We start from the raw sequence: 144,179 nt of genomic DNA on the forward strand, positions 1-144,179 counted from the left end.
TTACATGTGGAGAGATTTCAGATACGACCACTACTCCTAGTTTTCATAGCATTCGAGTGGATCGAGTTGTTGTGATTGAGCAGTCAGGGGATAGTGCATGAGAGTAGTGATGATGAGTTCATAGAGGTGAGACATCATAGGAGTATGCATATCGATCATATTTTTAACATATCCTATGACATTGACTTTGAAAGTTTTATAGTTGATCTAGGTATTTCCTTAGATCCAGTACTATTGGAGATTGATCTATCATGGTATTTAGATCATATAGGGACACTAGTGATGGAGTTGGTTTATACCTTGGGGATGACCTTAGTGGCCTTGGAGATTCCATTGATAGTGAGTTGACTGATACCACTTATACCTCTTGTGTAGACACTTGGTCAGTGCTTAGTGATACCACTTATACCACTTATACCTCTTGTGTAGACACTTGGTCAGTGCTTAGTGATGATGATCTTTATGATGATCCAACTTATATTCTAGAGGGACACACATATAGAGTGTCTTACACATGGAGATATTGTGCATGGGTCGGATCGTACTTATACATACATAGATATGGTGGATCATGCTTTCGACTTCTTGAGTGGTGCTACATATGATAGAGACATGAGTTCTCATTTGACTCTACATGAGGCCGACCTTGAGCTATGTTCATTTGGCTTCTTCAGATGTCGACACGATCATGTGTTCTTTAGAGTTAGGACATTTTTCTTTGGATGCATTCTTTGCTATTTGAGGAGCATTGATTCGACATTAAGGTGCATCTATGACATATTCCAGTCTTGGCCTACACGATGATTCTTTTGTGCTAGGACCACTTGACATTCCGGCCAGGAGTTTCGAGCTTCTTCGGCGGGCAGATACCTTTCATGCCAAATTCATAGTGTGGTCGTGAGGATGGGCTTATAAGTTATTCTTTTGACCCTGGGGCTACTATCTCTTTGGATTCAAGCTTTCCTTTTGATCTAGGAGCTACTACCATTCCAGCTTCGATGGTTCGGGGTGTATACCGTACATATACCTTTGATCCTGGAGGATACTTGACTAGATTCGTCACATCGACAGTGGTTCCTTATCTACTCCACTTGCACCAGATTATCATGGGGCCATTTCCTTGGATTTTGCATACCTCGGATTTCCTTTTGATCCAGGAAGTTGCATAGATAGCCCCATCATCGAATGGGAGCCCTCTATCCTTTCCATTTAACCCAGGGGGTCATATGATTCATACACGGGTCTTCCGCTACATTCAGTCATGGATGTGATTATTTTTTGCTTTTGTACATAGCCTCTTGTATATGTTTTATGCACGACCACCCTTTGATTTTGAGGACAAAATCATTGTAAGAGGGGATGGTTTGTTAACAAAGTGTCCTAGTGGTGCACATGCACATGAGGATGGGGATGGACCTAGGCACATGGGGTTAGGGTCCATTTACACATGGGGCACATGGGGCCCTAGGGGTATAAATAGGAGATTACTATCATGTACTAGGATCTTTTACTCACTTTATGACATTTGGTCATCTATTCTCCTTGGAACATGTGTTCCCATGAATATGGTGCAAACTCCCATGAGTGCTCTAGGTATTGCTCCCTATGATGAGCTTCCTCTAAGTGAGAGGCTAGCACACCACACTTCCTAGTTGCTTGCACATTCACTTGTCAAAAATTCTATCATACATCAAAATCTATCATCTAACAACTTGAATCTTTGTTAATCAAGGTTGATTAGTTAATTAATCACACAAAAGCATTTTAGACTAATCTTATTTTTTTTAAATAATTGGGTTATGTACTTCTATAAAGAGTTGGATGTACGATGTACTATGTAATGTAAAGACCACTAAATGTGACTCTCTACAACTTGTGAGCTAGTCACTAAGTTCTTGTATTATCAAGCGAGATGCTCGGCACCCATCAAGGTCATTAATGATGTGAAAATGCATGGTGGCAAAGCCCCACACATTGGGGCAAGCTCAAAAAACAAAAAGGAATCCTCCCCTCAAGCTCCCCCATAAATTAAAGTACAAGATCTACCCTCTTCCTTATTTTGCTCTTGTGTTACAACTCTTAACTCTCAAGCTCTAGCTAGTGTCATAGTGTGTGGGTTGATAGAGAACTCTCAAGCTCTAGCTACTAGTGTCATAGTGTGTGGGTTGATAGAGGGAATGCCTTGCTTGTGTAAGAGAGATCATTGTCTTCTTCATTTCTCTGCTTTATGTTGCTTGGGTGGGCAAGCAAGGTAGTGTGTAAGAGAGAGAGCCCACATGCTTCTTCTGCATGCCCAATAGATAAAGGACAACCATAGAACGATAACAAAGCAGAATTATATTGCAAATATATTCTACCATTAGGAAGTTGAGCAATCAGCAAAGGATCGAGTACTCAATAACCATTATACTTAAAGGTATTTTTAGGACACATGCATAGAAGTAGAGGAAGTACCTTGATCATTAGAGGGAGAAAATTTTTATCTTGGAATGAGATGATTCTTTAACGCAACCATATTAAAGTACAAATCATGATGGAACTTATAGTTAGAATAATGGACATAAAAATGTAGTTTTAGCCAAATAGACACAAAGAGTATATGCTTAGACTTGGTGTCGTTAGTCAATTTGAAAATCGTTTATTTGCCAAGGATTAACCAATCCATAGGTTAACATGGTTTCACCCGCCCGACCTACGATAAGATGCTTGCCATCTTACTTGCTTGAACGAGCACTTACCTTTGGTAAGACAGTGCTGGAACATATAAAGTGGCCTCAAACAAGGAAAGTCTACAGACTCTGTATACATGCTTGCTTCCTTAAGAGTAGTCACAGAGGCTAGGCCATTTTTAAGTTTGGTCGAGCTAGTGTGAAAACTAGTCACTTGTATATAAGTCTATTTTGAAAATAAGTAATAAATGATCATTCCCTTGCAGTAGAATACTCGTGAGCTCTCCTTTTCCCTCTTCTTGCTTTCTTGTATGTTATTGGATTCATGCATGTGCTCGATGGATGCTTGCTTGAATAGGTTTGTTTGTAGGTTGTCTTCTTGCATTAGCTTCCCCTTCATTCCCTGCCTCCATCATGAAGGAGGCAAGTTGTCTTCTTGCATTAGCTTCCCCTTCATTCCCTGCCTCCATCATGAAGGACCATCTCATTTTGCGTCCATCTAGGCATAGACAGCTATCCCTTTATCCCATTGGCAAGGAACATTCAGGTGTGACAATGACAGAGTGAAGATGCAACAGATAAGCTAGTGCACCCACATACGGAAGTTGCATTTGTGGCTCTAAGATGAGACCCAATGACACATGCTTTGTCAAGGCTAAGATAAGCTTTTGACTTCAACACATATGGCACCACTACCACGGACTAGACTAGCGCTTAGCTCCATCCATCCATCCATTCCAAGCTATTGGATCACCCCAATATTATTTGATGTTGATTAGGAGGTCACACTCCGAAAAACATGCAATTTTGGAATCATTGAATGTTTTTAGTTGTTGTGTTTGAATTTGATTTGAAGTTTATTTGTATTAGAACATCTATTAGATTATACTTGTCAAATCATCAGATGTAACTTTTTCAATCGACAATCGTTACTTCTCCAATCACCTGATTAGTGTTCTTCCAATCGTGTGATCGGTAATCTCTAATCATGATGTGGAATTTTCAATCAACCGATTGTACCCCTCCAATCATCTGATCTTATAGTTCAATCAATGATTCACCTTGTCTGATCATTTAATCCAATCGTTCGATTTCACATTCTCTAATCGGTAATTCTTCATCTCCGATCGTCTGATCAGAGACTACAATCAGAGACTACAATCAGCGATCTGACTGAGATTTTTTAGAGCAACATCAGCGTAGCTCATCAGCGTAGCTACTACTGCTAACTTCAATTCAAGATTTATTTAAACATCTTTCCTTCTTCAATTCTCCAGTGGTTAGGTATGGCAAATAACTCTACAAATGATTTGTTTGGTATACTTTTTAAAGAGGATAAATTAGATGGGTCAAATTACTCCCTATGGAGTTTTATGGCCAGAAATGTCCTTGTTGTTGTAAATGGCTTATGGGTCATGTCAATGGAGGCACATTTGTTCCTACTACTCCACAAAGGGGTCAAGGCCAACAAATCTAATAACAAGTTCCTTAAATAACTGTCAACCAAAGATGGGATTCTCATGATGTGCTCAAGCTTTGGCATTGATTGCCTTATCAGTTAAAAAGGTCTATTATTCCACATATTTACCCTTGTAGAACCTCCATGCTTGGTTGGAACACTCTAGAAGTTATGAGAAGACAACTTGACATTAAAAATATGCAAGAAAAGGGGTCCATGAATGAACATTTAATAGACTTGAGAGAACAACTTCTCAATATTAATAGTCATTCTTGAAAAGGATATGATTAACGTCACCCTTAATTATTTACATGAATCTTATCTAGATTTCAATACTTCCCTCCTTTTTTCATTGAGAGATAATGCAGCCCCTCTTACATATTAGGAGCTTGTAAGGTTACTAGTGCAGGAGGAACATTTAATAGACTTGAGAGAACAACTTCTCAATATTAATAGTCATTCTTGAAAAGGATATGATTAACGTCACCCTTAATTATTTACATGAATCTTATCTAGATTTCAATACTTCCCTCCTTTTTTCATTGAGAGATAATGCAGCCCCTCTTACATATTAGGAGCTTGTAAGGTTACTAGTGCAGGAGGAATAGTCCCGAAAAAATGTTTATGAGAGTTCCAGCATTGATCATGCTTTATCAATCAAGGATAAGGGCAAGAAATCTCAGCGGAAGACCAATTCCAACAAAATTTTTGAGGCTAAGAGTGGTTCCAAATAGCCAAAGAAGGTTACTAGTCGATATTACAAAAAACCTAGCCATATAATTAAAAATTATTTTAAATGTCAAAATAAAGATAAGAAGGAGAAGGAATCCAATACGGGTTCTCATAGTTATGCCTCCGATGCGATAATAGTTTTAAGAAAGATAACTCAGCTAATATTGATTGTTATCCATCAAGACTTCTCACTTATGGAAATTAGCAGTTATAATCCTAAACACGATGTATGTTTTAATGCAATTGTTATTGACAGTTAGTTTCTTGATAGTAGTACTTCTAAGCACATAACTTCTCAACAATGCAATTGTTATTGACAGTTAGTTTCTTGATAGTAGTACTTCTAAGCACATAACTTCTCAACAAAGAGGTTTGATCAAACATATGGAGAATACGCAAAGTGGTCACACTGTTACATGTGCCAATAGTGTCTCTTACCCTATTAAAGGTATTGGTGAGATTGTTCTCAAGAAGTGCTACTATTAGTGGTGAGGATCTTTGTCTTGAAATTTTAAATTTTGTTCCAAGTACTCACAAAAATATCATTTCCGTGTCCACTCTAGCAAGGGGGGTCTTAATGTTGAATTTGCAAATGATACATGCATTATTCGTGATAGAGAACAAGATAAAGAGATTGTGCTTACTAGATATTTTACCACAAGTGGTTTGTACAAATTAGATATGTATGACAAGTTTGATGTTGCTTCTCACTTCTAATGAAATAAAATATGCCCAATTGTGGCATGTTTGGTTTGGCCATACTTCTATTAGTGGTTTGATGCTTTTACAGTAACATGGGATCTTCCTCTCACCTTAATCCACCACCAAGATATGTTTATGAAGGATGGCAAACTTGCTCTCACCAACCTTCTCCAAAGAAATGCAGTAGATTGAGTTGATCACAAAAATTGCAATCCATATACAATGATGTGTGTGGTCCTCAATGAGGACTACCTCTTTGGGAAGAAATGTATATTTTATTACATGCGTTGATGATTATAGCAAATTTAGTTGTAGCTTACATACAATTGATCACAAATTGTAGCTCATATATAGTGATGAGTGTGGTCCAACAAGGACTACTTCTTTGGGAGGAAATGTATATTTTATTACATGCATTGATGATTACATATCAAATTCGGTCGGTCTTATCCCATGAAAGAAAAATCTGAGGCTGTATCACTACTATCCAATTTATTATTGCTTTGGCATCCCATCATGGATGGAAAGAGCACCAACTAGATATCAAAACAGCATTCTAAAATGGTGACTTATTAGAAGAAGTTTATGTGAGTCAACCAACTAGATTAAATTGGTCAAGAACTGAAGGTATGCAAGCTTAATAAAGCTTTATATGAAACAAGCTCCCATAGCTTAGTACTAGAAGATTCATGCCTATTTGACGAGACAAGAATTTCAAAATAGTCCTACGAAAAGCATTTTATATGTGAAAAAGGACAAGCAGGATTTGCTTGTTGTCATTCTCTATGTAGATAGTGACATGTTAGTGATAAGCACCAAATGAGGATTTCATTACAGCCTTCAAGACTGACCTTGCCTCAAATTTTGAGATGTTAGATCTTGGGCCTTTGTGCTACTATTTGGGTATACAATCTTTATCTCAAGATGATGGTATGGTCATTAAGAAGTCAAAGTACATCAAGGCACTGCTCATCAAGAGGTTCAACATGGAAAGTTACAAAGCCATTTCTACACCAATGGAACCTGGTGTAAAGCTTAGTCTATAGGTGTTATGGGTTTCCCAAACCCTCGTCGTCGAAACACATCCAACGAGAAGATTCCCTGGTGAACCGCACCTGTCATGGGAATCTTTTCGATGGCCGAGCAGCTCGTAACCCTTGAGGTCTCCAAACTCCACAACTCCTTGAGAAGCAATTCTATCATAGCCTCGTGTGCATTGTCACACCGCTGCGTTGCACTACGCGTACTCGTCTCTCCTCTCATCTCACTTCCCTCACACGCACTCACTAGCATGGACTAGAGAGAGATTAGCAAGAGCAAGAGTCTATTGCACAATGGGAGAGTTCTTTGTATTATGAGAGATTTTAACTCATATACATGGCCATAAGTGTTTACACTCACTTAAACTGTTTGGCTGGCCGAGCACTTTAGGCTCATAAGAGGCCTAATGCTATTACAATGACTACTCTCATAGGAGGCCTGATGCTATTACAATGACTACTCTCATAAGAGGCCCGATGCTATTACAATGACTACTCTCATAATATATCCATGAAGTACATCACTTGGGACTTCATCCTAACTTGCTACCACATGCTCTTGAAGCAAAAATCACCATAAGAATTTCGTCAGACCATTATGAGTGCCCGTCCAAGTTGTAGATTTGGACATTGTTGCTTATTCATATCTTGAATGTATGACCCTTCGGTGTGTCTACCTTAACTCCTTGATGTAAGGTAATGGCAATAGCTCTTGTTAACCCTAGAAACGGGTTAACATTTTCCACTTCCTGATGCCGATCGCGTCCTCGTGATCACGTTAAAGACCTTTATGTGGGGAGAAGTGACAAGATTTGTTGTTGGCTTTTGATGTTGAGTGACGTTTAATGGTCCTTGTTCCTCTAGAAGGAATAAGAAAGGCTAGCTCTAGTAAATGAAAAGGTTAGAGATTAGTGGGAATCCCTAACGGGGTGGGGGTGGTGGGGGTTTTTGTGAGTGATTACATTTTTATATTTTATGAGCTATTTTTGGTATATTTTTTGTTCTTTGTTTTTGGCAATTATAAGCATAGTTACATGTTATTTGTGTTTGTAGACAATTATGATACACGATAGTCCACATCTGGAAATTATTTCTTTCTTGCAATTCATGCATATCTTGGCTAAGCAAGAAACAACCAATTGTGACAATATCGTCCTGTGAAGCTGAATACAAAGCTTCATTCACTATGATAGGTAAATGTGTATGGTTGTCTAAGCAAGAAACAACCAATTGTGACAATATCGTCCTGTGAAGCTGAATACAAAGCTTCATTCACTATGACAAGTAAATGTGTATGGTTGAGAACTTGATAGAGGATCTTTGTGTCCCTCCTAACACCCGTATTCCTATTCTTATAATCAAAGTGCAATGGTAGTTGCCAAGAATCATGTCTTTCAAACCAGGACCAAGCACACTGAAGTGAATTATCTATGTCAGAGAGAGACTCCATGCTAGAGAGATCATACTAGGACTAAGCACATAAAATTACATTATCACTATGTTAGAGAGAGACTCCATGCTAGAGAGATCAATCTGTTCTATTGCAGTACACATGAAAATGGGGCATATCTTTTCACTAATAAAGCCTTATCATGTGAAAAGTTTGAGGCCTTCTACAAAGCTTTAGGCCTCTTCCCTTTTAGAGAGTGATCTGTAATCTCTGTAAACTTACATTTGTACTACCAAGGAGTTTGTTAGATATTTGGTAATATTACACCGTGAGGTCATGCACTTATGCCATGGGCACTTTTATCCCACTGGGGTTTTTCCCATGGCCATCTAGGTGTGAATGGGCACCTTAGGGTTAGCTAGTATATAAGCAACCTCGTCCTCAATTTAGGGTTTCTTTTCATTTTTGTACTTCATTGTAACTTGAGCTATTGGTCCAAGTGAACTAGCCTTCTACACTCTCTCTCCCCTGTATGTTCTCTTTAATCTGTGAACATATCCCTTAAGTACAGCCATAAAAATGATTACTTTCATGGTTACCATCCTAGCAACCAAGCTGAATGTATCCTCATAGTCAATGCCATATGTATGTGTACATCCCTTGGCAACCAATCACTAACCACCATATGACACATCAGAATGCCTGACATTCTACCTTAACTTACCTGCTGCTAACCAAGACCCATTGCTTAAAACTCTCATAGTCCACTAAGTGCATATGATCATTGCTCAACATTTAAGCACCCAATTAATTATTCGCTTTAGCCTATATAGAATCCTTCACTGATATATACCATCTACTCATTTCATAAAAATCAACATCCCTACTTACTTGCTCATAGTGGGGTTATAGCATCTATAACCAATTTGCTCACAAGAGAGTAACTAATAAATATACATTTTTTTGCCTTGGGATCCAACTTACTTCTCACCTCATCTAACACATGTATATAAGCAATGCACCCTTTCAAATGTGCCAATTTCTGGTAGTAAACTTTTATTCATGTGTCATGCATGAACTACTGTAATAGGCCTCCTATTCATGATATAAACTATATTTACTACTTGCTTCAGCCCAAAAACAATAAGGCATCCCTAAAATGCCTCTTTAATCCATGCTCTCTTAAATTCATTGGAGAAATATTTTCCCCCACCATTTGATATTTATCCCATGCTCTCTAAAATAGTCACTGAATTCATTGGAGAAATATTATCTACACCGTTTGACCTTAGACAAAGGCATTTTATGTGTAAGCCTTTGTCTTTTTCTACCATAGGTTTGAAGCTCTCGAAGTGAGTAACCACTTCACTTTTCTCTTTCATGCATCCACACTATGGTTATCCAATGAAAGATACATAATAATGGCATTGTGAGACCCCTACCCCTCTATTTATACGATAATATCATAGTGGAATCACACTAAGGATAAAGCAACTCACTTTGGGCCTCCTATCACAATATCCTAATGTTTGGCTCTATCAGCTCCTCTTAGTCTAACTAGAATAATCCTTATGCAAGGAAAGGTGAATTATTCCTCCATTGTTTTCCCCTTCATACTCACACCAAGCGACTCCCCAAGGCTCAACAAGATGTCATGGGTCCTCGTTTATGAAGGAAACTTCTCTATCCTTAATTATGATTACTAGACTAAAACTAGTCGTCCCAAGTTTCTCGTTTCTGAAAATGCAATCTTTGTTTTGTTCAAGAAAGTATATGTAACTTGAGTCCACCCGACGGCCCACTTTCTAGTATTTGATCCTTTTCTACTTAAACTAGATTCATAGGCTCAACCTAACCCCTTCCAATCCCATGGGTCTATCCGTCCACCCTCCACTAGACCTATGGAGCTAGTGTGAACTCACACACCCCTAATTAAAATTACCACTTTACTCACACACACCACTTAAGATAAGTTCACATATACACTCCTTTGAAAACAATCCTCTAATAAAAGAAAAACATACATTATACAATTCGTTTCTTAAAAGAAAAACATACATATACACTCCTTTGAAAACAATCCTCTAATAAAAGAAAAACATACATTATACAGTTCGTTTCTTAAAAGAAAAACATACAGTATATATTTATTTTCAAATCATGAATATTCCATATGTCCATATCACGTATCATAAGTAACACATCAGTGTCCTCATTAACATGAATCTCCTTACACCACGACCATGATCCTTAGACTAGGATGGTATGCACTAATGACCTCAAACTCTCCACTATGATGATCGGAGGAGCCATGCATTCTCACATCAAATAATCCTAGGAGTTGCTTGTATCGATCGTCACACCTATAAGTACCAATATTATGAGCCACATATGTCTAGTATCAACACACATACTTACCCACCACTAGGCACTACCCTACCTGTTTCACTTCGGAGTCACTTCCTTGTCCATCACATTAATCGTGCCAAGAGCATATCCACATTTGACCAACAAGAATCAAGGTCTCAACCAACCGCCTTTATGTGATGAACCCCTTGGATGACACCACATGGCAATCCATAAACATGTGTGGTACCTTCACAAGCTTCAACAAGTAAACACACATGCATCACATGAATACAACATCCAAATAATAATTTTAATACATAATGCAAGCAATATATTTTTGTCTGAAATAGAGTAAGCCATTATAAGCTTGATGAGATATCAGAGCTCTCCAGTCAAAACTCCGAGTAATTTAGAACCGCTTAAATACTAGCAAGGCATTGCTTTCCTTGGTGCTACTCCCAAGTTCTTTAGGAGATTACGACTCCTTAGTTGCATCCCTTCCAGTTTAGAGTCCAAAGAGGGTCTTTCTAAGGTCATTTATTTACTTCTCTTATTTGGGTCTTATCTTGATGTTTAAAATCCTTAAGAGTCTTTCTGTCATGCTTTAGTGTATAGTTATGCACCTAGAGTTAAGGTCCTTTTATCTCTCGTAGAGTTTTTAAAATATGTCGACTAATCCCAACCTTGGTTTTTTCTCTTAATTGGATTCATTCCTTTTTATTAATGGGATGTCAATTCCTCTATAAGTTTAAGGACTTTGCCTTTTTAATATGGATACTTCTAGTCCTTGCCTTCCCTAGCTTTAATCTTATTCTTCGAGTTCCCACTCTAGGACTTTAATCTAATTCTAAGAGTCGTTTAAAATTTTCACATTATTTAACATAAAGTCTTTCTTTGATAACATTTCCTTCCAAAAATTTAGAATATAGCTTTGCGCTTGATTGGGTAAATAAGGTGCTTCCATTATCCTTGATTTGGGGGTCAATCATGAATTTCTCTCTCTAAAAAATATTATCCTTGAAGGGATTTATTCAAGCTATCCTCCCTTCCACAATTTAGCTTAAAATTTAAAAACCTAGGGTCTTTGGATTTACCTTACACTTAAAATTATCTATGCACGTTTATGTATGCAAACAATTACTTTCTCTCTCTAGAATTCTACCCTAGCTTTGCACCTTAAATTTTTATATAAAGAAAATATAAATTTCAAGTCTAAGAGTCCTTGATTTCTTCCAACATATTTGGGTGATATCTCAACTTTCTTCTATATTTCTCTCTCTATACCTTTAACTCTACTTTCTCTCTCTAGACATGGGGTATCTCTTATATTTTTTAATCTATCTTTCTAATTAATTATTTAACCTAAGGTTACCGTTAAATTATTTAATTATTAATTTTTCTTAGGTTTAGGGTTAGTCTATCCTAGTCCTTTATTTTTCTATAGTTCTATTACTTAATTTTTTAAAGGTTTAGGGTTAGTTTATCCTAGTCCTTGATTTTTCTATAGCAATAAGAAGTACACGCCTTTATTTTAAAGGATCCTAAGGTGCTTGTAAAGTCCCCAATTATCCATACTTTAAGCCCTTTTTTTAAAAGGATCCTAAGGTGCTTGTAAAACCCCCAATTATCACTCCTTTAATGTAAACATATGACCAAAGGACAAGTGCAACACTGAAAACTTTGCAAAAAGTACTCTCTCCCTTTAAGATAAAAATTTGTGGATTTCTCATGATGAGAAGGGAGCTCTTTATATAGTTGAAAATGACTGTTGGCTACTTTACATGCACCCTTAGTTCACTTAAGGTTGCAACTCAACCTTATACTTCATGCATCCATTCATTTTCCATGCACTTAACCGCATCCATCTAGTTAACTCTTGCATTTATACACGGTTAGAGTTATCTATTAGTCTCTATGCCTATCTCCACCTTAATTATTTATTTCACTACCCAAAAATTACCCTTAAGATTTTACACTACCTTTCAACCTTAGATTTTATCCCATTTAGCATGGTTTAATTAAAATGTGCTCTCTTGTGTATTTATCACTTTTTTGCCAAAGCTAAGCATTAGGACATTTTGGAGGTCATTTGTAGGGCCTTGTAAGAAAATCGTCGATTCTTATTTTCTCTCTCTAGAAAAAATCTTGAAATGTTAAATTAAAGAGAACGTAAAAGTCGTAAAAGTGGTCTCTGAGCTAGAGAGGTAAATCTTCTCCTAGGCGGCCGTCTAAAGTTCGTTTGAAATGATACATTCAAAATTGTAAGAATAAAGTTAGTTTAGGAGGATGTTATTGCACGGAAGACAGTTTGGAAGGAATGAGAACCTTCATCTCCAATTTCAAAAGACAAATGCAAGCCTTCTCTCACCATAGCGAGTCATATTCTTTCACTCTACCTCATATCCAACTTACTCATTTCTAGAACACTTAAATGGAGAACAACCATGTACATAATCATTCTATTGAAGAGTCTAATCATGAAAGCATTAAGAGAAAGTACCATCTGCACATTGATCTAGATAGTGAGTATGCACCCATTCAAAAACGCAGTGGTCAACTATTGCTCTCATCAGATGTCAAAGATCATATGAGGTTGTCGGGAAAGCAACACATAGATCTTTGGTGTGATGGCTCCATCTATCCTATTGACCCCCGTACTGCTTCACATCCTCCCTTTTCAAATCCCACAACTCTCTTACGTTTTGCACGTGATGGCGCTAATGGCTTACTAGGATATATTGTAAGTCAATTTCTTACATGCAAGAAAGAGAGGGGCATTATTCACAACATTTAGCAAAACTGAGCTTCTTGGCTTGTCTGTTGAATGCAAGACACAAAAAGTTAGATTGGAAGAACAAGAGTGTCAAATCAACAAACTAAGAAGTGACCTCCGCAAAATATAGAGAAAAAGACACAAGCATTGGACCGCACATACGAAGAAGAAAGCTCAAAAACGTCAAGAACTTGAGGCTCGGCTCTGGAGGCCTGAAGAAGAGAATACAAGCCATAAGGTAAGATTGCACTCAATGCATTCTCATTCACATGTCTTTTATGTTAGCAATTAATATTATTTTATTTACGGGGCTGCTTTGTGATTTACATGTTCTCTATGTTAGTAATGAGTAGTGTTGTATTTGTAGGGTTGTCATACATCCTGATAAAGAGAATATCAATCCCAATCTTAATTCAGCAAAGCAATTGAAATCATTAGTAACATCAAGAATGGCAAGAGAAGTGATAAAGGAGAAGAAGTTCAAGGTGGTTCAATGAGATATAGTGGATGAATTTGTAACCAACAATATAGTTTCGGCTGTGGATATTCAATCCGCTATGGATTCAAGTGGAGTCAGTCGTGAGGGTTATAGTGCCATCCAGAAGTTAGTGTCATCAGTACTTGAGGCCAAAGGCAATAAAGCAAAGCGACTTCCAACACCTACAAAAGTTTGGAGACATAGGGAGGAATTAAACACAAAACAGCCTCACTATGTTGGTCACTCATACCACATTGTAGGAGAGTTATTGTAGGAGAGTTTAAGGAAGAAGGTGGCAGCATATTCTACAATGAACACAACAATATATTCATGGACTTGGAGCTCTTGCAAAAGAGAATGGTGGAGTTCTATGATATTACATTTGAGGAGACAGGAGGTGTACTTCAATTTGTCATCAAGCTTGATGAGTGCGAGATTATCAAGGAGAAAAAGATGGAAAGGGTCACAATAACACTTATGAATAGGGCTCTTTCTAATTGCAATAGGGATGATCCAAAGTATTTTAGTGTGCAGTCTGAGACAAACATCTAGTGGCTAGGTTCATTTGAGGTTAAGAGAAAGAGGACCATGAATCCTTGTTTTGGGTATTTCATCATACACATATCCCCAATCTCATAAAAGAACAGATGAATGCAAGGGAGGATGCTTCATGTAGAGAAAAGGGGGGACTTTCAAGTTCAATGGCATCTTGCGGGTGACTTGAAGACTCTCAAGTGCTTATTTAATTGTAGAGCAAAGGATCCAATGCAAAGTCTCCGTGCCTTTATTGCATGGACTCCGCAAGGGTGATGGACTCTAAGTGGTGGAGACGACCACCAAACAAACAAATTTTGGATGAGAACTTTAACCAGTGTTTGAGATTCCTCTTTCTAATGTGCATATATGCACGCTTCATGCTTTGTGTCGTATTATAGAGAAACGGGTATATCTCTACATTGGCTTTGCTTGGAAGATCAAGAATGTAGCAGAGAGGAAAGAAGCCATCCGTGCATTGGAGAAGGTGCTATCTGAAATTGGACTACATGGAGGTAATGTCCAGATTCTGAAGGACACTAAAAAGTCATCTAATGAAAAGGAAGTTCCAATATGAAGCCCTCTATTGGAGGTGTTAAGGCAATAAGATTTCTTTCCAAGCCAATGAATAATCAGCAACACAAACCCACAAAGTTAGGAAAGCAATATACAACAACCTATACAAGCAGAATCGAATACCAATAGTGGAAAAAGCTGCATAATACAGTGAAAGACCATGAAGGTGCTTCAAGGAATGTCAAAGCAAATGTTCGGCGTTCTATTGATACTCTGTTCCAAATGTGTGAGATAGTCAACTACTCCCAGCAAGGTAAAAAGAGCTTTCAAGACAACTTACAAGCATTCAGAGCTGCTTGGATTGACACCAACATTACACACTACATGGTATGTTTCTAGCTTACTCTTATTTCCTAGCCCTCGATACAACTTACATTGTATGTTTTCTTATGCAACATATTCTCTACAACCACATGCCTTACTTTATCAAAACAAATATGGAGATCCTAGCATTTGGAACACACAAGGGCTTGAGAAATCACACTATATGGCTCAAAACGCATATTTCAGGCACACACAACATGGTGGTGGAAAAAGTAAGGCAAACAGCCTACAAGAAGTGTCCCAACGGTTCTATAAAAGGATACTGCAACAACTACACAAAAAAGAAACCTTAAGGTTATCCAAACTGATGCACACTCAGAGATATGGAAAGGAAGAGATTGAAGCATTCCGAAGCATTTAAAAACTCAGATGCCATACAAGCACAAAACAAATGGAGAGAACAAAAGATTTTTGTTAATCATCATTGGACAGATAGATGTAACACATAAGTCTTTTACAATGTATCTTTCCATTCTAATGACTTTTGTAATTCCCGTGGTTCTAGCTTTCGTTTATACCTTAGCAAACGGTGTTTGCCATACTCTTCTAGTTCCTATGGGTTCTCTATGCCTAGAGACAATGCTACTACAGCATAGGTATGAAAGTAACCCCTTCGGGGTGCTGGGCATAACTAGGGTAGCATCCAAAAATTTCTAAGGAAGTGGACTTCTCTATCAAAATAATATTCTCATAACTTTTAGGAATAATTGTTCCACCTAGAAACAGGGACAATGTCTTGAATAAAAAATTTACAACTCTCCCTTCCTGGCTCATGGCATTGTGGTAGATTATCATCTTTGCCTTAGACAATTTAGGTAGGTAGTGAGAGAGAGGTGCATCTCGGCCACAGTACTCCCTTTTATCCCGTTGCAAGAATTCGTCATTGACTTCAAACGTACTCTGCAAAATAAAATAATTAAGGAAACATAAATCTACATATCACTTCTTCACACACACATGTATGTATGGATATATATATATATATATATATATATATATATAGAGAGAGAGAGAGAGAGAGAGAGAGAGAGAGAACCTGAGTCTCATCTATCACAAACAATTGGTCTTGCCAAAGGTTGATAAAACTTTTGCTATCTTCTCCTACTCTGTTCATCCACTCCTTTGTGGAGTCATTCAACTTATCATAGCCATATTTGGCCTAAAGCTCCATGAAGGTCCTATCGTCTGGTACAAAGCCATCATCTTTGAACTTCTATACTTTGCTCAAACATATGCTGAGATACTCTTTACTATTATAATTCTCCTCCAATGCTGAGTCATCACTGTCATCTTCTGAGACAAAACCACTGCTCTCTTCCTGAAATTTGGCAATAGCACATAGAGAAAAATCTTCCCTTAAGACTGAAAATATTCTGAATGTCAGATAAGAGTACATAACATTTGTTATCCAACACAATGAATTCTGGTAGTACTGGCAATATTAGACCACACTGGTCCACTTTATAGAGCTTTACATCCAACGGTCTTTGTATGATGCACATCTTAAGAGCAACAATGTCCATAGACTTGGCCTCCTCTTCCTCTGGTACTAATTGTATCTCTTCCTCCTGTACTAATTGTATCTCTTCCTCAACTTCTGCATTTTGAGAAGGTAACTCATCTTCTTAGGGAATCTCATCTTCAATAGTACCTTCACATAGCAGTTCTTCACCCCTACATCCAACGGTCTTTGTATGATGCATGTCTTAAGAGCAACAATTTCCATAGACTTGGCCTCCTCTTCCTCTTGTACTAATTGAAGGTAACTCATCTTCTTGGGGAATCTCATCTTCAATAGTATCTTCACATAGCAGTTCTTCACCCCTTTCAGGAAGCTCTCTATAGGGGCAGTGCAAGTAGCAAAGGAATCCCAATGGCTCATACAGCAGCCTACAACAACTCATGTGTGTGGTACACCAAGTAGGCTTGTAGGAAGATGGGAGCTGTTGGTACTTCTTGTATAAAAAATGGTTTGTCTTCTTGGTTGGTGCACAATCTAGCAAGTGCACATAAGCCTTATTCCTTAGCAGCAGCAGCCTTCCTATGGATACTGCTTTTTTGAAATCGTCCCTCTACTTTGACAGGTACTCTGCATGCTGGTCCAAAATTGACTCTACTAGCAAAGGCTTGATAAACATCTCAGCAATTATGTGAAAGTCATCAGCAGCTCCAGCATTACAAACAAAATCAAAAAGTCTCTCATCAATTAAGGCAAGATCATTGCTCTCAACAATTTCCTCCTTCTTGTCCTTCATGTCTAAGAACTTGCTTCTTCTTCTTCTTCTTCTTCTTCTGCATCTCTGTGTCACCAGTTGGCCCTTTCTCCTCCTTAGCCTCCATTGAGAAATTGAAATCCCTCTTGATAGAGGGCCTCTAGCAAAAGCAAGTCATTTGGAAAGTGACACCAGACTGAGAACATTGACTTTCTCCTGTTCATCTTCATCTGCCCCATATCTTGGTCTTCTGAATAGGGTTCCTCATCATTATGCTGCTTAATTAACAAAGTAAAGGGGGGAACTGGATTCTCTCGGCTCCACAACTAGAAATCCTTGCTCCTATGTCTGTCCTCTCACAAGCTGTGGCTCCTCTATCCATGCCATAACCTCCTCAGGGTCGTCAGTATAATGAAGTCAATAGACCTTTTCTTTGTGGTCCTCAATAGCTTTTTGGAGCCTTCATCCACACATCACTCCTCCCCACAGCACTAAATTCTGCATCCAGTGCCGTGGCTTCCCACTTAAGCCTTCTCTGTTTTGATCAGTAAAACACTTAGAGGAATTAAAACCTGAGCAGTAAAACACTTAGAGGAATCTATATTTGTGTAGTTTCGCGCGATAGCGCACTTCCATTCCTCTTGCAAGCGCCATATCACGCCAAACCGCACAAACCACTCTCTCTCTCTCTCTCTCTCTCTCTCTCTCTCTCTCTCTCTCTCTCTCTCTCTCTCTCTCTCTCTCTCTTTGTGGATGTAATGTATGTGTGTGTATGTGTTGTATATGTTTCTGTGTGTGTGTGTGTGTGTGTGTGTGTGTGTGTGTGTGTGTGTGTGTGTGTGTGTGTGTATGTTTCAGTGTGTGTGTGTGTGTGTGAAAGATTGTGTGTGTATGTTTGTGCATGCATGTATGTGTGTGTGTGTGTGTGTGTGTGAGAGAGAGAGAGAGGGAAAGCATGCAGCAATGGCAAGCAAACTTACCTGTTGCCATTGCTGCCTGCTTTCCCTCTCTCTCTCTCTCTCTCTCTCTCTCTCTCTCTCTCTCTCTCTCTCTCTCTCTCTCAAACAAGAACCGTTAAAGAAAAGGATCAACAAGTGAATAGACCCCCAGTGAGTCTACAAGAACAATACATCAAAGAAATAGAAGAGTTGGAAGCATCCAACCTGGAGATGCTAAGGAGCTTTAAGAGGGGTGTGTTTGTCTTTCTGGCAATAGAAGAGGCAATTCTCCCTTGACCCGGTGGATCTCAGGACTCTGATGGATAGGATAGCACAGATCTCAGACACTATCTTATATGTGTGCCTAAAGTAAGTATGCGAATTGCCTTTACTGATGATATGGTCCTTTTCTCTTTAGGTTTTTTCCTTTTTCCTCAATAAGCTACCCTTGTTTTTGCAGTTTAATAAAGTGCCAGATTCCTCGAGAAGAGAGCCATTCTGAGGTGTTTATTCTAAACTCACAGCTGGCACCATTGCTAAGAAAAAAGAGCACTTCCCAACAAGAGATGCAAAAGTGGTTCACATATTTGAACATGCTCGAGGTTACAGTAGTAATTCTTCCATATGAATCAGGGTATGTTACTACTCTATCTTGTTAGTCATATGCATCTAATAGATAGGGGATACCTTAGTTTTAGACATTTCTGCTTTTGCAGGAACCATTGGAGCATTACGTGTATAGAATTGGATAAGAGAATTGTGTGGACCCTTAATTCAATACCAAGATCACATCCTTAGTTAAGACTATAAGTAAACATCCAAATAACCTTTCTTTAGTATCTTAGAGTGCTTGAAGTTGGCCGTGTATCTTATTGTGAAAGCTTATTTGTTATGTAGGTGTATAAAAAGGCTTCTTGCTGTTCTTAGTGCCCAATATGGAGACTATGAATTGTACAAGTCAGAGATCAAGCAGGTTCAAGTGCCCAAACAAGGAGACTCACACTCCTGGTTGGAGAATGATGATCCATGCAGAATATATTCTCCAGAACCTCTTCTCCATGTATCCCTTCATGTCCAAGGTAAGTGGAAGAATCATCGGGGTGGACATTGATTTAGCTAGATTAGTTTGACATTGTGAATTTTGTGTATTTCAAACCGCCTTACAGAACTATGATAGCAACTATGTGGAGCGCTATAGAGTGACCATGGTACATTTAATACTAATGAATGCCACGGAGATGACTAAGAACAACCAGCCGGACTTCCCTGATGCTGCAGATATTGAGATGCTTCTTCAGGATGAAGGGGGGGAGCCAAAGCCTTTTGAGCACATAGAGGCAAATGCTGAAGGAAAGACAGAGCCAAAGCCTGAAGATAAGACAGAGCCAAGGCCTGATGAGGAGGTGAACAATGAAGAATCCAAGACTATTGAGGCAAACCAAGCTGAAGAGACAGAGCCAAGGCCTGATGAGGAGGTGAACAATGAAGAATCCAAGACTATTGAGGCAAACCAAGCTGAAGAGACAGAGCCAAAGCCTGAAGAGAAGACAGAGGCAAAGCAAAACTGAAGAGACAGAGCCAAGGCCTGATGAGGAGGTGAACAATGAAGAACCTAAGGCTGATGAGGATCCCAAGGCTAGTGAGGATCCCAAGCCTGATGAAGATCCCAAGACTAATGTACCTGATGTAATGTAACCAACTCAATTTTAAAAATTGTTTTTATTAAGTGCTTCTTGTCCCTTAACAATGATTATAAGTTTCAATCATATTAACACTAATTAGAAGTATGAATCACGTTAATAATGGTTCCAAACGCTGAGGAGGCTTATCATCTTGGATGTGAATGGATTACTGCTCAAAAGACAGCCCAAGAGATTTGGACAAGTGTTGTAGAGAATTACAAAGTCGGGGGCATGCATGTCATGCTAAGGCCCAAACTGTGTATCAATTCATCAACTTGGTAACTAAGCACGTTAGATTGGCCATCTGGTCCTCAATGATGATGCATAATTTGAGGCCTCTTATCACGCTAGTTTTGAGAGAATCTAAGATTGAGGAGACAGAATTGTATTTTGTATATGACCAAAGGCATTGTTATCTTGACCCGGGTGTTTGTCATCCCGACAAACCTAGGGTGCTATTGCATATGAAGTGCTACGAGGATATCCAACATCCCTATGATCCCACAAATACATTATTAATTGATGATACCCCTGAAAAGGCAATGTATAATCCCATTGGAACATGGATATCACCCCTTCCTTTCGAAGGTAACCCAGATGATGTTTATTTGGAAGAACAATTGATTCCAGATTTAGATGAATTGTACAAATCAAAAGACTCTGTACAAGATTATGTAATGAGAAACCCATTATTGTAATGTAATGTCTTCAATTGTCCTATTCTCATTGAAGTAATGTGTCCTAAAAAATAGTATACATTGTCTTGTTTTTTGAAAATAAAAGTCAAACAAAAGGCTCTTGATTAATTACGTTAAAAAAGTACATTCAAATGGGTAATGTCACAAGTAGGAGTGTCATTAACAAGATAGACTTGATTAATTGTGTGAAAAGAGTACATTGAAATGGGTAGAGTCAAGTAGGAATGATCTTGATTATGCTACCCAATTCTTTACATTGTATTAGTCACTCCCTTCTAAGGAGGACCTTTCTTCCATTGTGAATGAAAGTAAAGCGTGCCAGCATGTCTTGCAAGGATTCTTCGAAAATATCCTTCCTTAGCTGTTGTAGATTGCATTTCTCTTGTATAGAAACAATTGTCACCAGTGTTGAAGCTTCATCAATCACTTCAATGTCTATTACACTTGCGGCTTCCTGATCCATTGGCACCAACTCTCCAGTGATGTAACGGGACCTGCTATACCAAAAGAACAAGATAAAAGTTTAAGTTGCAATCATGTACTTTGCAACTATTGTCTCCAATGCAATGTTACAATGGATATCGTCAAAAACTTTACTCTGCCATCCCTCACCAATAAGTCTTGCTCTACGAGGAATGTATCCAAGTCTTTGCAAACGAGCATGGTTCTTGCTATCTTCACCTGGAATAAGCTAAAAAGCTCCACAAACACAATAATTGGTAGATAAACCACAATTTTCACTACACGAGTGGAATGCTCCCTCGTAGAGAGCATTCCAAAAAACTTTACCATGCGATCTCTCATCAAGAAGTCTTGCTACGAGGAATGTATCCAAATCTTTGTAGACGAGCATGGTTCTTGCTATTTTCACTTGGAAAATAAGCTAAAAAGCTCCACAAACACAATAATTGGTAGGTAAAGCACAAGTTTCACCACATGAGTTGGAATGCTCCCTTGTAGAGAGCGTTGCACATCCTTGAAGAGCTTGCTCCTTTTGCTGACTCCGTTACTGAGGAGTCTGGGGGTGGGATAGGCCAATCCATGTAGTTCCACTCAGCTTGCAATTGTGTTTCTTGTTTACCAAACTGTAGAAATGATCATAGAAAAAGATACCTGCATCTACAAGGCTTTTGTTTCTCCTCCCCTCATACTGTAGTCGACCAATGTGTGCATGAACCACATTCATAATTCCAATGATGCACTCAACTGGCTCTCACTCCTCAAAGGATGAGGGATATGCATCTGCAACCATAGAGATGGAGAGTTTACATAGTTCATGAGACCATTATGAGAAAATGGAAGATTGACAACAAGTGATAGATTAACTTACAGTTTGGTCTATGCGAGAGAAAAGATATGTCATCATCTTGACTCTCAAGCACAAGCTCATTATGCATATATACATGCTGCACTAGGACCTCCTTAATGGTTGTCCTTCCAGCCTCTATCTTGAAGTCTTTCACTCTTCCTTTCCATGACGCCCTGAAGATATTCTTGTTGTTTGTCTTTCTTCTCTTCCTTGGCTGCATAAGGACCCAGGTGCCCTTGGTGATTAGCACTTCAGTCCACTGATTTTGCGCATTGAGAGAGTTGGATACAAGTATGGCAAACACTGATGATCTTGGTCTCCTTGCCCTAGGAATTGAATAATCTATAATGGCATTAGTGGGGCAAAATCGGGATGATATAAAACGAGATTTGCTACCCATCGTTTCAAGAGGAAATGAAGTGCAGAAGGTTGAAGCTTGGGGAAATGGAGAAGACTAAGACGAAAACATACAGATGCTCACTTTAGATTTCTTACATCAATTGATTGAAAGTAGTATTAGTTAATCTAAATGGCATTATTGTGAACTCATAATGTCCATATCGGGTATTAAAGTCATCTTAGGAATATCATGCTCCTTAGTCCTAATCTGGTAGTACAAGCATCTTTGATGAATAGTTATTTTTATAAATAACCCATTTATTTTCTTTAAAAAATCTAATATTATTTTTTCTCTTTTCAACTCTAATGTGCAGGGGATGCACATGTGCACATAAAAACCTTAACTAATTTATGCACATGGTAACTTGGTCATCAATCTTAAATATTTATTTTCTAATTTTTCAATTACTTAGACTTCCAAATCTCTTATTAAAAATGCACACCTTATTTAAATATTTCATACTCTCTCACTAGAAAGTGCACCTTAGAAAATAATATCTTAGTTTCATTAGGATAAGGGAAGAGAGAAGAGGGATCTTACATGTATCCTTTGATTGATGTCATCTTTGTTGGCTCCCAAACAATAGAATGCATCACATCTAAAGGTCTTTGACTTAAATGCTTATCATGCAAAAATGCATGATAAACCTACTTGCCTAATTGGATGGCATGCTTCACAGACTTTGTGCATTCCATTCACTTTGAACTTTGGTAAACTTGTAACAATACTTTGGGCCTGCATATTCTTTAGTCTCTAAATATATACATGTCCAATGCGTTTATGCCAACAAATATCAAAGTTTGCAATCTGTATCATATGCAAACATTATAGTCGTCACTTAAGGCATGCTTACATCCAATGTATACATTATGCCAACTCTGTTTCCCTTTTTGCAACCAAGTGGCATTGGTTATTGAAATCTTCTACATGACATCCATGAGGGTTAAACATCATTTGCAAACCCCGCTTAATCATTTTCCTAATAGAAGCCAAGTTCTCTATTATGTTCGGCACATGAAACACATCAACAAGTTACTTCGTTTTTCCATCCCACATAGACAAAGGGAGTTCCCAATATGCATAATAGGATGCGCTATATACATAACCTGAATTTTCCAAATCCCTTAATGTTATAGGTATATATTTTATCACATTTTTTATGCATAATAATCATAGAAAGATATGCTTAATTAAATGTGTGTAGAAACCAGCTTTTAATAAATGGAATGTGTGAATGTGCACAAGGTCATTATATGTGCGAATGTGCATAAGGTTATTTTATGAGTTATTTTTGTTGGCCACGTGTCAAATGTTTGTAAAAATTATTTATGCACACTTGTGCATGGCATTGCCATATTCCTAGCACATATGTTAGAAGAGTTTTGGTTATTTACACTTAGTGTGTGAACAAGCTCCAGTGCTTAGGCTATTTTTATAAAAGTGAAAAAGCAAGCCCAACTTTGTACGCACAACTATTAATAGCTCCTTGGGCTATATATATACAATTCTCAAAATACTCATGTCATGGAACTGGACTACAGGGAGATTGCACCCAATAGTGCCTTGATAGTGATGTTGTTCTATTTCTCTTGTTTTATGCTTTACTATGCTCTAACATATCAATTTGATTCAAGACAATATTTTAATCTTTGATGTATTTGTGAGTTTTTTTTTTGGAGTACATAAGGTCGATCCAGTGGTAGCTATGGGTACTTGGAATTGAAGAACAGGAAGAAGCTCACAAAAATCAAGAGGATAAAGAAGACAAAAGCTTGAGGATAAAGAAGACAAAAGCTTAAGAACTCAGAGGATAAAGAAAAAAAAAAAGCAAGCTTACTGACTCTTGGAGAAATCTTGGGAGGTGCATAGAGAGATCTTGGGAGCTGCATGGGAATTTTTGGACCCCTCCATTGCATGGGAATGTTTTGGACCCCTCCATGGGAATTTTTTTGACCCATGAATGGAGATTTAGATGAAGGATTGAGGTTTAAAGCCACCTTCATGTATAAAACCACTTTTCTTGAACTGAAACCACCCTTCTTCTCCCAAAAACCACCTTCCTCAATTCTAATCTTCTCCATAATCCATCCGTATGGATGAAATCAGCTCATTGGGGTGATCTTTGGTCTAGCTTCAGAATTGCTAAGCAATTCTGAAGGGGAGAAGAAAAGTTAAGAGCCTTCCAATATACAAATTGAGCTCAATTTGTATAATGGAGGGCTCTTAACTTTTCTTCTCCCCTTCTCCAAAATCGCCATGCATTGGTGATTTTTTTTTTAAGAACAAAGACAATACTTTTTCAGTATAATTTCCCAATTTAATTTTTCCTTCCCGCCTTTCTCTCCATAATTCGGCCGACGGGTAGCACAAGTTTACTGAATTTCTTTTTTATATATAAATTTCTTCTTCTCCAACGGCTGCACAACAGCGCCAACAGGCCGGGTTCTTCTCTTTTCGATTATGGGCTACGCAGCTTCCTTTGCTGAAGGGAATCATCTTTAGTTAAAAGCTTTGTAAGCTTTATTAAAAGCTTACATTATAAGCTTATAAACATTACGAAGCTTATAATATTGATAAGCTTATACAAGCCTTATACTTCTTATGCTCAAAAGCTTTCAAAGATCTCAAAGAAGAAAGAGAGTTCAACTATTGGGAAAAAATAAGATTTTAAGGTTTGCAGAGAATTTGCATAAAATTACCGAAAGGTCTTCATTTCTTTTTCAAAAAATTGGAAGCCTCTTACAATTAAATTTTGGGCATTATTTTTCGACAAAATTTTTGAAATTTTTTCGAAGCGATTTTGAACGGGCTTCTTTCCAAATTGTCGACATCAAGGACTCTTTGATAATTTACATTCTTGCATCAAGCAACACTTCTAACAAACACGAATCAAGACTTCTTCAATGTGTTATTACTTGGGTTTATTTCGGCACGTCAAGAAGTTCTTATGCTAGTTATCTTCCATTAATGGATTTGTTTTTGGGTAATATTATTAAGTCTTTTGAAGATTTCCAAAACCATGGCTATTTGTTGATTATTCAACATCAACAAAATTCTTTCTGCTATTTATGTTTCGACATACAAGCTCTAGTTTGAATGTTTTGTGACAACTCCTCAAATTTAAGAATATTGGTAACACTTTATTACTTGATCGCACATCGGATGAGTTAAGGATTATTATTTCAGTAAATTTTCTTTTCTATATTTAAAAAAATTCATCCTTTATTTTTTCCACATCTCTCTTTCATCATGAATCCTCTACCCCCTACCATTTAAGAGCAACTTCAACACTCCAAAATCAGATAAGTTTGTTACTTTTGCATTTTTTAAATTATCGCCATACAAATTATTTTGTAATTAAAAAAATACTAAAATTTAATGATGAAGAAGACTTCTACTACAATGACTACTCCAATTCTTGAGGTAACATATTTATATTCATTTGATTATAAGTTTATTTAAGACTTTTTGTAAATTTCAAGGAGAGTCAAAAGTAGAACTTCTTGGAGGAACTGGCCCTTCCATCTTGAACTATACTTTATGAATTTTTCACTATGTATTAGTCTTGTGGTATGGGGCATGAGATTAATCCTGTGTGAAGTATTTTGATGCATACTTATCTCTAGATTTGTGTGGGATAATTTCTAGTGATATGGTACACTAGGATTTATTACGCATAGAAGTCATTGATACAATGTCGCTTTTACATGTCTGTGAGACGAATGCTTAGTGATATTTATGTGCAACGGATAACTTATCACAATTAAGTATTGAGACGAATTCTATAAGTGAACTGATATTCTATCTTGACTGTTGGCTATCTTGGGTGACCCAAGTGTGATTAAAGAATTAATTGTAAGAGTGATTCTGATTAATTCTTGAGAGGGTGACCCGAGTATGGTATAAGAATTAAGAGTGAATCTGATTAATTGACCCAAGTTGATTGTGAGTGAATCCAACCAGTTGTGACACGTGAGACGTGTGGTAGGAGTTTGATCAACTATGTGAAAACGTGCGAAGCGTATGAAGACATTGTGAGTGAATCCAATGTGGGAGTTTGATTGTGAGTGAATCCAATCGACTCTAAGATACGTGCAATGAAAGACATTGTGAGTGAATCCAATGTGGAAACAATTAATATGTTTAATTAGCCATGTGAGCTAATATTTACAATCGAGAATGGTTGTATTCTCAACCGGGAGGATTGTTACAGGTATATATTTTATCATATTTTTGATGCATAATAATCATAGAAAAGTGTGCTTGATTAAATGGGTGTAGAAACCAACTTAATAAATGGAATGTGCGAATGTGCACGAGGTTATTATATGTGCAAATGTGCACAAGGTTATTTTATGAGTTATTTTCGTTGGCCACATGCCAAATGTTTGTACAAATTATTTATGCACACTTATGCATAACGTTGCTATATTCCTAGCACATATGTTAGAAGAGTTTTGATTATTTACACTTAGTGTGTGAACAAGCTCTAATGCTTGAGCTATTTTTGTAAAAGTGGAAAAGCAAGCCTAATTTTGTATCGGAAAACCATTAATAGCTCCTCGGGCTATATATTGAATACAATTTTCAAAATACTCATGTCGTGGAAGTGGAGCTACACGCATGAGGGGGAAGATTGCACCCTGTCTTGATGGTGATGTTGTTCTATTTCTCTTATTTTATGCTATGCTATGCTCTATCATATCAGTTTGATTCAAGTCTATGTTTTAATCTTTGATGTATTTGTGAGTTTTTAAATATTCCTTCAAGAAGTACATAAGGTCCCGTGACACTTTATTCTCTGAACCACTTATCCAAATCAACATACCAATTATCTCTTAAATTCAATGCATCTACATGGTCGCGTTGAACACCTAAGCATATGCTTCATCCACAAAAAGTTACTCGCTTCTATCTTAAGCCTTCTTACTTGTTGTCAATGCATAGTTCCCTTGCTGGCAACTTCCCACTTTTTATGTCATTCTACTTTTTATAAGAGTCCTTTGCTATATGCCTTGGTTTGCCATGGTAATAGCACTTTATGCTCTTTTCACTTTGATTTCTTTGCCATCCACCTTAGCCTCTCTGGCTTCCCCCTACCTTTAGAGTGACCTCTTCCGCTTTTTTGCATATTGGAATTACTGTCCATGATTCATGTTTCCATATCGGCTCTAGCACCTCGGCCTCTAGATGAGCTTCAACATTTACCTATGCATGTGTAAAAGGCATACTCATGCATATTATTGGAGAATGATTTATTCTCAACATTCATCTCCTCACTGAGTAAAAGGGCTACAAGGTCCTGAAAGTTTGGGAAATTTTCTTGAGTTCGGATAGATTTCTTAAATTGATCATAGTCTTTTCCAAGCCCATTCAAAGTGATTAACACTAAGTCATCATCATCAACTAGTACTTTAATGGAAGTGAGGACATTTGCAAGCCCTTTAATCTTGAATGAGTAATCATTGATACATAGCTTATTCTTTTGCACATTATGCAGCTCTTGCTTTAATTACATCTTCTTAGCCTTGGTACTTGTGCTATACAGCTTAACCAAGGTATCCCTCACATCTCTTAGGTGCCACTGCATCCTATATATGACCAATCATAGAATCATACACACTAATAGAGAGCCAATACATAATCTTGCTGGCCCTCTCATGCTATGCCTTAAAGGCCTGTGCCTATTGTGGAGTGGGATTTTCTTCTAGAAGCTCGGGTTCCTTCCTATCACATGTAATAAACTCCCAATATCCTTTTCCCATGGGGAAGTTTATCATCCCTATACTACCATGCTATGAAGTTATTCTTGTCTAGCTTCTTATTCACAATGCTTGGAAGTTGTTCCTGGCTAGCTTCTCATTCATAATCTTAAATTGTTTGACATTGTTATTACGATAAATTTCACCTATACCAACTATGGTATTATGTAGGCCAAATAGAACTTGTAGTAACTTCTTCGCTCACAACACTCATGCAATCTCCAATAATGTGTATGATAGATACACACACAATTACCATAAACTTGTTATGCAACCACTTTATACGAACCAATCATGTTAACATACATCTGGAATACATGTTAACTTGTTATGCAACCACTTTATACGAACCAATCATGTTAACATACATCTGGAATACATGTGTAGATCCCAAAATCTATGTAGGCACTTTAAATCAACCACTATGCATAACAGTCTATTCAAAACATGCATAGTTGTGTAGTACACCGCACAACTAAAAACTATCATTGTCGGTACTTTTGCGTAGAGTGTTTGCGAAAACTTTGCTGGCCCAAAATGGGGTCTGAAATAACTCCAAATGGCCAAAATAATGATAGTGAGGCCCCTTGTTAGTAGGTGAACACATTACAATTTTGTTTCACCAAATAGGGCTCCCCAAGATATAATAGTGCCCCCCTCCTACTACCCTTACCCGTGTTTGCCTCTTGAGCTCGTTACACGAATTGTCGCTCTTATACTATGAAAAGAATCTAAGGGTTCCATTTTCTTCTTTCTTCTTACCTATTTACCACCATAACATAAAGATAAGAATACATACTATGAGGGAAAGTACTTTGCTACTAAAACATACAAGGTCCATAGTGTGAACTCGACTATATAAGTTGGCACTATAACTATGCCATAACTCTAGTAACCAAAGTGGCTGTCATCGTAGAGCCAGTAAACCAATGGCAACGTCACCAACCATGCCACTGGCATAAGTGCAGAGGTGTCATCATCCTAGCGTGTCATTTATATTCGCAGTTGAGCTCGATATCTCAATACCTATATGACTACCCTACATACTCTACAACCTATATGACTACCCTACATACTCTACAACCTATTAGGTAAACCTCTCTCGGGGCTCTAATATGTCTTTGAGTGGAAGATGATGTCGTGAGCAATAAGGGTCTTGAAAAATCCTCCTAGATTTGACTATATGGTACCATTACAGTTCCAAGTGGCTATTTGTAGAACTGAAGTGGTCCCACAGACCCCAATACCTCTATTTAGGGAGATGCTCATCATCAATGACTATGTGGACTGTAATTGATTGCGCCCAATTTTGAGCTTCCATAATCAAAACCATCCTAGCTTTCTTGTGCTCCACCTATAGGGGTGTGAGGTCATCTCTAAGGTATATTTGGTAGTTCAGAGGGTGACTCTCTTCTTTAAGAAGGTATATTTGTGGTTTAGAGGGTGACCCTCTTCTTTAAGAAGGCCAAATGGGACTCCACATCCTTGAACTTAAGGAGGAGATCCTTGTCAAATCCTTTCCCACTTGCCACACATCTATAAATGGGGTGTTTGTGATACCCATTTGCCTGCATAAAGTCTCACCATCCTCTTTTGGTGAGTCCGCTTGCAAGCTCATCACTCTCACGTGTATAGTGACACTTCTCTTCCTCAAGCATGATTGTTAGGATGGTGTTGGCATGTAGGGTGTGAACCGGTTTCAAAGGCAGAGAAAGCAGTAAAATTGGGTTCGAAGAGAGAAGTAGGCAACATGAGGAGAGAGAAAGCCTGGCATTACTTCTTAAGCATTGGCTACTAGTAGCAAATTAGGGTTTTAGCATGCTACATGGCTTCATGCCATGTGTGTGTGTGTGTGTGTGTGTGTGTGAGAGAGAGAGAGAGAGAGAGAGAGAGAGAGAGAGAGGTCGTGCCACCCCTTACAAGGACTTTCATATGTGGATCGGAATTATTAGTTGTGCCTCTTGGCACCTTTGTAAACAAGTGAAGCCCGTTAATCAAATAATGGAGATTAAGTTTTGAGAATAAAATCTTGTGCCATGTTGTGTGTGCAATCAATGTCATTTGGTGCATTTGAGAGGAGGCGTTGACATTAGTGAGACATTAGTTTGATCTTTTCTTTGGTCAATACTCTTACATGTTGACCTTGCAGAACCTATCGTGTTGCTTTAGTATTCACACTCTTCTCATGGATTGACATTTATTCAATCTTCATAGTTGTTGAGCCCTTGCCCACCATCAATTTTTGGTCTCGAAATTTGTTAGTTCGACAATCAACTAATTAATTCAATGCCTCCCTAGCCTTCACTAGCATTGTCCCTTTTTTAATCTCGTTTGCCTCGAGGTTGGAGATGATTCACAAACAAACATAAAAGATCACTCTTTGACGTGTGGCCATTTTACTAACATTGATGATGCTATACCCCTGAATGAACTCTCTGATTACTTAGGGGCTTTTCTTGTGAGCCTATTTAACTTGGCAAATGCAAATGGAATCCCATATTCGGGCTATTGCCCAAATTCATTAATTAGTGCCCGCAAGTGGGCGCTAATTAAGGAATTATCTAAGGTCACAAACCTTATATAATCACCAATGCGCTATTTTATTTAATTATTGCCTGATCTAAATTAATAAAAGAAAATTCGAGTGTGATCGTCCAAATCACAGGGATCGTCCCTCTCTCTCTCTCTCTCTCTCTCTCTTTGTGGATTGAAACTAGATCGTCCCTCTCTCTCTCTCTCTGTGTGTGTGTGTGTGTGTGTGTGTGTGTGGATTGAAACTAGATCGTCCTTCTCTCTCTCTCTCTCTCTCTCTCTCTAGATTGAAACTGCAGACATCGTCTCTCTCTGTCTCTCCCTCTCTGTCTCTCTCTCTCGCATTGAAATGGCCCTCATCGGACTTATAAAGCTTTCATCGAAGCATCCAGAAAAGAAAGCTCGAGAATGCTCGCGAAACGTCAAATTTTTTAAAAAATTTTGTACATCCGCCCAAGACTTTCCACTCTAAGGTTGCTACAAAATTTTAACTAAGTGCCAATTTCGGCACAATTGGAAATCTTTTGCAGAACTTGGCCAGGTTGCATTAAATGGCCTTGTGGGAATGTGAGGAAAAGGGCCGAATTATAATATCATCTCTCATTGATTATAAAGACTATACATAAACATGACTATGTTGGCTTTTCACACACGTATGTTGCCTGAGCTAATGTCCGCACCATTTGGAAACGTCTCTAAAACCCACACATACGCGCGCGAAGGCTTTCTCCCTGCGTTCAGAGTTTAGCTGCCATGGCGGCCAAGCAAAAGAATTCCGCAAAGAGAAAGGGCCGTGCGGCAGCATTGGCATCTTCTTTTTCTGCTGCTGCAGCAGCGAAGCGAGCACGGGCGGGCGCGCCGGAATCTGTGGCTATCGCGAAGGGCAAGGGCAAGGGCAAGGGTGGGGGCGACTCTAGCCTGTTTGAGAGCCGGTGGACCAAGCGCAAGTTCGATGTCATCGGCAAAAAACGCACAGTTGAAGGGCGCCGTGTTGGCCTCTCTCGCTCCGCTGCCATCGAGAAGGTAGGGTCGCTCTGTTTTTTAGGTTATCCATGTCCGAAGCGCGCATGTCAAACACCAGAGCTATGTTCATTCAGAGATTTCTGCAAGAAAATGACTCACTGAATCCACTCTGCTTATTTCGTTGTTCTTTTCCAGCGGAAGAAGACCATCCTGCAAGAGTTCAAAAGCAGAGGCAAAGCTAACGTTTTCCTGGATCATCGTTTCGGTGAAGACGACGAAGCGCTTGCTGAGGAAGACAAGGCTATTTTGCGGTTCCAGAGAGAAAGACAGGCATGCCCATATTTTAGAAATTTGACTTGCTTTTTGAGCCGTTAAGTTTTCTGCATCTTACAACTGGTTGGAGTGGCATATCCCGGGATTATCATTGTCAAGGGGTTGTGCGAGTGCATCTTAACTCACAAATAGCATAGGTTGTACTTTCAAGGAGATTCATGGTACCAACCATAATCGAGGATCATGCATATGTTCATGCATGCAATGTGCTTGCATACATACATATAGGATGAACAGAAATTGATATGTACGTGTCTGTGTATATACATGTATATATTGTGTCGTAAAGCTCAAAACTGACTATAACAGGATGAAATGTATTGTAGGCTGTCAATGATAAAGAAGACAGACTTGCAAGATGGAAAAACAATACTGATACTAAAAGCATAACAAAATCAAGGACAAATCTCAAACATGGAAGCACTGCATAACAACATTGCTGATCAAGACTTAGATAATGCAAAGGGGGCTTTTTTACCACGACCAATAATACAAAATGATAAGCAAGAGGGATGCCACGTGATCCACTCCTCCAAATACATGTGCACATGCCTCTATGTGCTAGATAGGCTTTAGTGGGAGCTCTAATGAGGGGAGGAAAGGTGGATGGGGGGCACGTGGCAAGCTGATTTGGCAGTTGGATTCTGTGGACAAAATGTAAGATGACAAGTGCAATGAAAGTGTGAAGAGATTGATTGTAGGGGATTTCTTCATGGCATTGAGCCATGGAAGGACTTTCTCATGCAGCAGGTTATGAGGTGTAGTCCGGTTAGGGGACGTGACTGGATATACAGCCTACGCTTTATCTTTGAAGGAGGGAGAGCATCGTCCCCCATCCTCCCCTTTGGTTAATCCCTTCTTTGGGCTTGGGATTGCATGAGAAGGCTCTTGGTTCACATACCTCTGCGGTCAGTTGCTGAGGAGTCTAATAGATAACCCATGGTATATGGGAGACATTTCTTAGAGCTGGGAGCTTCACATGGTCTAACGGGATGTCGCTTTGGCTCTCCTCCGATGCTCTCACCTCCCTCCTTACTTAGGAGGTACCAATACCGTGGATTACTTGATGGGATCTTTGGCTTTGGCACACCTTCTTTCCGACTTCTCTATCTCGCCACCCCCCTTTGAAGCTGACAATGCCTACCTCTCTTTCACTCTTACTTGCACACCACCCATTCCCCTGCCACCACTCCCCATCTCACATTACACCTAGGTCTGTTTTGATCACGAGCTTGACCCTGTTTACTCCAATTACATCTATCGCCAACTCCAGGATGTCAATCCTATTGTCCCCCTACCTGCCCTCACATCACAGCTCACCACCATTCTCTATACATTTGCCACCACTTCTTTCATTTGCATGTGGCGGTCTACTGCCAAGCCACCTTGCGGTTCCATACCCCAGAACTGTTGGTATGGTGATGAATGCCAAGCCACAGGGTCCCATCTTAAGCATGAGGTACAAATTGGGTAAATCACAAAGCACCAAGCGCAACAGATTTCTCAATGCCTCACCCAACCTTAAGAAATAGGAGTTCTACGCTCGAAAGAGGATGAATTATTCCGACTCTTCCTAGGACCGAGTTGCGAAGAGGCTTGGAGGAAACTCCAAGAACATTGCCTTTCCACACCTGGCACTCTTATGCACGCTCCTTCTATCATATCCCCCATTAGCCACCTCTACCCCCACCACCAGATTCCCGCCCCACTACCTCCACCTTCTCCACAAAGAGCATGGTTCTCAAGGCCATCCGTAGACTACGTAATGGATAGGCCCAAGATCACGAGGGATTCATGGTCGAGTACATCTCACATGCCGATGATATTTTGGTGCCCCTACTAGCCTACATGCTCAATAGAGCCCTTTGTAAAGAATTTCCGCCCTTTTTGTCCGCTAACACCTGTCAGAATGCACAGCAAAAATAAGAGAATTGCAGTAGAGAACAAAACGCGGAAGAGAGAGGGAGTATAAACTCTGCTCTATACACAAGATCCAGTACTGAAAAGTGTGGGGGGCCAAGGGTGATATTTATATCACCCCTCAGTGCTGGTCAGCGAGCCTAAAAGCAACTGACAGCACCCTGCATGTCCACAACTGCCAAAAATAGCAAGTCGGCTAGGACAGAAAACAGTCGGCCAGCACACTACTGCCCCACGACAATAAAAACAGGGAAAAATACATGGAAAAATGGAAAAAAATGAGAAAACACTCTGGGCAGGCACACCCACAACAAAGGCCCTCTGTGAGCACTATGGTACAGATAGGAGATGATTGCTAACACCCCCTTTCAGCTCCTAGATGTGGAACCAACCCCAGGGAGCTGGAGTGTTGCCGGAACATAGCCTGAGGTAGAGACTTTGTGAAGAGGTCCACCACATTGTTCTTTGTCGAACAATAAACAAGCAAGATGTCATGAGCCAAAATCTTCTCACGAACAAAGTGACAGTGTATTTCTATCTGCTTGGTCCGGGCATGGAAGACCGGGTTCCGAGCAATAGCCATACAGCTCTGGTTATTGCACTGGATGACCGTGGGTTCCTTCTACGGAAACCCAATCTCGCCAAGCAACTTCCGCAGCCACACAACCTTGCAAGGAGCCCGGTACTCTGCCTCTGTAGACGACAAGGCAATAGTTGGCTGCCTCTTACTGCTCCAGGAAATAGCTCATGAGCCAAGGGTAAATTCGTAGCCTGATGTAGATCTCGTGTTTGGATCTCCTCCCCAATCTGAGTCACTCCAACCGTGGAGGCTGACTCTATCCGTCGTTCCCCCTCTAGTGTCATAGAAGAGTCCAAGATCCTTCGTACCCTGCAGATACCGCAAGATCCACAATCCTGCGTCCCAACGAGTCTTTCAAGGCATTTGAATGAATGAGCTCAACAGCCCCACCGGGGAGCTCAAGTCCAATCTGGTGTTCAGCAACCAAATCAATGAACCAAACCGCTTCCGATACAACCTGCTCACAAGAATAATCAACTGTAACTTTGGTATGCCAAGTCCTGGGAACTTGCCGAAGACCATTCAAGGCCTTCCGGAGCTTGTAAACCACCCCCTCTGATCCCTGAACCTCAAAGCCTGGAGGTTACTCAACAGACACCTCCTCCCGCAAGTCACCATCTACCACTTGCATGGCTTTCCTACAAGTCTCTTGGGAAAGAGCTTCCTCAATTGTAGTAGGCTCTTTGTCCCGAATGATATGAGACATCAAAGCATAGTTTACCTGTAAAGGCTCCTCTGATGACTGACGAACGCAAGAACTGGAATGTTCCTGCCTACGCCATCATCTGGCAAGCCATCCACCATGTGGTTGTTAGAAGTCATCTCCCACCATGTGGTTGTTAGAAGTCATCTCCTATCTATATTTATACACCAGGGCCTCTGTTGTGGGTGTGCCCGCCTTGTATAGGTGTTTTATCATTTTTCCTCACTCCCCGTATTTTTTCCCTATTTTTTCCATTTTTTCCATGGTGTGGATGGATGCCAGATGGTTGGCAGGAGCACATGGTGCTGGCCGACTGCACCTCATGGCTGGCTGACCTGTTTTACACTGTCGTGGAGATGCTCATGGCTGGCCGACGTGGTTTCTTCAGTCGTGGAGGTATTCATTGCTGGCCGACTGCTTTATGCAATCGTGGAGAGCCTCTAGCGTAGGCCGACTGCATGCCATGCTCCTTACCATTGTATCATTCAGTATTTTGCGGGATCTTGTGCATAGAGAAGAGTTTACACACCTATTTCTCTGTGTCTCTTGTGCTGTCTATTTTCTGCATTCTACTTGCTCTTGTCAACCCAAGTTTGGTTATCATTTCCGCTGCATATTCTGACATGGTCAAATGAGTAGATCAATGGCTGTGCCTGATTTTGATTAGGAAAAAAGTGTTGATTTCCTCAAATGATTAGATCAATGACTGTGCTTGATTACGGTTAGGAAAAAAGCGTTGATTTCTTCAAGTTAAGTTAGTAATAGTTTTCCTTCTATCTGGTTTAATCAGGTGAAGGATAGTTTAGTCTCTTGCCCCCGTTAGAAAATTCATTAAGAAAATCGTCTCCGTATTTCGGGCAAGGGAAATTTTCCCGGTTTCAGTTTCGGAATGACCATTAGATTAGTCTCGTGTCCGGACATTCGAGGGCGAGGCCCCAAGCGGGAAACCCTGCCCCGCACGCAAGAGGAAGCTACTTCCGCTCTGCTAGTAGCAACCGGGAATCCGGTGCACAGAGGGGGCAGAGGGGTCACACAGCTGGTATATCAGAGCCCTAGGCTTGTGATAGATCTTGGGAGTTTTATGAGCAAGAGGGGGATCGTTAGGTTGCTGATTGGTGGACTGTTTTGGACTGTTTGGAAAGAGAAGTTGGAAGAGGAAGGCAGGCTAAGGTGCTGGACAGCCACTTGTAGGTTTTAGAGATTTTTTTTCCCACCCACCCACCCTTTTCAGTTTAATCCCCGTGATGGCAGATTTACTAGAGATGGTTGAGAAGCACGTGAAGATTTCGACTCTCCCCACGTTCCCAGTGGACCGTCAGTTGGACGGGTCCAATTACGGCATCTGGAAGGTCATGATGGAGTCTGTGCTGGAGTCATATGACCTTGCTGATTTCATCATCGGGGTTCCACGGCCAGAAGCAGAGGAAGGGGAGTTATTGTCGATGAAGGAGGATCGAGAGGCACAGGCACACATGTGGGATCGTGTCAACGCCAGGGTCCGGTCATTTATTTTCCTCAACTGCACACCACAAGTGATCAATCATGTAAAGCACATGACGCTGGCGAGAGGCATATGGGAGCACTTGGCTTCTCTTTATAACAAGGTATTATCCATGAAACGGATCTCCTTGGAAGTGCAGATGCGGGTTATGAACCCTGCAAAGTCCTCGACGATGCGGGAACACATTAACAAGCTGCAGGCCCTTCAGTAGGAAGTCCTACAAGCTGGGAAAGAGATATCATCCGAAGACATGGCCATCACTTTGCTGTCCCACTTGCCTGCTCAGTATTCTGTTTTCTACTCGTCGTTGATTACGAGTGGCAGGCTCAGCACCATCACCTGGGAGGAGCTTGTGCCAATGGTCTAGGACGAGGAGGAACGTTTCACGAACCCTCCTCACAGCGGCGGTTCGGAGGCCTTAAGTGGCCAACGGTCGAAAGGCCGGAATAACAACAAGGGCAAAGGGAAGGCTTCACCAGAGGTCTTCTGAGAAGAAGCCTGACTTAGAACGAGAGAAGCTGAAGGCCGAAAGATCCTGCAATGATTGTGGCGAGAAAGGCCACTATTGGAGGAAGTGTCCTAAGCGGACAGGAAGAGTGCTGATTCCTCAGCCTCAGCTGCAAAGACTCCGGCATTTGTGCACTTAGAGACGATGGACTCCGACGCTTCATCATCTTCGAGCGAGGAGGCACAGTTGGCTTCACCGCGAAGGATACCCGGGAATGGATTCTTGACAGTGGTGCTTCCAGGCACATGACTCCTTCCCGTGACTTCTTTCTGGATCTAAAACGGCAGTTAGGTCGCATCTTTATTGGCGACAACTCCACTATTCCGATACATAGTGAGGGCCGGATGGAGATTATTCCCGACGGCAAGGGGGGCAAGCATGCTTCCCGTGTTCTTTATGTCCCTGCTCTGGGTTTTCATCTTTTGTCAGTGCATGAAGTATGCAAGACTGGCTTTCGGGTGGAATTTGAGGAGCATTCAGTTGCTCTACGGGACCGTGAGACTGGCCAGGTTGTTTGGGAAGGCGGTGTGGAGAATGGTATCTACAAGCTCTCTGCACTCTCCTCCTTGACAGGTTCTCAGGTCGGAGACTTGTGGCACTTTCGTTTTGGCTACTTAAATGTGGATGCTTTGAGGCAAACTTTCCGAGACTAGATGGTGGTTGGCTTGCCAGATGTTGTTAGTAGGCAAGGGCGTTGCAGTTCTTGCATACGTGGTAAGCATTCACACTGACTTGTGTGGACCTCAGCAGACACCATCCTTGGGAGGATCTCTCTACTTTATGCTGCTTGTTGATGATTGTACCAGATTCACGTGGGTCTACTTTCTTTCCCAAAAGGACCAAGCTTTGCACGGTTCAAGGATTGGCACGTGATGGTGGAGAAAGAGTCTAGATTTCAGGTCAAGACTCTCGGGGCTGATAAAGGAGGTGAATTCTCCTCGACTGTATTTCTCAGATTTTGTGCAGATCATGGCATCAAAAGGGAACTGGCCAATACAGGATTGCCTTCGGAGAATGGAGTTGTTGAACGCAAGAACAGGACTGTGGTGGAGATGGCGAGGACCATGCTGGAGCATCGTGATCTTCCTCGTCCACTTTGGGGAGAGGCTGTGGCAACGGCTGTCCATACCCTCAACTGATCTCCGACGACTTCAGTACCCCATATGACTCCATTTGAGGCATACTTTGGCGATGTCTCGCACTTTGGGAGTGACGCGTATGTACATATTCCGAAGAAGCAGAGGGGGAAGCTTGACTCCAAGTCCCGCAAGCTTGTATTTGTGGGGTATAATTCTCTTTCCAAGGGATACAGATTGTATGATCCAGACAGGAACGAGATTGTTGTTAGCCGGGATGTGGTCTTTGACGAGCATGTTCCTGTTAGAAGTCATCTCCTGTCTAGTTTTATACACCAGGGCCTTTGTTGTGGGTGTGCCCGCCCTTATGAGGTGTTTTATCATTTTTCCTCACTCCCCGTATTTTTTCCCTATTTTTTCCCATTTTCCAGTGGTGTGGAGGGATGCCAGAGGTTGGCAGGAGCACTGAGTGGCTGGCCGACTGGCCCATCAGCGGACATGTGACTGGCCGACTGCCCAACAGCAGTCGTGGACCTCTGTACTGCTGGCTGACTGGATGTATGCAGTCGTGGGCCTCATTTATTGCTGGCCGACCGATGATGCAGTCGTGGAGTGCCTTTTTCAGCAGGCCGATTGCTCATATGGGGGCATATAAATAGGCCCCCAGCCCCCATACCATTTGTGTATCATACCCGGGATTTTCTTGTGTATATAGAGCAGAGTTACACGCCTCTATCTCTCTCTCTTGTGCTGTATTTCATTTCATTTCTCTCTCTTGTGCTGTATTTTTCTGCATGTGTTTTGCTCTTGTGTTCCCAGATCTGGTCATCATCTCCGTTGCGTATTCTGACATGGTATCAGAGCCCTAGGCTCTAGATAGTTCTTGGGATTTGTGTGAGCAAAAGGGGGACTGTTGTGTGGCTGATTGGTGGATTGTTTTGGACTGCTCGGGAAGAGGAGAAGCAAGAGGACGGCGGGCTGATTTGCTGGACAGCCACTTGCAGGTATTAGTTCTTCTTTGTTCCCACCCACCCACCCACCCACCCTTTTCAGAGTACATCCCCGCGATGGCAGATTTACTAGAGATGGCTGAGAGGCATGTGAAGATCCCGATGTTAAATATAGTATCTCATGTGACATTGAGTCGTAACAAAGGAGTCGGCCATTTCACTTGTGAGGGTATATATACCCATGCCCACCCATTGTATTATTCAATCTATTCATTGCTAATATCAAAGCTGTTCGTCAACTTTACTCTCTCTCTCTCTCTCTCTGCGTCAACTTCTCTCTCCTTCTCTCTACGTGTGTATGAGTGTGGCTTCCGCATGCACTAACTCTGACATGGTATCAGAGCTGAGGCTCTAGGGTCCTTGGACAAGCGCATAGAGAGGTGGAGAAGAGGAAGAGAGTGCGGTTTGCTGCCGATGTCGTGGAGCCTGCAGGTGACGTCCGAGAGTACAGGCTCCGGTTCGATGCTAGGAAGAGGCTAACGGGGAGACCCCTGCGTTTTTTGTTCCAGTAGCGCTTGGTGGCGCAAGGTTGCACACCACAAGCGACTGCAGCGAGCAAGAGCTTCAGTGCTGCGTTTTCGTGGGCTTGCGTTTTCCTGCCCTGTTGCTGGTCGGCCAGTTTTTTAGAGCACTTTGGAGGCTGGTTTTGCTTTGAGAAGCATCATAGCAGGCCAGGAGGGCACCGGTGACGCAAGGGTGGAGCCTCGGGAGTGGAATCCAAGACGCGGCCAAGACTTGCAGGTCAAAGTGCTCGAGGACTCGGGACGAGATTTCAACTGTGTTGACTGTTACAAGAGGGCGTTGGCTACGGAGAGGAGGTTTGGATCGACTGAGAAGATCTTGGACGGAGTTTATGAGATGGGTCTCCCGTGTTCAAGCAAGGACGACAAACTGAATGGCGACAACTATGCGCATTGGAACTTGATCATGAGGCTATGGTTTAGCAGAAAAGGCTTATGGGACATTGTTGATGGCTCGGAGGAACGTCCCCGAAGGGATAGCAATCGGTTCACACGTCTTCAGGAGGAGGAGTTTCTCAAATCTCTTGTGGATTGGGATGCTCACAATGCGAAGGCGATGTCGGCGATTGCAGAATCTCTCACCAAGGAAATTTCCCCTGCCATTCAGACTTTAAAGAGACTGCCAAGGAAATGTGGTCAAAGCTTGCAGGACTGTTTGATCGAGACTCAACAATGCGAGCAGTAATCCTTCTCGGCCAGTTGTTTTCCATCAAGTTTGAAACCGGGACCTCTATGCAGTCACTTCTAATGAAGGCAAAGGTTATCCATGATCAGTTATCGGCTATGAATAGTGCATTAACTAGTGCCCAGTTAGCTGCCTTGGTTCTTACGAAGTTGCCTGAGGAGTACGAGATGGTCTCGAGGGCATTACGCTTACAAGTCACGAAGGAAAAGCTGGAATTTGATGATCTCAGCTCTTTTCTCATTGAGGAGGAAGCAGTGCTCATTTCCCAAGGCAAGATTCGGGTTCCGAAGGATGTAGAATCGGCACATGCTGCATCGGAATCCAATAAGAAGTCTAGGAGCCGTTGTTATAAGTGCGGAAAGCGAGGGCATTTGGCTCGGGATTGCAAATCCAAAGCTAAAGCTCAAGGCTCGACGAATGACAAAGGCAAAGGCAAAGCTGACGAGGATGACAGTGACAGTGATTCTACTAGGGATGCTACGGCGTCTGCCGGTGTGGCGAGGACTACACTGGCACATGCTCCAGCATTCTAGCTTGGTGGATGGATGCTACCATGTGCTTCAGCCAGAGAGAGGCATGTGAGTGGCAGAGAGGGGCAGTCTGTGCTCCCGTTTTGGTGATTTGGACCCGTGTGTCGGAGTTCAAGGCACATGCATCTGGCATGGAACAGCTTGACAAATCTATGGACGTGATGTGTTCGTAGTTCATTGGTAGTAGACTATGGATGGGATGAGTTCCTAGTTCATTGTGTAGCAGAATTTTGGGCGTCGTGTGTGACAGTTCAAGCATTCAGAGATTTTTTGGACGTGATGTGTTCGCAGTTCAACGAATGGGGGATCATGAATGTGGAGTTGTCTGCAATTCATTATTCTATGTGGCAGCTAAAGCTCAAAATGGCATTTTCTTGTGGAGACAGGTTGATTGGTGCATTATCCGAGGTGTACCTAGCAAAGGCCATGCTAGGGTGTCATCGACTTGGTTTCTTCATCTATGCCCACTATGAGCTACAGAGAGGGTGTTAAATATAGTATCTCATGTGACATTGAGTCGTAACAAAGGAGTCGGCCATTTCACTTGTGAGGGTATATATACCCATGCCCACCCATTGTATTATTCAATCTATTCATTGCTAATATCAAAGCTGTTCGTCAACTTTACTCTCTCTCTCTCTCTCTCTGCGTCAACTTCTCTCTCTTTCTCTCTACGTGTGTATGAGTGTGGCTTCCGCATGCACTAACTCTGACACCCGACACTCCCCACGTTCCTGGTTGACCGTCAGTTGGACGGGAGCAACTACGGCATATGGAAGGTTATGATGGAATCTGTTCTGGAGTCTTACAACCTCGTAGATTTCGTCGTTGTTGGTATTCCACGGCCGGAAGTAGAGGAAGGGGAGTTACCGTCAACCCGAAAGGACCGGGAGGCTCAGACACAGTTGTGGGATTGTGTCAACGCCAGGGTCCGTTCGTTTATATTTCTCAACTGCACACCGCGCAGGTAATCAATCATGTAAAGCACATGACGCTGGCCAGAGGTATATGGCAGCATTTGGCCTCTCATTACAACAGGGTATCGCCCATGAAGAGGATCTCCTTGGAAGTGCAGATGCGGGTTATGAACCCTGCAAAGTCGTCGACGATGCGGGAGCATATTAACAAGCTGCAGGCTCTTCAGCAGGAAGTTCTTCAGGTTGGGAAGGAGATATCGTCAGAGGACATGGCCATAACGTTGCTGTCACATTTGCCCTCTTCGTACTCAGCATTTTACTCGTCTTTGATTACCAGTGGCAGGCTCAGCACCATCACGTGGGAGGAGCTTGTGCCCATGGTCCTGGACCAGGAGGAACGATTCACGAACCCTCCTCAGGGTGGAGGTTCGGAGGCCTTAACTGGCCAACGGTCGAAAGGCCATAACACGGGCAAAGGGAAGGCTTCGTCGGAGAAGTCTTCTGAGAAGAAGTCCGTTTACTGACCGCGAGAAACTAAAGGCAGAGAGGACATGTAATGATTGTGGCGAGAAAGGCCACTATTGGAGGCAGTGTCCCAAGCGGAAGACTGAGAAGGGTGAAGATTCCTCAGCAACAATCATGAAGACTCCGGCTTTTGTGCACCTGGAGGTGGTGGACACTGATGTTTCATTTTCTTCAGGCAGGGAGGAGATTGGAGGACTCTCCGCAACAGATACTCGGGAGTGGATTCTAGACAGCGGTGCTTCCAGGCACATGACTCCTTCCCGCTCTGGTTTACAGGATCTGTGCAGGCTTTTTGGTCACATTCTTACTGGGGATACATCCACTATCCTAGTTCACAGTGAGGGTAGGATGGAGATAGTTCCCGATGGCAGAGGGGGGAAGCATTCCTCCCAGGTGTTGTATGTTCCGTCACTTGGTTTTCATCTGTTGTCAGTGCATCAAGTTTGCAAGACTGGCGTACGGGTGGAGTTTGATGAGCATTTTGTTGCTCTCCGGGACAAAGCAACAGGTCAGGTGGTTTGGGAAGGCGGAGTGGAGAATGGAGTTTACAAGCTTTCAGCACTCTCTCTCCAAGGTCCTCAAGTTTGTGATGAGTGGCAGTCTGGTAATTGCCACTTAAGTGTGGATACGTTGCAGGTGCAGGCTTTTCGGGACCAGATGGTGGATAGCTTGCCAGTAGATGGCAACAGTTGGCAGGAACTTTCCAGTACTGATGTTGGTAGTTCCTGTGTTCATCAGTCAGAGGAAACTGAACAGGTAACTTATGCTCTGATGTCTCGTCGTATTCGGGACAAAGAACCTCCAGTAGATGAGGATGTTCTTTCCACTGACAGGTGATTACTTGCAGAAGGAGGTGGTTTCTCCAGGCTTTGTGGTTCCGAACTCAGAGGGGGTGGTTGACAGGTTTTAGAAGGCCTTGTATGGTCTTCATCAGGTTTCCAGGACTTGTTTGTACACCGTAACAGGTGTTGATCCTTGTGAGCAGTGTGATGTCTCTTTGACTCAGAAGCTGTATGGTTCATTGATTTGGTTGATGGACACCAGATTGGACGGGAGCTTCCTGATGAGGCAATTGAGCTCATGGTTGCCGATGACTCTTTGGAAGGCAGTATTGCGTTTCCTGTGGTTTCTGCGGCATGCGAAGGATCATGGACTCTTGTACACAGGAGGGGGATTGTTGAATGGGGTCCGACTCCACGGATGGAGTGACTCGGTTTGGGGAGGAGATCCGGACACGAGGAGATCTACTTCAGGCCTAGGAGAAGTTCTACGGAGCAGTAAGAGGCAGTCATCTTTTGCCTTGTCGCGGATTGAGGCAGAGTATCGGGCTGCTTGTGATGCTGCTTGTGAGGTGGTGAGGCTGCAGAGGTTGCATTGCAGGTTTCGGCTTCCACTGGAGGAACCCATGGTCATCCAGAGGCACTTTGTTCGTGAACAGATCGTTGCTGATGACATCTTGCTAGAGTTTTGTTCGACCGAGGACAGTACTGTGGACCTCTTCACGAAGTCGCTTTCTCAAGATTTGCTCTGGCGGCATCCCAGCTCCCTGTGGTTGGTTTCACAGCCAGGAGCTGAGAGGGGGTGTTAGAAGTCATCTTTTGTCTAGTTTTATACACCAGGGCCTTTGTTGTGGGTGTGCCTGCCCTTATGAGGTGTTTTATCATTTTTCCTCACTCCCCGTATTTTTTCCCTATTTTTTCCCATTTTCCAGTGGTGTGGAGGGATGCCAGAGGTTGGCAGGAGCACTGAGTGGCTGGCCGACTGGCCCATCAGCAGTCATGTGACTGGCCGACTGCCCAACAGCAGTCGTGGACCTCTGTACTGCTGGCCGACTGGATGTATGCAGTCGTGGGCCTCATTTATTGCTGGCTGACTGATGATATAGTCGTGGAGTGCCTTTTTCAGCAGGCCGATTGCTCATATGGGGGCATATAAATAGGCCCCCAGCCCCCATACCATTTGTGTATCATACCCGGGATTTTCTTGTGTATATAGAGCAGAGTTACACGCCTCTATCTCTCTCTCTCTTGTGCTGTATTTTTCTGCATGCGTTTTGCTCTTGTGTTCCCAGATCTGGTCATCATCTCCGCTGCGTATTCTGACAGTTCTAGTGTACATTGTCGAGGAGCCGCCACTTCTTGGAGATCCAGAGGAGTATGATGATGATTCCAAGACCATCATTCCAGTTGATCAACCTCAATCAGTACAGGAGGTTGAGCCCGCAGCTGGAGTAGAGCCCCCGCGATCACAAGAGGCTCCACGATCTGTTCGAGTACCTAGGTGGTTGTTAGACACCCTTCGGGAGTCAGGTGTCATGGAGTTACCCTCCGAATGGACCACGGAGGACGGCCCTCGAAGATCACACAGAGTCTGAGATAAAAGCAATACAGCGGAGCTTCTTCAAGTGAACTATGCTTTGATGTCTCGTATTATGCGGGACAAAGAGCCCACTTCCGTGAAGGAAGCCCTTTCACAAGATACTTGAAGGCAAGCCATGCAGGTGGAACTTGATGCCATCGAGAAGAACAACACTTGGGAGTTGGTTCCAAGGCCGTCAAAGCGGTCAGTCATTGGTGTCAAATGGGTCTTTAAGACCAAATATGCATCTGATGGGTCAGTGGGGACAAACACAAAGCCAAACTTGTGGCTAAAGGTTATGCTCAGCGGCCAGGCATCGACTACGAGGATACCTTTGCACCGACAGCACGGATGTCCACGTTTTGGACCGTTCTTGCCCTTGCTTCTTTTTAGAGGTGGCCCGTATATCAAATGGATGTAAAATCTGCGTTCCTTAATGGTGACCTGCAGGAGGAGGTGTATGTTGAGGAGCCTCCAGGCTTTACTGTTCCAGGATTTGAAGGGATGGTTTACAGGTTAGGTAAGGCCTTGTATGGTCTTAAGCAGGCTCCCCGGGCTTGGAACCAGAAGATTGATTCCTTCTTTGTTCGGACTGGATTTCAGAGATCGGTTGTAGATCCAAACCTGTATCTCTTTCGGGAACGCGGCATGGTCACGATTATCATCCTTTATGTGGATGATCTCATTCTTACTGGCAGTCATGTGGAGCACATTGGAGTGACGAAGGCTCCCTTGTCAAAGGAGTTTGAGATGACCGACTTAGGCTTACTCCACTTCTTTTTGGGATTGGAGATCTGGCAGACCTAGAGGGGGTTTTTCGTCTCTCAGCAGCGGTATGTTCATGAGTTGCTTGAGGCCTTTGGGATGGAGAACTGCAAGCCTATTACTTCGCTGATGGACCCGAACACAAAGTTAACCGTTACTGATCCTTGTGAGCCAGTTGATGCCTCGTAGTATCGGAAGTTGGTTGGTTCATTGATCTGGTTACTGAACACCAGATTGGACTTGAGTTTCTCCGTGGGGCTGTTGAGCTCTTTTATGCAGACGCCATTGAAGTCTCATTGGGACGCAGGATTGCGGATCTTGCGGTATCTGCAGAGTACGAAGGATCTAGGACTCTTTTACACAGGAGGGAATGGAGTCAGGCTCCAAGGTTGGAGTGACTCAAATTGGGGAGGAGATCCAGTGTAACTTGGTTGAACACAATGCTAATCAATACACTTAAATACACTAAGATTTGAAGGACACTTGCTCAAATACAAGAAGTAAATTGCTGAATTGACAAGAGGCACACAATGAGCCGGAACGGCCGACCCCTCCCTTGAGTAAATTGTATTACTATTGGAGAAATTCAATACATAGCTTCACGGGCATTCATTGCCAAATCCTCCATGCCAATGCATATGAAATTCAGCATTTAGAAAACAATGGTATGTCGATGTAGATCACCAAGGAGCTGCCTTGATGCCCGGCCCGACTTCAGTGCCCATATTCTCTACCATTGGCTCTATGTTCTACCAAGCAAGGTAGCAACATCTTCAAGAGCACATAGGACAAGAGAAATACTACACAGGGCGGCTAAACAAGGAGTCCTGCCCTTCTACTGAGTAAGTAATGACAACACATTGTCCAATTAGCTTACCAGTCTTCATAGAAGTTGTTGCAAGCGGAAGCCTTCGCGTTGGAAGCTTTAGAAGTGTTGATATCTTCGATTTGCCGCAATCCTTCGCGACAAAAGTCTTCAAGAGGATGAAGGGAACCTTGGGAAAGCTTCCCCTATGGTTCAACTTGAGAAAGGAAGGCTGAAATTAGGGTTTTCAGCAAAAAGACCAGAAATTACAGCAAAAATGAGAGCTGTTTTGCTGAATTTCAGTCATTGGGAGTGAGTAGGAGAGTGATTAGCACTTGGAAACACTCTTGGAAGCTTGGAAAACACCCTAGCAAGTTGGGTATGGCTATGGAGAGCTTGGAAATGGAGAGAAATGGTGGAAAAACAGAGTTTTCAGCCTCCAAAAATCCTCATGAAGAGAAAACACGAATTTCTCTTAATAAGTAAGTGAATTGGGGTCCAATCAGATGAAGGGACATGGGGAGATGCTCATTTATGAGTAAAAGGGGAGGATCAGGTCCTGGACATTGAGTCTTGTCCGCCTCGGGACTTCAGTGAGTGTGAACTTGGAAGAGGTCATAATTTATAAGTGACTTTTGGGCGCCCAAACTTTAATGAAATGGGAACGCACTCACTTATAAATATTGGCTAAGTCCTAAGGGCTATTTGAGCCTAGATCGGGAAATACTTACCACCTGTTCACATGCCACACAACCATGTCAGCAGACAGTTTCACACGCACGGTTCACGGGCGGGCGTCCCCTTACCCGAAACTACACATAGGTCATGCAGGCATGAAAACAGCATGCAATTTCATTTGCAGGCAAGCACATAAAGATGCTATGCAATGCAGCATTGGCATGAGCAATTCCCGTTCATGAAACCATATAAGACCAGGCGTTTCCAGGCAAGTATATGCGATACCAGACCCAGTGGAAAGCCAATCCTCCATGCGTTTCCGGGCATGTACACAAAGGCACAAGTCCCAGCGGAAAGCCAAGTCCTCCAGGCGTTTCCGGGCATGTACACAAAGGCACAAGTCCCAGCGGAAAGCCAAATCCTCCAGATATTCCGGGCATGATAACATCAAGTCCCAGCGGAATATCATATCCAACTATACAGCATGACACGTGTCAATCACCTGCAGAGGCATATTCCATAAGCCATGGACACCAATCCAATATGTACATAGTGTGAAAGCAAGAGTGAACCATTTGGGTGGCCAAATGGTGACATCCCCCCCCCCGCTTCTAAACAGTTGTCCGCAACTGAAATGCATCCAAATATGTCTGAAGCACATGCGGGCAATCTTTGAAGAACTCTTCATCTACCCATTTAGCATCAATGGGAAGATAGTTCTTAAACTTCACAAGGTAACGCCTCACAACTTTGCCTGCACAGCAAGCTTGCGTTCCTTGTGATACACAATCTGCTCTGGCTGCAAGATCTCCTCAAGCTCATCCACTTCTGGTGGATCCTCAATGGCCATTTCACTGGGCTCCGGCCCTACATACTTGCGAAGGAGACTCACATGAAAAGCATTGTGTATGTGCCAATGACTAGGTAATGCCAATCTGAAAGCCACTTCATTGATCTTCTCGATCACTTGAAAAGGTCCATAGTACCTAGTTGCAAGCTTAGGATATGCACCCTCTTTGCCAGGCCTCTTTGCAAGTCTTGCTTTCTCAAATTTCAGCAATACCCAATCATTCTCTTTAACATCCAATTGCCTTCTATGCTTGTCGGCAGCCTTTTTATGCTTGTCTTGTGACCTTGCAATGGCTGTCCGCACCTGAGCAAAAGCAATATCCAAGTCTCTTACATACTCATCAGCTGCAAATATCTCATCCTTTGTGCGAAGGATGGGTGGCAAAACCACCTTACCATAAACAATCTCAAACGGGGCCTTTCCCGTAGATGCATGCACCGTGTTGTTGTATGCAAATTCCACAAGCGGTAAGTACTTCTCCCAAGAAGACTTCTGATCCGCCACATAACATTTCAAGAGATCCAACACGGCTGAATTTGCAGCCTCACTTTGCCCATCCGTTTGAGGGTGATAAGCTGATGAGAAGTCCAATTTGGTACCCATATTATCAAATAAGGCCCGCCAAAAGAGACTTGTAGTCCTGGGATCTCTATCCCCCACAATGGACTTCGGCATTCCATGATGTTTGAACACTTGTGCAAGATATATTTTAACCATATGCTCAGCTTTGATGGTCTTTTTGACCGGCAAGAAATGAGCTTGCTTGCTAAACCTGTCCACAATTGTCCAAATTGCATCATTACCCTGTTGGGTACGTGGCAAGTCCATAATGAAATCCATTGTAATACTTTCCCATGGCTGCGTGGGAATAGGCAATGGCTGAAGCAAACCTGGTGCCTTTTGCCTATCAAATTTGACCTTTTGACAGGTGATACATGCACGTACTAGGCATTATGCCTCTATGACCAGCATATGGAGGAGCATGGCACTCATCCAAAACCTTTTGCCTCATGTTAGACACCACACATAGGCAATTATCTTTCATGAGATAACCCTCTTTGATCACATATGAGGCATGTGCATGACCAGCCATCAAATCAGCCCAAATAGTGGCAAAATCAGCATCCGTATGATACAAATCACGCATGGTAGACAAGTCCCCATGAGAGGCAACCGAGATAGCTGCTACATACGGCTTTCGTGACAATGCATCGGCCACTACATTCTTCTTTCCCGGGGTGTGCAAGATCTGAAAATGAAACATAGAGAGGAAATTGGCCATCCTCATATGCTTCTCTGACAATTTAGTTTGAGTAAGAAAATATCTCAAACTCTGGTGATCTGTCTTCACAGTGAAATCAGCCCCAAGAAGGTAATGTTTCCATATAGTAAGTGCATGAATTACAGCCAAGAGCTCTTTCTCATAAATGCCAAGAGATAGCTCTCCATCATGCAATCTACGACTCTCATAAGCCACGGCATGTCCCTCTTGATTAAGGACAGCCCCTATGCAATTTCCAGATGCATCACATTCCACACAAAAAGGCTTTTGCAAATCCGGAACGATCAACACTGGACCATGAGTAGTTGCATCTTTCAATGCGAGGAATGCATCTCTTTCTACATTAGTCCATTTGAACACGGCCTTCTTCTTTGTCAAATCATGCAAAGGAGAAGCAATCCATGCAAAGTGCCGAATGAACCTGCGGTAGTAAGAGCATAATCCAAGAAAACTACGGATCTCATGCACTGAACTCAATTCGGGCCAATTCCGAATTGCATCAATCTTTGCAGGATCCATCTGCACTCCATCTTTGGACACAATATGCCCAAGATAATGTATCTCTGACAAGAAGAACTCACTCTTCTTTGCATTTATGAAGAGTTTATGCTTATGGAGCTCTTCAAAAACAATAGCCAAATGAGCTTTATGCTCTTCTTCGGTCTTCGAGAAGACTAGTATGTCATCAAAGAAGACACCTGTAAATTTCCTGTACCCACGGAATATGCGATCCATCATTCTATTGAATGTAGCCGGGGCATTTGTAAGACCAAAAGGCATAACAAGATACTCATAAAGCCCAAATGCTGTCCTGAAAGCAGTTTTGTGTACATCCTGAGGCACTACACGCACTTGATGATATCCACTCTTGAGATCGATTCGGCTAAAGCATGCCGATCCATCCAACTTGTCAAGGATGTCGTCTATGCGTGGAATCGGAAACCGATTCTTGATGGTAAGCTTATTCAAAGCTCTATAATCCACACACATACGAAAGGATCCATCCTTCTTTTGAACCAAGAGGACGGGTGAACAATATGGAGAAGAGCTTGGCTGAACCAAACCCTTCTCAAGAAGCTCATTCACTTGCTTCATGATCTCCTCTTTTTGGGATGCACTTACACGATAGGCTGGCCTATTAGGTGGTGAGCTACCCGGCACAAGATCAATGCGATGATCTTCCGGTCGTACAGGTGGTAACTCATTTGGTAACTCATCAGCAAAACAATCATTGTGCTCTTGCAAAAATTTCAGCCTATCATTACTAAGAGTGTTTACATGTACATTATTTTTCTCAACATGATCTCGTACAAAAATCAAGTACGCAAAAACACTCTTTTTCATTACTTTCTTAATTTGTACATGAGATACAAGGAGAATGGTATCACCCTCTTCACCAGCATCAATTACATGTTCTCGGCCTTTATGCATGAAGGTGATCCTGTTAGTCTTGTAAGCCTTGCACGGATCAATACGTGTATGCCAAGGCTTTCCAAGCAATACATCACAGCCATTCAAAGGCGCCACAAGAAAATCCTCATGATCCACATAGCCTTGAATGTGTATGCGCAACTTGCCAAAAATAGGCATGACCTGCACTTCTCTACCAACAAAGGCAGCCCCTGCTTCAATTTGAGGACCCATGTCCTCCACTTCAATACCCAAAGCAGCTGCCATCTGAGTGGATATGAAATTCTCCGATGCACAATCATCAAACATGAACAAAGCGGGTTGATCTTTGAGTTGTCCCCAAGCTTTACATACAACCCTATCTTTGCTATCATGTGAAGTGTTGCCTTGCACATCCGGAACCATATGCACATTAGGCTTCGGTACATTAGCATTTTCAGCTTTGTTCTTCTTATTTGGGCATGCTCTTGCCATGTGCTCAGTGCTGCCACAAGTAAAGCATTTGCCTTCACGCATATATTGCTCCTTCTTCTCAGCACTAAGACCAAAGTTTGCCGGCTTATAAGGGCGCTTGTTAGCAAACTTATTTTCAGCTTTTGGACCTGATTTGGCTTGGTTTTGGTCCCTTTTAGGTGGCTGTCCATTATTTTGCAGGTTTTGGACAGCCCTCTCTTTGCCTTGAAATGAGGGTTTAGCCTTATTGGATCGACTCAATTTGAGTTCCAATTGCTCGGTGGCGGTGGCGGCTGCGATTAATTGGTGTAAGGTATGACCAGGATACATTTGTAATCCCGCTTTGTACACGGGTTGCAATCCCGATTGAAACCTTCTCTTCCTTTCCGCCTCGGTGACATGCATAAATGGAGACACCTCCAAGAGCACTTTCCAAAACTTTTGTACATATGCATTTACCGATTCCCCCTCATTTTGCTTTACCCAATCCCACTTCATTGTTATCTCATTCAATGCATTGGGAGGCAAGAATTGAGCATAAAACCTCTCCTTGAACTCTTCCCATGATCTAACGGGATTCGGTGAGAGCTTCTCCGTGAGCCACCAATGGGCAGCAGTGCCTTTCATGAACATGCTTACATGCCGGATCATGGATTTCTGAGTGAAATCCTCATCACTGAAAGCAATATCAAACTGGGCAATAAAAGCAAGTGCCTTTGATGCATCGTATTCCCCATGATATGTGTCAAACTTCACAGATTTGTCTCCGGCTTTGAAGTCACGAGACTTTGATGCATGTGTGTGCATCTCAACATGTTTTCCCCCATGTTTGTCCATTGGGACAGCTCCTGTGACTGGCATCATTTTTGGACCAAAAGGTGATGCATAAGGCATAGATACATGTGCCCTGTAAGCATGAGGCACGGCTGGCCCCTCAACATGCATTGATACATTTTCAGCCATAACTTCTCCCTCACGAGCACACTCGAAGGCATGAGTGGCATGAGAGATACGCGGAATACCTGCACCAACAGAAAATTGCAGCCCATGTTGCATGTGTTGTGCATGTACATTTTCAGCCGGCAATGGCATTTGACATACATTTTGACCACTGCCATAAACATTGTATTCTTCACGGGCTACATGAGGTATTCCTGCATGGCGTGAAGTCACTGATTGTTCCTCTCCCATCGCATGGAGGTTCATCCTCTTAGACATAAGTTCTTGTTCGGGCACCAGTGGGGATTCCAAGACATGTGGGATGGTTGCCTTTTCTGCATAGGCATCCTCGGTACGAGCCAAGTATGCACGTGCTGCATCCCTCGGTTGCATGTGCAACTCTTGAGCAATCATTGCCATTGCATGATCCATATAAGATTCAGCTTTCTTGGCCTTCAAACGATCATGTACCAATGGATCCTCGCGGCGATAGAGATTCAATTCTTCTTGTTGTGCATGGAGAAGAGCCTGCATACGAGTAAGTTCAGCTCTCAAGACTATGGACTCTTCTTCTTGCATCTTCTCTTTGCCACGAGACGGCTGTCCCACATATTCATGTTCCCTATTGTGCACCACATGAGTTTGCTCATCCTGTAAAGCATTGGAGGCATGCATTTCATTGTCCCTGCCACTTGTATTAGCATCTCCAACATTCATTGTATGACTGTCCATAATGTTCTAAGTGTAGAGATAGCTAGTGTTCACGGTGATCGTCTCTCACGATAGAAGTGAAAGAGAACCGTATGCTCTGATACCAATGTAACTTGGTTGAACACAATGCTAATCAATACACTTAAATACACTAAGATTTGAAGGACACTTGCTCAAATACAAGAAGTAAATTGCTGAATTGACAAGAGGCACACAATGAGCCGGAACAGCCGACCCCTCCCTTGAGTAAATTGTATTACTATTGGAGAAATTCAATACATAGCTTCACGGGCATTCATTGCCAAATCCTCCATGCCAATGCATATGAAATTCAGCATTTAGAAAACAATGGTATGTCGATGTAGATCACCAAGGAGCTGCCTTGATGCCCGGCCCGACTTCAGTGCCCATATTCTCTACCATTGGCTCTATGTTCTACCAAGCAAGGTAGCAACATCTTCAAGAGCACATAGGACAAGAGAAATACTACACAGGGCGGCTAAACAAGGAGTCCTGCCCTTCTACTGAGTAAGTAATGACAACACATTGTCCAATTAGCTTACCAGTCTTCATAGAAGTTGTTGCAAGCGGAAGCCTTCGCGTTGGAAGCTTTAGAAGTGTTGATATCTTCGATTTGCCGCAATCCTTCGCGACAAAAGTCTTCAAGAGGATGAAGGGAACCTTGGGAAAGCTTCCCCTATGGTTCAACTTGAGAAAGGAAGGCTGAAATTAGGGTTTTCAGCAAAAAGACCAGAAATTACAGCAAAAATGAGAGCTGTTTTGCTGAATTTCAGTCATTGGGAGTGAGTAGGAGAGTGATTAGCACTTGGAAACACTCTTGGAAGCTTGGAAAACACCCTAGCAAGTTGGGTATGGCTATGGAGAGCTTGGAAATGGAGAGAAATGGTGGAAAAACAGAGTTTTCAGCCTCCAAAAATCCTCATGAAGAGAAAACACGAATTTCTCTTAATAAGTAAGTGAATTGGGGTCCAATCAGATGAAGGGACATGGGGAGATGCTCATTTATGAGTAAAAGGGGAGGATCAGGTCCTGGACATTGAGTCTTGTCCGCCTCGGGACTTCAGTGAGTGTGAACTTGGAAGAGGTCATAATTTATAAGTGACTTTTGGGCGCCCAAACTTTAATGAAATGGGAACGCACTCACTTATAAATATTGGCTAAGTCCTAAGGGCTATTTGAGCCTAGATCGGGAAATACTTACCACCTGTTCACATGCCACACAACCATGTCAGCAGACAGTTTCACACGCACGGTTCACGGGCGGGCGTCCCCTTACCCGGAACTACACATAGGTCATGCAGGCATGAAAACAGCATGCAATTTCATTTGCAGGCAAGCACATAAAGATGCTATGCAATGCAGCATTGGCATGAGCAATTCCCGTTCATGAAACCATATAAGACCAGGCGTTTCCAGGCAAGTATATGCGATACCAGACCCAGTGGAAAGCCAATCCTCCAGGCGTTTCCGGGCATGTACACAAAGGCACACGTCCCAGCGGAAAGCCAAGTCCTCCAGGCGTTTCCGGGCATGTACACAAAGGCACAAGTCCCAGCGGAAAGCCAAATCCTCCAGATATTCCGGGCATGATAACATCAAGTCCCAGCGGAATATCATATCCAACTATACAGCATGATACGTGTCAATCACCTGCATAGGCATATTCCATAAGCCATGGACACCAATCCAATATGTACATAGTGTGAAAGCAAGAGTGAACCATTTGGGTGGCCAAATGGTGACATCCAGACACGAGGAGATCTACTTCAAGATACAGTTTTACCCTCGGCTCAGGAGCAGTTTCTTGAAGCAGCAAGAGGCAACCAACTATTGCCCTCTCTTCGACAGAGGCAGAGTACTGGGTTGCTTGTGGTGCTGCTTGTGAGGTTGTGTGGTTGCGGAGGTTGCTAGGCGAGATTGGGTTTCCATAGAAGGAGCCCACAGTCATCCAGTGCGATAACCAGAGTTGTATAGCTATTGCTCGGAACCCGGTCTTCCATGCCCGGACCAAGCACATAGAGATACAGTATCACTTTGTACGTGAGAAGATCTTGGCTGGTGACATCTTGCTACTTTATTGTTCGACGGAGGACAATGCGGCGGACCTCTTCACGAAGTCTCTACCTCAGGCTACGCTCATGCGGCACTCCAGCTCCCTTGGGTTGATTTCCCAGCCAGGAGCTGAGAGGGGGTGTTAGAAGTCATCTCCTGTCTATATTTATACACCAGGGCCTCTGTTGTGGGTGTGCCCGCCCTGTATAGGTGTTTTATCATTTTTCCTCACTCTCGGTATTTTTTCCCTATTTTTCCCATTTTTTCCATGGTGTGGATGGATGCCAGATGGTTGGCAGGAGCACATGGTGCTGGCCGACTGCACCTCATGGCTGTGCCCAAGTCGTTGGCTTAGGGTTGAGTTCTTCCACCAAAGCAAAGCTTTGCCAGAGAGGAAACCTGCTGCTAACTGGATCTTTTTCCCATCGTCATATGGATGGAAATGAAAATGGACTTGCCACTTATGTAGCCAAGTGTCCACTATCTCCTTGGTACGCTGCTTTTGCTCGCTCCCGAACTGTTCCGGAGTAATGTTGGGGCCTAAAGCAGAGGCCAAGGTATCCTTACCCGAAAGAGTAGATAGGGTAGTGGTCAAAAGAGAGATGGAGTTCTGCAAAGCCTGCATCTACGCGGTGATTTGTGCTTGATGTTCCGAAGAAGAAGCTTCGAGAGCAATCTTAAACTCTTGGAAATCTGATTTTGACACATAATCGTCGAAAAGGTTGGCATCGGTATCTTCCGTAGCCGGCAGGCCTTCGCGTTCGATAAGGGGCTCCAACTCGGATTCTTGGGTCGACATCTTGAAGAGGGCAAGGGGAGAGAAAATTCGATCTTGCACAAGAAAAGTGCTAGAGAACTTGAGAGCTTGAGAGCTTGAGAACTTGAGAGATGTGTGGCAAGAAGCCGGCTTAAGGGGTTTATATAAGCTTCCCCAAAAGCAATCTTGAGCTTTTGCTTTTGTGTTATATATATATATATATATTCTGTTTTCTTTAAAAAAACACCTTTAAGCTTTAAATGGGACTTTAAACTCTTTAATAAGGTTTAATCCATTTTAAAAAAAAGGAAAGCAAGCGTATGTTTTGTTTAAAAAAACAAAATTCTTTCTTTCTTTCTCTCTCTCTCTCTCTTTCTCTTACAACAATAGCCGACTAGCTTTTTTACTTTTTTTTTCTCTCAACAGTTCATATGACTGCAAAACATATCTAACCTTCTTCTTGTTAAGCAAAACAACCCTGCTAAACCACCTACTCTCTCGTCACGGGTTTCTTCAATGAAAAAGCAACATACTAATCTGAAAAACAGCAGTATGCATAGATAAAAAATAGCAAGCTTCTTGAACTCATACCTTTTCTTCGACCTCATCTTCTCTACCTACCGACTTGCTTGTTCACGAGGCATGCTTTGATACCACTGTCAAATCCCCATAGGATCTCCTCGTGGAACGCTCTTGATACGAGACTCGAAACCTGCAAACAAACAAACAACATGGGGGTGCAGGCCTGACTCACCTCCCAACCATGACAGTTGTGGGCAAGCCCATAGTCTTGGCTGTCCCCACCGAGCCACGAGCTGAGCTAACTAGGTTGACGTACCGACCAATCTCCACCTCGCGACGTCCCATACTGCCACGAAGCTACCCTCGCGGGCCTCGAGATTGCTGCCGGCCTCGGTTGCATGAAGCAGGTGCACGTCTGCTCTAGATCCAAGCTCCAGACCATAGAGCTCTCACAAAGTCACGCGAGACTCTATATAACTAATGACTAACCTTGGCCACCCTTTTATAGGCTCTTGGTTGGTCATCGGGCGTCCACACTTGGACGCCTGCCCGTCCATACTTGGGTGCCCGCCCGTTAGTCTATCCCTAACTCAGCTCGCCAATCAGCCTGCCTAGCTCCAAGCTTCCCCAAACCTCGAAACTAGTCTTGTGTGCGTGTAGCACACGGTAGATACACACTGTGCACATGACACCATGATCCTTCACATGCCGTAGAAACCACAGGATACGCAATCCTGCCTCCCAAAGAGTCATCTACAACCATGAGCTCAACGGCCTCATCAGGAAGCTCACGTCCAATCTGGTGTCTATCAACAAGATCAATGAACCATTCTGCTTGAGTCAAAGAGGCATCACACTGCTCACAAGGATCAACACCTGTTACGGTGGAAAACCAAGTCCTAGAAACCTGGAAACCTGTCAACCACCCCCTCTGAATCCGGAACCACAAAGCCTGGGGTATGCACCTCCTTCTGCAAGTAATCAACTGCCACCTGCCTGGCTTTCCGAAAGGTCCCTGTGGAAAGAACATCCTCATCTACAGGAGGTTCTTTGTCCCGAATACTACGAGACATCAGAGCATAAGTGACCTGTTTAGTTTCCTCTGATTGACGAACACAAGAACTACCAACATCAGTACTGGAGAGTTCCTGCCCAACAGCTGCCATCCACTGGCAAGCTATCCACCATCTGGTCCCGGAAAGCCTGTACCTGCAGCGTATCCACACTTAAGTGGCCATTACCAGACTGCCACTCATCACAAACCTGAGGACCTGAGAGAGAGAGTGCTGAAAGCTTGTAAACTCCATTCTCCACTCTGCCTTCCCAAACCACGTGGCTTGTTGCTTTGTCCCGGAGAGCAACAAAATGCTCATCAAACTCCACCCGTACGCCAGTCTTGCAAACCTGATGCACTGACAACAGATGAAAACCAAGTGACGGAACATACAACACCTGGGAGGAATGCTTCCCCCCTCTGCCATCGGGAACTATCTCCAACCTGCTGCCCTCACTGTGATCCTGTCCTCTCTGCCTTTAGTTTCTCGTGGTCAGTAACGGACTTCTTCTCAGAAGACTTCTCCGACGAAGCCTTCCCTTTGCCCGTGTTACGGCCTTTCGACCGTTGGCCAATTAAGGCCTCCGAACCTCCACCCTGAGAAGGGTTCGTCGTGAATCGTTCCTCCTGGTCCAAGACCATGGGCACAAGCTCCTTCCACGTGTGATGGTGCTGAGCCTGCCACTGGTAATCAAAGACGAGTAAAATGCTGAGCACTAAGAGGGCAAGTGTGACAGCAACGTTATGGCCATGTCCTCTGACGATATCTCCTTCCTAGCCTGAAGAACTTCCTGCTGAAGAGCCTGCAGGTTGTTAATATGCTCCCGCATCGTCAACGACTTTGCAGGGCTCATAACCCGCATTTGTACTTCCAAGGAAATCCTCTTCATGGGCGATACCCCGTTGTAAAGAGAAGCCAAATGCTGCCATATACCTCTGGCCAGCGTCATATGCTTTACATGATTGATTACCTACGGTGTGCAGTTGAGAAAGATAAACGAACGGACCCTGGCGTTGACACGATCCCACATCTGTGTCTGAGCCTCCCGGTCCTTTCGGATCGGCGGTAACTCCCCTAAGCCCTTCCTCTACTTCCGGCTGTGGAACCTCAACAACGACGAAATCAACGAGGTCGTAAGACTCCAGAACAGATTCCATCATAACCTTCCATATGCCGTAGTTGCTCCCGTCCAACTGACGATCCACCGGGAGCGTGGGGAGTGTCGGGATCTTCACATGCCTCTCGGCCATCTCAAACAGATCTGCCATTGCGGGGATGTACTCTGAAAAGGGTGGGTCGGTGGGAACAAAGAAGAACTAACACCTGCAAGTGGCTGTCCAGCAAATCAGCCTGCCGTCCTCTTGCTTCTCCTCGTCCCGAACAGTCCACCTATCAGCAACACAACAGTCCCCCTCTTGCTCACACAAATCCCAAGAACTATCTAGAGCCTAGGCTCTGATACCATGTCAAAATACGTAGCAGAAATGATAACCAAACTTGAGACCACAAGAGCAAGTAGAGTGCAGAAAATAGACAGCACAAGAAAGATAGAGAGATAGGCGTGTAAACTCTTCTCTATACACAAGATCCCGAGAAAAACTGAATGATACAAAATGGGATCATGGGGCCTATTTATATGGCCCCATGGATGCAGTCGACCAGCGCATGAAGTGCCACCAGCCCTCCATGACTGGGCAAAGCTAGTCGGCCAGCAGAAAAACACCACGACCTCCTCTCATCAAGTCGGCCAGTCTTCAAGAACACATGAGTGCAGTCGGCCAGCATCAGAGGCTCCTGCCAGCCTGTGGTAGCCACCCACATCATGGAAAAAATGGGGAAAAATACGGGGAGTGAGGAAAAATGAGAAAACACCTAATAAGGGCGGGCACACCCACAACAGAGGCACTGGTGTATAAAAATAGACAGGAGATGACTTCTAACAGGACTCACCGCTAGGGACACTCTGGATTGGATTCTCGATAGTGGTGCTTCCAAGCACATGACTCCTTCCCGAGAGTTATTACAGGATCTTCAAAGGCACACAGGTCACATTCTGATTGGTGACAAGTCCACTATACCTATTCACAGTAAGGGCAAGTTAGAGATCGTTCCCGATGGCAAAGGGGGGAAGCATTCCTCCCAAGTTCTTTTTGTCCCATCTCTTGGTTTTCATCTGTTGTTAGTGCATGAGGTTTGCTAGACTAGTGTACGAGTGGAGTTTGATAAGCATTTTGTTGCTCTCCGGGACAAAGCGACAGGCCAGGTTGTATGAGAAGACAGAGTGGAGAATGGGATCTACAAACTCCCAGCACTCTCTCTTACAGGTTCTCAGTTAGGTGATGTGTGGCAGTTTCGTCATGACCACTTGAATGTGGATACGCTACAGCAAGCTTTCCGGGACCACTGTCAGAATATGCAGCGGAAATGATAACCAAACTTGGGTTGACAAGAGCAAGTAGAATGCAGAAAATAGACAGCACAAGAGACACAGAGAAATAGGTGTGTAAACTCTTCTCTATACACAAGATCCCGCAAAATACTGAATGATACAATGGTGAGGAGCATGGGGCCTATTTATATGCCCCATGCATGCAGTCGGCCTGCGCTAGAGGCTCTCCACGACTGCATAAAGCAGTCGGCCAGCAGTGAATACCTCCACGACTGAAGAAACCAGGTCGGCCAGCCATCCGCACCTCCACGACAGTGTAAGATGTCTTCAAGAAAGAGGATGATTATGATGTTGTTGCCCGGTTTACAGCTTTGACCATGACCTCGCAGCACCTCACTTATGAGGTCTACCTCCAGAAGTTTAGGGACTTGCAAATGAAAGCTACAAAGATGGATCCCACTACTCTTTTGGGGTTCTTCGTAGCTGGTTTACCAGACTCATACCGTTTACAGGGTAAAAATAACAAATGCAAAACATTGGATGACGCCATTCATTCAGCTCGTATCTATGATGATACAATGGTCTCTTCCAAGTCGAAACCCGTTACCGAGCAGGGGAACAAGCATAAAATAAAGTTCTCTGCACCTATGGCTAACACGACTGAAGGAAAGTCTTCGGACCAACCTTCGAAGAATTCAAGTTCGACACCAGCGAAGAAGAAACGACTTCTTAAAGCTTTGAAGCTCAAGGAGGAGGGACGTTGTTTTATCTGCAAAGAAAAAGGACACATGCGTAACGAGTGCCCAAAGCAAAAGGGTGCAAAGACCAACGCAGGACCCAAGCCAAAGGCAGCTAACCAGTTGTCTTTGACAGGTACGTCAGTTACTGTACTTTTCTCGCCCTAGTACATGTTCTGATCGTTTGTTCAACTCTAAAGGTTTTGGCTTGCATGATCTTCTCCGAGTTTATGGAGAAGTGAATGGCCATAAAATTCACATTCTTCTAGATCCTGGCAGCTCACACAACTTGTGCAGAAATTGAGTCTTGATACGACACATACGTAACGAGTGCCCAAAGCAAAAGGGTGCAAAGACCAACGCAAGACCCAGGCCAAAGGCAGCTAACCAGTTGTCTTTGACAAGTACGTCAGTTACGGTACTTTCTCGCCCTAGTACATGTTCTGATTGTTTGTTCAACTCTAAAGTTTTTGGCTTGCATGATCTTCTCCGAGTTTATGGAGAAGTGAATGGCCATAAAATTCACATTCTTCTAGATCCTGGCAGCTCACACAACTTGTGTAGAAATTGAGTCTTGATACGACACCCAGCGATCATACCTATGAGGTACGCCTACCTGCAGGAAGGCAAGTATGGGATCGAAAGGTGGAGATGCTTCCAATCCAGATTCAGGACTACAAAGATACTCTGGAATGCTATGTTATGCATCTAGAAAATGTAGATTTGTTATTAGGGTTTGAGTAGTTTAAGACTCTTCAAGTCCAGATAGATTGGTCTAGTCATATTTTTTCTTTTCAGCATAGGAACATCCAGTATAGTATTTTAGGTGATTGTATTCATCCCTCTCCGGGACCTCTTGTAAATACAGTTAATTTTGGAAATATAATGGATTCTTCTTTGTATACCGCTTTGTGTATTGATTCCACTTTCTTTCTTTCTCATCCCTTCCATGGATGTCAATGAATTAAGTGTGTTTGAAAGCAAAGAATTATAGAAGATACTTGATTCGTTTCAAGATGTATTTCCTAAGGAACTGCTATCGGGCCTACCACTTGAAAGGACAGTAGATCATCGTATTGACCTGATCCGTGGTGCTCATCCTGTTAGTATTCCACCTTACAGGATGAGCCAAGCTGAGGAAGATGAGTTGGCTAAACAACTCGAAGATTATTTGAGAATGGACCAGATCCGTCCAAGTAAATCACCTTGGGGTGCACCTGTGTTGCTTAGGAGAAAGAAGAACAACACCTGGAAAATGTGTATAGATTACAAGAGATTGAACCAGCTGACAATTAAGGCATGTCGAAAGAACCGCCTTTCGGACTAGGTATGGCCATTACGAGTTTCTCGTATTACCTTTTGGGTAACCAATGCTTCAGCCACTTTCCAGCAAATGATGAACGATCTTTTTCGTGAACATTTGGGAAAATTTGTGGTGGTGTTCCTCGATGATATTTTGATATATAGTCGTACTCTTGAGGATCATGTTAGACACCTCACGATTGTCTTATCTATTTTAAGACAGAATCGACTATATGCTAAGTTAAGTAAATGTGAGTTTTTTTATGACAGACATCATTTAATTGGGACACAAGATCACTAGAGATGGATTGAGCATTGACTATGACCGAGTTCAGAAGGTTCTGGACTGGTCTATATCGCGAACAGTGAAACAACTTTGTTCTTTTCTCGGTTTTGTTGTTTTTCTTCGAAAATCTGTGCGGGAGTACTCTCAGCTCACACTACCGATGACCGACTTATTAAAAGGTCGTGGACGTAAGTCAAATCAGCCTATCACTTGGAATAACGATTTGGATATGGCCTTCAGACTTTTGAAAGATAAAGTCAAGGAAGCACCTATCTTAGCATTATCCGATCCTAGTCGGCCTTATGTTCTTGAAACTGATGCCAGTGACTATGCCATCGGGGCTGCTCTATTTCAAGATGGTAGACCGGTTGCTTTTGAAAGTAAAAAGCTAGACGACACTGTGGATGATTCGGAATGGTTTACTATTCCGTAATGACAAAATTTGTGTACCACAGATCCTGGACATTAGGTCTAAGATTCTTAAGGAGTGTCACGACGCCCCTTCTGCTGGACACCCTGGGGTACACAGGACGCTATTGTTAGTGAAACACACTTTTTATTGGCCAAAGATGAAAGGGTATGTAGAAGATTATGTTCTCAAGTGTCAAATTTGTCAGGCAAATAAAGCTGAACGCTTTAGACAGGCTGGGTTGTTGCATCCTTAGCAAATCCCAGGTAATAAATGGGAAAGTATTTCCATGGATTTTATTGCCGGATTGCCAAGAACACATCAAGGCCACGATTCTATTTGGGTTGTGGTAGATCGCTTGACAAAAATGGCTAGATTTTTACCGACTCGGAAGACTATTACAGCTACGCAATTAGCACAGCAGTTTATCGAGCAATTGTTTAGACTGTACGGGTTACCGCAAGACATAGTCAGTGATAGGGACTCTAAGTTTGCGAGTGATTTTTGGAAACTTGTTTTTGAGAATTTGGAAACAACTTTGAATTTGAGTTCCTCAGATCATCCTCAATCTGATGGCTAGACTGAAAGAGTGAATCAGATTTTGGAGGATATGCTTCGAGCATATGTATCCAAAAGATAGAGTTCATGGGAGGATTATCTTCCTATGTTAGAATTTGCATATAACAGTACTAAGCATACGAGTACAGGTTTTACTCCTTTCATGCTTATGTATGGGTTTCAACCTAGATCACCTGTTACAGTGGGATTCTCAGGACTTCAGCATGATGCAGCACGTAATTTTTTGCAAGATATGCAAGAAATGTTACAAGTTGCGAAGGAATCTATTAGAAGTGCTCAAGACCGAGACAAATTTTATTTTAATAGACATCGTTCACCCAGAGAGATTTCTGAAGGAATGATGGTGTATTTGCGAGTTCCGAAAGATTCCGAGACTTTACGGACAGGTCGATCTTCGAAATTATCCCCTAGATATTGTGGACCATTTCATATTACACGACGGATTGGTTCAGTTGCATATGAATTGGATTTGCCTTCTCATGTGAAAGTTCATCCTGTATTTCATGTCCTTAGACTTAAGGAAGTACTGGGTGGAACAGACCAGTTAGTTACTCCTCAAGAAATCATAGATGTCGAAGACATGACATTTGTTCCACACGAACCTGAAAAGATTCTTGGATTTCGTGAAAGAAGATTGTGTAATACGCTTATCACGGTATACAAGATCAAGTGGAAGGATCGTGTTGAGGAGGACGCTACATGGAAGACATTGACTACTCTTTAGAGAGATTACCCTAGCTTTTTAGTGAGCTCAGGAGTGAGCTCTTAGAGTAAGGGGAGTATGTCATGTGCACAGTGTGTATCTACCGTGTGCTACACGCACACAAGGCTAGCTTCGAGGTTTGGGGAAGCTTGGAGCTAGGCAGGTTGATTGGCGAGCTGAGTTAGGGATAGACTAACGGGCGGGCACCCAAGTATGAACGGGCGGGCACCCAAGTGTGGACGTCCGATGACCGGCCAAGAGCCTATAAAAGGGTGGCCAAGGCTAGTCATTAGGGATATAGAGTCTCGCGTGATTTGTGAGAGCTCTATGGTATGGAGCCTGGATCTAGTGCAGACGTGCACTTGCATTATGTAGCCGAGGCCGGCAGCAATCTCGAGGGGCGGTATGGGACGTCGCGAGGTGGAGATTGGTCGGTACGTCAACCTAGTTAGCTCAGCTCGTGGCTCGGTGGGGATAGCCAAGACTGTGGGCTTGCCCACGGCTGTCATGGTTGGGAGGTGAGTCAGGCCTGCACCCCCATGTTTTTTGTTTGTTTGCAGGTTTCGAGTCTTGTATCAGGAGCGTTTCATGAGGAGATCCGGTGGGGATTTGACACATGGACTCTTGTACACAGGAGGGGGATTGATTGATGGAGTCCGACTCCACGGTGGGAGTGACTCAGTTTGGGGAGGAGATCCGGACACGAGGAGATCTACTTCAGGCCCAGGAGCAGTTTTACGGAGCAGTAAGAGGCAGTTATCTTTTGCCTTGTCGAGGACAGAGGCAGAGTACCGGGTTGCTTGTGATGCTGCTTGTGAGGTGGTGAGGATGCAGAGGTTGCATTGCAGGATTGGGGAGGAACCCATGGTCATCCAGAGGCACTTTGTTCGTGAACAGATCATTGCTGATGACATCTTGCTAGGCTGTTCGACGGAGGACAGTGGACCTCTTCATGAAGTCGCTATCTCAAGATTTGCTCAGGTGGCACCCCAGCTCCCTGTGGTTGGTTACACAGCCAGGAGCTGAGAGGGGGTGTTAGAAGTCATCTCCTATCTATTTTTATACACCAGGGCCTCTGTTGTGGGTGTGTACGCCCTTATTAGGTGTTTTCTCATTTTTCCTCACTCCCCGTATTCCTGAAGACTGGCCGACTTGATGAGAGGAGGTCGTGGTGTTTTTCTGCTGGCCGACTAGCTTTGCCCAGTCGTGGAGGGCTGGTGGCACTTCATGCGCTGGTCGACTGCCTATCTCTCTGTCTTTCTTGTGCTGTCTATTTTCTGCACTCTACTTGCTCTTGTGGTCTCAAGTTTGGTTATCATTTCCGTTGCGTATTTTGACAAGTCCAACCGCCTCCTGTCCAACCGCCTCCTTGCTCGAAGAAGATGAAATGCCTGTCCATAATCTCCAAGTGCACAAAAGCTGGAGTCTTCATGGGTACTGTTGAGGAATCTGCACCCTTCTCGGTGCTCCGCTTAGGACATTTCTTCCAATAGTGGCCTTGCTCACCACAATTGTTACAGGTCCTCATTGCCTTCAAGGCGTCACGATCCAAGTCAGGCTCCTACTCGAAAGACTTCTCCTATGAAGACTTCCCTATGCCCTTACTGCGGCCTTGCGATCGCTGGCTAGTCAAGACCTTAGAACCTTTGCCCTAAGGAGGGTTCGTAAAACTCTCTTCCTGGTCCAAGACCATACGCACAAGCTCCTTCCATGTGATGGTGCCGAGCTTGCCACTGGTGATCAAAGAGGAGTAGAAAGCTGAGTACTGAGAGGTCAGATGAGACAACAAAGTGATGGCCATGTCCTCTGAAGATATCTCCTTCCCAACGTGAAGAACCTCTTGCTGAAGAGCCTGCAACTTGTTGATGTGCTCTCACATCATCGAAGACTTTGTAGGATCCATCACCCGCATTTGCACTTCCAAGGAAATACGCACCATGGGTGATACCATGTTATACAGAGAAGCCAAATGCTCTCTAGCCAGCGTCATATGTTTGATATGATTAATCACTTGTGGTGTGCAATTAAGGAAGATGAAAGAACGCACACGGGCATTGACACAATCCCACAACTGTGCCTGAGCCTCCCGTTTTTTCTGACTAGAGGGTAAAAGCTTCCCGTCCTCCAACTCTGGCGGTGGAACACCAACAATAATGAAATCAGCCAAGTCATAATACTCCAATATAGATTCCATCGTAACCTTCTAGATGCCATAGTTGGTCGCGTCCAACTGTCGATCCATTGGGAACGTGGGGAGATTAGGGATCTTCACATGCTTCTCAGCCATCTCAAGCAAGTGTGCCATCTCGGGGGGTTTACTTTGGTCTTGTGAAGGGAGGGTGGGTGGGAAAAAATGAAGAAGAGGCTGCAAGTAATATGCAAGGTGGCTGTCCAATGGTGATGGCTGCCTTCTACCCTATCTCCAAGTCCCGAACAGCCCAAGCAATCTCCAATCAGCACCACAAATCAGCAAACCCTCAAGCTCCCACTATCTCCAAGCGTCAAGCGACTTGGGGCTTTGATACCATGTCAGAATGCACAGTGGAAATAAGAGACAACTATAGTAGAGAACAAAATGCAGAAGAGAGGGAGAGAGAAGTTGTATAAACTCTGCTCTATACACAAGATCCGGTACTGAAAAGTGTGGGGGCCAAGGGTGATATTTATATCACCCCTTAGTGCTGGTCGGCCAGCCTAAAAGCAGCCGACAGCACCCTTCATGTCCACGACTGCCAAAAATAGCAAGTCGGCAAGTATAATCCAGTCGGCTAGGACATAACTCAGTCGGCCAGATCGAAAAACAGCCGGCCAGCACACTACTGCCCCACGACAATAAAATAGGGAAAAATACATGGAAAAATGGGAAAAAATGAGAAATCACTCTGGGCGGGCACACCCACAACAAAGCACTATGGTACAGACAGGAGATGACTGCTAACAACACCATCACCTCCATCATCAAAGGTGGAGATCCACTTGATCCTAATAATTACAGGACGATATGATTGGCCATACATTGGCCAAACTCTATGGATCGGTGCTAGAGGCAGAGTGCAGTTCATTTGCAAAGAAATGAAATGAAATGATATATTAACGTCTCTAAGAGGTGATAATGGCCTATGAGACCAAAACTGAGAGTACATCTGAGGTTGGTGTCTGATCAAAGAGAACAACTAAATGAGACTAAAAAGTACAATAAACTTATTGTCTTACAGTTATAAGAACAGAATTGTAAGACTTCGAGATGATACTGAGTAGAAAATATTGGAAAATATTGGAAAATGTATATCAGGTAGATCCATGTATGCTGATCAGTTGAAGTGTTGCCCTCTCCTTAGATCAAGTATCTCCGCCATGGGGCCATTTAGAATGGAGAGGTCGTAGAAGCGAGGTAGGCGCCTTCGATGCCGAGCAATAATGGCTCTGATCTGGCGATGGTGAGGATGCCGTGGTTGGGATCCTGGTGGGCGTGGCCGACGAGCACGACATAAGATGATTGCTCTATCAGCGGTGACTCCCTGGGAGCGTGGTCTGTGCCCTGATGGCCCAATGGAGGAGGTATCAAGAGGTGTGTGGGCTGGGTTGCTGGTGTTGGTGCCGAAGAAATCTGTCAGGGTCCTTTGTCTAGGTACATCATGGCTCGGTCTCCTGTCTGCCAAGAGGGTCTCTTTGTGTCTCCTGAGCTCAAGTAGGAACAATCCCAGGCATCTTTCATCCTCAAACTCCATGACCCTGTGTAACGGCCCAAAACCCTCTCAGAAGAGGCAGTGATATCTCCCTCGGATCTCATAATAGACTGTACATCGGCAAATGTAGTGCTCCTTTGTCTCTGCCTCTTGGTAGCATAGTTGACAAATGCGGTCATCCTAGATCTGATGCACATATCGCCCTGTCTCAATCCGTAGCTGGTGTGATGAGGTCCGGATCTATCCAATAGCACAACGTATCCCATGTGATAGGTGTACATCCATGTACGCTAGGCGGGTGATAAAATCATATGGTGAGAGGTGTAGAAAATGGCTCTTGTAATGAGCCATTTTCGTGCCTAAGGGCTCAAGGGGGCTAGTCCATGTCCTCTCTGTGTCCACTCTGTGATATCCATCCTGATCATGCGGTTTTGCTCTGAGCGGGTGAGATCCAAAAATGGACAATCCAGACTGTACTGAAAGGGTGGTAGTGCCTCTATCCGCAAACCATGTAGGTCAAACCATGATCTCATCTGAGCGTACCAGCAATGAGTATCTCCATCCTCTGCCAACTGCATGGATGAGGTCAATGCCAATCGGGAGTACCTCTGCTGAGGGAGCTCCCATAGCCGCTGTAAAAAGGTAACTGCCTGGAATAGGGCCTCGGTTACTACCGGTGCGGCACCCAGCTCAGCTCGAACAATCTCATGTGGTATTGATGATTTGCTCCGAATCATGCAGGCAATCATCATAATCAGTGGTCTCTCCATTTGCCTCCATCCCTCATCTGTCCCTCTCTGAGATCTGTGATGTATGCTGGGGCCCCCAAATTGGAGCTCCGTACAGGAGGGTCGGTGTGACAAGCGTATCAAATAGCCACAATTTGGTGCGCGGCTCTTGAAACTGTATGTGTGCACACTGCCTCTCAAGTGTCTCCAAGGCTGCATGCCCTCGAGCTAATCTAGCTATTGCCTCCTTCAGGGAGAAACGCGGTCATGTGAAAGTAACTCCCAAGTAGACATATGACCTGACGTACTCAACCGGCTCCCTTCGGAAAGTGAACCGAGGCTCTGATCTCGTCACCCATGCCTGTGTGATGTTAAACACCATAACCTTCGTTTTCCCAAGGTTCACTGTCAGATCTCTATCCGCAGAGAAAGCCTGTAATGCATCTAGGTGTCTCTGTAATCCCTCCGGAGAGTCTGAGATTAGAACAATATCATTAGCATATAACAAGACGGGTATCAACACCCCTGCTAGGCATATATATATATGCATATCTATCTATCTATCTATCTATCTATCTATATATATATATAGAGAGAGAGAGAGAGAGAGAGAGAGATAGATAGATAGATAGATATGCAGAGCCTTGGGACAAGCGGGCTTTCGGGCCTCTACACCCACTGCACAACGGATCACACCTTCGGAGCTCCCACCGAAGATGTTTTTATATAGAGATCACTTCCTCACGCGGGCTTTCGAGCCTCTACACCCACACTGCACAACGGATCACACCTTCGGAGCTCCCACTGAAGATGTTTTAATATAGAGATCACTTCCTCACGCTCACTGAGGATGGAATTATCCAGTAGCCGGGCTACCTAAGTGTTCACGTGTGTCATGCCATGCGGATTGCGATTGGCTAGATATGGGTTTCATCACACTGCCTCAGAGTGGAGACGTGAAGAGCTGAGCCTGTCTTCAGAGCCAGGGAGCTCATGCGGAGACCCAGGGAGGAGAGGATCGGTTGATTATGCCACAAAGTTTGAGACTAAGGCGCATTACATATGTCGTTGCCCAGTATACTATGAGATCCGCGGGAGGTTTCACTGTCTGTTCCATGAGGGATTTGGCCCACTCTCCAGGATCATTGATGTCTTAGACGAGCGTTGCCTAGGGCTCCTGCTGCTTGAGCTCTGCAGACTCAGGGACACTTTCTTGAGAGAGCTTTGGCCCTCGCCACCTCGACCCCTCTCTTGCCAACCAACCATTATCAGCTTCTTCCAGAATGAAGAGGAGCACACCCATACAGTGGATCTTGTGGACCCACCTCGCCAGAGAGGAGTTACCTCGAATTGGGCCTTCGCATTCCAACATGCCCAACTCCCTCGGTCCCGTGGACATCAGCCATGATCCCCTCATCGACTCTAGATCCAAGACATGCTCCATCGCCATCGAGCTACCTTTCCAGGTGACGTAGTTGAGGGAGACCTCTTGGCCATACTCATTAGCCCCATGCTTGAAATTTTGGAGAGCGGTATACCATCTAATGGGGGTTGATGCTTCTCTCATGTCACGTTCCTCGTATTCCATGAAGAGATTTGTTTCTGTAACGGGAAGCGGACGCGTGTATTGGAATCGTATAAATGTGAACAAGATTCTGAGCACTTAACACTTGAGTATTACAACCACAAAGCTGAAAATGACAGTACACTGCATAAAGGGGCCGATGATAGGCTGACCCCCCCCCTTTAGGTTATATTACCAAAAGAGTCTGCAAAGTACAAGTTTACGGGTGCCTGGGGAGTCACCACCAGCCTGCACCTGATTCTTCCAAATACATCATGAATGAATACATTTCAAACAAGAGAATCTGTAGGTACATCCGCCCTACACACAGGTACATCCACCCTGCACAAGCCTCTTCACAGGTACATCCGCCCTGCACAAGAGTATCACAATCCTCACAGGTACTCCGCCCTGCACAGGATGTAAATGGATCTTTAGGCCCTGTTTCCACGCGAGAAACTGATCCAAAAACCCGTGTTCTCTGTGAGCAAGTGTCCCCAATGCTTGCCCTAAACACCTGTTATTCCAGGAATCCTTGAGACACATCCATGCTCACATATTCCATTGCTGTCCGGCCTGTTTTGTGCAATAACCAGTCCAAAACAGCAACTTTCTATCGCGAGAATTCCACCTGTAAAGGGTCCTACAGCCCTGTGGAGGTCCCTAGAGCTGTCCTGTACTGTCCAAGTTGACTTTGGACACCTGAAACCAGCCCAAAACTCGCAATAACCAGAAATTACAGGTCTGAAATTTACCAAACAGCCCTTTAGAAGAGTGTGGGGATCATTATCCAAGCTTGTGTGAGTCCGGGAAGCAAGCAACCAGCCCTATAGCATCTCCCAAAGCTCCAACCAGCTCTCCAATGTGTTGAATCCTCAATAAAACAGCCCAAAAGGCCTCTTGAAGGAGGCGCCTTTCTCCAGTGCCACCTAAGGGGCTTGGTGGGTACACATACAGGCTGACAAGTGTCCCCATAAGGTGTCCAGGTAGGTGTCCAGCGCATAGTGCTCCATTTGTCCTGTTTGTATAAGTTTAGGTCCAACCAAATGGGAAATGGCCATAAGCTGTCCGGACTTCATTAATTTTGGTCCAACCAAATGCGAACACATTATAAGTTGTCCGGCCACTTACTAATGAGTGTGGACCTGCAGACCAATAAACTTTAGTAGTAAATGAAATAAGTTGTAAATTGAGTGTGGACGCGCAAAACCCATAAGCCCACAATTTTAGGCCCAAACAGGAGTGCACACACGTGTCCACAAGGTGCCCGGGCGTCCCCGGTCCCTCGGACTTCACAAGCCAAAATAACAAGCATTGTCCAGGCAGCAAGACAATGTCACACAAAGTAAAATAAAGTTATGGCATGCATCATTTATGCATTGTGCACATGTAAACTTGGAGAACCACCTATCATCATTCTTGTACTTGAAAATATTCCGCCTGCCATCATAACACACCATATGTGCATGGCCGGAATCCACACGGGCACCGCCCGAAAGTCCACAAATGTCCTGCCATGTCCTTGGACTCATATGCATCCACTCATATGATCCATACACATGCCCAGGTATAATACATACATGCATCCGCATGTTTCTAGGCCTGACACGCATCCGCATGTCCCTAGAATATAGGGATTTGTGACATCCCCCCGGCTTCTAATCAGTTGACCGCAACTGAAAAGCCTCCAGATAGGCCTTCAAAAGATCTGGGTAATCCTCGAAGTAGGCCTCATCCATCCATTTCGCATCCAAAGTTGAATAATTCTTGAACTTCACAAGGTACCTATGAACAAGTTTGCCTCCCGCAAGCTTTCGTTCCTTGTGAAAAACAATCTGTTCAGGTTGAAGAATCTCTTCCAGCTCATCCACCTCGGGTGGGTCTTCCAAAACGGGCTCAAACGGTGTCGGTCCCACATAAGGCCTCAATAGGCTCACATGAAAAGCATTATGCATGTTCCAATGATCTGGGAGTACAAGCCGAAATGCAACATCATTGATCTTCTCCAAGATCTGAAAAGGTCCATAGTACCTGTTGGAAAGCTTAGGGTACTTTCCCTCTTTCCCTGGCCTCTTCCGAAGGCGTGCCTTTTCAAATTCCAGCAAGACCCAATCACCTTGTTTGAATTGTACATCCCTTCTATGCTTATCAGCTGCCTTTTTATTCTTGGTTTGAGACCTCTCTATGGCTATCCGTACCTGTGCAAATGCAGTATCCAAGTCTCTGACGTACTCATCTGCTGCAAAAATTTCATCCTTTGTACGAAGGATGGGTGGTAGTACCATCTTGCCATAGATAATCTCAAAGGGCGCCTTTGCCCGTAGAAGTATGTACCGTATTGTTGTAGGCAAACTCCACAAGCGGTAAATATTTCTCCCAATCCGATTTGCGGTCAGATACATAAGATTTCAGCAAGTTGAGGACGGCTGAATTTGCTATTTCACTTTGCCCATATGTCTGTGGTGGATGGTAAGCTGATGAAAAGTTCAGCTTTGTATCCATATTGTCAAACAATGCGCGCCAAAATAAGCTTGTGGTTCTAGGATCTCTATCCCCCACAATAGATTTAGGCATGCCATGGTGTTTGAATATCTGTGCCAAAAACATCCTAGCCATATGATCTGGCTTTATTGTCTTGCGCACGGGAATGAAATGTGCCTGCTTGCTAAACCTGTCAATAATGGTCCAAATAGCATCATTTCCCTATGGCGTCCTTGGCAAATCCATAATGAAATCCATAGCAATGCTTTCCCATGGTTCATTTGGTATAGGCAAAGGTTGAAGCAATCCAGGTGCTTTATGTCGGTCAAACTTGACCTTTTGACATACCATACATTCACGTACATATGCTTCAATATCCTTGCGAATATGTGGCCAAAAGAAATACCTCTCCAAAGCTTGTGCTGTGGCCAAAATGCCTCTATGACCTGCATATGGAGGAGCATGGCACTCATCCATAACCTTATGACGAAGGTTCTTTACCACACACATACGATTTTGCATCATGAGATATCCATCTCTTATGACATAAGATGGGACAGCAATACCCTCTTGCAAATCAGCCCATACATGTGCAAAATCCTCATCCATATGATAAGTATTACGCATATCCGATAAGTCCTCATGGTATGCAACTGTAATAGCATGAACCTGTGGTCGTCTAGATAAGGCATCCGCCACCACATTCTTTTTCCCTGGAGTATGTAAAATCTGAAAATGAAACATTGAGAGGAAATTTGCCCATCTCATATGCTTCTCTAAGAGCTTACTTTGAGTCAAAAAGTATCTCAAACTTTGATGATCAGTTTTGACCATAAAAATCAGCCCCTAAAAGATAGTGTTTCCAAATAGTAAGGGCATGAATTACAGCCAACAACTCCTTCTCATAAACCTGTAAGTGAAGCTCTGCATGTTGCAAGCGTCTGCTCTCATAGGCAATGGCATGTCCTTCCTGGTTCAAAACAGCCCCTATGCAGTCCCCACTTGCATCACATTCCACGACAAAAGGTTTGTGCAAATTCAGAATAATGAGTACCGGTCTCGAGATGATTGCACTCTTCAACTTTTGAAAGGCATCTCTCTCTTCTTGTGTCCATTTAAAGATTGCTTTCTTCTTCGTTAAATCATGTAACGGAGCGGCAATGAAAGCAAAATGCTTGACGAACCTCCTATAGTAAGCACATAAACCAAGGAAGCTCCTCACTTCATGGACTGATTTCAGCTCTGGCCAATCTTGCATGGCTTGTATCTTTGCGGGATCCATGCGCACACCATCTTTTGATACAATGTGGCCAAGATAGTGAATCTCTGGGAGGAAGAGTTCACTCTTTTTTGCATTTATGTAGAGCTGATTTTCCTTAAGCTCTTTAAACACAATAGCCAGGTGCTCACGATGTTGGGCTTCATTCTTTGAGAATACAATAATGTCATCAAAGAATATACCTGTGAACTTTCTATGCTTTCTGAACACCCTGTCCATCATCCTGTTGAAGGTAGCGGGTGCATTTGTAAGACCAAAAGGCACCACCAAAAACTCATAAAGACCAAAAGCTGTCCTGAATGCAGTCTTGTGTACATCTTGAGGTGCCACTCTCACTTGATGATACCCACTCTTGAGGTCTATTCGGTTGAAACATGCCGAACCTTCAAGCTTGTCCAAGATGTCATCAATGCGCGGAATCGGAAACCGATTCTTGATGGTTATCTTATTGAGGGCACGGTAATCAACACACATCCTGTAAGTACCATCCTTCTTTTGAACAAGAAGTACCGGCGAGCAATATGGCGAGGAACTAGGCCGAATCAAACCCTTTTCCAAAAGTTCATTCACCTGTGCCATAATCTCTTCTTGTTGACTAGCACTCACCCTGTATGGTGGCCTATTGGGTGAAGAGCTACCGGGAATTAGATCTATGCAATGATCTTCCGGCCTCTCTGGTGGCAACCTTGCTGGCAAAGCATTTGCAAAACAATCTTTGAACTCATTCAAAAAGTTAAGCTTGTGTTGATCTAATGCACTAACATCAACACTAGAATGTTCAATAGTATCACGTACAAAAACCAAGTAAGAACAAGCTGATTTCTTTATTGCCTTATTAATTTGTACATGGCTTACAAGAGGTATGGTACTTCCAGTAGTACCAGCATCTATAGAGTGCTCACGGCCTCTATGTACAAAGCTGATTTTCTTCTCTTTGTAAGCCTTAACAGGCTCTAAATGGTGATGCCAGGGCATCCCCAACAAAACATCACAACCTGTAAGAGGAGCCACTAAAAAGCTCTCATGGTCGAGGTAGTCCTGTATTTGTACACGGAGCTTACCAATGACCGGAGTTACATCAACCTGTTTGCCCTCAAAGGCGGCATCTGCATTCATTTGCATTCCCATGTCTTCCACATTGAGACCTATGGCGGCAGCCATCTGTACGGATATAAAGTTATCTGTGGAAGCATCATCAAAAAGAAACAAAGCGGGCTGATCCTTCAGTTTGCCCCAAGCCTTGCATATGACTCTACTCTTGGGCTCATGCCCTGTATTACCCTGCACATCGGGTACAACATTCACAAGAGGTTTTTGCACATTAGGCTCAGCATTTTTAGGATTCTGTGGGCATTTAGGATATATATGATCTTTACTGCCACACTTAAAGCATTTTCCAGCCTTCCTGTACTCTTCCAATTGCTGTTTTGAGAGCCCAAAATTGTGGCGTTTACCCCCCGGCTTCTTTTCAGAGTCATCCTTTGCATCTCGGCCATCTTTGGGAGCATTCTTAGGTGGCTGTCCACCCTTTTTCTGGTCATAACCAGCCCTGAATTTGCTCTTGTTTTGACCTGCAAATGGCTTATTTGTGGGTGCTTTTATGTGCAAATTCTCTGCAATCATGGCTGAGTGTATAAGCTCTTGTATGGTCTTATTTGGGTACACTCCCAAGCTTTGTTGAATGATGTGATGGAGCCCCGATTCAAACTTTCTCTTCTTCTCGTCCTCTCCAATATTCATGAAGGGAGTAACCTTGAGAAGGACTTTCCAAAACTTTGCTATGTATGAAGCAACGAACTCTCCCTCATCTTGGGACAGCCAATCCCACTCCTTGCGTACATCCTTTGCAAAGTTTGGTGGTAGGAATTGATCATAAAACTGAATTTTGAAAGAAGACCAAGTTGGGGCAGCACTTCCATCAAGTATTTTTGCAAGCCACCAATCACTTGCCGTATCCTTGAGATGCATTCCCACATGCATGAGCATAGACTTTTCTGAAAAGTTTTCATTGCAAAAAGCTATCTCAAACTGTCGAATGAAAGCAAGTGCTTTGGTAGAGTCCATCCGTCCCTGAAAGTTTTCAAACTTTACATCCTTGTCACCGGACTTGAACTCTCGAGGCTTCTTCCTTCTATATGCATCCCTATGTACATCCTGTTCATCTGCATGATGATGATGCCGCGATGAAGATTCACGATCCCTCTTCGTTCTCTCTTGAGCCACACTCTCCAAATGAGTGGAAAGCTCAACACGAGAACGGATATGTCTTCTTGGAGCAAAGCGGGAATGAGTAGAGGATCCTTCATCCTTACTCTTCTCTTGACCTGCATCAAGCCTAGCACCAGGGACTCTTGTCCTTTCAGCATTTGGCACTTGCTGTGCTCTTTCTGCTTGTTGTGCATCATGTGCATCACCACGGGCAGCCATGAGGGGTGGCTTCTTGAAAGCCAAACTACCATCTGCTTCAGTGTATACATCACCCTTAACCATTAGGTATGCAAGTGCAAGCTCTCGGGGTTTCTCAACATCCATTCCTTTGCAATTGCTTCAAAAGTGACTTCATGAACCGAAGCCTTTGCCTTCGCAGCCAACACCCTTTGTACATCCGGGTCATTTTTCAATGACCTAAGCTCTTCGGTTTCAGCCCTATAGCGTTGCACTTGACGCCTCAAAGATTCCAAATCAGAATGCATAGTGTCATGAGTACCTGCATCTCCATAGACATCATTGCCTGCAGCATCTCTTGCATCCCTTGTACCATGAAATTCACGGTCCTGTGTGTTCTCCACACTGTCAGAAATGTGACTGTCCATGACACTCAAATCAGGTCACCACTTATGATTCCAAGCCTCAGACCGTTTTCCAATGAGGGGAAAAACTGAGCTCTGATACCAATGTAACGGGAAGCGGACGCGTGTATTGGAATCGTATAAATGTGAACAAGATTCTGAGCACTTAACACTTGAGTATTACAACCACAAAGCTGAAAATGACAGTACACCGCATAAAGGGGCCGATGATAGGCTGACCCCCCCCCTTTAGGTTATATTACCAAAAGAGTCTGCAAAGTACAAGTTTACGGGTGCCTGGGGATTCACCACCAGCCTGCACCTGATTCTTCCAAATACATCATGAATGAATACATTTCAAACAAGAGAATCTGTAGGTACATCCGCCCTACACAGGTACATCCGCCTTGCACAAGCCTCTTCACAGGTACATCCGCCCTGCACAAGAGTATCACAATCCTCACAGGTACTCCGCCCTGCACAGGATGTAAATGGATCTTTAGGCCCTGTTTCCACGCGAGAAACTGATCCAGAAACCTGTGTTCTCCGCGAGCAAGTGTCCCCAATGCTTGCCCTAAACACCTGTTATTCCAGGAATCCTTGAGACACATCCATGCTCACATATTCCATTGCTGTCCGGCCTGTTTTGTGCAATAACCAGTCCAAAACAGCAACTTTCTATCGCGAGAATTCCACCTGTAAAGGGTCCTACAGCCCTGTGGAGGTCCCTAGAGCTGTCCTGTACTGTCCAAGTTGACTTTGGACACCTGAAACCAGCCCAAAACTCGCAATAACCAGAAATTACAGGTCTGAAATTTACCAACCAGCCCTTTAGAAGAGTGTGGGGATCATTATCCAAGCTTGTGTGAGTCCGGGAAGCAAGCAACCAGCCCTGTAGCATCTCTCAAAGCTCCAACCAGCTCTCCAATGTGTTGAATCCTCAATAAAACAGCCCAAAAGGCCTCTTGAAGGAGGCGCCTTTCTCCAGTGCCACCTAAGGGGCTTGGTGGGTACACATACAGGCTGACAAGTGTACCCATAAGGTGTCCAGGTAGGTGTCCAGCGCATAGTGCTCCATTTGTCCTGTTTGTATAAGTTTAGGTCCAACCAAATGGGAAATGGCCATAAGCTGTCCGGACTTCATTAATTTTGGTCCAACCAAATGCGAACACATTATAAGTTGTCCGGCCACTTACTAATGAGTGTGGACCTGCAGACCAATAAACTTTAGTAGTAAATGAAATAAGCTGTAAATTGAGTGTGGACGCGCAAAACCCATAAGCCCACAATTTTAGGCCCAAACAGGAGTGCACACACGTGTCCACAAGGTGCCCGGGCGTCCCCGGTCCCTCGGACTTCACAAGCCAAAATAACAAGCATTGTCCAGGCAGCAAGACAATGTCACACAAAGTAAAATAAAGTTATGGCATGCATCATTTATGCATTGTGCACATGTAAACTTGGAGAACCACCTATCATCATTCTTGTACTTGAAAATATTCCGCCGGCCATCATAACACACCATATGTGCATGGCCGGAATCCACACGGGCACCGCCGGAAAGTCCACAAATGTCCTGCCATGTCCTTGGACTCATATGCATCCACTCATATGATCCATACACATGCCCAGGTATAATACATACATGCATCCGCATGTTTCTAGGCCTGACACGCATCCGCATGTCCCTAGAATATAGGGATTTGTGACAGTATCACTCCCATGAGATATTTCTATTCTGTTTCTATTTTATTTTTCGTTCCATGATGAGATATGCCATGGACATAATTGTATCACTTTGGTCTCATAGGCCCATTGGGTCTTTAGTAGACGTTTAATCTCTCTCTCTCTCTCTCTCTCTCTCTCTCTCTTCGCTTCTCTCTCTCTCTCTCTCTATGCCCGTTTCTCTCTGTGTGCCTTCTCTCTCTTCGCTTCTCTCTCTGCCCCCCCGTTTCCCCACCAGAGGCAGGAGACAGAGGATCATGGTATGCACAGGTCACACATTGGTTCTCACAGCATGGCCTAGACATGGATCATCTACCACCATTCCAGTATGACAGGGATGCACCACATATCCGTCTCTCATAGTGAGAGGAACAGAGTATCGAGACAGGACCTATTGCAGCTCTATACACGAGAGACATGGATATCGCCTACACAGCCTCTTCCACTGAAGATGCTATACTACAGAGATCACTTTATGAGTATCACTGATGATGGATTTATAGAGAGGCCTAGATACATGGAGGGCTTTTTACCACACGGCTCCCGAGTGGCTATTGGTCAGCTTAGTGTTTCATCACATCGATTGGAGATTGAGACTGGTAGAGCAGCACGGATCCCCCGAGAGGAGAGGGTATGCAGATTGTGCAGAGAGGAGGTGGAGAGTGAGGAGCATTATGTATGCAGATGCAGAGCATATACAGCCATCAGAGAGAGATATCCCATTTTATTCAGAGAGCCACATTCCCTACGCCAGATCTTTGAGGCAGCAGACCAGCGCATACTAGGGAGATTCATTCTAGACATACAGCGTCACAGAGAGACATCATTACAGGCTCAGACAGCTCCAGAGGGGGGACGACAGACATAGATTACTACATTTTTTCAGAGATCCATCCCACTCCCAGCCCCTACACGACAGGGAATTACTCTTCAGAGAGCAGAGACACTCAGAGCCCGCAGGAGACAGAGGACACCTGGCTTTCGGACACCACGCCTTACCAGAGAGAGATGACAGAGATCAGAGCTCAGTTTCACAGAGGGTGTGCGGAGCGACTAGCTCGCTTCAGAGCACACCCAGGCATGTTCTTCAGGGAGCTGTGGACACCCCCTTCATTGATGTATACCATTTTATATCCCCAGTATGGTACAGGATGGAGCTAGCTAGGTTGCATATCATGATTGTATACTCCATGCATATAGCTTTGCATTCTCCTAGTAGTAGAGCTCCATCCCCTCCTCCACTCATTGTACTTATTGCACACCCAGATTCAGCTTTTTAGTTCAGTACTTTTTCATTTTGTTGCGATGACAGAGGATACCCCATACAGGTACACCGATTTGTCTCATAGGCCGAGTTCGGTCTTTTGGAAGACGTTAATAAAATCTTTCTTTCTTTCTTTCTTTCTCTCTCTCTCTCTACAAGGCCAATACCAACATCTCCTCCTTGCTTGATTAGCATGGTTGTAGGCATGTTTTACACCTTGGAGGGAGATGGTTGATTGAATCACTGCTTTGTGTGAAGAGTTCCGTTGTGGTGCATGGACCATAGACCACGATTTGGATGTCCATGTGATTGGGGCAAGATGGAGGATTCTCCGGTGGACATCTTTAAAAGTTCTACACCCACTATTGGGCATTGATGACATTAGTGGGGATGTCGTAGTATCTAGTCCATACTATGCATGATGGAGTTGATGGTTTATTGTCTTGTGGATAACTACCATGAGGTTATAAATTGCACTTTCTTATAAGGTGAATTTGGGCATGTTCCTGGATTCATCTAGGTATATCTTTATGTTGTATTAGCAGACATGCAAATTTCACATTGTGAAGTTTTCGTCCAAGTTGCAACCAGTTGATATGGTGTTAATTCTTTCTATATTTAGTGGTGCATATGCCCTATCAACTATCTTTTTTGTTGTAATAATTCTTTCTATTTGTTATGATCCTTAGTGCTAGGCTTCATTATGGCTGAATCTGCCCTGTATCTCCTGTGCTCTGACAGAAACTCAGTACACAGACCTTTGTATGAATGTATGCTCTTATGTGTGTGTGTGTGCGTGCGCACGTGGGCTGTGTGTGTGTGGGAGCATATATTGATACCAAGTTCTACACCCACTATTGGGCACTGATGACGTTAGTGGGGATGTAGTATCTAGTCCATACTGTGCATGATGGAGTTGATGGTTTATTGTCTTGTGGATAACTACCATGAGGTTATAAATTGCACTTTCTTATAAGGTGAATTTGGGCATGTTCCTGGATTCATCTAGGTATATCTTTATGCTGTATTAGCGGACATGCAAATTTCACACTGTGAAGTTTTCGTCCAAGTTACAGCCAGTTGATATGGTGTTAATTCTTTTTATCTTTAGTGGTGCATATGTCCTATCAACTTCCTTTTTTATTGTAATAGTTCTTTCTATTTGTTATGATCCTTAGTGCTAGGCGTCATTATGGCTGAGTCTGCTTGTATCTCCGGAGCTTTGACGGAGACTCAGTACACAGACCTTTGTATGAATGTATGCTCTTATGTGTGTGTGCGCACGTGGGGGGGGGGTGTGTGTGTGGGAGCATATATTGATACCAAGTTCTACATCCACTATTGGGCATTGATGACGTTAGTGGGGATGTCGTAGTATCTAATCCATACTATGCATGATGGAGTTGATGGTTTATTGTCTTGTGGATAACTACCATGAGGTTATAAATTGCACTTTCTTATAAGGTGAATTTGGGCATGTTCTTGGATTCATCTAGGTACACAAAGTCCTTGCATGCCGTGCGCAGATGGAAGGCCTTGTGAGTGTGTAGACATTGGAATGACGATTTGTGGCTAGAAAGAGAGTTGGACTTAGCAAGAACTAGACTCCATGAAAAAGACAAAACAAGACAACCGGATCGAAGTTAAGCATGGGGCATGGACGTGGCTTGCTGGAATGGGCCGATGTTGGAGTGTTTAGGTCAAGGGCATGCACGCATGGATTGGTGCCGAATGGACCATAAGGTCGGACTGATCGTTCGGATTGGTGTGCATAAGTGCTGCTGGCGAAATGATGTATGTGAAGAGGGTTGAATGCAAACTAGAAACTGGCAAGGGTTTGTTTGTAAGTGGAAGATGAGTTGGGTTTGGACTTAACAGGATTTGCGTGGGTTGTTTAGCATTTGGACTATTTGGGTGAAGTACTTCTACTCTCCAAGGGGATCACTCTACCCACTCAGTGGGGGGAGCCACAATAAGCAGTAGAAGGAGGGTTTAGAAATTTACTGCACTTGCATGCTTGTCGATGTCGATGGTTGATGGATCACTTGTTGGTCAGTGGTTCACCTAAGGCGGTGTTTGGTAGCTTGTCTTTGAGGTGGGCATGCCGGTTGTGGCGGATTGGCAGTCACGGGTGTTCGTGTGCCGTGCAGCCTTCCTTCTCGGGTTGCTTTTGCTTGGCTGCTGTCGTCCTTCTTGGGCGGCTTTGTGTGCCGTGCGGCCCTCCTCCTACTCTTGGCAGTCCCCTTTGTCTCTAGGTTTCTCTTCTTCGCCGTCGACTTGGTGTTCTGCCTCCCACCCCCCCCCCTCCTCCTCTCTCTCTCTCTCTGTCTCATAGGTAAATGGATGTACCTGATCTGTCCCATAGGTCGGATTCGGCCTCCCGTGGACGTTAATATAACTTTCTTTCTTCTTTCTTTCTTTCTTCTTTCTTCTCTCTCTCTCTCTCTCTCTCTCTCTCTCTCTCGTGGCCGAGATCGGGTGAAACTCTCTCTCTTCCCTCCTCCCTCTCTCCCTCTTACCTTGGCTTGCGGATCTAGCCGGCTTCGCGAGCTGGGCGGCACTGCGAAGGTGGGCATGGCTAGCTTAGCAAGCGTGGTAGGCAGGTAGCATGTTGGCGAACTCTTCAGTAGGCGGAGGTGAACCAAGGTAGTGGTGCTGCGGCATCAAGAAGGCATGTGCGGACTAGGCAGGCATGGCTTCATGGTGTGGTTGATGATGGGGCTACATGGCGGGTGGGGTCGGGCATGGTCGCTGGCGGTGCAAAGTGACGTGCGGAGGTGAAAGGCTGCGTGCCGTCATGAGCCGAGGCCATGGGGCTCAACTCCATGGGCCACATCAACCAGTGAGGCGTGCACAACTCCATGGGCCACATGGACCAGTGAGGCATGCAAGGTAGTGGTGCTGCGGCATCAAGAAGGCATGTGCGGACTAGGCAGGCATGGCTTCATGGTGTGGTTGATGATGGGGCTACATGGCGGGTGGGGTCGGGCATGGTCGCTGGCGGTGCAAAGTGACGTGCGGAGGTGAAAGGCTGCGTGCCGTCATGAGCCGAGGCCATGGGGCTCAACTCCATGGGCCACATCAACCAGTGAGGCGTGCACAACTCCATGGGCCACATGGACCAGTGAGGCATGCAAGGTAGTGGTGCTGCGGCATCAAGAAGGCATGTGCGGACTAGGCAGGCATGGCTTCATGGTGTGGTTGATGATGGGGCTACATGGCGGGTGGGGTTGGGCATGGTCGCTGGCGGTGCAAAGTGACGTGCGGAGGTGAAAGGCTGCGTGCCGTCATGAGCCGAGGCCATGGGGCTCAACTCCATGGGCCACATCAACCAGTGAGGCGTGCACAACTCCATGGGCCACATGGAATAGTGAGGCATGCATGGTGACAACTTTTTGTTAAATAAAAAATGGTCATTTTTTAAAATAAATAAATACACACAACACATATATTCATATTTTGAAAAATAAAAATAAAAATTAAGGGGTTTTTAAATTTTATCTAATAGAAAAATAAAAATAAAGGGGGAGGGGTAAAATTAAAAAAGAGGGGTGAGGGGGGTAAAAATAAAAAAAGGGGGGGGGTCTTATTCATCAAGGAGTTGCGCATCGGTGCCGTATCCAAGACCGGCCAAAGTCCGGGATACGTTCCACTTGCATAGAGGTTGGACAATGCATGGGAGAGTACAGAGATTGGACAATGCACAGGAGGTTATTGCTAGCATTGCAGCTTGGCACAGTTGGAAGGCTAGATGCACTGAGGCCATCGAGGGTAGTTTGGTGTATGATACACAATGTATGTGTATTTGCAAGATTTGGAGTTATATCATCCACACCCTCATGGCCACTTGGGCTGGAATTCAGGGATCTCGAGGGTTGCGGAGAGAAAGCTCGGCCAGTTTATGAGAGAGTGGGATTATGGTATTTTTTTCATTGCCACTCATATGGGACCTTGTTGGCAGCACGTCACCTGATTGGTTGATATACTAGGCTCAGATACTAATTATCAGACTACTAGTGCAATGGAAGTGTGGAAAGGAATGGATGCACAACAGAAGACTTGCAGCCCACACTATTGTTCAAAAGTATCCTACTATAAACTTGTATCATTTTGTGAATAATAAATGTCTAACTGAATGTTCTGATGTACAAAAGGTGATTGATATTGCTACTCTCAGTCAAAGTCGCAGTAGACCCTGCCATCCAATTACAAGCACAGGCTTTTTTCTGGGCTCTTCCAATTGCTCAAATGCTATTTGCTGAAGAGGAGAGCTTGCAGAATATTTGATGATTATGAGGGGGGCTTGGGCACCTTTAAATAGGGTCCCATGGAGCTTACCAGCCTGCTGGAAGGGGGGCTGCCCAACCTTGCTTAACTGACTTGCTGTGCCCTGCCGGATTGGTCCAACCTGCCCGGTTGGCCCTGCGACCATTGGGTTCACACTTGACCGGTCCAGATCCTGCTTCTTGGCTGTGCTGGTTGTCTTGGTTCCCCACGTTGCTACCCAGTTGGCTACCCAGCCGGTTTATCATTTGTAGGTGGGTTGCACAAAGAGAATGCAATTTACACATAGTATGATTGGAGTCACCATATTTGAGGTGGCACCGAAAAAGCATAGCAAGTTTGTGTTCCAACACTAGACAGGTCTCAGCCAAATCAATGCACTGTTTTTTAGTCCATAGGTCACAGAAATTGTAGCACTACCAGAGCCAATTTTCCTTGACAATTTGCACACATGCATTGGTCAGCCCACCAGTTCTTGCGTATATCTGAAAGCTCTTATTAATGCTTGGGCGAATCCGATTGGCAAACAGGACTAGGCTGAGGGCTAACTTCACCAATTGATCTTTATGTTTTGCATTGCAGATCCCTAGGTATGTCCCCTGTTGATTTTCCAATGTCCCGATGTGCCACACAACTGTGCTCCCCTAATCTTGAATTCTATGTGCTACTTTTCTGATGTCTCAAAACTGTGCCAGAGGGACATATAGCATACTGGTTGGGTGTCTGGTTATTAATATACAGGTCTAGTATTCAAATCCCAGTTTGGACGAGTTTACTTTTGAAGCTTATGTTAATGTCTAGCGGAGTTATTAAGAAGGCCTTGCCAAGCACAATGAATCAATAGGAGAAATATAATGGAGCCATTAGATATTGATATATTTATATTTAGTTGAACTTTAGAGAAATGCAATCATGATTCTTGTATATCAATATGATTTTTGTTCTTTGACAGGCTCAATGGCAAAAGAGAAGCAAGTTCACTTTGCCAGATGAAGAAGATGAAGAAGCTGTTCTCACGCATGGAGGCACTGCATTGTCCAACCTTGATGACTTTGAAGACGGCATGTTTGAGGAGGAGGATGAGGACGGGAAGGAGTGTAAGGCAGCTGTATGATGGAATGCTTTTTTCTTTCTGATATGCATGTGAGAAAATCAGTGAACTGAAATGTCTTTTGATGGTGATGTGTAAACAGTGGATGAGGAACTAGTGAGAGAGTTTCACTTTGGCGGAGAATCTGTCGATGGGCATGTTCACGGTGACCAGAATAAAAAGGTGAATACATAACGGGGTGAAGTAGTTTTAATCATGGTGTTGCTTTATTAGCACACATTCATCCCTCCATATAGCAGATTAATCTGCTCTGCTTAATTGATGATTGTTTGCCATTCGACAGATGCCAAAGTCCAAAAAGGAGATCATGGAAGAAATCATTGCAAAAAGCAAGTTTTACAAGGTTTGTTTAACTTGTGTCGATTTCTTTTGCACATGATTAGTCAGGTCTGGTTTGTTGCTGAATTTTCTTCTTGATTCTTCTATTTCTCTTCAGGCACAAAAGGCAAAAGAGCGAGAAGAAGATGCAGAACTTAAGGATCAGTTAGACAAGGATTTTGCGGCACTAGCACAATCTCAGGCTTTGATTTCCCTTGTACGCCCCAAAAAAGTGAATGCTTTAAAGGCGATGGTTGGAAAGGATTCTTTCAGTAAAGGAACTATTGAGGTAGCAGGCGACGGAAGTCATGAAAAGGTACTGTAAAACAATGGCCGTTGCCAGAGGCTGATGATAGGAAGGTCTTTATATGCCTCATCATGTAGCTTGCATGTCTCTTATAATAGGTGCTCTACAGTAATATATCTCCTAGACTTATACCTACCTGTGGTGTTTTTGAAAAGCCTGACGACTTTGACAAGCTTGTTAAGGAGATGGGAATGGAAATGAGAGCCCATGCCTCGGACAGGTTAAAGACAGGTGAGGAGATAGCAGAGGAAGAAAAAGCTCGGCTTGAAGAACTTGAGGTACTTGTTGTTCTGGTTTGATTTATTTTTAGCAAGCTACAAAATGATGCCATAAAAGGTGGTGGTTTTGGGTATTAATGTCTTCTGTAGTTGTAGGTAATGGCAGTTAATTACTTGGCTTGACAACAGGAAAAGCGCAAAAAACGAATGCTTGGTGAAGTGGGTTCTGAGGACAGTGAATTAGAAGAAACAGACCCTGTGCAGGTTTCCAGAAAGATGAAACAGAAAAGGTTAGAAATCTCAGGGGATGATCTAGGTGAGAACTTTCTTATGAATGATGATCAACCTAAGAAGGGGTGGGTGGATGAAGTACTTGCAAGGAATAATGATGAGGAAGAAGATTCTAGCAATGAAGAGGATAATGATACCCCCATGGATGAAGATGGTCTCAGCAGGGAGAGTTCTGGAGATGACGGTGAAGATAGGGACCTTAGTAGCTCTGATGGAGAAGTATCTGAAGAGAGGGGTTCGGATGATGTATTATGGCAGGAAAGCGATGAGGATAATCTGAGAGTTTCACCAGGCAATTTGCAAAGCCAGAATTCTGTCAAAGGAGTTGAAGGCAAGAAACGTCATGTTGATTCTCTGGTTGAAGCAGCTCACAACTTTAAACATTCCAGCAGTGAATCTCAACTTCCTTTTGTGATTGAAGCTCCCAAGAGCTTGGAAGAGCTCAAAAGCTTGGTTGATAACCGATCAATAGACGATCTTCTAGTTGTCATACAGCGGATAAGAACATGCAATTCGATACGCTTGGCTGCTGAGAATCGAAGGAAAATGCAGGTTTACACTCTGCACTGAAGAGCACATGTTAGCTTCTTATTTTTCTCTGCATTATGAATTATGCTAGAGTTTATTTTACTCTAAAGGCTTAATGCGTGAGGTTAATCTCTCATTTCAGGTCTTTTATGGAATTCTGCTGCAATACTTTGCCTCTGTTGCTGGTGGAAAGGCCCCTGCCTTGGACAGGTTGAATGCATTGGTCAAGCCTCTGATAGAGATGACTTCAGAAACACCTTACTTTGCTGCTGTATGTGCACGGGAAAGAATAGTTCACATGCATAAGCAACTCTCAGAGAAACTGAGGAATCCAGGTCTGCCAGACGTATACCAATATATACCAAGCTACAGATAATGTTAGCCACTAGGAAAGTTTTGGGATTTCTTTTCAAGCAATTTCTTTATGCTTTTGCAGGTGTTTATGGACCTTGGCCTTCTCTCAGGTGTTTGGTGCTGTTAAGGCTTTGGTCTATGATTTTTCCGCCATCAGATTTCCGACATGTAGTGATGACGCCTTCCATCTTGCTAATGGCAGAATACTTAACGCGCTGTCCTGTTAGTTATGTACGGGACCTAGCTGTGGGCACGTTCATATGCGCACTACTTTTATCTGTGAGTTGATTGCTTTTCTTCCATTTTTTTTATCATGAGAATACAGTTTTCTCTCTTTTTATTGCCATTGTCCACATCCAATATCTTTGCATAAGATAATCTTACAGAAGGTTCATAACTACTTTAAGTGGTGGAGTCCATTCCTCACCAGAATCAAAGATATTAGTGACCAAATGCTTGAGGATAGGGAGTTCAAGATTGAGCAAAATTGTTAAAATTTTACTGTGTACATGCAGATCATGAGGCCAGCCAGAAGGCTCTGCCCAGAGGCCTTATCTTTCCTGTACGCTGCTCTAGTTTCAGCTCTACCTAAGAAAAACAGCTCTCCAGAAACAGTGAATTGCCATGGAGTAAGTATGGGTGAAAGCTCAGGGAATATCTACTCTCTTTCATGCTTATCACCAATTTTCAAGCAGGCCTCGTTTCCATCTGGTTGAGCTAAGTAATGTATATTGGTATTTTTTTCAAACTAGTGTGGGGCTTTTATGCTGGAGCTTGTAGCATCACAACCCTGGCTACATCTGCAGAGTGACTGTTCTACATCAAGTCATATAGAAGACTTGGAGTTCAATCATGTCATGACAGCAGATAGGGACTCTCCATTTTTTGGTACAGACAGATTTAGGTGATTCTCATTTCACAACTCTGTCCGTGAAGTTGCATTCGTGGATGGTCGTAATTGCTTTATTACCGAATATTTAAAACATGTTTGTTTACTAAACAATGGTTTGTGTTGCAGGATATCAGTTCTGAACTCTCTTTTGGGGACTTTGGAGGGCTTTTGTCACATATATGAAGACATTTCTTGTTATCCCGAACTTTTTGGTCCATTTGTAGCAGTGCTTCAAGACCTCTCTGTAAACAGATTCTTTCCACAGGCTATATGCACATCACTGAATGAATCACTGGGACAAATGAAGGAGAATATCAGTAAACATGAAAGGCTTCGTCAGCCTTTACGTATGCGAGTCAAAAAACCAGCTCCAATCAAGCAGTTCAACCCTAAATTTGAGGAAAAGTAAGCTTATATAAGAAATTTCGTTTTTCCTTTTTCCTTTCCCCCTCTTGAATGTATGTGGTCAGAAGACAATGCTCATATACCTCAGGGGAAAAGAGGGATGTTGGTAACACATGCTAATTTAGGCTGCAATTATGCATCTTTTTAGAAGCTTTACTTGTCACCTACATAGAAGGGCATAGCGTGGTAAGACCACACCCTTGGGTTCCCTGCTCTGGCTCCATTTGTCCATGTTTTACACACTCCCTTCTTGATGAATGCCAGGGATGGGCTGGCTTCTTTACATCGCTATGCTGTGCGCCGTGCTTTCTATTACCACCTTCAAACAATACTATGGACGACAGCTTTAGCCAAGAAGTTGCCCTTTTAGGAGCGCCCTTGGATTTGGCTACCAAGTCCTTAACATCATGCTTCTATGCCTGTGGGGTCTTATCCCTAGTTGAAAATGGCTGAAATGGGTTGAGGATGAAAACCCTCTCACTACAGCGGTAAGAGTTTCTACTTTCTTAGTTTCCATTTGGGAAATTAAGTATGGGGCGAAACCATTCAAGACTCACCTAGGTTGCACAGATATGTTTGGATGCACTTGAGTGTAGAGAAAACTTCACTACTGAAATTCTTGTAGATCCAGCGGTTGAACCTGAACTCAGTGCACTCCATGGCTGTAGTTGGATCGCTGCTGTTTTCGAGGAGGGGCTGCTGTTTTGAGGAGGGGAGGCTCTCAGTGTACAATGGAGTTGGCAGAATGCACGGGGAAGTGGGGCAGGTGTAAGGGCTTCTTGTTTGCCTCTGCTTCCAGTCGGCCCTGGTCGGCCTGCTGCAGATGGTGCATTTGATTATGGTGCCACTCCTATGGGGCCATTTGCAGCCTGTGCGCACCATGTGTGCTGCTTGCTGCTCTACCTGTGCCTCTTGCTGTTGCACAACGTGTGGGTTCTTTTGTATGGTGCCAAATTTAGTGCCTGGCAAGTGCTATGCCTGCCATCTTTCATTTGCCATTGGATCTCCAAGTATATCTTTGTTTGGTGTAAAAACCAGGATCCAGGCCACTTGGCTGCAAGCTTTGGCACTCTCATGAATGGAACCTCAGGGGGGTTGTAAACGAACCTGAACCCAGCCCCCCTTTTTCTCTCTACCTATGGCCACATTCAACCTGAACCCAGGCCCCCTTTTTCTCTCAACCTGTGGCCACCTGAATTTGAACTCACCTGTAAGGCTGGATGCCAAAATCATCCGATTGTGTCTTGACTCCTTGCTAAAAGCCTTTGGGAAGATATTTGCACTGCTTTCTTTTGTGAGGCTGTAGACTACATTGGTTTCTCCATCCGATACAAGGTCACACAGAGTGTGCTCTTCGGTGCACGAGGGTTCAATAAAGCTACTAGTGCTCTGAAGGTGTTAACAGAGATGTCACATGCGGAAGCTCTGGGAGTCTTCTTTCAGCCATAAACACCCTGCAGGAACATGCTTGATGCAAAATGCAAGTAGAAGATGGAGAGAAAAGAGGGAGATAGCTTAGTTTCAGTATATTTTCACTATAGTATGAAAAGGTATACATTCTTAGCAAGTCTTAGGCTGCCCTAGAAAAGGTTGAAAACCCTAGTCTAATCCTTGTCTATGACTCAATCCCAAGGAGGGGACTGAATGCCCTAACAATTCTTGGCGGAGCCCTTTTATAGGCTCTACACATTGCAAGAGACCTGGCCGACCTGGTGTTGGCCAACAGATAAATCCACCCATGTGACCTGCTATCCATAATCCCTGTTGGCCAGCTACAATAGCTACAGACCGATAACCTTCTAGTTTTTCTGGGGTTCTCTTGCACACTCTTGAGCCTGGCTCATGCCCTAAATTTCTATTTATTATGCTGCCCTTAAGGGATTACCTAAGAGATAAGCGTGTACATGTCATGTACATGACATCCCCTTCTACTAGAACTTCTGACCTTAGATGATTATCATCATCCCCTCGTCTCCTCATGGACTCCCAAACTTGTCATCCTTCCCTTCCTGGCAACCTTTTCAATGAAAACTCTGCCCAGTCTTTGACTCCACTCCAAATCTAATGAAGATCTGTGCATCTGTTCCACTTTGTCCCCTTGCCTTCTTGCTGTGTTCCTAATCACTTTCTTTGGTCTTCTTTTTCTGAGTAATGGGTCTGGCACTCTCACTCCACCCCTTGGAGGATCACCCTCCCTTGGAAACGTTGCCTAAAAGCCTTTCTTGGTATGCCCCAAGTGGCATCCGACTCATAGGACTGCCATTCCCCTTGGGTCTTGTGGAACACCACCAACCAGCCTCTTGGAACTTCTTCCATGTCTTGCGTTATTCTCCTTGGACTGTGCACCTTCATCTGGGAGTGACTCAATGTGTAGCCTTGTTGAGCCTGATGCTTTGATACCAATGTCACATGCAGAAGCTTTGGGAGTCTTCTTTCAGCCCTAACACCCTGTAGGAACATGCTTGATGCAAAAGGCAAGTAGAAGATGGAGAGGATAGAGGGAGATAGCTGAGTTTCATTATAGTCGATATAGTACAAAAAGGTGTACATTCTTGGCAAGCCGTAGGCTGCCCTAGAAAAGATTGAAAACCCTAGTCTAATCCTAGTCTATGACTTAATCCCAAGGAGGGGACTGAATGCCCTAATGATTCTTGGTTGAGCCCTTTTATAGGCTCTACACATTGCAAGGGACCTAGCCGACCTACTGTTGGCCAACAGATAAATTCACCCCCACCCACCCGACCTGCTGTCCATAATCCCTGTCGGCCAGCTACAGTGGCTATAGGCCGACAACCTTCTAGTTTTTCCGGGGTTCTTCGGCACACTCTTGAGCTTGGTTCATGCCCTAAACTTCTGTTTATTCTGTTTCCCTTCAGGGATTACCTAAGAGATAAGCGTGTACATGTCATGCACATGACAAGAGAAGAATGAAAAGCGGAGAGTACAAATGATCAATCAGCTAGACGATAAGCCCAAGTTGAGAGCTACCTGATAATTTTTGCCTTAAAATATAGGGTTCACCCTTTCTTGGGCTGCACGGTTGCTGTAGGAGGTTGACTATTTGTCGACTCAATGATATTCTATTGATTGATGACAGTAAAGCTTACACCAAGTACATGCTTTTATAGGCGTAAATGATAAAAGCCTTGTCTTTGACATATCACATACACTAGGGCAATGACACATGGCTAAACATACGACATCACTGGCTATCACACCACATAAAACGGCTATAAGAGGTTGTTCACTGGATTTCCACAAGTCTGTAGTGAGATTCGCACGGAGCTTTTCTACCAAACTCCATGTTCTATACAGTCCATGAATCAGCTCATAAACAGTCCATAAAACAGTGGGTACGGAGCCAAAACAGCCCCAAACTACGTGCCAAAACAAATCCAAATCAGAACCACAAATCAGCCCTAGATAAAAACTCCACACCAGTCCCAAAACAGAGCCACAAGGAACAACTCCATAACAGTCCCAAAACAGAGCCACAAATCAGCCCTAGAAGAGTTCCAAAACAATTCCAGAAGAGTCATCAGATGTGTTGCCAGATGGAGGGCAGTAGAGGGAGACAAAAAGCCTGATAAAGACAAATCGGCTAGCTTGTAGATGATCAGAAGCAAACCGGCCAGCTTTATATCAGCCCAGAAAGAAGACGACCAGCCCTGTCAGGCTCTGGGAGAAAGCGACCAGCTGTGTAGCTTCTCTGAAAGAAGACGACCAGCCTTGTAGAAGCTTTGGAAGAAAGCGACCAGCCCTGTAGGAGCTCTAGAAGAAAACGATCATCCTTGTAGGAGCTCTGCAGCAGGTCGGTCTGCTGAAAAACAGCCTTAGAAGAGATGCGCTAGCTTTTCCATAGAGGAGGAATGTGTGGATCAAGCTAGTTCCCACCAAAAATAACCCTGTCTCCTCAAAAATATCAGTTCTAGCCTTGTTTAGCAACTCGTGTAGCTTTTCTGGCCTTGTCGTGCTTATAATAGCAACTCATGTAGCTTTTCCAAGCATCCAGGCGCCCAAAGTCTGGGTCTTGGCCGGTTATCATTAAAATAGTCGAGTTCTGGTGTGTACTCACTTATAAATTTGGCCGACCAACTTCAGTGAGTGTGGACACATGCTTGCAAACCTTATAAATCCATATGAATGAATAAAAATCCACAAAACTAATGTTCCATGGTCCATCTTTGAACCTGAAAAAGCTGTATAAGCCTTCCAAACATATTCTATGCCAAACTATGGCCTAACACAGGTGTTTGCCACCGTGTGTTCCTTAACAGATCTTCCCTTCATCTGCGGAAATCCCCGTTCACACCTTGAATCTTCATGTGTGGGCTTTTCCCAAATCGTGGGAAAAGGGTCAAATGTTGACAGCACTGGGGTGGGGTTGTTCATGTGAAGTAATGTTGCTGGGAGATATTTTGTGTAGCGTACAGTAGTGCTGTCCTGATGTGGATTTCATATTTTAGCCAAGGTTAACATTTGAAAAAAACCTCACATTTGGGGCAGGGCTAGGGTCAATTGGTCAGGGCCAAAGTGCTTTCAAATGTCTAAAAAAGCTGAAGGATCTGTGTACTGGTTTGGAAGCATGCAGGTTAAATGAGGCTAGTGTTCAAATGCAGGGTAGTGTCATGGATGGGGGATTGATGCAACAGAAGCATAGTTTTTTTTTCGCAAAACAAATGTTTTGTTTTCACTATATACGTCCATTTTGTGTTTGCATTGAGGCATTGTATTCAGAGTTCCATTTCCTTTCATACTGCACTTGCTTTCTCTGCCTGACCAAAAGAAGGGAGGGGTGGGGAGTTGGTGGTTTGTTTACTCATTTTTTCTGATACATAGAGACACCCTTCCATCTATGAAGGCTCTATGTGAGTGTTAATGAGTACTTTTTTTGCAGCTTTGTTCGCGGCAGAAATTATGATCCTGATCGGGAACGATCAGAGGGAAAAAAATTGCAGCGGCTTCTCAAACAGGAAACGAAAGGTGCAGTTAGAGAACTGCGGAAAGACAACTATTTCTTACTGGCAGAGAAGGCCAAAGAGAAGGCTTTTGTTGAGGAGCAGCGAGACGAGAAGTACCGCAAAGCAATGGCATTCTTGCAGGATCAAGAAGCTTCTTTCAAATCTGGGCAGCTTGGGAAAGGACGAAGCAGAAAAAGATAGGCTCCATTCAAAGGCTTTTTTCTACTCTCTGAGCTCAGGAACAGATGCCATATCATGAAGGTTCTGAGACCAGATACAGCAACCCTGCCGAGCGGAAAAGGTTTTCTTTTCCATTATCATTTTTATTTTCTCATCAGCTGCACGTGGGTGCACATTATGAAGGGTCCTTCATCTAACTGAGGTGGTTGGAACTTGGAAGGTTCTCCAGCAGATGGGTTGCTCTTTAGAAATGCTGGTATGATGATCTTTGGAGTGGTAAAATCTTGGTTTTTTCAAGTTGGCAGCTTTTTTTCTGTGCATGCTATCATGCAAGGTGATTTCAAAACAGGCAGCTATGCCTTCCTGCCTAAAGATATAGAAGGTTTGCCTGAGGGGAAAGCAGCAGTTTAGCCACATACAGTTCTGGATGTAGCAATTTTACCACCTGCTGTCAATTGTTTTTAAACAGATCAAAGATGTCATTTATATGAGAAGTATTTATATCCTTTTTTAACAAGGAAAAGAAGAAGAGGCTATACCTGTTTGGGGTTATTAAGTTGCATGTTTACAACTTCTATATTTGTGTGCAAGAATTATTCTTGGAGTAGTCTAGTAGTCTTGCAAGCTCTTTAGTGAGAATGCAAGCTTGGGCTTGGTACACAAAATGAATGGGCCATTTGAGTGCAGTCCGTTTTTGGAGTGTTCTATGCAAAGAAAGATGATCATTCATTGGGAAGATGATGAAGGGAAGGTATTTCCATGCATGGCATTACAATCTTGCTTTGTTGGGGAGCTTTGGTGGTCCAAGAGGTCAGGACTTTGAACCCAGACACTGAGATTTGACAGTCACAACTATGATGCATGATGAGTGAAGCACGGGGATCGTAGCAGTTTGTAGGGTGTGTATCTTTAGGTGTGCATGTATTTCATGGCAGTGCAAGAATGATTTTCGCTACGATTTGTTGCATTTGGACAGTTGGCTTCACCAGTCATGGTGGTAAGATTTTTTCCATTTTTGCTGCATTTGGACGGTCAACTTCCTCTAATAAATACATTTTTTGTAAGGTCTTCAGGTGTGCGTGTATTCAATGATAGTCCAAGGCAGTAAATTGTAAGGATTATGGAGGGGGATTATGAACTGCAGAGTTTTACCACTGTTGCTTTAATTCTATACACAATTACTAATTCATATGATTTCTTCAGAGATGTAGGATTGACTGAATTAACTGGTGCTCGTGGATTGCTTCCCAAAGAAACATTGTATATTTCATTCACAAATTCTGTGCCAAGATTGTGACATTTATAAAATACTCGCGTCTAACTGTCTACCACTAATCAGTAATCACATTGTTGAGAGTAATTGCTGAAGAAAGACTAAAATAGGGACCTACAATGAGTTTTAAAAAAAGGAAATCAATTAATTAATTGAAGAGGAACATTATAAATTGATAAATGTAATTTTGCCAAGGTGTGCATGGTTGAGAAACAGATTACACGGTTTTGTGCCATGTGTTTGCATGCAAGTTTGTGTGAGGATGTGAAAGAGAAGCATGGAGTCTATGTTGGATGGGATTAATTAAAAAATCAAGTAGAAACAAGAGAAGATATTTTAACTTGAGGTTTAGGGAAGGGTTTCATGGTTGAGGAATGCATGTGACTAGAAGGGGGTTTTGTGCCATCTATTTTGAGTCGCATGCAAGTTTGTATGTTGAGGTGGTGCGTGGTGTGACCACATGCAAAGAGCCTCCCAAAGTCTATTGGAGGAGAGGGTTGGTGGCAAGGTCGTTGAGAATAAGGGGTGGGGAGACATGATGTTGGTAGACGTAGACATGAAGAGGCTATTGAAGAAAACAAAGGACATGATTGCCACCAATTTGATCAAGTGAAGCAGGAATTTCTTAGGCACTCCTGGACAAAACCTAGTGGTGAGTTAGCCAATAGCTTGGGCCGACACTCAAGTTTAAGAAAACTCAATGGCTGGACATCAACAATCTGTACAAGAGGAGGGCAAAGGAGTTGGTGAATGAAAAAGTCACATATTTGCTTTTTGTCATGGGAAGTTGTTGATAGAATTCCTTGCTTTGAGTAGTGTCATTTTGTTTTGTATTGCTAAGGTGTTTTCTAAGTTTGATTTAATTTCTTGGTTGGAAAAAGTGGTGCTACAATCTAAGATTGTGTCTCAATATTTTATCTTGAAGTGGCTAATATTGTGATGGTGAAACCCTTTTCTTAGGTCCCCCAAGATGTTAGCTAAAGCACAGTTGTTCATGCTAAGAAACTTCATACATGTGTTACCATGGGACTGTTTGTTTGATGTCAACAAGAATCTCATGGAAGTTTGTCCATTTTGGGTTGAGCTCTTGGATCTCCCCCCCTTGGATTTGGCCAGCTATTGGGGAGGTTGCTAGTCAATTAGGATGACTCCTTTATGTTCCTACAGACCCTTTTATGAGTAGGGCCTCTAATAAGGTGTGCATCTCTTTGAATACTTTCAAAGAAACACCCAAATCAATGATGTTTAATTTAGGGTTCCTTGAGCTTAAGGGGGTGAAACTGCTTTCCTCCAGGTTTGCGTGCTGTGCAGACCACTCCATATGCTACCCTAGCTGCATTCTTCTAATTGAAGTGTGCACCTCCTTGGGACTATGCTTAGTGGATGAATGCGTTGATACCAATGTGCCATGCGCGAAAGCCTTGTTGTATAGCTCCACAGCCCTAAGCTTGATTAAGAACAAGATGCTAAATAAACATGATTAAGATAAAGGACATGAGAAGAGAGAGATAGTTGGTGTCAAGGTTTTCTTTATTATATGGTACCAAAAGGTGACAGAATGACTTTACATATTCAAGGCCCTTGTTTTGCCCCGTAGGGGCAAAACCTCTGGCCTCCTACATCATTATGTTGACTTCTAACTTCTTCAAGGTATTGATTATCTTGAATTCCTTTGTTGAGGTATGCGTTCAATGTCGAAGAAGTTACTATGTCCAGCATCGATGAATAGGAGATGGTTCCTAAGGGGATGAGCCAATGAATGGGATTTTGTGGAATGTCATAGGTCGAAAGGACCAAATAAAGTGGAAGGATTTTGGGTCATGTAGTTGAGAAGAGTCTGGTATGGGCATTTCAAGTACATCACCTTTTTGTGATGGATGCCAAAAAGAAATAACTGCTTCAAAGAAAGGTTAATCTTTAAAGAGGGACTCGAGAAAGGCCATAGTGGGGTCATGAGTCTGGTTCATAGGTGTTTGGAACCATATGTAGTAGTACATCACCCTAAAGGGAGAGCCTTAATCGTTGAAGCTATGATGAGGGATCGGGGGTTTTGGATGGTTAATGTTTTTGGGTGGCATAGAGCCAAGCATAGATAAGTTTGGGGGGGGGGGGGGAATTTGACATGGTGGATGAACATAGAGACATGAGTGGAGGTGATGCTATGTTGAATCATATAGATCCATTGGGACTCCACAAGGGCTATGTTGAATCATATAGATCCATTGGGACTCCACAAGGGCTCGGTTGTTGTTTGGAAGTTGGGAGAATAGTGTTCAAATATGGGACACACCTATTTCAGCTTGCAAAATACCAAATACCTCCTCCATAATTAACAAGGTCTATTTTAGTAGAGACGCAGTGGTTACCTGGTACCTTGAGGGTCTGGGTGGATACTAGCTCACCTATCACATCACCTTATGCTTATATGGGGTCAGAAGGGTGGGGAGAAGGGAATAACGGATTCCATCAGAGGAGATTGATTGTAAAGAACTTAACTTTTCAAGGATAAAAAGTGAAAACTATAAATCTCCTTACTCAAGAAAGAGTTGATCAGAATTGTTGGGGAAATCTTGTTCACAGAATGCAAACAGTGATTAGGTTAGTGGGGAAGACTAGGGTTGTAAAGAGGAGGGCACACCAAGAGGAGGTGGAAAGAGAGTATGAGAGTTTGTTAGAAAAAAGATAAGGAGGGGCATGTCTTGGATGGACAATAATATTTCTTTGCCCCCCTTAGGATGCCAAGGGACACCTTTTTTAAGCAACATCGTTCTCAAATTTGGAAGAAGGTGGTTCATTTGGCAAAATGGAATGGGTCTCGAAGAGCTAATGGCCACTCTGTTGAGCATGCATAAGTGGTGGTCTCTTCTTTTTATGCCTCCTTGGCTCTTGAGGATCCGAGAGGGATCGAATAACAAAAAAACAGCTTAAATTATGGACGTATGGGATGTGTTACAATTTGTCCATTCGTTCTTCTGTGGTTAATTGGGGACGCCTAATTGCCACTGTTCATAGCATGGAACTTGGGTGATTCCAAATATTCCATGTGTAGGACATGAAATTAGGGATGGCTCGAAGTAAGTGTTGGATTTAATACTTATGTGGTGTTGTTTACTTTTAGCATGTGTTGCTAACTTGTAATGTGTTTAAATGGACATGTGTAGGTTGGTGAGATTGATGAGCTTTGTGCTCATAAGCCAGACTGGCTACGTGATGGTGGTGATATGGTGTGAGCTATTATCGAGATGGTTCTCATTTTGGTATTTTGGCCATAGTATCTACTACGAGATTTTGTATCATTGTTGGCCGCCCACTTTTGTTAAACTTGGGCGTGGACTTATTGATTTTTGTTGCATGTGAATTAGCCCTTGGGGTTCCTTATGTAATTTTCCTTTAGTGGCTTAGGTAGGAAGAATTTATCTAAGCTTGTGTTAAAATCAACCTTCGATTTTGTAAAGAGCAAGCCCATGCATAAGTGTGCATCTATTTTTGGGTTATGGGCTATTTTTATTAATAAAGCATAAATACTCAAGAAGTGGGAGGATGCTGACACTTCTTGAGGGGCGATAGATTGCACCCAGTACTCTCTCATGTGTTTATTTTAATTATGGTTTTATGCTATCTTGATCATGGTAATAATTGAAGTTTATATCTTCATCCGTTAGAATAGCAAGTGATGTATCTTTCCAAGATTCAAATTCCTGTCAGTGGTATCAAAGCTTTGGGGGGAGAGAAGGTGGAAAATTTTTAGTACAAGAAGAGAAGGAATTTTTATAAAAAAATTCCAAGGCTTAAAGGGGTTTCACATTCTTCACGTCACCACCAAAAAGGAGGCTGGAAATACAAGTGCAAGGAAGGAAAAAAAGAAAAAGAAAAAAAGAATTCAAATAAGCTTTAACTAAGCCTAAATACAAGGACTAGCACAAGGCTACTCCATAGCTTCTACAAGGTCTACACAAGGCAAAAAGAAAAAGAAAAAAGAAGCTAGTAAAGAAAAACGTAAAAGCACAGCGCCGACCTGCTCTTGAGCTCTAGAAATCTGCAGAAGTCGACGATAGCTAGATCCACTCCATTGAATACGTCTGGAATGGTCTCATGCATAAAAGTTGTACTATATCTGCACTCTTTCATCAAGGATCCAACGATTTGAATTTGCAGTAGTGGTTGTAAGTCTCTAGAAATCTATGGCCTCTATAATTCCCATCTTGTTTTACTCATAAAAAAGCTTCAAAGATAAGAGGAGATTCATGTGTGAATTTCTTTTAAGTTAAAAACCCTTCAAAAATTACCCAAATTCATCGAAATTCGGCCTGGCTTCAAACTGAAGAAATTTTCAACGTTTCACGCTTGTTTTAAATGCAAAATTATAGCAAATCAAAGTTTTTAGAATGTTCAAAATTGGTCACCGTTCACTCTTTCGAAGCGTAAATTCTCTTCTGGTACTCAATATTTTTCCACTGATAGATCTTCCGACATTTCACCGCTACTTTCGGATATTTTGGAGATTGCGTTGGATGACCTCATCACTCTTCTATTTTTATGCGGGTTACATGAACGTCACAATTATTATTAAGAGCGGAAACTACTATAAGTATTTCTAAACTTTTGCTATTTCTCATCATTTATGGCTAGTTTTCCTACATCCTAGTCTATTCAAGAGACTCACTGCTTTGCAAACGCAATTGGTTAATGAACGCACTCATAGAATTGCATTACAAGACCAATTGAAACATCGCAAATGGCACAGGCATGATATTGAAAGCGATAGTAACGAGGATTCTATTCATCGAGCTATCAAGGCAACTTTAGATGCTCAAATGGCTCAAAAAGAATCTTGCATTAGTCGCAAGGCTTTCTCTTTTTAAAATTTTGAAGGAAAGAAGGACGCACGCACTATTTTAGCTTAGCTTAGCCAGTTTGATGACTATTTTTTGGGGGAGAAATTTTATGAGAAAGACATGGTCAACAAGTACGCTGTAAATCATTTGATTTAGAATGCCGCTTTATGGTGGAATGCTACCAAGAATGGGCGACATAAACCTTGTACTTGGAAGGATTTTCAGCATGAAATTAAGAGACACTTTCTACCTCCTTAGTACAAAACCAAAGCCCAGCAACATTGGGACGCTCTTAGACAGTTGAAAGGGGAGGATGCTCAAACTTACATAGAAAATTTGTGGGAATGCAATCCATTGAAAAAGTGCATGAAAAGAAGCTTAAAAGGAAGTTTATTGTAGGGTTGGATCCAAAGATTAGAGCGGAGGTTAACATATTTCGTCCTCATACTCTTGCCTATGCTAAATCTCTTGCTTTGAATTATGAAAAGAAAAATGGTGTGCCCAGGTTCCAACAAGAGAATCATACTTCTAAATTCTCCAAAGCTTCGACATCTTCTGGTGATTTTGACAGGCGTTCTTCATTCAAATGACCTTTTCACAAGGATCAAGATCAAAGAAGCCAGCAATTCAACAACAATAAAGCAAAGATTGGCAACAACAATAATGGAGCAAGTGGCGAACCACAGAAGACATATGTTTCAAATTCGACAAATCGAGATGAAAAAGCGAAGAATATCCGATATTACATTTGCCATCAAAAGGGGCACTATGCTGATAGGTGTCCAAGCAACAACAACAAGCCAATGGCTTGGCTTAACATGGTGAATAGTGATGAAGACATTGGCACTAGAGACGATGTTGATGCTTATGATGACGACTACGAGCTAGAGTTTGATGGTAACGAGTTCAACGGTAAATATGATCAAGAAGATACTTCTAAACCTTGATCCTCATTCTTTTTCACCACACTTTACTTAAAATGAAAGGAAAAATTCAAGATAAAGAAATCACAATCTTGCATGACGATGGTAGTACACATGATTTCATTTTTGAACGTCTTGTGCATGCTCTTCATCTTGACATGATTCCTTCTCATTTTAGAGAAAAGGCTTCTTTTCAAAATCAAAAGTATAATTGCACTAAGAAAGTAAATAATCTTGCTTTTTCTATTGCACAATTCTTCGATGAACGTACTTTCTTAGTGGCACCTTTGCATGGTATTGACATGATTTTGGGAATACCTTTTTAGACATTAGTACACACCACATATTGATTATGCAAAGCACACAATGTCTTTTATGCATCGTGGTAAGAATGTTTGTTTGCAAGGAATTTTTTGAGGCAAGGATCAACCACTTTTGAGCTATACTCAAGCCAACAGGGCTTTGAGGAAGAGGGAGAAAAGTTTCTTAATTTTGGTTAACCAGCTTAGTGCTGAAGCACCATCTCCTAGGGATACACCACATGACTCTTTTCTTTCTAAATTTTATGATTGTTTCCTCAATGAGTTACCTCTTGGGCTACCTAGTGCACATCCTGAGGATCATCAAATAGATATTATTCCTGGAAGTACACCACCTTGTAAAGCACCTTATAGAGTTAACCCTCTTAAGCAAAGAGAAATTCAGACTCAAATCGAGAATTTGCTTTCTTGAGGACTTATTAGACCAAGTAGTTCACCATATGGAGCATCAGTTCTTCTTGTAAAGAAGAAAAATGATACTTATCATGTGGATAGACTACAGGGCTCTCAACAAGAACAATGTCAAGAATAGATTTCCAATTCTTAGAGTTAATGATCTACTCGACAAATTAAGAGGAGCCAGTGTGTTTAGCAAAATTGATCTAAAATATAGATATCATCAAGTAAGAATGGCCGATAGAGATTAGAACCTAGACTAGTCACTTTGAGTTTTTAGTAATGCCATTTGGTCTTACTGATGCTCCTGCGACTTTTAGTCGTACGATGAATAAGATCTTTCTTGGTCATTAAAACTTGTGGTTGTCTTTTTTTTTATGGCATCTTAGTTTTTAGTAAGTCTGAAGAAGAGCACAAACATCACTTGGAAATTGTATTTAATTTGCTCAAGAAAAATGAACTTTATCTTAATCCTAAAAAAAGTATTTTCTTTGAGAGTGAGATTGAGTATTTGGGACTTATAGTTTCTGCTAAGGGAATCCATGTTGATCCCAAGAAAATAGAAACTATTGTATCATGGCTACGACCTAGGGCATTGGTGCTATGTTAATGCAAAATGGTCATCCTATTGCTTTCGAGAGAGTAGGAAATTTCATCCTGCTGATGAAAGTAAGTATAGCAACTATGATAAAGAGTTATCTAATGTAGTCCATGCATTAAAAATTTAGAAACACTATTTGATGGGCTTAGAGTTTCTTATAAAAACTGATCAGCAAAGCATCAAACATTTACTTTCTCAACCACTTATTTCGGATAGATATATTAAATGGGTAGCTTTTATTCAAAGTTTTCAGCCTATTATTCAATACCAACCTAGTAAAGAAAACGTGGTTGTCTTTGAGTAGAAGACCTTCCATACAAAATACATCTGTGATTGAGAGTACATCTTTTGATTCTGTGTGAGACTTATGACCAAGACTCCGACTTTAGTGACATCTGGTCTAGATTTGAGAGTACATCTTTTGATTCTATGTGTGAGACTTATGACCAAGACTCCGACTTTAGTGACATCTGGTCTAGATTGAGAGAAAATCATTGGAACCCTTTTGCTAAGTATTCTTACGATGATGGATACCTTTTCTTTCAGAAAAGATTATGCATCACTCAAGCGTTTAGACATTCTATTCTATATAAATTACATCAATCACCTTATGCAGGGCATCGAGGTGTTTCGTCTACATTCCAGACCATTTCTAGTAACTTTTAATAGCCTAAAATGAAATATAATATAACTAGATTTGTTTCTGAATGTGATGTTTGTCAAAAAGTGAAAAGTTAAAAGAGTAAGAAATTTGGTTTGCTTATGCCTCTTCCAATTTCAAACGCTCCTTGGGAATCGATTTTTATGGACTTTATCATTGGATTTTCCATGACTACAAACCATAATGACATGATTTGGACTATTGTTGATAGATTTAGCAAACAAGCATATTTTCTTCCTTGTAAAAAGACTCTTACTGCACATGAAGCTGCACACTTGTTTGTTAAATAGATTTTCACACATCATGGTTTATAAGTAATTGTTTCTAACAGAGATTCTAAGTTTTGTAGTGATTTTTGGACTACATATTGGACTTTTCCAGTGCATTTCATCTTGAATCTAATGGTCAATCTGAAGTGACAAATAGCATAATATTGGATTTACTTCGTGCATATGTTTCATCACAACCTAAACAATGAAAATGAAATAAGTGTTCATATTTTGCAATTTGCATACAATAACACACCACATTCATCTACTCGAAAAACACCTTTTGTAATTGTATATGGCTACTTCTATCACTCGTTTGTCACACTATTAAAGCTACATATCAATTCACCATTGATTTTACTTCCATTCATGATCCTATTTCTAAAGCACAAGAGCAACACACTAAATAGGCTAATAAGAAAAGAAAACACATGGTTTTTCAAGTAAGTCAATATGTTTTGTTTCGTATTGAAAAGCGACGTCTTAAAAATGTGAAGCCCTGTTGTTAAGTTAGCTCCTTGTTTTTATGGTCCTTTTTAAATTACTCATAAGATTAATGACCTAACATATAGACTTTCACTTTTTTTCTCATTAGAGAATTCATAATTCTTTTTATATTAATCTTTTGAGACCTTATATGAGACCACTTCCTACACATAATGTATATAAGGAAACACCTAGTCTTATTGATTAGATAGAAGAACTTTAACTTGAGGCTATTATTGACCATAAGACCACTACCACTTGCACAAGTACAATGTAAAATAGATATCTTTTTACCATTAAAAATTATCTCCACGAGAATGCTAAATGGATACTTGAGTGATTTTTCCACGCCCATCATAACCTCACCCAATCTTACTTTTCCCACACCATCCTAACCTCACCCAATCTTACTTTCAAACGCGGGTCAATTGATACGACGCAATTAAAAACAAGTGCTATCCCAGACATAAGAGGGATGATACATTTCGTCCGCCTGGCCTTCTCTGGTTAATTGGAAATACCTAATTGCCACTATGTTCGTAGCACCGCACTTAGATGATTCCAAATATTATGATTAGAACTAATGTTATGATTTAACATTTGTGTTGTGTACTTTAACCAAGTGTTGCTAATTTGTAATGTGTTTGAATGGACAACCTGTGTAGATTGGTGAGACTGATGAGCTTTGTGCTGCTCGTAAACCGAAATGGTTGGAACATGTTAGTAGTGATATAGTTATTAATGGGATGGTTCTTATTTTGGTATTTTAGCTGTAGTATTTACTACCGAGATTTTGTATCGTCGTTGGCCACCTACTTTTATTATACTTAAGCATTGACATTGATTTTTGCTGCACGATAATTAACCCTTGGGATTCTCCATGTAATTTTCTTCTAATGGTTTAAACAAGAAGAATTTATCTAAGCTTGTGTTATAAGCATAAGCAACTCCTAGAAAATAAGAGTATGCATAAACATGAAGTTACATGGCTTACATCATTGTCATGGGCGTCTTTGAAAGGGATACCATTAAGGACAATCACATTGTAATTGGTATAAGTTACAATAATACATAAAACACTTTACCATTTTGATAACTTAACCAAAAAAAAACAAAGATAAAAAACATGAATTACAAACAATATTTGATACTACACTACTGCAGGAAGTGCCAAGGTTAGTACTGCAACCCACTGTTGTGGGTAAGCTTCATTCTAGGTTTGCTATTGTGAGCAGTTTTCAAGACCACACAATCGAAACAAAAAGATCATGTGAACTAATTCACATGAACACCAAATGCAATACCGTTAAGCTACAATTTCTGACCTCCATTCAAATACTGAAACAATCCATGGTGGTGACCATAATTGCTTCACTAGCTAATCTCCCTTGGAGTATTCTCTGAGTTGGCATCATCCGGTTAGTCATAAATTGTAATTACCTTTTCAAGTTGACAGACTACAGCTAAATATATTTTCTCCACAACCTCCTAAAATTCTCCACCACATGCCCACTTATAGCAGCCTCCTTAAAGTCTCCTCCCCTTACTGAAACCCTTTCAGCATTGGTACACCAAGTGGTAGGCATGTCCTTCCATATAATTGCTTCCGTGTCCAGAGTCTCTAAAGACATTGCTCTCATACATGACCAGGGCACATTACTGGTCAAGCTGAAAGGACATTGCGTACATGACGAAGGCACTTTGAAGATCAGACCCTCCCTACCATCTTTCATTCCTGAGAAGGGCAAGTCTGGACCGCAATCTCTCTGTCTCCTTTCACTAGGACAACTTCCCACTCCCAGAACTCATTAGTGCAGGATTGATAAACAGCCAATCAAAATACAATATGTTCTCCACATTCATAAAGATGGCACTACTCACTAAAAAGACGAACAATGCACTGCAAAATCTCTTCCCTCACAGGCAACATCTCCACAGTAACAGGGAGGCAGTTCCCTCCAAAAAGACAGATCACTGCCATTAAAATGTCATCCTCCTGGATAATGTCAGAGAGCTGCAATACTGGTTTAAAAATGCACTGCCAAGAAAGTATCATTCTCCGTTCCTAAAAGGGTCCTCCATAAAGGGTCCATGTATGCACTCTAGAAGCATTAAACTCCCTCTGAAAGTTAACAAAATCATGATTTTACATGAGCGCTCATATAGCACATCTTCAATCACCTTTTCCTATGCGTCTTCTACTCATATAACTTTTTTAGAACAAATTAGTTCTAAAGCATTCTTTCTCCACATCCCTTCATCACTATCAAAAGCATTGATTATTATCCAAGCAAATACTATTTTTAAACAAAATTCCAAACTCCTGTCTGGGCCACTTCTGAAATAGCTTGGGCACATGAACCATGAAACTCATTGCAAGGTTGCACATCCATTAAAACAAAAAGCACATACTGTGAAACAATTTTGTGCTGGAATGACTTTCCAATCATACAACCATTTCGGTGATACATGAACCAATTCATCCAAAAACCTTTCAACTACTTTTTACTAAGAGCAACTCCTCTCACAGTTCTTCGAAACTGCAGCTCATTTCTTGGACTTCTTCGAAACCCTGTGCACATCAATGGAGTAATTAAAAACACACGATTCTGGAACATTCATTCAGCATCAACTCAAAGTAGCCTCAATATTAAAAACACTTTTTAGCTCAAAATTGAAAAGCATGATACATACTCAGGGGCAGCGCCAGTTCCGGTTGCACCAGGGGCAGCCTCTGTACCCAGTCCCTGTAACATCAAGGACCATCCATGCTGATCAGCATAATTAAGACAAGGCATTAGGACAATTATTAATGCAGAACAGAAAACAAACCTGTGCCAATCGCTCCTCCCTCCTAGCACTTTTCCTCTCACGAATAGCTTTGCCTTTGGCTCTCCGAGCTTCAAACTGATCAGACAGTGTTTTCTCGCGGGCCTTCTCAGCCTTGGACTTATGAATACTCTCCATTAACACCCGTTTATTCTTGAACACATTACCCTTCACCTTCATGTACATGTCATGATACATGTGTTTGTCAATCTTTTTGGCCTCTCTGTACTTCCTCAATAGGCGACGAAGAACACGCATACGCCTCAGCCACAGCACTTTTGATGGCAGTCTGGCCTCCCTCGTACCGCGTCTCTTACCTACCACAAAAAAAGCACATCTAAGAAACCTGGCTGTAAACTTGCTGAGAAAACTAGTTTTCCAAGAAAAGGTAAGATACCATATCCAGAATGACGGCCTTTCCTTTTGGCTTCAAGAGCACGCCTGGCCCTTGCCCGCGAATGAATCTTGGTTGGCTTCCGAATAACGAATCCATCTTTCACAAGCTTGCGAATGTTTTGCCCTGCCCCATAGAAATCAGAAATTGGATCAAGAAAGAACAGCTGGGGCATTGCGCTTACTACAAAGACAGAATCAGTTACAGTGAACATAATGATCAATCATATACATATACATAACAATAAAAAGTACACACAATGATGTCATTCCTATGGTAATACATCAGATTGTCACAACCCTAAAAACCTTACAAATCACAGGCAGCTATACTCAATGATTGTGAAAAGCCGGTAGGGTCGGCCAAACTGCAATCAGATTAAGCCCGAAAATACAGCACGCACCAAGTTGCTCTAATGACAATCCTTGACCCCAGTTGTGAGTGAGAGATCGAGGACCTTGGTTGGGCTACAGCCCTTGCAGTTTCAAACTGATACAGTGCACACCATGACAACTTTGGCAGCTAGAGAACAGGCATAGAATTTTAGACCTCGTGCACTACAGAGGGGTTTCAAACAGTGCCAAAAGCCTAACTTCACAGTTAAAGAACTTGATGCATCTGATTAAAACATACACGTGAGGGACTGTGTACCCACGTGACAACATCTCATACACAATTGAAATCTGCCTGAGCCGAAAGACGGCTGAATTTTGTGAATAAAGTTTCACATGTGTCCGTGAGCATAAACTGGCAAACGTGGACCAAACTTATTCACATCTCCTTGTCAAAAGGAAGGAGTTATAGGGTGCAGTGTAGCACTGATTGAGAGATCGTATAGAAGTGAACTTCTGAGAAGAATGCAGCTTTGGGATTATTCGAGCTCTGAAATCAATCAGACTAATTAGAGAAACTAAACCAGGCCTACAGCGGAGAAAGCGAAGAAATTACCCTGAAAAGGGGGGGGGGGCAACGCAGTGTAATTTTAAAAGGCTGAAGCTTGAACAAACGCGAATCTAAAGAGATATAATGAAGCACTCCAGTGAGAGCAAGCTAAACAAACCAAACAAATACTCGGAGTGTAGGCAGCATAAAAGAGTCAAAGAAACCCCAAAAGCGAAAGAGCAAAGAGCCCCAGAGTCGACCTAATCAGCTCAGTAAACAGCAGAACAAGCCCTACGAAAGACGGTCTTAGCAAAACGCAGAAACCCGAACTGCGAGCAATCCCGCTCTAATCTCTTGACATGAAGACCAAACACGCCTGCAAAGGACACACCTGCAAAGGCCCTCCACAGAAAACCCTAGCAGACGTAGCACATCCTAATCTCCATAGAACCATGCGGCAAAGCACTTACTTGAATTGGCCATGGAGATTTCGTTGACCTCATTGGGATCTAACCAGACCTTGCGCTTGCCGCACTTGAGCACGCTGGCCGCCAGGCGCTTCTGCAGCTTGAGTGAAACCATCGCCCTCTGCACCAGCGAAAACCCTAATCGTTGAAGAAGGTAAAATGCGAAAACACAAGGGTTCTAATACCATAATACAGGACTCTTTACACCAGGGCCTCCCAGAAAAGTCTCTTCACAAGTTTCTAGCCCCTTTCATACTTGGCCAATATTGCCCGGCCCATGATCACATTAGTTACTCTTTGGGAGATGGACAGGGCAGACTCCTCGCCCACCTAAGTGGCCAGTCATCAAATGGACATGCGGTGGAGGATAACTCATTGTGTGACTTTAGCACTGCTTCTTTGTGAAGAGCTGACATCCCCCTTTTTTATAAGGTCTAGTTACGTAGAGTGAACTACGTATCCTTAGTTCGGATGCAAGGTAAAGTGCTACATTTAATATTTCTGGCCATACATCTAATGGACATGCGGTGGAGGATGACTCGTTGGGTGACTTATCACATTGTTAGCACTGCTTCTTTGTGAAGAGCTTATCACATTGTTAGCACTGCTTCTTTGTGCAGAGCTGACACCCTCTCCCCCCCCCCCTTTTTGAAGAGCTTATCACATTGCTAGCACTGCTTCTTTGTGAAGAGATGACACCCCCTTCTTTAGAAGGTCTAGTTAAGTAGAGTAAACTACGTATCCTTATTTTGTATGGAGAGTATTTTGGATGCAAAGAGTTGCGTTTAGTATTTTTTGCATGCTAGAGTCGTTAAATAAAGCATTCCTTAAGAAGAAAGCTCAATTAGTGGTGTTAGAATTTTACAACTTATAAACTTGGTGTTCAACACCATATCCAAGATACACTTTACGTTATCTAGCTTCTTCCTTCAACATATGGAATATACGAAAAAAGGAAAGATTTTTGAATTTATAGCGCAGTCGTTGGACTGGGCAGCTACCTTAATGAAGAATGGCACGTGTCATCTTGCGATTGGCCCGTGTGAGAAGTGACCGTTTCACGATGTGAAGCATTTTGGACCAGTTCACGGTGTGAACTGTTTTGGATTAGTTCACGGCATGAACCTTTTTAGATTGGTTCACGGCGTGAACCTTTTTGGATCATGAGTGTGCAAGATTGATACCTTCTATTTTTCTTCATGCTCAGTCACTCAAACATGCATATAAAGGAGTGAATGATACCCAGTTTTAAATTGTATCCATTTCGTGAAACTAATGGATACCTTCATCTTTTATTGCCGTGTGAACCAAGGTGACACCTTGGCACTTTTGGGTAGGTGTTGTTGCAGGCGTTTTAGTTCTGTGTAGGAGTGTTTGATTCTTCCCTCCACCTAATTGAAGAGTTTTACTATTGAGCCCTGTGGATTGGGACTTTCATCTGTGTCCATTTGCTGAACTTCTTTTTTTCTCCCTTCAAGGTCCTTGTCCAGCTCCTTGATCAAAGTGGTTTACTGGTATTGTTTTGGCAATATTCAACCCATCTTGTTGAATTGTCTTCTTCCTCCACACGAGTGTTTGTGCAGTGTGAGCATTAGTTTTAGTTGGGAGTTGGTTCCGCATGCTTTTACTACCCTTTCCTTTGTATTCGGAGCTGTTTGCAACGACGGCCATTGGGTGGGGTTTGGGCACCCACACTGTCGCATTGCCTTGGTAGTATCCTTGTGCCAGTAGTAAATTCTTTCGGACCCATTGCTTACGACGAATGCCTTGTGGAGTGTTGATTTGTTTGGAGTACTACTAACCTGCTTGTAAAGGCCATTTTTTATTTTTGACTCCCTCTTGAACCCTTCTTATTGTTTCCTTATGAACCTCCTTCTCCTTTTTGTGGGGCTGGATTCTAAGTTGAACCTTGGACACCCATTGTTGTGTACCTTGTGACTTAGGATGCTTTTTGCTTATGGATTGTGAAATTGCTGCCTTTTTTGCTTCATGAGTTAATGTCACTGTGCTTGGTGTTGCTATCTCCTCAATCATGGCTTGCTTTCCTATGTTTGTCAGGCTTCATAAGGGTACGGATATAACATTGTCGCCCTCGTTCAACAGTGCAGTCCTCTTCTCCCATTGGATATTACAATTGCTGGTGCAAATCCAGGATCGTCCTAGGATCATTTCCTCTTCCATTCATGTAACCTGTAGGCATGACAAACACCTTTCCAACCAAGAAATTATTTCTAATGGAAATGTTAACAATTAAAAATCCCTCAGCTTTCGTAGTTGTCAAGTGCACACTGCGTACTTGTGCATTGGTGGGTTCAAGGTGCGATCTATCTAAGACTACCCATGTCTCATATGAGATCAAGTTATGACTTGATCCCGTATCTATTAGTGCAATGCTTGTTCCATGGCATTTAGCCGTAGAGAGTTCCATCCTGAGTCGTGCTGGCTCAATGTTCAGTTCCTCTTTGCCTAGGAGAGTTAAGGAAGCCATGTTCACGTGCAACATTCTCTTTTGGAGTAATTGTTTAGCTTTGGCCTCCCTTGTCTTAGCTTCTTCTTAAGCTTGCTGGATTTTTTCATTTGCAAGTTGTTTTTGTTGTTTTAAGAGATGTTCTTGCAAGAGCATCTCTTGGGTCAGTGGTCCAAAATATTTTTTGAGTTTGCTCCCATTAACGTAACCCTCCATCTATATGCCATCAATTGTCTCAATTCTAACCGACCCCCCTGAGGTGTGATCTTAGACACTCGGAAGGGTCCTAGGCCTCTATACTTGAGTTTCTTTTTCCTGGTGCTTCCTACACCATACATGAGGACAAGGTCCCCCGTTTCCAGTTCTTTTTGTTTCAAGTTTTTGTCAAACCAATGCTTTTTGCATAGTTTCTCGACTATGAGTCCATGCGATGCAATTAGTATGGTCTCATCAAGCTTCTCTAAATCGATTAGCCTTTCAGCTAATGCATTCTCTATCAGATGTTCTTGCACTGCAATCCTTAAGCTCGGAACTAGGTATTCCATATGCATTACTGCCTCAACACCATAAGCTAGACATAAGGGAGTGTATCCCGTCGCTACCTTATATGATGTTCGATATGCCCATAAAGCTGCTGTTAGCTTATGCTCCCAGTCTGTTCGACTTGCTTCCAAAGTTTTTCGTCAAGATAGTACATAAAATTTTGTTTATACTCTCTACTTGACCATTAGCATGTGGATAATAAGGTGATGATTTCCGATGGACTACTAAGAATCTAGCAACAAGTAAATGATCAATCACCTCATTAATGAAATGTGAGCCGCGATCACTAATTAATTCTAATGGGTAGTCGAATCTCGAGATAATTTGCTCATATAAGAATTTTGCTGTTGTTCGTGCATCAGCTTGCTTCGAGGCTCTGGCTTCTGCCCATTTGGTGAAATAGTCCATGGCCACATGAGCACATATTGGGCTTGTGATGGATGTGCCGCTGGACTAATAGATCCAACAAAATCTATCCCCTATTTCAAAGGGTTGTCTTACAATAACAGGGGTGAGCGACGTCTTGTCCCTCTGTTGTTGGATAGCAAATCGCTGACATTTCTCGCACCTTTTTAGGCCACTATAATCCTACTGAAGTACCTTGCAAGCCGTAATCTCTCCAGCAAAATTTTGTTCAAGGGTGTTTCCTGTGCGAAAAACCATAAGGTAGATAATCCGATATCTCCTCGCTCCATTTGGGCACCATGTCAAGTTTGAACAAACAAGCATCAGGGAGGTCATCACATCAACACCAGGTGTTAGTTCCCCATTTGGAATTCTTGACATATGATCGGCCAATACATGATGTGTCCCTTTCCTTACTGTCTGTAACTGTAAAGTCGAATTCCAATAGTAATAGCAACCAGCATGTGATTCTTCCTGTGGTGCAAGACTTGTTCACCAAGTATAATAAGGCCTCATGGTCCACGAACAATACGAATTTGTTGGCCAATAGGTAATGTTGATACTTCTTGATTGCTAAACCAACCCTTTTTGTTCTGTGGTGGTGTAATTCACCTCTACATCATTTAATTGATGATAGAGCGAAGCAAACTAGATAGTCCAATTTGAACTCGCCGGGCTGCTGTGCTAGCACGCATCCAATAGCAAAGTTTGATGCATCGATATGCACATGAAATATGAGGTCCCCAATTGGGGGGTCTTAGAATCGGAGCGCTATCCAATGCCTGCTTCAATCAATCATATGCTTCATGGCATTCCTTTATCCATTCAAAGACAATAAGTAGCTTGTACAATGGCCTGGCGATTTCATCATAGAAGATTATGAAGCGGCAGTAATACCTAACGTGGCTCATAAATCTTTACACACCTTTGTAATTAGTGGGTGGTGACAGCTCCAATATCAACTTGACCTTGCTGTCATCCGTGGCTATACCGTTCTTTGAGATAATGTGTCCCAATATCACACCATGTTTGACCCAAAATTGGCACTTAAAAGGGTTTAGAGATATATAATATAATCAACATCGCTTAAACACCTTCCTTAAGCAAGCCAAATGGTCTGCCCATCGAGAGTGTGCACACAGATCATCAATGAATATCTCCAACCACTTCTGTAAGTAGTCTTTGAAGGTTGTGCACATCAATCGTTGGAATGTTGTTGGGCATTGGTGAGACCGAAGGGTATGACTTTGTATGCAAACGTCCCCTACATTGTATTGAAAGCTATCTTGTGCTGGTCTTCTGGTGCTATAGACACTTGATTGTAGCCTAAAAATCCGTCCAAGAAACTGTAAGCTTCTTCACCAGCCACTCTCTCCAAAACATGTTCCGTATAGGGGCAATGGATAATGATCTTTCCTAGTAGCTGCATTGACCTTTTTAAGATGGACACATACCCTAAGTTTCCCATTCTTTTTTGGCATTATGTGACAATTGGTGACAACCAATCCGTATGTTCTATCTCATAAATGAAATCTACAGCAATGAGTTTATCTATTTCCTTCTTTACAATTGCCGCATAATTAGGATTCATATGGTATGATTTTTGCCTGGTTAGCCTTAATTCTTCCATGATTTGGATCGTATGTTGCACCACCTTAGGTTGTACACCCTTCATCTTCTTGTAGTTCTAGGAAAAACAATCCTTAAATTCCTTAAGGAGAGTAACGAGCTCATTTTCTTCAGCCGAGGAGGTCAAGTCCTTAGCAATATATACAGCTTTGGCTTCCTCCTTTGGTCTCGCAATATCAACTTCCTTGACTTAACCGAGCCATCGTATAATGTGGACAGCCCATCTTTCTTAACCTTGTTTGCCATTAGTCTTGCCGTCAGTTGGACCACTTTCCGATCGTCTCAATAGTGTAGGTTTTGAAGTGGTCTAGTACTGAAAGCAAGTCTAGTTTATTCTCATTCTCACTTTTTGTTTTAGCCATGACTTTTCTGGCCTCTCGCTCAGCTTTTGCCAAAGCTTTGTTCCATTTTCGATGCCCAGTTGTTATGGGCTACCACACCTCTAAGAGGGAACTCAATGCATTCACCTAAAGGAAGAGCAATAGAACACAATTGTCTCGTAGGGCACTTACTAATGCTTTGAATTTGAGTCCCTTGAGGCTTCCAAGCTCACTTATTAAGCTTCAAACCTCCAAGCATCACCGTAGAGTTGCTCACACCGTCGCATAAGGCAATCACTCTCTCTCACTCTCCCACACAAGTATGAAACATACAAGTATAGAAGAGGCAATCACTCTCTCTCTCTCCCACACAAGTATGAAACATACAAGTATAGAAGAGGCATAAATGCTAGAATACTCTCTCTCAATCTCTCTCAAGATACAAAGAAGAGCCCTCAATAGCATAAAGGGGGATTGTGCCTTTTCATAAGAAAATGCCTTATATACATTTGGCCCTTATTCACACTTGGGTGCCCAAAACTTACTTAACTAAGGCCTTGGGTGGCCAATATCTTAAATGTACAACTTTTATAGTGCCTTTTCATGACACTTATTAGTTTCCTTAATTGGAGGAGCATACTTGCTAATCCAAAATGGGATTAACATCCCCCCTACCTGATGTAGGTTATGTCCTCATAACTTGTTACCGAGGTGAAAAGACCTGGTCACCAAACTCATGATGGTAGAAGTTTTGACGTGATTGAAGCTTTTGAGGGTTCTTCTGAATGCTGAGTGTGAAAGCCAAAACCCTATGTCCACCATGTCCTCGAATGTGACATGCATGTATGTAGGAAGACACCACAGAGGCCATGATAGTACATCATCATACCCCTGTCAGATGGACCTTGATTCATGTTGAATTGCAGTTGTTCAGCTTCATATCCATCATATGGCTCTTTGGGTTGATCAATCAGGACCATGATCAATTTAAAGAATCTAACACTGGCTACAATTGCTGGGTTCACGATACGATGCCATGCATGTATCCAAGTGAGCATCTATTTTCTTTGCTCCCGCATGTCTGTAAAGGTTGCTGGCATGAAGATTGGGAAGTTGTAACAAACATGTGAGTCGCATTGCTTGGTCTCCTGAAACTCCAGTGGAGTCCATCTTCTCTTTAGTGGCATGTACTATGGGTCGACTTGTTGAGTTGGTGGTGCACACATATAGACATGGTTGTATTTTGGAATGTTAAGAATTCCTTTCTCCAGTCCCGGCTGTATTCCAAAATCCTCTAACTTGGGATGTGCATCATCTGTGATGATGCACATCATCCTCTAACTTGGGGCCATCTGCTGCGTTTTTTCTTGTGTGGCCTGACTGACAGTGGCTTCTTGTAGTGTCAGTACTTCCTGGTATGATTTAATCTCTTGTGCCAGCTTAGCCTCTATCCTTTGTGATTCTTCAGCCACGTCGGGAATGATGCCCCTCATCTTTCTTTCTGTTTTCTTTTTCCTCCCTTTCTTTATCTCCTTCATTATGGCTTGTGTTTCCATGAGGACAGCTTGGCCTTCTTGCATCTCTACTGCAGCTGTCAACATTGGTTGCTCTTGAAGTAGTGCCAACTGCATTTGCTCTGCTGGTTTGGGTTTTGGAAGGGTCCTCTTCCCACATGGTTTAGGACCTGTGTTAGCAAGTATGGGTTGCATATCTTGGACTGATGGGCTTTGAGGTAGTTTTCCATCTCCCGATGTATGTAGTATGCCCAGTCCTCCTCCTTCTCTTCATGGACTTTTGCAATTATATTTAGTGGTACCTTGTTATAGTGGTCCACTGGCTTCACCTACATGATTAACGACATTACCCTGCATGCCTTGTCCGTGGCCTCATCATATTCAGTCCCATTGGAATTATATGAGCTCTTCTTCCGCATAGCATCCAAGGGCATCTTGTTAAAGGCATGGGCGTGTACCTTGACCGGTGGTGGGAGCTGCAAAGCTTCATGGATTAGATCTTCCGTGATCAAGACTTGCTCTGTTGTGCCATCGGCCTTCGTTAACTGTGCCCCGCTTGGTAGCTTTGTCAAAGGTTTTAATGTACTCGTCGGCACAAAGCTCTATGTCATTGTCCTTGGGAAGAATCTGTGCCATTCTGTCGAGGCCCACTTTCTCCAGCTTTTCCTTTACTTTTGCCTCTTCCAAGATTTGGAGGCACTCTGGGCTGTGATACTGCAACGCCACCTTTCCATGGGCCGTATGGATCTCCTTTTGCTGATGATGGCACCATGGAAGGCTTGGGCATATGGGCCCAAGTTATTCATCTTTGGTCCTCGATCGGCTTCTTCTGACTCACCAGGGAGCCTGTAGCACTGGCCTGTGTTACTGTAGGGGTCTCTACGGCTTCGGGGTCTGAGGTCGACATCTGTACATGTGAAGAAAATCAGTCTCCATAGTGGTGGGACAGGTACCACTCCTTTTTTTTTTGTGAATGGCAAGAAGGTTAATCGGGATGAGAAGGGTGTTAGTGGTGGGAGCAATAAACAAGGTGTGTTAGTTGAACATGTCAATTATGTAGCGTGAAGGTGCAGGTTTTTGATAGTTCCGTGAAACTGCAGGTGAGGAGTAAACCCGTTAAGAGGGATTTTCGTGAGATGGAATCTCGTGATGAGAGTTAAAAACGTGAGGGGGATTTTTGTGAGACGGAATCCCGTGAGAGTTAAAAACGTGAAAGTTAAACCGTGAGAGGGATTTTCGTGAGACAGAATCCTGTGCGAGTTAAGAACGTGAAAGTTAAAAATGTGAGGGGGATTTTTGTGAGACGGAATCCCATGAGAGTTAAGAACATGAAAGTTAAAAATGTGAGGGGGATTTCCGTGAGACGGAATCCTGTGAGAGGAATTCTCGTGAGACAGAATCCCGTGAGAGTTAAAAATGTGAAAGTTAAAAATGTGAGGAGGATTTCCATGAGAGTTAAAAACGTGAAAGTTAAAAATGTGAGGGGGATTTTCGTGAGACGGAATCCCGTGAGAGTTAAGAACATGAAAGTTAAAAACATGAGGGGATTTCCGTGAGACGAAATCCCGTGAGAGTTAAAAACATGAGGGGATTTCCGTGAGACGGAATCCCGTGAGAGTTAAAAACATGAAAGTAAAAAACGTGAGGGAGATTTCCGTGAGATGGAATCCCCTGAGAGGGATTTCCGTGAGTTTTAGTAGCCTGAAACTGTAGGTTCAGTTCTGTGAAGTTGCAGGTTTTTGGTGGTTACGTTTTTATGTTTTGTTTTTCTCTCAAACATTTAATTAATGTAAGTGATGAGTCCGCATAGCGGAGTTTAGAGAAGAACACGAAAATCATGTGATGAAAATGTGCAAGACATTGAGTTGTCGAGACATTCAGTTGATCATAATCAAAGTTTAAAAAGGATGAAAAAGAAAAAGAAAAGAAAAACAAGGAAGGGTCTAAGCTGCCACCTCAATGTGTGAATGTCGATTAGAGTTAGAATAAGCGGGGATGCGATGCAAGATTGATTGCGGGAGCGCACGATGGAAGATGATTTGCATTTCAGCACGCGATGCAAAATGACAAAAAAGGAAATATTTTTTAATTTATAGTGCAATCGTCAGACTTGGTGGCTGCCTTCATGAAGAATGCCACGCGGCATCTTGCACAATAACCATGTTGCGAAGTGACTGTTTCATGATGTGAAACATTTTGGACCAGTTCACGGTGTGAACTGTTTTGCACCAGTTCACGACATGAACCATTTTGGATTAGTTCATGGCATGAACCCTTTAAGATTGGTTCATGGCGTGAACCTTTTTAGATTGGTTCACGACATGAACTTTTCGGATCATGAGTGTGCAAGATTGATACCTTCTATTTCTCTTCATGCTCAGTCATTCAAATATGCATTAAATGAGTGATTGATACCTAGTTTTACCTTGTATCCATTATGTAGCTAATGGATACATTCATCTTTTATTACCATGGGAACCAAGGTGACACCTTGGCACTTATTGGGTAGGTGTTGCTATAGGCGTTTTAGTTCCGTGTTGTGGGAATATTTGATTCTTTCTTCTACCCGACTGAACAATGTTATTACTGAGTCCTGTGGTTTGGGGCTTTGATCCGTGTCCCTTTGCTGAACTTCCTTTTTTTTCCCTTTAGGGTTCGTGTCCGGCTCCTTGATTGAAGGGGTTATTGACATTGCTTTGACAATACTCAACCCATCTTGTTCAGTTGTCTTCTTCCTCCATACTAGTGTTTGTGTAGTTTGAGCATTGGTTTTAGTTGGGAGTTGGTTCCTCATGCTTTTACTATCCTTTCCTTTGTATTTGGAGCAGTTTGTACGACGGCCACTAGGTGGGGTTTGGGCACCCACACTGTCGTATTGCCTTGGTAGTATCCTTGTGCCAGTAGTAAATCCTTTCGGACCCATTGCTTAAGGATGCCTTGTGGAGTGTTGGTTTGTTTGGAGTACTACCAACCTGCTTGTAAAGGCCATTTTTTATTTTTGGCCCCTTTTTGAACCCTTCTTATTGTTTTCGTATTAACCTCCTTCTCCTCCTTGTGGGACTGGTTTCTGAGTTGAACCTTGGGCACCCATTGTTGTGTACCCTATGACTTTGGATATTGTTTGTGTAGGGTTTGCGAAACTGATGCTTTTTTTGCTTCATGAGTTGATATCACCGTGCTTGGTGTTGCTATCTCCTCAATCATGGCATGTTTGTTGGTGTTTGTCAGGCTCCATAAGGGTACGGACATGACATTGTTGCCCCCGTTCAGTAGTGCTGTCCTCTTCTCCCATTGGACATTACAGACATAATCTACTGAATCATGGCTAATGCACAGGGCACCGACAATATTACCCAGATCGTTGGAGAGAAGTTGGATAACAAGAATTTTGCCTTGTGGAAATTCAGAATGAAAAACTTTTTGGTTGGCAAAGGATATTGGGATCTATGTACAGGTGATGAAGCTGAACCTGAATTGCCTGAAAGACCGACACAAGATCAGAGAAGAGCTCATAATAAGCAGTGGTGGACAGAGAGAGCATGCAAAGTGCTACACTGGTTTTCTTTGTGTATATCTGATGCTATGGCAATACAAATCACTGGATGTGAGTCCCCAAAGGATGCTTGGGACATACTCATGAAGAACTATGGAAATGTAACACATGCAAGGAAGATTCAGTTGAAACAGCAGTTCAACAACATGTCTAGAAGTGGCAGAAGCATCCAGGTTTATACGACAGAGGTTAAGACCATAGCAGACCAGCTTGCCACCATTGGATCACAGGTATCTGAAGATGATATGATTGCTGTCACACTGAATGGACTTGGCAAGGAATATAAAGCGTTTGATACATCTATTTCTATTAGAGCTGAACCTCCTGACTGGGATGAGCTATAGTTGCTTTGCTGTTTCATGAGGAGGTAAAGCTTGGATTGAATACAGGTTCTAGTACGTCTCAGAGTAGAGACACTGTTTTGTACTCTAGCCAGCGTGGCAGAGGCCGTGCTTCGTTTCGAGGTCGTGGTGATACTCAAAACACCTATGGACAACAACAACAGAGTAATTGGCGTGATACAGATACACAGAGCCAGCGTGGATTTGGCGGCTTTAGAGGCAGGGGGAGATCACCCCGTGGCAGAGGTGGTGCATCATGGCAGTCAAATGATCAATCTAATAGGGACAAAGACTGTCATTACTGTGGTAAATATGGACACATAGAAAAGGATTGTTTCAAGAAGCAAAGAGATATGAAGGCAAAGGGCAAACAGCATGGGCACTATGCATCTTCTAGCGGTGCTCATGATGAGTAGGTTGACAGATTGTTTGCCATGCAGCATGTGTCCAAGAATGCACCTAGACAGAATAGAGATGAGAGATGGTACATTGACTCTAGGGCTTCTAATCACATGACACCCCATGGAGAGTGGTTTGATGAGTTGGTTGCAGATTCACATGGTTATGTATGTTCTGGGGATGACACCCAGCATGATATACAGCACACAGGAATTGTTCCATTGATGATGCCTAATGGCAAGAAGAAGAACCTGCATGATGTACTGCATGTACCGTCAATAACAAAGAATCTTTTGTTTGTGGGACAGATGGCTGAACAAAATCTGCAGGTGAGATTCAATAAAGATGGATGCTTTATTAAAGAATATGGTAATGGCTACAAATTAATTGCTAGAGGTAGAAGGGATTACAGGATGTTCACCTTGGATGCATCCATTCCTGAACTAAGGCAGCCATGTTTACACATGATGAGGGTGCTATTCGGGATGTTGAGATTTGGCACAAGAGGATTGGCCATGTCAATGTACAAAAGCTGAAATCTATGCAACAGAAGGAAGTGGTACTTGGATTGCCCAAATTCAAGTATAATGACTTTGGTCATGTATGTCCTGCATGTCAGTTTGGAAAGCAGGCAAAATTACCCTTCATGAAGCATGTAAAGAATAGCTCGGGACCCTTACAATTGGTGCACTCTGATGTTTGGGGTCCGTCGCATAATGCTTCATTTGGAGGAGCTCGTTACTATTATGTATCTTTCATTGATGATTTCAGCAGGTACACTTGGCTGTACATACTGAAGCATAAAGATGACGTGTTTGATGTCTTCAGAGACTTCAAAGAGCATGCTAAAAATGAGTTGGGCTGCTACGTATCTTGTCTTAGGTCATATGGAGGCGGAGAATATGTCTCTGAGGAGTTTGACAGATATCTTGCAAAGTATGGGCTAAGAAGGCAGCTCACTTGCAGCTATACACCGCAGCAGAACGGTGTTGCATAGAGGAAAAACAGGGTACTGATGGAGTCAGCTAGAGCTATGCTGAATGAAAAATGTTTGCCTAATGCTTACTAGGCTGAAGCAGTGTGATGACTGCTGTCTATGTGCTGAATTGAACCCCTACAATAGGGATTCATGATGTTACACCTTATGAGAGGTTGTATGGTCATAAACCTGACATTAGGCACTTAAAAGTTTTTGGCTGCATTGCGTATGTGCATATACTAGATGAAAAGAGAAAGAAATTGGATCCTAAGGCAATAAAGAGCATGTTTTTGGGTTATGCACAGGAAAGAAAAGCCTATAAATGCTATGTGCCGTCTACACATGAGACACTGATAAGCAGAGATGTTGTCTTTGACGAGTCAGCTTCTTGGTATGGGAATCCAGTTGCTGTGCCTACTGATGGATCAGCCAGCACAAGTAATGCTGAAAATACCCCTGTAGTTAGTACATCCATGAGTGGTCAGCTAGGTGATGTATCATCTACAATGAGTCCTTGGTCTGGCAGATTGCGGAATCGCACTCCTACGTCCACTGACACGGACATGTCAGTGAGGGGGAGATTGGATAAGGGAAAAGAAAAAATGTTTGAAGATGTAACAGGACCACTTACTACTGCAGGTTATGAGTCGTCCAGCAATGATAGCTTGGACAGTGAGTTGGGGATTCCGTCTGTCGTGACGCCAGGTGCTAGGCAGAATCGTTATGTGCCGCCTCATGAGAGGCAAGCTCAGAGTGAGCCACAGTTGAGGAGATCTGAGAGGGTCAGGAGACCCGTTGACAGGTACACTTACACTGGATATTCAGCCCGTCATTATGCTTACATGACGAAAGTGACAGGTTTTAAAGAACCCACTAGGTTTGATGAGGCAGTTGTTGCAGATGAGAAGTGGTGTGCTGCCATGGATGAGGAGTATTCAGCTTTGGCTGAAAATCGAACATGGGATTTTAGTGCAGTTGCATGATGGCAAAGTCCCCATTGGCTGCAAATGGGTGTACAAGGTTAAGTGCAAATCAGATGGGTCATTAGAGCGCTACAAGGCCAGGCTGGTTGCAAAAGGATATGCGCAGCAGTATGGTCTTGACTATGAGGAGACTTTCAGCCCTATAACTAAAATGGCTATGGTCAGAACTGTCATTGCATTGGCAGCAGCTAAAGGCTGGAAGTTATGGCAGATGGATGTGAAAAATGCCTTTCTGAATGGTGAGTTGCAGGAAGAGGTTTATATGGAGCAGCCTGAAGGCTATGTGCATCCGGATTTTCCAGCACATGTATGCAGGCTAAAAAAGGCATTATATGGACTAAAACAGGCACCCAGAGCATGGAATGCTCGAATTAGCAGCTATTTACAGCAACATGGGTTTAAGTTGGGTGATGCAGATCACAGTTTGTTTGTGAAGAAGAAAGATCATGGCTATGTCTATGTTGATGACTTAATCATTACTGGAGATGATGAAAGCGGGATTGTTGAAATTAAATCATGTTTGCAGGCTGAATTCAAAGTCAAAGATCTTGGTGAGTTGAAATATTTTCTGGGAATTGAGGTAATGTCGTCACCTCAAGGCATATGGTTGCTCTACAGAAGCAGTATACTCATGACATGTTACAGAAGTATGGTATGGCTGAATGCAAGGCTATGGATACACCCCTAGAGCAAAATGTCAAGCTACACATTGATGTTGGGGCTGAAATAGAGAATGTAACCATGTATCGTCAGATGGTGGGCAGCTTGATTTACCTTACTATTACACGTCTTGACTTGAGTTATGCTATGGGGCTGATTAGTCAATTCATGCAAAAGAAGCCTCGCAAGCCACATTTGGATGCAGTCAGGAGAATCATGAGATATGTAAAGGCTATGGCAGATTATGGGCTGTTTTATGCATATGAGAAACCCCTTGACTTGACAGGGTATACTGATATGCTGACTGGGGCTGGTTGTGCCTATGATGAGACAGAAGGTCAACCAGTGGTTATGCATTTGGATTGGGCAGCAGCATGATCAGTTGGCAGAGTACGAAACAGCCTACAGTTGCATTGTCGAGTACAGAAGTAGAGTATCGTGGTGTTGCTTTAGCAGCATGTGAAGCTATTTGGTTACAAAAGCTGCTGAATGATTTTGGGATTTACTTGGATAGCAAAGTGAAGCTGTATTGTGACAATCTAAGTAGTGTTATGATTGCAAGCAATCCTATCTACCATGCAAGATCAAAACACATTGAAGTTCATTACCATTTCATCAGAGAAATGGTACTAGCAGAGCAGATTGACTTGCTGCATGTGAAGACTGAAGACCAGGTAGCGGACATCTTGACCAAATCACTTGGTAAAGATAAGTTCATCTATTTTAGGCAGCTACTTGGAGTGTTGCAGATGGTTTGAGCTTGAGGGGGAGTGTTGGAAGTTAAGCTCCAGCTCCACCCCGCGTGTGTTGTCTTTATGTTGTGTGATCATGACCGACACCACAGCTAGACATGTGTGTCATAGTTAATAAGCCAGTCACCACAGCTAGATATTAGAAGTGTAGGTCTCTTTTATTAGTGTGAGTGTGAAAGTAATGGATAGAAGAAGATGAGCCTGTAGGCTCTGTGTTTTGGCTCCACTCTTTCTCTGTCTCTCCCTCTCTTCCAATAGAGGAATGCCAGCAAAGCATATGATCGATTGAAGCAGGCATTGGCTAGCACGCTAATTGTAAGACCCCCCAATTGGGACTTCATATTTCATGTGCCTATCGATGCATCAAACTTTGCTATTGGATGCGTGCTAGCACAGCCCAGCGAGTTCAAATTGGACTATCCAGTCTGCTTTGCTAGTCGTCAATTGAATGATGTAGAGGTAAATTACACTACCACAGAATGAGAACGGTTGGCCATGATTTATGTAGTCAAGAAGTATCGACATTACCTACTATTGGCCAACAAACTCATATTCTTCGTGGACCATGAGGCCTTATTATACTTGGTGAACAAGCCTTGCACCACGGGAAGAATCACATGGCTAGTTGCTATTACTATTGGAATTCGACTTTACAGTTACAGTAAGGAAAGGGACACAACATGTGTTGGCCGATCATATGTCAAGAATTCCAAATGGGGAACCAGCTGGTGTTGATGATGATCTCCCTGATGCTTGTTTGTTCAAACTCGACATGCTGCCCGAATGGAGCGAGGAGATATCGGATTATCTAGCTTATGGTTTTTCGCAAAATAAAGATAAAATGTAACGTCTTATCAAGCTTGTGGCCCCTTATCAATTAATTATTGTTACAGGAGAACTATATAAGCTAAGTAAGGACAATGTCCTAAAAATATGTGTGAGAGAAGATGAGTTCATTCACGATATTGGATGAAGCTCATTCAGGGATAGCCAAAGGGCATTTTGCTGGAGAGATTATGGCTTGCAAGGTACTTCAAGCAAGATTATGGTGGCCTACATTATTTGGGGATGCCATAGAATTTGTCTAAGGTGCGAGGAATGTCAACGATTTGCTATCCAACAACAAAGGGACAAGATGCCGCTCACCCCTGTTATTGTAAGACAACCCTTGAGAAATGGGGGATAGATTTTGTTAGACCTATTAGTCCAGCGACACATCCATCACACAAGCCCGATATGTGATCATGGCCACGGACTATTTCACTAAATGGGCAGAAGCCATAGCCTCAAAGTAAGCTGATGCACGAACAACAACAAAATTCTTATATGAGCAAATTATCTCAAGATTCAGCTGCCCATTAGAATTAGTTAGTGATCGTGGCTCACATTTCATTAATGAGGTGATTGATCATTTACTTGCTAGATTCTTAGTAGTCCATCGAAAATCATCACCTTATTATCCACATGCTAATGGTCAAGCAGAGAATACAAACAAAATTTTATATACTATCTTGACGAGAACTTTGGAAGCAAGTCAAATAGACTGGGAGCATAAGCTAACAGCAGCCTTATGGGCATACCAAACATTATATAAGGTAGCGATGGGATACACTCCCTTCCGTCTAGATTATGGTGTTGAGGCAGTAATGCCTATGGAATACCTAGTTCCAAGCTTAAGGATTGCAGTGCAAGAATGTCTAGCAAAGAATGCATTAGCTGAAAGGCTAATCGATTTAGAGAAGCTTGATGAGACCAGGCTAATTGCATTGCATGGACTCATGGTCGAGAAACTATGCAGAAAGCATTGGTTCAACAAAACTTGAAACAAAAAGAACTAGAAACGGGGGACCTTGTCCTCATGTATGGTGTAGGAAGCACCAGGAAAAAGAAACTCAAGTACAGAGGCCTAGGACCCTTCCGAGTGTCTGAGATCACACCTCAAGGAACAGTTAGAATTGAGACAGTTGATAGCGTAGAGATGGAGGGTTACGTGAATGGGAGCAATTTCACTAAAACACGGAGGAGGAAGTGATGCATACATTTCCGTTTCCTCTTCCTCTTTGGAATTTTCCATCGAAGGATGGCATATTTGTACGGATGTGGTCCGCTCAGTTGTGACCGAGAATCATTACCAAATAGTTTCCCTTCCATGGGGTGTGCTCTCCACGTTATCAGATGAATCTTTAAAATTTGTGAATCCCTACGCATATACACATGATCTAATGCCCAATCATGCACCAATTTGGATTCCCTCATGAAGGATCTCCCCAATATTATGTCATATGAGTCTGGTTGGCACAGGAAATCCATTACCACAAATGTATGTTGGTAGCGAAATGTAAAGAGATTTAGTTTCACATTCTCCAAAAGTCCAATGGGTCTTGAAGATGTTCCGTCTACCATTTTAACAATTAGATCTGCTTTTTTAGATCGGGTTTTTCCCAGTTTTCCCAGCAACGTTTTGTGATGATGCTTACCCCGGCCCCACCATCCAGGATAGCCAGTGCTTAGTACCCGTCATGAGATGAATCGGGATTGTAGCATTTGTGTCGTCACCTTTGTAATTGATTAACTGGTATCTTGACGACTCTGGTTTCCCTTGTGTGTTTTAGGGTCCTTTCTACCAGAGGTGGCAGAACCGCCTATGTAGTGTCGGCTGGCCTTAGTCCACCTTCTACCCATTCCTGTCCATAGGGTTGGTGAACTGTGTAGCACTTGCCCCAATGGCATTTGCACAGACGTGGACAATATAGCCGTGAGGCTTCCTATGTTTCTGGGTTCTCTGGCAATTGAGGGTTCCCTACATGTGTGTGTCTCATATTCATCCCTAGGGAAGGAATGTATGGACTCACTCTGCGCATTTTCCTCAAACATCCTGGACATTGTGTTTGCTTGAGATCGCTCTTCTGTTTCTTCTGGAATTGGAGTAGGTACATCCAATTCTCTTTCCCTTGTTGGCTCATTTCTTGGATACATTGTATCCCTGACCTGGTTAGCCCTTAGCTTGGCTTCATGAAGCCGTTGACATTCTTCTACTAAGGTCCTGGCATCTTTGAGCTTCCTTATCTCCTCTCCGGCATTTGGGTACTCACCGATGGTCTTTCCCTTTGCTCCTCTAGGTCTGGCTCTTTGTGGTTGATCACTTGATCCCCTTCTTCTCTCGATTGGGTGGATTCGGATGTCAATCGTATCTTCTTCGGATCCATCTTGGATTGTGATCCTTGTGTCACCCTTACCCACTTTTTTCACTCTTCTCCTGGCCAGTTCTAGAAATGGTCGCATCTGCTTGGTTCTTCACCTTATCTCCCAATTGGGGTTGGGCTCGTGTCACGACATTGAGTGGTGTGATATTTCCAGGTTGCACACTAATGGTTCAGATGGTGGCCTAATTAGAAGCGGAAGTCGAACCACTTGCACGGTATGGACAATCCTTGATCAAACGATCAACACTACATTTAGTACAAGTGAGTACTGGCATGTCATTGGGCGAAGCAATCAATTATTGGGGTTGGTGCGTATGAACCATATTCTTGTTTGGGCACTCAAAAATTCGATGCAGCCCACCATAGCCAAAACATTGTAGTGGTCCTCTCCTTATGTTTGAGTTCATGCCCTTACCCTTCCACTGTACCGTGGTCTGAAACATAGGTACTGGTGTGTAGGACATAGAATTCAAGTGTGACCTCCGCAGCTTCCTCATAGTACTCTCCACTAAGTTCTACTTCACCTACCATATCAATATCTTCTGATGGCTCTTCAATTAATACTTGGTTGATTTTAGCCTCCTGTGGTGGTTGTGGTGGTAGAATAGGTGGTGGTAGAGGTGAAGTGTCATGTACCTGGAACATCCCCTTAGGCAAATAGGAAGAGTTGGGTTGTCCTGCAGCTGCAGTGATTTCTCGAGGTGGTGTTGGTAAGACCAATGGAGATCTAGGTGCCGACAGTTGTGCAATTGTTTGAAACCTTACACATTGAAGTGTCATGATTCCCTAATTTTACGCAATGTGCACAATAGAGTAGTGGCCTTGCTCTTAACTGTGGACATTCGGTGGTAGTGTGATTCAATCTGCACATGGAGCAACACACCAATTCCCTACTACGGGGGTAAAGATGGTTATGTCCATGCTCAGATGTTTCTCTTCCCTCCTTTACCTTCAATTTCTCTAGTATTGCGTTATTGAGCTCATCCACAATCATGTTTCCGTCTTGCTTGCTTCGAGTTCCAATCTCTTGGTAACTCGAAACACGCGCGAAGTCATTGTTGCCGAAGATATTCTGACATCTTCCGGTTTGTTGCGACAATTCTAGCATATTATCTTCATATTCAATTGCCAGTTTGCAACATGCATCTAGAGTGGCTGGTCGGGCTAGTACTATAGATAATCATGCATCTTGTGGTCTCTAACTCCTCTTCGGAAGCAAGGCAATAACTAATCGTTCAGTTAACCTCTCCCGTAGTTTTCACCTTGAATTTAAGTGCTTTAATCGAGACACACAGTCTCTCATCAACTCCATTTCCTTTTGTTTGATATTGTGCAGCTGTGCCATAGGGCTCCCTTTGTCACCACTTTTGGCAAAGCTGGGCTCAAACACATTCTTGAGTCGTGTGAAGTTAACCTTATCCTTGGGTTTGAGGGTTCGGAACCACTGATGCGCTTTCCCTTGGTCAGTGAGAAAGCATGAATCATTGTCACATCACTGATGATAGGCCCGCAGGTTTCACATGTGGATTCAAAAATCTCGACATGTTGAATGGGATCCCCGTCCCCAAAGAATTTTTGGACGAGCTTGGAAATGATGTGTGGCTTCATCTAGGAGGGTCGGGATTCTAGAGCAATGCCTAGTTCCCTCACCATTCCTCGGCTCATTTCTACGGCTGTATTCAATAGATCCGTCCTTGTGGCTGCATTAAGATCAATGGTTGGATCCTCCCTTGGTCTTTGAGGAATTGCTCCCCCTGTACTACCTAGACCTTGTCCTCTTTCCTGTGTTGGCTCTTCTAGGTATCTCCGGTCTTTGTTGTTGGGATGGTCTTGCCACTGCACCTTGGAATGGCTCATCATTAGTCTCTGTACGCCTTTGTAGAATTAAAAGTTCCATGTCCTGTAGAAACATAGGATGATTGATCATCTACTCGATGTCCTTTTTGGTGTACAGATGGTCCTCAACTTCCCCCACCGCTCTTGCTAGATTATCCTCTTCTTCTAGGGTTACAAACCCTTTCTTAGCTCTGGGCTCTTCATTTATGGATTCTAAGTTTGGAATTTCTCCCTCACTTCTTCCCATGACTATTTCCGGCTCCGTACCCCGTGATTGGAGTAAGATTAAACTTCCCATCTCCTTTTGTTTAGCTCTCACCTTTGAGTATCGAGTTCTTGTTTTCTTTTAAGCTCAACTCTTGGCTCTCGTTCCACCTCGATCCTTTTTAGATCTAACTCTACTTCCTCTGAGGTTGGGAAGAATACTTGACCCATGTTGGCCGCACTTTTCATGTCCCATCTCATTCGGGGTGCCAGTTGATAGCCTTGAATTTGACGTTTGGATGGGCACTTCTTGTCTTGGACCAAGTCCAGCGCTAGTTGACGGACCCATGCCCGCAGATTGCACTTCTTTGTCGTGACTGGTTTGGAGACCAAAAAATCCCTAGGCTATATCAATAATACCACTGGATCAGGTTGGGGAGGGTGGTTTCTCCTCTTCCCCAAACCCAGAGTACCTCAGCCCTTCTTCCATGGATTCTTCACTACTAGTTTCAATGATGGTTAGATTCCTTAAGACACTCAAGTGAGTGCTTACTGAGTGGCATGAACCCACACTTTTTTTATAGGAAGATCCTAGGTGATTTGATGCACCATTGTCAGCAGGTGTAAGATCGTCTCTGATGAGCTTTCTATACCTTAAGTGCATGTATAAATGATTTGATAAGCTATTTTGTTGTTCTCCCAATTAAGTTTTGATGAGATTCTGTTGACTTGTTTCTGAGGCCGTGAGATTGTAGAGAACATTTCACGGTGTGAAGTGTCAGAAAATTTCTACACTTTCACGTGTTATTTTTTTATTACTTTTGGGATCATAATTCCACGTTACCTTGCTATGGGTGTCAATTTTTTCAAGACTTCCTTAGCCTTAATTTGACTATACCAAGCTCGTGAATTTGATTTGATTAAGGCGTGAGATTGGAGAAAAAGTTCACGCCGTGAAGAGATAAGGTTTCAAGTCTCATGTGAAAAGTAATCGGTTCACGTCGTGAACAAAAAATGATTCACGCTGTGAAGAGTTCTAAAATAGTTGATGTCGTGAACGATTTTCTACATGTTCACGATTCTTAATTTTGTCAGACCTCGTGGTGTCAGAGGTTCGAGAATAAGGCTACCTATTTTTGGCAAGTTAATCTCGTGAATTGCGTCGTTAATGCGGTGTTGATGTTGAGAGTGGTTCACGACATGAAGTTGCAGAAAACAGTTCACGTCGTGAATGATTTTCCTGCAGAGTGTCACATGGGAACTTCCCACATCGACTAATGTGATTGTGGGTGCAAAATACTTATCCAACTGTTTCCAAAATGATTGTGCCACGCCTAAGGAGTGTAATTACGAGTTCAAGGCATAGTAAATGGCTCCTTATTTTTTTAATTGTTGTGAATTTTTGAAAAGAAGAAAAAATAAAACACCAACCTGCTCATTCACGTTGATGATTCCAGTGATGAAAATATCAAAATTAACTGAAGAAACAATGAATCTCTCTTCTAAGACTACTCCACCACATATATACACAACAAACACAACCAATTTCTCATAATTTTTTACTTCCACACAAATCTTATCCATTCATTTTCTACACAATGCACTACCAGAATGCAAGGGCAATCATGAATCTTATGCAATGGGAGATGAAACTCCAAAAGGAAGGAAGAAACAAAGGTGTTTCCCTGGCAGCGGCCCCCAAAAATGTTATGGCTACCACACCTCCAAGAGGGAACTCAATGCATTCACCTAAAGGAAGAGCAATAGAACACAACTGTCTCGTAGGGCACTTACCACCAATACTTCAAACTTGAGTCCCTTGAGGCCTCCAAGCTCACTTGTTAAGCTCCAAACCTCCAAGCTCCACCTCCACGCTATCACCGTAGGGTCGCTCACACCATCGCATAAGGCAATCACTCTCTCTCACTCTCCCACACAAGTATGAAACATACAAGCATAGAAGAGGCACAAATACTAGAATGCTCTCTCCCAATCTCTCTTAAGAAACAAAGAAGAGCTCTCAATAGCACAAAGGGGGATTGTGTCTTTTCATTATGAGAAAATGCCTTAGATACATTTAGCCCTTATTCACACTTGGGTGCCCAAAACTTACTTAACTAAGGCCTTAGGTGGCCAATATCTCATAATGTACAACTTTTATAGTGCCTTTTCATGACAATTATTAATGTCCTCAATTGGAGGAGCATACTTGTTAATTCAAAATGGGATTAACACCAGCTTTCGTAAGCTTAGGTGTTTCCAGCTCTCTTGAAGGATGACTTTCTCCTTATGTTTCCCCTCTAGTGATATCTTACTCAATTCCTCACCCCAATCCTTAGAAAACTCATCGTGTACCTTAGTGGCTTCGAGGTATCTCAGCCCATTGGGCATCCGTGGCTTCGAGGTATCTCAGCCATTGGGCATCCGTGGGTTTTGTAATAGGGCATTTCATCGAGCAATATATCGTTTCTGTTTTCGCCATCTTCTGAGGCGTTGAGCGTTGGTACGGCCTTGTGATCTAGTCCCTTCGATGCTAGCGGCTTCCTCTTATGATTCTTCATCAATGGTTTGCTAATTGACCATACATAAAGAGGTAGTGGGAACAGTTTCAGATTCTATATATTAGGTCCCTCTGGGTTGCATCACATCTATGGTAGCTAGCACATGCATCGAGTTTTCACAGAAATCCGGAGGAGGAAGTAACGTATACATTTCCACTTCCTCTTCCTCTTTGGAATTTTCCACCATGGGCTGGCATATTTGTACGGATGTGGTCCGCTTAGTTGTGACCGAATCATTACCGAACAGTTGCCGTTCCATGGGGTGTGCTCTCCACGTTCTCAGATCAATCTTTAAAATTTACGAATCCCTACGCACATACACATGAGCTAATGCCCAATCGTGCACCAATTTGGATAGGGTCTCCCCAATATTATATCATATGAGTCTGGTTGGCACAGGAAGTCCATTACCACAAATGTATGATGGTAGCAAAACGTAAAGAGTTTGAGTTTCACATTCTCCAAAAGTCCAATGGGTCTTGAAGATGTTCCATTTGCCATTTTAATGTTTAGATCTGCTCTTTTTAGATATGGTTTCCCAATTTTCCTAACAACATTTTGTGATAATGCTTTTCCCCGCCCCACCATCCAAGATAGCCAGTGCCTGGTACTTGTTATGAGGAATCGAGATCGTAGCATTTGCATCGTCACTTTCGTAATAACATTCCAATTGATTAACTGGTAACTTGACGACTCTGGTTTCCCTTGTGTGTTTTAGGGTTCTTTCTACCAGAGGTGTCAAAACATCCTCTGTAGTGTCGGCTGGCCTTAGTTCGCCTTCTACCCATTCCTTTATGTCTGTCCATAGTGTTGGTGAAATGCGTAGCACCACTTGCCCAATGGCATTTGCACAGACGTGGACAGTACAGTCGCGAGGCTTCTTATGTCTTTGGGTTCTCTGGCAATTGAGGGTTCCCTCCATATGTGTGTCTCGTATCCATCCCTAGGGAAGGAATGGATGGACTCACCTTGCGCATTTTCCTCAAACATCCTGGACATTGTGTTTGCTTGAGATCCCTCTTCTGTTTCTTCTGGAATTGGAGTAGGTACTTTCAATTCCCTTTCCCTTGTTGGCTCGTTTCTTGGATACATTGTATCCCTGACCCGGTTACCCCTTAGCTTGGCTTCATGAAGCCGTTGACATTCTTTTACTAAGGCCCTAGCATCTTCAAGCTTCCTTATCTCCTCTTCGGCATTTGGGTACTCACCAACTCCTTTAGGGGTTGATGGTCTTTCTCTTTGCTCCTCTGGGGTCAGGCTCTTTTTGGTTGATCGCTTGATCCCCTTCTTCTCTCGATTGGGTGGATCCGGTGTCAATCATATCTTCTTCGGATCCAACTTGGATTGTGACCCTAGTGTCACCCTTACCCACTTTTTTCACTCTTCTCCTCCGGCCAATTTTGGAAATGGTCGCATCTGTTCAGTTCTTCCCCTTGTCCCCCAATTGGGCCTATGCTCGTGCCAGGACATTGAGTGGTGTGATATTTCCGCGCTGCACACTAATGGTCCGGATGGTGGTCTGATTAGAAGTGGAAGTCAAACCACTTACGCGCTTGTTTGGACACTTAGCGATTCGGTGTGCGGCCCATCACATCCAAAACATTATAGCGGTCCTCTCCTCATGTTTGAGTTCATGTCCTTACCCTTTTCATTGTACCATGGTTTGAAACATAGGTACTGGCTTCCCCTTCATTTCTTGCCTTTTACGAGAGAGAACCATCGCACAAAGGACCACCTCTTTTTGCCTCCATCAAGGGATTGAGAGATCTACCTTTACCTCTTTTTGCCTTCATCTAGGGAATGAGAGATCTACCTTCACCCCATTGGCAAAGGAGCATTCCGGTGTGACAAAACAGAGTGAGGACGTAACGGACGAGCTAGTGCACCCACATAGGGAAGTTGCAGTTTACAACTCTAAGGCAAGACCCAATAACACATGCTTTGGCAAGGCTAAGGTAAGCTCTTAACTTGAACATATTTGGTGCCACTCTACTGGGGATTAGCATAGGGCTTACCTATGTTTATCCGTCCATTCCAAGCTATTAGGATTATCTAATATTGCCAAGTGTTGAGACTAGGAGGTCAAACTCCAAAAAATATATGGTTTTGGAGCCTTCGATGTATTTTTTGTTGCCTTTGATTTTTATTTGAAGTTTATTTGCATTAGGGCATTTGAGTTTCATCTATTGTAAGGGAAAAACCCTAGTTCATTGGTGATTTGCATGAAATTGGAGCCCAAGAGCCTTAGATTTCATTGCTTGGAGCCAAGGAATACCTTAGACATTGTGATAAGGAGTGGAATCCACTCTAAAAACATGAGCTTTGAGATCCATTAGGTGTGGATTAGAGTGGGATAACTAATTTTTATTTGTGCATTTCATTTTTTTCGTAAATTTTTAATGCATTATTGAATTGGTAGCTTAGAAGCATGCAGATCCATAAAAAAACAATCTAGAAACACTTAATTACTTGCATACCAACCCTTAATTAGAATTAAGATAGTTAATCACACCCCATCAAGTCCAAAAAATCTCAAAAACCACTAAAAACCAAGCCACAACCAGCTCTCAAGTTGGGAATGTGAGCCCACAGTCCTATGTAAAAAGATGTGAGTATGGACACGTGACATGTGAGCCTAGATATATGAGCAATGAGCCTAGAAATGTGAGACGTGAGTCTGGATAAGTGAGCTTATAGACGTGAGCTTGGAGATGTGAGCTTAGAGGTAGGTATACCTAACATTATAGTACAGACTAATTATTACTGTCCTAAAGACTTGTACGAGTATACCTACTCATGTCCTTGGAATATTTTCCTGTTATACAATCTGTACTAGTTACAAATTTAAAAAACTAAAATATAATTATTACCTAATAAGTGTATAGGCCCACTTCCTAGATTTGCGTGCCCCAGGTAGTCATATTTCATAAAAGGGAAGCACATGAGTGGAGTTTATACAAAAGGTGCACACTGTGTCAAACTAGGGAATCATGACACTTCCATGTGCAGATATCCAAGGTTCCAAATAGTTGCACAGCTACCGGTACCTAGGGCTCCATTGGCCTTACCAGCACCACCTGTGCAAATCACTGCAGCAGCTAGCAGGACAGCCCAACTCTTCCTATTTACCTAGGGGGATGTTTTGGGTGCATGACACTTCACCTCTACCACCACCTGTTCTACCACCATAGGCTAAAATCAACCAATTATTGATTGAAGAGCCATCAAAAGATATTGATATGGTTTGTGAAGTAGAACTTAGTGGAGAGTATTATGAGGAAGCTGCGGACTTCACACCAGAATTCTATGTCCTATAGAATAACACGCTAGTACCTGTGTTTCAAACCATGATATAGTGGAAGGGAAAGGACATAAACTCAAACATAAGGAGAGGACCGCTACAATGTTTTGGCTATGGTGGGCCAAATCGCTGAGTGTCCAAATAAGAATGTGGTTCATACTACGCACCAACCCCAACAATTGACTGCTCCACCCAATGACATGCCGATACTTGTACTAAATGTGGCATTGATCATTTGATCAAGGATTGTCCATACCGTGTAAGTGGTTCGACTTCTGCTTCTAACCAAGCCACCATACAGAGACCATTAGTGTGCAGCCTGGAAATATCACGCCACTCAATGTCCTGACACGAGCCTAGACGACCCAATTGGGGGACAAGGGGAAGAACCGAGTAGATGCGACCACTTCTAGAACTAGCCAGAGAAGAAGAGTGAAAAAAGTGGGTAAGGGTGACACCAGGGTCACAATCCAAGATGGATCCAAAGAAGATACGATCAACACCGGATCCACCCAATCGAGAGAAGAAGGGGATCAAGTGGTCAATCAAAAAGAGCCTAACCTAGAGGTGCAAGGGGAAAGACCATCAACCCCTAAAGGAGTTGGGGAGTACCCAAATGCCGAAGAGGAGATAAGGAAGCTCGAAGATGCCAGGGCCTTAGTGGAAGAATGTCAATGACTTCATGAAGCCAAGCTAAGGGCTAACCGGGTCAGGGATATAATGTATCCAAGAAACGAGCCAACAAGGGAAAGAGAATTGTACGTACGTACTCCAATTCTAGAAGAGATGGAAGAGGGATCTCAAGGGAATACAATTTCGAGAATGTTTGAGGAAGCTGCGCAGGATGAGTCCATCCATTCCTTCCCTAGGGATGGATATGAGTCACACACATGGAAGGAACCCTCAATTGCCCCATAGAACCCAGAGACATAGGAAGCCTCGCGACTGTAGTGTCCACATCTGTGCAAATGCCATTGGGACAACTGCTATATGCAGTTCACCAACACTATGGGAAAACATACAGGAATGGGTAGAAAGTGGTGATGGACCTACACACTTGTGAATCTTTGCCCATATGTTTAAATCATGCCCTAGCTTACACCTAATATCATTTCAAAAAATAAAAAAATCATCACGGTTTAGACCTGCTATCTCATGGTTAAGTACCTGCACTCTCATGGGCTAAGCCATCTCACGGCTTAACCCACTCATACGCTAACAAGTCTCACAGGCTAAGCAACTTGCTATCTCATGGTTAAGTACCTGCACTCTCACAGGCTAAGCCATCTCACGGCTTAACCCTCTCACGCGCTAACAAGTCTCATGGGCTAAGCCATCTCATGGCTTAAACCTCTCATAGCTTAACTGTTTCATGGGCCAAGCAACCTGCTATCTCACGGACTAAAAACCTGCATCTTCACGGCTTGACTTCCCGCCTATATCCATCTTCACGAATTTTACACCTGGTTATTGCTCACCCCACTAACACCCTTATCATAAATATAACACACACACACACACACACACTATATCAAAAAATAAATAAAGAATAAGCAGAGAAGACCACATGCTCTCACCAGTCATTATGACTGACTCTCTAATCAATGTTACAGATGTCGACATCCAAAACCCCTAAACCCGAAGTCGTAGAAACTCCGACTGTCACACAGATCACAGTGTGAGTGATGTGAGGTGAGGTGAGAGGAGGGACGAGTACACGTAGTGCAACGCGGTGGTGTGACAACGCTCGTGGGTGGCAGATGTGGTGGAATTGCTTCTCAAGGAGTTGTAGAGCTTGGAGACCTTAAGGGTTACGAGTTTGGATCCTCAGACAGTTGCGGTTCACCAGGTAATCTCTTGTTGGATGTGTTTCAAGGAGGGTTAGGGTGAGCCATAACATTTTTGACATTGTTGCCAGGGAGCCATCCCTTGGCTTTTTCCATTGGCTTTCTTTAATCTACGCATTACCCATTGCCCATTTTCTTGACTAATGGTTTCCCATGAAAAAGATGTGGATTTGATAGAGATTTGTGTGTGATTTTGTAAGAAATAGCTCTCTTTTTTGTTTTGAAAAGAATGTTTTTTTGCTTAATTTGGTGTTTTTGTTGTTGTTAATGTGGTTTTTAATGTTCCTAGGGCTTGCACATAGTTTGTATTAGGCTTGTTTGCATCCATTGCATCAAACAATACTATGGAATGCAATCTCTAGTGATTTTTAGCTCTCTTTAGAGTTAAACATAGAACTAGAATCATTAATTTTTGGTTGAATTGTATGTTTTTTGTTTGACTTGTATGCATTAGAGTGTTAGCAAGCATTGGGAGTAGCTTAATCATTGAAAAAAATTCTCAAAAACATTAAAAAAATCCTTGAAATCGACTAATCTTCCTTAATTGACTAGTTTTTGTCATTAAGGGTGATTAATCCAATTCAAGAGGCAAAAAAAGTTAGAAAATGTGTTTTTTTGGAGTCCAAATTGATCACGTGTAAGAGGTCAAAATTAGTGTTTTTAAGTGTCTTGAGAGCATCTAGATGCATCAAAACACCTAATTACATCAATTGGATGAATTTCCCTCTTTTGCTTAATTTTGCTTAAAAAGAAGAGACATTAATTAAGAGTTTAATTAATCTCTAACTATACATTAATTTACACATTTGTTGATGCACATAGCTTAGCAATTTCATGCTCTATTCAATGATGTGCTAAATGGTATAAATTAATTAGATTAGTGGTTAATTAGAGCTCTTGATTAATCTAAAAGGGGGATGAATTAGTGACGGATTGATCTTTGATTAATTCTTAAACACTTTTGTACATAACTCATTAAGGCTAATGAGCATTGAATGAGAAGATGCTAATGAGTTGTCAAATTGTCCATTTTAAGGGTCATTTATGAAGGGTATAAGGGGGTGTCATAAAAAGGTTAACTTTTTGGATTCCCACTTGCCTTTTTGGGGTCGTTCACGTGAGTGTAAGCATCTAAACTAATTTTGGCAAATAGACACTTGTTTGACCCAACAACGAAGGGTACGCAAGGCCTCATGAGGTTGTAATGGGCTACATAACAGGCTATCACAATTTTTTTTTTAAAAAGAGTGCTTGCTCATCATTAGGGAGCAATTGGCAACGTCAAACATGGCAACGATAGAGGGACTACGTGGGCCAACACCCTCACTGAACCCAATGGCTGACATCTTCGAGCCATTGAGATCAATGCCCCAAATACACCTCCCAATACCATTGGCCATGCCAACAACAAGCGTGTTATCGGGTTTTACACCCCTGTCACTTCAATCCCACCAGCGGGCTTTGATCCTTTACCTAATATTCCCATAAATCCTATAGGTACCAACCCTTTGCAACCCCTTGGATTCCCACACCTTTGATATATTGACTAATCTAGGAAGGGGGGTTGCCCAAGGACTAAGTGAGTCCCTACCCACCACAAGAGCACTCACACATGGCCTAAGTGACTCGTACAAAAACATGGCCGTACATATTTCAAAAATCATGGGCAAATATGATGAAACAATTGATCCTGTTTAATTTATTCAAATGTTTGAACAAAGACGTGAAGCCTTTGGAAATCCAAATTACCTCACTAAGGTTAATACGTTGAACCTATGCTTAGTAGGAAAGGCTAGTTGATGGTTCATCACATTGATGCCTGATCAAGACAAAACTTTAAAACCTTGAATATTGCAATCACTACGACCATTCCAATCCCCATTGTGCGTACAAAGCACCTGTTTTTCTATACTGCATATATTGCAAAACCTTTGGCCACGACGCATCCCAATGTCCCAATTCATCTACAATTAACTCAAAACCTCCATCTCCTGTGCACCAAATAGAAACAGTCCAAAGGGTAGAAACTGCTTAGGAAGTAGTTAAGCAAACACTACAATGTTTCTATTATCGTGGACAGCACAAGGTGGCAGATTGCACAGTTTGGAATACTTCCATGTCCATAATCACTGACACCTTTTGCAACCCATATGTGAACGATGTGGCATTGATCACCTATTCCAAGATTGCCCAAGGCGAGTTGCTTCGCTGCAACTTGTCTCACAAAATACAACTCTTAACATCTTAAGTGTACAAAACGGGCAAATGTCCATGGTACCCTTAAATGTGCTTACATGCTTACAAGCCAAGGCACAAGAAACAGTAAAAAAGAATGCAAAGACAATACTTCAAAATGGGTAGAAGAACATGCTTTAAAGCAAAACCCAAAAGAGACAGCAAAACCTTCTAAACCCAAGAAAAACAAGAGACAACAAACTATCGAAACCAAGGTTGAAAGAGAGGACATGGAAAAGGAGCTTGTGAAGAGCATAAACCCAAAAGAGCCAAAAGCTACACATGATGCAAAAGCATTCACCTCAATGGCTACCACACAAACCACAACACCCACATGTGCGACACAGAAGACAAAAGCCCAAAAGAAAGTTTGTTCTCGTCACATGGACAAACATAATGAAATCTTGACGATCCATAGAAAGTCAAGAGATAAAACAAGTTCTAGTATGTCACTTAGAGAAGATGAAACAAGTTATGACTCTTCACTTAGTGCACTTCCCAAACCAATCCAAAAACTAGAACCCACCCAACCACCCTAAATTGAAAATCATGATCACATGACATATGCGGAACGTAAAAAGCAAGCTCTAGAGAGCATGCTTAGTATGATTGAGTGTCATACAGGATCATCAGTTGTGATTGAATCTCAATGCCAATCCTAAAAAAGCAACCAAAATACAAGAACCTGAGGAGTATCGCTTTCCCTTTCAAGAGAAAGACATTCTCTCTATAGAAGAGTTAATAGAGGCATATTGCATGAATTATGCGACTAAAAAAGCACGTGAGGAATTCGATGAATCCCTTACAAAATTAAACAGTCTCTCAAATCCTCATTTGGAGGAGTGCAGCATAGCGTTAACACTTGCACCTTTAACGGCTAAACATGAGTTATACAAAGACATCAAGAGCTACATAGAACGGGACTGTTCGCAAGTTTCCAAACATACATGAGTTAGAATTTACAGAGGACCAAGTGTACCATTGTACACATTGGGTACTATTGAAAAAGATGAGAGCCAAAAACAAGATGAGAGTGACTGGGAATATGAAACCAAAACGGGATCTGAAGTTGAAACAAAAATTGAAACATCCATGGTTCCTCTTGAAGATTCTATCATGGTATGGTTAGATTTCCTTGCTATGCGGGCAATGATATTAAGCGCAAACGTGCGTTGATTAGCCCTTGAGCTAGTCATAACATCTTGACAATAGACACTGGGGTGTCATTGGGGCAACCTAAACTCATCCCTAAAGACAATGGTCTTGCAAGAGGAGCCAATAGACAAAACATTGAAGTTTCAGATTACTTTAGCTATGCTACTCAAACAATTGGTTGAGATGTGGAATTTAGATTCCATGTTACTCCAGATCCCCTTGAGTATGATGTCGTCCTTGGTGAAACTTGTATACGTGACATGTATTACTTGATGAATCCATGCAAACAGTCACCTTGAACACTCCTGTAGGCATTGTGCAATTACTCACGGGAGGAAGAGACCTTGGAGAAGCTGGAACTTCCAACATATCTTACTGAGAATATCCCAAGAATTATGGTTGGTTTGGAACTTTCCAATAAAATCACCACAATTCAAGCACAGCTTTATCGGAGAGCAGAATCTCATGACCCTCGAGTTATGGAACTTGTTAGGTCAACCAACACTCACGGTTCATCCTGAAAGAATTCCATTTACACAAGGCTTGAACATGCCATGTCTGGGGTACTTTGAACATACAATGTATATTGAAACTAACCCCCTTACTTGCAAGTGTTTTGTGGTTGAGTTTGTGTTGGAAGTAGATTTGATATTGGGACATAAATGGACTATTTCTGCCCAAGCACCAATGTGCTTTACTAGCGATAGGGTCATCACATAACGATTAACGACACAAAGTTGACAATACCTTACTACACGGAAAAGGATCCAACCCTAATGGATTTCTATGATGCGCTGAACGCAAAAAGTTACAAGCCTCTTCCACATAAGCCCCTCTACACAATGACCTACCATTTGCATTAATGACCAACTCGGACAAAGCATCTACCCCTTCCACTCCATCCTCACACCAACAAAGTCTAATGCAATCAATCGCTATTTCTAAAGAAGATCCCCAACCAAAACCATCTATCTCAAAGAAGGAACTTAAGGGAAAATCCTCGGAGCAAACGCCTCTTCATCAACCAACCTCACCAAAAGAGGGGGCTGCATGCTCAAAAGCCTCCGCATCAGTAAACCACCACTCTGCAAGAGACTCGAACCTCCACTTCCACCAAAAAGAAAAATCCACCAAGACAATACAAATCAAGGTATCTTAATAATGGTATCAAAATATGGGTGGAGAAGTAATTACTTGTAGCTCAAGGCTACTATGAAGGGACCAATCAAATTTTGGTGCCTCGACAGTCAAAGCCTCTTCCTCCTCACGCAGCACTCAAATAATGGAATACTTAGGACATATTGTTTCGGTTAATGGTATTCAAGTAGACCCCGAAAAGATCGAAAACATTTCCATTCCCACGTCTACAAACGGAGACTTATGAGCGCATCAAAGACAAATGGAGACTTATGCAAATGGAGACTTATGAGCGCATCAAAGACAAACTCATAATACTCTTTTCACCCCTTTGGCTGTGAAGCATAAGTGCAAAAGCTACGTGGTAGACATAAGCACCTTTTCTCTAAAATAGGAAATAGACACGAGAACCGTTGATCTCAAGGTGGTAGACAAAAGAAAAGAGAGGAGAGAGAAAAAAAAAAAAGAAAAAGAAAAAAAGGCAAACACCAGGGAGTCACGCATATGGCCTACCTAAAAAAGGTAGAATCTCAGAAGCAACTCCCAACAATCTTCAATAGCCAATACAATTTTGTTAAGCTTATAGCTTACTATTCTTTTGGCTAAGTTAATGTAGCAGCTACTCCATGAGTATATATCCATACTCATGCACTGGAAGACATTTGCACCATCATCAACAACTTTCCAGGTACATCTCTGGATGGGAGGGGGCATGGTGGGTGAAAGCTTGGTCAATGGTACAATCCATTGCCTGGAACTTTCCTTCAAATTACAAACCTCTCCAAACAAAAGTCTTCACAACGTATGGGTCTCAAATCCTTAGTGAAGACATCTCAGCCTCGTAAGTCGACATAATTCTTTCATGCCTTACCAACAAGTGGCCACATCAACAAGCAGTAGCTCCATAAGAGTCTATGTGACTCAATTCTTGTACTTCATGTATATCTGCTTTATTAGAGTACTTACATATACATAAAAGCATAAAAAGTACATGGGAAGAAGCATGAAGGAAAAGGTCCTACTGAACAACATTTGACAAGAATCCTACCACACAAAGGGACATCGTCGAAGGCCAATTTCTTCAAATGATGAATGCCGCTTCAATGAATCAAATGAGGAACTGAGAATCACCATCTTGTTATGATGATTATGCCTACATTCCTCCGGATCCTTCCCTCTTCTCTCTCATTATTAACATCTCTCAGCATCCCCATTAACACAAATCACATGTAATCTTGCTTATGACTGCCAAAAACAAAGTGAGCAAAAAACCCCAAAAAAAACATGCTCACACAAAAATAAAAATGCAATCATCCGTAAAAAAACCCCTCACCCACCCGTTAGGAATTTCCAAAAAACCACTAATCTTTTCATTTAATAACTAGCCCTTCTCATTCCTTCCAGAGTTATAACCATTGAACGTCACTCAATATCAAAAGCCATCAAACAAAGCTTATCAATTCTCCCCACACAAAGGTCTTCCACGCGATCACGAGGACACGATTGCCATCAGGAAGGGGGGAATGTTAATTCATTCCTAGGGTTAACAAGAGCTACTACCATTATCTTATATCAAGGAGTCAAGGTAGATACACCAAAAGTTCATACATTCAAGATATGAAACAATGGTGTCTAAATCTACAACTTGGATGGGTGCCCGTAATGGTGTGACGGAGTATTTATGGCTATTCCCCCCTTCAAGAGCATGTGTTAGTAAGTTAGGATGAAGTCCCAACAAGTGATGTACTTCATGGATATATTATGAGGGTAGTCATTGTAATAGCATTAGATCTCTTATGAGCCTAAAGTGCCCGGTCGGCCACAATTTAAGTGAGTGTAAACACTTATGGCCATGTATATAAGTGAATATCTCTCATAATATAAGGATACTCTCCCATTGTACAATAGAGACTTGCTCTTGCTGATCTCTCTCTCTCTAATGCATACTAGTGAGTGTGTGTGAGTGATGTGAGGTGAGAGGAGGGACGAGTACACGTAGTGCAACGCTTGAGGGAGACGTGGTGGAATTGCTTCTCAAGGAGTTTGAGAGCTTGGAGATCTCACAAGTTACGAGTTCGGCCATTGGAAATATCCTCACGACAGTTGCGGTTCACCAGGTAATCTCTTGTTGGATGTGTTTCAAGGAGGGTTAGGGTAAGCCATAACACGGAGGTCAAGAAGAAGACCATAGATGGTGCACAAGCATGGAAAGGTCTCACATCCTGTCCACTTCCTGGTAACGATGATGCTATTTCTCAAGTGAAGACCAAAGTGGTGGGCTTAATTGCGGTATGGCAAGCTCGTGGTTTTATTGATGAATCATATGAGCGTGTCTTGCTAGAGGAAGTGTGGAAGGGTACAAACACCGTTCATACCCTTTGTGCCTTCACCCCAGAGGACAAGCGAGGCCCATAATGGTTATCACATTTCTATATTTGGAAGTTGTATGTGAATAAACTTGGTTTTATTTTCAATTTGAAGCAATAACCTCGATGTAGAGAATGTGATATTTCCCAACTATGGTATGATAGGCTATAAGGCTATCATACCATACTTGAGGTGGTGAGATCACCTCATGGCATTTGAACGGCATTTTATGTTACAGAGCCAGTAGCTTAAATATGTTGTCCAAGTATGGTATTGTAGGCTGCAAGTCTATTTCAATTCCATTGGAGTAGAACACAAAGCTTTTCAAATATGGCTTAGACATGTTGTCCAAATAAGCTATGATAGGCTGTAAGCCTATCTCATACCATACTTGAGGTGGTGAGATCACCTCATGGAATTTTAATGACATTTTCTTATTACAGAAGTAGTATGGCTTAGATATGACCTGAGTTTTTGGAGGATCCCATAATGTACAAGCACAAGTGGGTATGATCTACGTGACCATTACTAGGCCAAACTTGAGCTATGTTGTTGGACTTGTGAGTCAATTTATGCAAGCCCCTAGGAAGCCACACTTGGATGTAGCTAGATGGATTCTCAAGTACATAAAGTCCACACTTAACTATGGACTTTTCTATGAGGATAGCATAGAGATACAACTAAGTGGGTACACATATGTTGATTGGGCTAGTAAAGTCATAGATGGGAGATCTACTAGTGCCTTTATGTTTTCTTTTGGGAGTGCTACTATGAGTTAAAGCAATAAGAAGCTTCTTTGTTGAGTATAGAGGTAGAGTACAAGGGTGCTACTAAGGTAGCTTGTGAGGTATCTTCAAGGTTTCAGAAGCCACTTGGTGATATGGGTAAGCCCCCATGGATAGTATATGGGTGCTACTATGAGTTAAAGCAATAAGAAGCTTCTTTGTTAAGTATAGAGGTAGAGTACAAGGGTGCTACTATGGTAGCTTGTGAGGTATCTTCAAGGTTTCAGAAGCTACTTGGTGATATGGGTAAGCTCCCATGGATAGTATATGGGTGCTACTATGGCAGCTTGTAAGGTAGCTTGGTTTCAGAAGTTACTTGGTGATATGGGTGAGCCCATGGATAGGATCGTTGTTATGTTAGATATCAATGCTTCACCCTCATATTATATTATCCAAGCACAAGCTAGTTCATGTTTGTACAGTCTCAATCATAAGAAGTAGCCATGGTTGAGCATTTCGAGCGTCCTACACCCTTGTATTTAAACGACAAGGTGGCCTAGGAGGCTCGATGGTTTAGAGATGGCTTGGGTTAGATTTGGCACACTACCAACAAATAGGCTACATATGCTACACTAGAGTGGGTAGACTTTACTCTTAGACACTTTATCTTGACATTGTGGGGCCTAAATGAGACCCAAGATGAGCCCGAATGGTGGTGAGAGGTGGAAGTAACTACATAGTTGTTAGTTCATCTTTATGTACAGTGTAGATGGTGGCACTAACTATGATCATGGACCTACATGATCATTTCATGGCCACCCCATGTATACATGCCTATATATATAGATACATCGACCAGTCCATTCTCCACACAATTCATCACCCATCACTGTGAGTTTACTCCTTAGCTTCTACTAGCATACAACCTTTGCTTAGCAGTTCTAGATCAGCCCCATATCAACCATCAAAGCTCCCTTCATAGGAGCACACAGGTGTGGGGCTTTGCGATCTATCATATCACTTCCGTAATATGGTATTCTTCTCTATCTCTATTACTATGCAATTTGACTTTTAAAGATTTATGTTGTGAAAGATCATACTTCTTGTGAGTGTTCTCTTATATACATCGCATGTTGTATCCTCTTACAATTGATGTGTCTCCACTCTAGCACATAAGAAAATGAAATGGAATTAGTTTTTTAGTGCTTAAGCTCATCCTTAAAACGTGAATATCATAACGCTTCTTTTGATGGAGAAGTGGTGGATGTATGTGAATAGTACTGCTCTATCAACCTCATCTCCATCTATCATCTTTTGCCTAGTTTTATGTTGAGGGACAAGCCCAAAGAGGATTTCCAAGCTACAAAGGAAGATCTTGCCTCCCTATGCATTAAGCTTAGACAACAAATAATGAACAAAAACATAGAAAAGCATATGGGGCTACATTACGATATGGGACACCTTTTACAAGAGTGTGGAGCATGCATAGCTCGATATGATGCCCAACCATAAGAAGTCGATGAAGTGGTCGATGCAGCCATGATTAACTGAAGCGTTTAACATCACAAAGGGAGGAGTAGCTTGAAGTTAGTCAAACAAAGCAAGAAGGAGAAAGAGGATTTGATGGATGTCTTCTGCATGGAGCCTTTACATGCAAACTTTGTTGCCTTTGCTTCCAAACATCCATTCACCGTGTTTGCCTGTCACATCGCCCTAGCCCAAAAGGCATCAAACTTTGTTGCCTTTGCTTCCAAACCCATCCATTCACTGTGTTTGCCTCTCATCCCCCTAGCCCAAAAGGCATCACCTTGTGTGTATAAGTTCCCTACTCTATTGTAAAAGCTTTCTTTTGCAATCCATGTGTGAGAGGAGGAAAATTACTCATGAGGAATTCGAGTTTGGATATTATGATTATTTCTATTTCAACAACGCATGCAGTGAGAAATGGCAGCTTCTTTCAGTTATAG

At 42.7% G+C, this 144,179-nt stretch overlaps 3 protein-coding genes across 5 annotated transcripts in view; 2 read left to right on the forward strand and 1 right to left on the reverse strand.

Moving 5' to 3' along the window:
* Positions 1-31,199: 31,199 nt before the first annotated feature.
* On the forward strand, positions 31,200-93,312 carry LOC147606938 (nucleolar-like protein). 3 transcript variants are annotated; one of them, XR_015264916.1, is made up of 15 exons: positions 31,200-31,583; positions 31,719-31,853; positions 84,148-84,292; positions 84,389-84,468; positions 84,590-84,649; positions 84,743-84,940; positions 85,087-85,209; positions 85,339-85,992; positions 86,111-86,303; positions 86,405-86,601; positions 86,838-86,951; positions 87,075-87,226; positions 87,341-87,619; positions 92,517-92,881; positions 92,990-93,312. XR_015264916.1 is itself a non-coding variant. In XM_086791614.1 (14 exons), the coding sequence occupies exons 1-14, from the start codon at positions 31,314-31,316 to the stop codon at positions 92,779-92,781; spliced, it is 2,865 nt and encodes a 954-aa protein (XP_086647740.1). In that variant the 5' UTR covers positions 31,200-31,313; the 3' UTR covers positions 92,782-93,312. The 3 variants fall into 3 exon arrangements, 1 of the variants encoding a protein (XP_086647740.1); XR_015264915.1 differs by having other exon boundaries at positions 31,207-31,583; positions 92,981-93,312; XM_086791614.1 differs by having other exon boundaries at positions 92,517-93,312.
* An 11,582-nt stretch (positions 93,313-104,894) lies between these two features.
* LOC147606939 (large ribosomal subunit protein eL19y-like) lies at positions 104,895-107,293 on the reverse strand. Its single transcript, XM_086791579.1, has 5 exons — positions 107,100-107,293; positions 105,751-105,873; positions 105,357-105,670; positions 105,219-105,271; positions 104,895-105,096 (listed from the first exon to the last, which is right to left on the reverse strand). The coding sequence occupies exons 1-5, from the start codon at positions 107,209-107,211 to the stop codon at positions 105,072-105,074; spliced, it is 627 nt and encodes a 208-aa protein (XP_086647705.1). The 5' UTR covers positions 107,212-107,293; the 3' UTR covers positions 104,895-105,071.
* A 36,780-nt stretch (positions 107,294-144,073) lies between these two features.
* The window catches only part of LOC147606940 (plant/protein), a 4,167-nt gene continuing 4,061 nt past the window's right edge, over positions 144,074-144,179 (forward strand). Inside the window, exon 1 of the mRNA XM_086791379.1 lies at positions 144,074-144,179. This exon is cut by the window's right edge and continues 238 nt beyond it. Within this exon, the coding sequence (XP_086647505.1) occupies positions 144,157-144,179 (23 nt within the window). The 5' untranslated portion in view covers positions 144,074-144,156.

This window comes from Cibotium barometz, chromosome 56 (assembly GCF_041138505.1).
Source record: "Cibotium barometz isolate CiBa-2024 chromosome 56, ASM4113850v1, whole genome shotgun sequence".
NCBI classification, from domain to species: domain Eukaryota; kingdom Viridiplantae; phylum Streptophyta; class Polypodiopsida; order Cyatheales; family Cibotiaceae; genus Cibotium; species Cibotium barometz.

Coding starts and splice junctions, on each gene's coding strand:
- LOC147606938 (XM_086791614.1), top strand. CDS start 31,314: ATGGCGGCCAAGCAAAAGAATTCCGCAAAGAGAAAGGGCCGTGCGGCA. Junction 85,210..85,338: donor CTCGGCTTGAAGAACTTGAG/GTACTTGTTGTT, acceptor GCTTGACAACAG/GAAAAGCGCAAAAAACGAAT. Junction 87,227..87,340: donor TTTGGTACAGACAGATTTAG/GTGATTCTCATT, acceptor TTTGTGTTGCAG/GATATCAGTTCTGAACTCTC.
- LOC147606939 (XM_086791579.1), bottom strand. CDS start 107,211: ATGGTTTCACTCAAGCTGCAGAAGCGCCTGGCGGCCAGCGTGCTCAAG. Junction 105,272..105,356: donor GGGAGGAGCGATTGGCACAG/GTTTGTTTTCTG, acceptor TTGATGTTACAG/GGACTGGGTACAGAGGCTGC. Junction 105,097..105,218: donor GGAACTGGCGCTGCCCCTGA/GTATGTATCATG, acceptor TGATGTGCACAG/GGTTTCGAAGAAGTCCAAGA.